We start from the raw sequence: 144,179 nt of genomic DNA on the forward strand, positions 1-144,179 counted from the left end.
TCACTGAATATCTAAGTCATGGTTACGCCCTCACTTATATCTTGTCTGGGCTTCATGCCCCCCCCCACATTTCTCTCTGAACATCTAAGTCATGGGAACCCCCTCATTTATATCTTGTGTGGGCTTCATGCTCTTCTTTTCTCTGAACATATAACTCACGGTGACCCCTTCACTTATATCTTGGCTTGGCTTCTTGCCCCCCCCCCATTTCTCTGAACATATAACTCACTAGAACCCCCTCATTTATATCTTAACTGGGCTTCGTGCCCCTCTGTTTCTCACTGAACATATAACTCCCAAGACCTCCCTTATTTATATCTTTCCTGGGATTCATGCTCTTCCGCATTTCTCTCTGAACATCTCAGTCACAGGAACCCCCTCACTTATATCTTGTGTGGGTTACATGCCCCCCCATTTCTCTCTCAACATCTAAGTCACTGGAAACCCCTCACATATCTTGCCTGGGGTTCATGCTCTTCTTTTCTCTGAACATATAACTCACTAGAACCCTCTCATTTATATCTTGGCTGGGCTTCATGCCCCCCATTTCTCTGAACATATAACTCATGGGAACCCCTTACTTATACCTTGCCTGGGCTTCATTCCCCCCCCCCATTTTTCTTTGACAATTTAAGTCAATCAATCAATTTTTATTTTACAGTCATTTGACCAAAAAAAGAACAGATCTAATCAGGACAATTTAAGTCACGGGAACCCCGTTATTTATATCTTGCCTGGGCTTCATGCCCCCCATTTCTCTTTCAACGTCTAAGTCTCTGGAACCCCATGGATTATGTCTTGCCTGGGCTTTTCCAGCTGCTGCCGCCGTTCTTGCCAGCCCGCAGGCTCCATGCTGTTCTGCCTCTCCCTCAGCACGGATGCCCGCAGCCCACCCGGCTGCCTCTCACGCCGCCTTCGCCCTCATCTGAGCTCTGGCCTCCATGGGACACCTTCTGACGAGTCTGCTGATGCATGCCACAGCCATGGGCCGGGACCACCCCCATAACATGGGACCGAGACCCCTGGGTGGCCCCCATGCAGCCCAAGGGTTGCCTGCCCCTCCACCCCCAGTCCCCCCTTTCTCATTGCAGGTTTCTGCGGTAGCCAACTGCCCACTGTCACCCTCACACACACACACTCAGAGAAGGAGGCCCCCGAGGAAGCAGTGGTGTCGCCTTCCACCACCTTGCCACCTCTGCGTCCCCCTGGCCCCCACCAACACCTAGGTGGAAATCTGGTCTGCCCTTGCCACTCGCAGCTGCTTCTGCCCCACACACACCCTTAACACTCCCTGGTTCAATTAAGGCATTTTTTACACATCGCCCATCCGGTGGCCATTTGGGGAAGGTCTCCTTAGGAGAAGCAAGGGTGGAAGGCAAGGGTCCAGGTGGGACTGATGCACGAGTGGTGGGAAGAGAGGAGCCACCAAATCAGCCCTAATTCTGAGGCTTGGAACCCAATGATTCCTAAACAAGAATTAAAAGAGCCAGACTACATTTCTGACTTGACATTATGTGAGAAAGTGCCCCATCAGTACAAAAGTAAAATCATGCAGTGAACACTCACTTTACTGGGGCACATTTCTCCCTTTATCCCTAATTGACATCTCACTGAAGGCTTTTATAGTAGGTGCTCACACAAGAGGATTCTTGCTGCTGGATTTATAAAGGTTGACCCGCTTGTTTTCACAAGGAAGCAGAAAAGTGTAACACCTTTTGCTATTAGCCTAACAAGAGCCTGGATGGAAACAGAACTTGGCGCAGCTCCATGTTGGAGAGCTGCTTTTAAGAATAACTGTTCCAACCTGGAAAATCCCAAAGTAAAAGCCACACGATCGCTTTTATGAGGACCAGCCAAAATGATGCTATCGATGTGCAAGCTTTGGAGTACTCAAAAACCTTTCACCAGACCTGATGAAAAGGTGAGGGGGAGGAAAAAATATCTCTGGTCAGGAAACCTCACCTTGTCAGTATCATGTATAGAATGAGCAGCAGATATGCAGATTCAAAAGGGTACTGGTGTCAGGTTGCATCCTTGGGCGTATGATATGCCTCCATCCTAAGGTTGCCAACCTCCAGGTAGTAGCTGGAGAGCTGCTATTACAACTGATCTCCAGCTAATAGAGATCAGCTCACCTGGAGAAAATGGCCGCTTTGGCAATTGGATTCTATGGCATTGAAGTCCCTCCCCTCCCCAAACCCCGCCTTCGTCAGGCTCCACCCCAAATACCTCCTGCTGGTGGCAAAGAGGGACATGACAACCCTACTCCATTCCCCACCCCCTCTGCTGCTTCTTCCAAGAAAGGCAAGGGTTCAACCTGATACCAGCACACTTTAGGCGTCTGTAGATATTATGTTGGTGTGCCATTTACATGAAGGGGGAGCCTGCAGGTCCCCACAATGTACCTAATATGTGCAAACGCATTATGTGTGAATTGGTTAATGTGTGGATTTTCCACACAAGAACAACTTCCATGCTCACAAACCAAAGCATGTTCTGTGATCATACAAATCATTCACCCTCAATGCACGGCTGGTGGACTCCCTCTTTTTGTGAATGAAATGCCAACATAACATGTGCAGATTCATGAAGACTCTGCAGATCTGCTCACCACTCTACATAAGATGCTGACAAGACAAAACCTTAACACCATGAGACACTTTTATCTCCCTCCACCACCCTGTTAAACATCAAACCTGATGAAGGGTTCCAGAACTCACAAACTTGCACCCTGTTTTGTTTCACTTTGGTTGGTCTTAATAAAAAGTACTGTTCAGCTTATGTTTTCAGATGTTTTGGTTACCTGCAACCTTTTCCAACCTTGAAGTGCAAAAGGAGACAGTCACACTTCTTACAGCCATGAAGGATGGCATATCTGTGAGAAACACCTGGAATTCTAGGTAATGCAAGAAGCAGCTGCTTACCCTCACACAGTGCCCTATCCCACATCTGAAACTGTTCATTCTCCTGGCAGCACCTGTCAGGCCTGGGTTTCATTCTCCCCCCTTGTCCTCTCTGGCATTTGCAGGGAGAAAAGTGAAGCCTAAATTGCTTAGCCGCAAGAAAAAACCAGGACTGGTAGGAGAGGCCGGGGGACAAGGGGTCTACTGCAGGCTGACAGTACAATTCCATGGCATCATTTGCCTCACAAAATTGCTGTGAGGATAAAATCAGGTATCTCCTTGTGTGAACTCATTGATGGGCGTATTCATATGGAATAAATATATTTATTTTGCAATCTCAGAATTCCGTACATTTCGAGAGAGCAGGACACAAGCAGCTCTTTATTTTGTTCCCTGAACCCAAAGATGTACATGGTGCTACCCACTGAATCAGGCTCCAGAACGTGATCTTCCAGGCTGGAAGTACTTTAAGGGGTCATCGGAATAATGCATTAGATTCTTTTTCAAAGAACAAGTATAAAGGGCTTAAAAAGGAGAGAGAAAATCCCTAGCTGCAAGAAATATTGAGCTTTCCCTTGAGGTTTCATACAGTTTCTTTGAGCAAATAGTGATCTGCTCCAGACAGCTACTGTAGAGAGAAGTTGTGGGATATTTAACAACAACAAAAAAACCCACAAAAAAACAGAGTTAATGGTTCATATATCTGTAGGAGAGGGGTGTGGCTTATGTGGCTTATACGCGAGCAGGCACACCACCGCCATGGCCACTAGGCCTTGCTACTGGCGAGTTGGCACACTGCCGCCATACCATGCAAGGCCTTGGGGCAGTCAGGTGATGGTTGGCAGACCACGTCACTGAACTGCCCCTCTGCAGAGGGGTTTAGAACAATAGACAAAGGCTTCTAGTTCCTGCACCATATATGGAAGGTGTTATTCGCTCGGCTGCCCGCTCGGCTGCCCTAGTTAGCTATCTCTGCCACTACCATGGTTACTCACAACAGTTGCAAGTTACAAGTTACTTATTTACTGCTTCCTATAAATAAAACGCAGCTCTGTGACCAGAGGTCTGTTTTCCTTGATACTGAGTCTTTGTCTTCACTCTCCCAATTCCCACATATATCCTCCCACACACTATGTTTATTCTCAAATAGATTTTCCTCAGACTCCATGGCCCCCATTTCAGTTCTAATTTGTCTAGCTGTAGGTTGAATAATTGCTTGTTTTCGGTGGGGAGGGGAAGAAATCTCAGTAACAATGTCACAAGCAAAAATTTTATTCCAGAAATCTGCATTTCATGTTAATAACTTCCACTTTTCCCTTTATGTGCCAGCCAGGGAAATAATACGTTAGCTTTATGTTTTGAGATGCTGAAGGTTTATGTAGCTGAGAAAGGAATTTTTTCTCACTCTCTCGCCTGTTGCTTGTGCTGAGATCAAAGGCAAATGAATGGCCCGCCATGGCCACATCTTGCCAAGAAAGGTACTGATAAAAATGTCTCCTCCCTAAGCATTAAAAATAAACATAATGGGGGGATCTGGTCAACTCCCAAAGCTAGGATTACAAGACCAGGCCTCTGGCAATTTACTTCTGAGGTAAACATTACATGTACTGGCTGTCATTGCATTCTGTCAATCCACATTTTCTTTGAACAAATAAATATTGCCCTTCAAAACAAAATTAGGGAATGATCCTTCCAGGGCCTTCACCACTTGCATCTCCTGCTATGCAGACCCCTGGTGGGATATAAATGATGGCATGGACAAGAACTGGCCACTGTATGTGCCAAGTTGAGGCATGGATGCCTCTGCCAGCAACATTTCCCCTCCCTATCCCCTGGTGCCCACTATTTTCCCCACACCCACTAGCGGGTAGGTATGGTAACACAGTTTTTTAAAAGCCCTCAGACAGCATGGGACTAGAGAAAGAGTGATGAGCACAAAGGGATAGGGAGAAAAGAATGGAGAATTGCTGCGTAGACATTTTGTTGCCACGGTGAATGCCTCTGAAGTCACAGTGGTACTAATTCCTCAAGCAGGGAATTGTCCCAATGTGGACACAGAGGGGAATTATATTCCAGGGGCCCTGGTCACCCTGGGGCCCCAAGAAGCCAGGCAAGACACGGGAGTTTTGAATATGCTGTCTGGGCTGGGTCTAAATGGTGTAAGGGGGGATATGCCAAAAGGAATCGTCGTTGGGGGGGGGGGTGCTATGGCAGTCTGCAGCAGCCCGACATGAAAGGGACTTGGTTTGTTCGAATGGCTGAGTAAATTGCAATGTGCACAACAAAAACTGTTTCCAGTACTGGCATGCTTGTGCAGGAACAGTGTGGAGCAGAGGGAAGCAACCCTCAGGAACACATGTCAAGCAGAACCATTTTGGTCAACACCCAAGGCTTGTTCTGTACCCCAGGGATTGGGGTGAATGCCGCAGTTTGTTCCCAGAGCATCTGGCCAAGTATAACTTCCCCGCACACACCCCCTTTGTTAGCTGACACTCCAACCAGTAGGAAAGGATTGAGAGGAACAACTTTTACCAGCTGTTTAACATTTTTTGTTGAAAATGTGTTTGCTCCCTTCCTGTTCCAGGTAATTCAGTTTCAGTCACCTTTAATGGCATGATTGTAAATTACCTGGAACCTACTATTTTACTAAGCTTGGGGGTGGCCAGAGGTGTGAGCCAAAGGTCTCTTGGCGTGTGTCTTCAGATGAGCTAGACAACAAGTCCAGGACCAGCTGCTTTGTGAAGTCCCCTTAGAGAACACAGTGGGGTATAAATACTTAAACATCTATCTTCACAGGCAGACTCTGCTGGGGGGGGGGCACTTAGACCATAAAGGTTGCCCACCTTGGTATGCAAGAATTTTTTTTTGTGGAGTTTCTTTTATTAAACTCTGGCTCCCAGGTGCTTAACATTTACAACTGACCCAAAGTAACTGACCTGCAATCTGCCCTACACCTCTAGAGTAGTTGTTTAGTAGTTTATTATTATCTTGTATTCTACTAGCAAAGTTGGCCGCATCTTAAATCCAGGGACTGGGGCTGTGAACAGGCAAGGCAGATCTTTCTACAAACCTGAAAAGGGCCCCAGGTTTGCAGAAAAATCTGATTGCGTCAGTGACTAGGTAATCACAGATTCCAGCCATGGCTCTGCCATTAAAAGGCAGAAGATGGAACAGGGCCCTTTCCAGGACTATTTTGGCCTTTGAGGGAGGACTTGCTGGGGCCAGGTCTGGCTTGGGTTGCCATCTCCAGGTTTGGAAATGCCTAGAGATTTTGGGGTGGAGTCTCAGGAGGGCAGGGTTTGGGGGAGGAAGAGGCATCAGGTGGGTATAATGCCCTAGTGTCCACCCTCCAAAGCAGTTGTTTGATCTAGCAGGGCCAATCTCTGTCATCTGGAGTTTAGTTGTAATTCTGGGAGATCTCCAGGTTCCACCTAGAGGTTGGCAAGCTTAGGCCTAGAAGCAACCTCTGGGTGACATGATACCACCTGACTTGCAGGACTCAACTAGGCCTGGCTGCTTGCTACTGTTCAACAACAGCCACCCTATAAAAGTTAGTGTGGTGTAGCAGTTAAAGCTTCAGAACAGGGTCTGGGAGATCCACAAGACTGCCAACCTCCAGGTGGCGGCTGGAGATCTGCTATTACAAGTGACAGAGATCAGTTCCCCTGGAGAAAATGGCCACTTTGGCAATTGGACTCTATGGCATTAAAGTCCCTCCCTTCTCCAAACCCCACCCTCCTCAGGCTCTACTCCCAAAATCTCTAGGTATTTCCCAACCTGGAGCTAGTAACCTTGGAGATCCAGGTTAGAATTCCCATCTTGGTGTGGAAGCTCCCTGGGTGATTATGGGCCAGTCACAGACTTTTGGCCTAACCTACCTCACAGGGTTGTTGTGTGGATAAAAAGGAGGGGAGGAGAATAAATTGTTTTGGTCCCCACTGTGGAGAAGGTGGGTTATAAATGAGGCAACTAAATAATAAGATGGGAGGCAGATAAAAGGTAGGTTGGTGAATAGCTAAGAAGGAAAAAATTAGGCAGAAAAATGGGAGTATAGGGGTTGCCAGGAGAAGGGAAAGACGAAATCATGTGGGGAGGGGGATACAGGGGAAAGTGAGGTGCCCCTTGATGGTTCCCTGCCATGCAAGTGGGCCTGACCCAGTGGCCAGCACCACAACAAGTGTCTGAGTCAGTATAAGACAGCTTCATGTGCAATTTAGTTGGTTCTTGCCACTAGATGGCTACCTCCTCTCTCTCTCTCCCTCCCTCCAGCTAATGTGATCCATTGATATGGAAAATACAAAGAGAACTGCACAACAGATCAAACTTCTCAGAGCAGGTTTTGGGTATGACATTACATTTTTGTCTGGATACAAGCCCTAGCAGGTGCTGTTCAGCCTTTAAAGAGTGATTTTTTTTTTTTAGTAGAGCAGAAGTTTTGTTTCTTTTAAAGAAAAATCAGCCATCCCAGTTCTGTAGTTAGACTTTATGCATTTCAAATCCCAAAGGCAACACCATAACACCCCTGGGCCAGTAACATTATCTTAGCCATACCTACCTCATCGGGTTGTTGTTTTAAGAAAATGGAGGCAGGAGAATGATTTTCTAAGCTACTTGGATTCCTTTTGGGGAGAAAAGCAGGGTGTGTGTGTTAAGTGCTGTCAAGTCGCTTCCGAGTCATGGCAATCCTATGAATCAATGTTCTCCAAAACGTCCTGTATTTGACAGCCTTGCTCAGATCTTGCAGATTGAGGGCTGTGGCTTGCTTTATGGAGTCAATCCATCTCTTGTTGGGTCTTCCTCTTTTCCTGCTGCCCTCAACTTTTCCTAGCATGACTGTCTTTTCTAGTGACTCTTGCCTTCTCATAATGTGACCAAAATACGATAGCCTCAGTTTAGTCATGTTAGCTTCTAGGGTAAGTTCAGGCTTGATTTGATCTATAATCCACTGACTTTTTTTTTTTTTTTTTGCAGTCCACAGTATTTGTAACTCTCCTCCAACACCACATTTCAAAGAATCTACTTTCTTCCTATCCGCTTTCTTCACTGTCCAGCTTTCATACCCATACACAGTAATAGGGAATACGATGGCATGAATTAACTTAATCTTGTTGGCCAGTGACATATCCTTACACTTCAGAATCTTTTCTAGCACCTTCAGGGTACAGCTACATAAATTCAAATAGTACTTAAAATATATTTCAAACAACCAAACAACACTGCCTCCTGCAAGAAGACAGCCAGTGGTGCCCGGTCCAATCACCGATTCCGGTACTATGAGCTTCTATTTTGGTTGCCACCCAAAAGCTTGTACTGCAAAGATTTGAATAAGGAACTGGCTCATGTTTGCCTGTTCACAAATCCTGGGGGCACTTGACTTTGGAGCAGCTGATGCAAGAGCTGAATTTTGGACCAGGAAACAGCGTATGTCCACTTAGAGGGCAGAGACCCCTGAATATGGGGGTGCATGTTGTGTGGTGGTCCAAACTTTATGCTGGGGTGCAGAGGGCATGCAGCTGTTCCAGTTTCTTATTCAAATCTTCTTTGCAATACAAGCTTCTTGGTGGCCATCCAAATAGCTCATGCTGCCAGAATCAGTATTTGGACTAGGCACCATTGCATATGTTCATCAGCACACCCTCCCTCCCAGCCTGAATGGATGTACTGCCAGAGTAACACTGTGAGCAAGTCCCATGAGGCACACACCAAACATGGGGAGCAACTGCCATGTCTGTGTCTTACAGGGAACAGTGCAGCAGTGAACACAGCAGAACATCCTAGGACAACAACCACAACTGCTTCCAAGGAAGCCTTGTTGGGAGAAATCAGGGCATGCCAATGGGACAACAGCAATTAAGCCACACCAGGCAAGAAAACAAAGATGCCTTTCCCTGTATTGTCTTTTTAAATGATATGCAATCACTGACCATTAACACAATTTAGATGTTAAGTGCCCTGTGACAGTCTGGAACCTTCGATTCAAAGCCCAATACATGACTCCCCTTCATATCTCCAGTTTTTGTAATCCTGAATTATAATTCAATCAAAAACTGTCCTTCCTGGTGCCATTTAGTCAGTTCTATAGTTTCCTCCTGATTACTCGCACATCTTCTTTTATCCTCTTTCGTAACCTTTTGTTGCCTGAAAAGAACCCATTTTATGCTATAGGCCAAAAACTGTATAACTAACCTGAGTTTAGAGTCAGGAAAGAGCCTCTGATCCTGGATACCAGTTGAACTGCAACAGACTCCCAACACACACTGGATCCCTTCTTCCATCTCATTTCTTCACAGAATAGGACAGGTAACTGTTGCTCTCCCCCTGATCTACCCCCCTTATTTTCCAAACCACTATTCCCCATTTTCCATACCTTTAGCTCAAAAATTAACTCCTGCTCCAGATTGGAGTAGCTCTGCTTATTATTTGTAAGTTGCTGCTGCATTAATTGGTATATGGAATGTTTCTGTGCTGCTAGTATTTGCTTAGGATATGTCTTCCCCCACTATTGTACCCAATCCCTAAATAAACTCAATATTCCTTTAAATCTGGGCTCTGTGATCCTTTTCCTACCAAATACTTGCTACTTACAGCCACTTCTTTAGGTAAAAGATCCCAGTTTGCTGTGCCCTGCACAAACACTGGATAATTGTCAAAGGTTGGATATTTTTTAAAAAGTTGTCTTTCTCTCATTAGACTATTTTACCTGATATGTTTAGTTTTTACTTATTGTCAGCTTTAGGGATAGAACAAAATCAATCAAGAAAGTAGAGTTTGTGACTGATCCTCATCTCTGGGACTCTATAAGGAAAAACAACTACATTATTTGTATAATACATTTATGTGAGTATAGTTATGTTTCCTTGTAAAAGCCAACAGGAATTGGATTTTTATCTTCAACTTTCTCAGCTGTAGTAGAATTAGCAAATCCAGCTCTAGACAAAATGATGCCATCTTCCTCCAGCAGCTGTCAGATCTCACCAAGGACAGTTTTTTTTTTCTTCCCCAAAGAGTTCATTGTATTGGCAATCTCTATCTTTCATCATTTTTCTTATGTTTTCAAAAGAATGGTCTTTAGGGAGCTCCTTCTTTTGTCCACTATCTTTCTTTTCTTCAAAAGATTCTAAGAACAGAATAATTTTTTAAACAAAACAAAGAAATGATATTGGACAAACCTCACCTTATAGTGCAAGGGAAAGAATCACAGTTGAATGGCTGAACACACACTTTGGAGTTATAACAGCCCGACCTGATAATTTTCCACTAGTCAGAAATTACAGTACTGAATAAAACAGTTGGTTTTGCAGCTCAGTGTAATGCAACTCACTGGATCTTTTGAGAAGTTCTGTAGTGATGAACAATAATTTCATTTGCTCAGATTCTAGATAACTTTTAAAAGCAGTCTTAAGATGTGGTGTTTCAAGCTTGCTTTTTAGGAACAGGCTTCCCTGGTTTCCCCCCAGTTTTCAGATTTTACAATTACAGGTATTATGTCCTTTGAAAGACACATCTTTCCTGGGAGTAAACCCCATTGAGAAAAATGGTACTTACTTCCAAGCAGACATCTTTAGGATTGCTCCATTAAAATCTGTCAGTTTTCATGGCCATTTTCAGTTGTTACTTTTGACTATGCATATGGGACAAAGGCACTACACATGATCCTACCAATATGTGTGACTGTCATTTTTTCTGAAAGGGGCAAACTGCATATATTCCAGCTCTGGAACACAAATACCAAGGCGGAAAATCCAAACATTTCCTCTTTCAGAAGAAATGGTGATCATGCCTACTGGGAGGATAGTGTGTAAAGTGGGTGGGGAAAGGGTGGGATAAAAATATAACAACAACAGCAATTAGTTACATATGTGCAGTTCCAGTGCCAGGAATATAACTGAAAGGACTTATGATAAACAAGTTTACAAGGTTTTGTGGTCTGATAAAGATGTACAGTGGGCCCCAGATACTGTGGGCACAAAGGGAACCTTTTGAACAGTTACAATAACTTGTGGATTCCGCCCCCCCCCCCCACCCACAAACTCCCTCCTTTTTAAACAATTACTTGTTCTTGAAGTGACGATGCAAATAGAAACCAGGGCTTTGAAATGCTACTCATAAAAGCACAAGCTTGCACCTTAAGATCCAATGTACTAATAACTCATACTATACAGACTGAACAGATTGTATCCAGTTTATTTAGAAAAGGTTTGTACAATTAAATTATATATAAAAAAATTTACACTCTCTTTATTTGATTCCTGAGCAAATGGTCCCTTGTGGTTACACTGCTGTTTCTTTTGATTCGGGCAACTGTGGAGCATTAAAGTCCATTACTTCCTTATATGTGATGCCTAGAAAAATTCAAAACATTAAAATAATTCTCTCATAATTCAGAAACAAAATGATTTGTATCAGACTACTGAAACTATGTCACCATGAAACATTATCAGTTAAAAGAAAAAGGGAAATTAATACCACTCCATAGTTTTACACAATTTGAGAACTGATCTAGCTATAGCTAATTATAGGAACTTAACCAATTAGTAATCATCATAATGATGATGATGATTAAGAGCTTTTTAACAGCAGCATAATTTGCACCTATCAGCAGGTAAAAAGTTGCACTTCATGGAGTTAAAAAAATTACCACCTGTTCAAGACACTGTTTCAGGAACTGGTGGAAAAGTGAGCAAGGCTAAGGACAGGGGAAATGGCTATGTAAACATGCTGGGATTTCCTGAGCATGTAACTTCTGTGTTTCAAAATACTGCTTGCTTCAAACACTAGAATCGCCACCCCCACCACCCCCGGAAAGATATCCACACATTTAAAAAGTGCAGTGTTTAAAGGCAGAAAGGAATTGGCAATATTTTCCTGCACCATTCAATGGCTCATGTGTGCATACAAGTGTTCCCCAGCATAGAGCACAGTGTGAACTGTGGACACTTTTTGTTCTTTTCCTGGAGTTCAGGAAAATTCCATATATCCATTGTGGCTCCCTCTCTGTGTACACAAGATATTGCCTGGAGGATCTAACACAGATGAGAAACCTACATGCTATTGCCATTGTGTGTCTGAATTCAATCTTCTCTACTTAAGGATAGATGGACTCACATTCTAGCTGCATTTGAAAAAGTAAGCTGGGTCTCACGAAAGCTCATACCCTACCAGAATTTTGTTAGTCTTTATGGTGCTACTGGACTCTTGCTCTTTTCTACTTTGCAATTTTTAGGCTTTTATTAATCTTGTGGGAAAGTTTTCCTTCCTTAAAAAACAAACAAACAAAAAACCCACTACCAAATCTTAGGACAGCCAAGAGAAAAAGAATAGCTAGGATGTCATTTTTATGAAGCAATCCTACTCAAGCTGTATCTGTTCCCGGTTCAGAAAATATTTTGATATATCTCATGCTAGCAAAGCACTCTTTATCCTCCACTGCAAAGGACATTTATTTCACAATTTCTGCTCTTTTCTGGCTTTGTATGTCTAAACTCCTGGATGACTGGACAGGTGGCCAGCTAAAGCAAGAAAGAGATAGGAACAAGGCAACAGATGGCTTTACAGGAACTGTAACAGCATCACCAGACCAAAAATTATGAGAAAGGAAAGTTGACATGACATTTGAAAATAGGCCATGACTCTCTGGTACAGATCATGATTTGTATACAGGAAGCATCCAGGTTCAATCCCTGGCAGCTCCTCTCTAACAGATCTAAGGAACTAAGGCCAGAAACTATTTCTCCCCAAGACTTAGACAGCCTCTTTCTGTTGGAAAAAAGAATGGCCTGATTTTACATAAGCCACTTTCAAATGCCCCTCACTGTTCAAGGAAAGAGAAAAACTTGAAAAAAATGGGAATGGAATATTGCAAAAGGACACCTACAGAGTCCACAGGTTTGTTGCATTAGGTTTCTAGATGTAACTGTTAGATATTCTTTAACTAAAAAATAACAGTGGCTACAGATAGCAATTTTATATTCTAAACTACCACCTTTCTTTCAGTGCTACAATACCAAACGTACGTTTCCATTCATCCAGGGGCAGATCCATGTTGTCATGAGTATCATCGTATTTCTCTGCTTCAGTTTCCTCTTCAGGGTCATGGATGGCTTCAAAATAAGGATGTGCCAAAGCTTCTGCGGCTGTTATTCTCTTCTCTGCATCTAACACCAGCATCTTCTCCAGAAGGTTTACTGCTAGCTCAATGAAGGGGGGAAAAGTATGTTCAAGCACCGGTACTAAATCCATCTTTTTATAATAGCAAGTTACGTTTAAAAGATAACATCAAGCTAAAGTTTTTAATAATTGCAGAGTTGAAATATTTATAAACAGACATTCTGTTCAAATTAAATTAACTTTTAGACTTTCAGAATCCAGTCCAGCGATGTCCACATGTGTGGAGGGGGCCATGGTTCAGTGGAAGAGCATCTGCTATGTGTGCAGAAGGTCCCAGGTTCAATCCACAACATCTCTAGTTAAAAGGATCAGGTCATGGTGGTGGAAAGTGCCGTCAGGTCACAGCTGACTCACTGCAACACCGCAGGGTTTTCAAGGCAAGAGATGTTCACAGGTGTTTTGACATTGCCTGCCTCTGTATAGCAACCCTCAACTTCCTAAGTGGTTTTCCATCCAAGTACTAACCAGGGCTGACCCTGCTTAGCGTCCAAGATCTGATGAGATTGGGCTAGTCTAGGCCATCCAGGTCAGGGCAAGAGATTATCAGTAGCAGTTTACCATTGTTTTCCTCTGCATAGCAACTTTGGTCTTCCTCAGTGGCCTCCAATACAAGTACTAACCATGGCTGACCTCTTAGCTTCCGAGCTCCGGCTAGATAAGGCTAGGCTGGGGTAATAGGGCTGACTCAGGCCATAACTGGTATGAAAGACTGCCACCTGTGACTGTGGACAGCTGCTGCCAATCAGAGTACACAGTGCTGACTTTGATAGAATAGCGGTCTGGTTCAGTGTACAGCAACTTCATGTGTATTTTCAAAGGCAGCTTGGCTGTCCAGACATGGCCCAAAGGCTGTAGGTTTATTCTGTTGCACAACTGGAGTCCGTAAGAGGTTGTAAGAATTTATAATAAAGTCCACCTAGCAGCAATGACTTCACACCTATGGAACATATGCACAGAGGCTGCAAATTAACGTGCTTCTCTGAACACATGACTCTATGAACTTGCATTATACTGAATCAGACCATTGGTCTTTCAGGGGTAGTATTGTCTATTTAGACAGGCAGTGGCTCTCCAGGCTCTCAGTTCAAGGTCTTTCACATCTTTTACTATTTTACCTGGAGATTTCAGGGACTAAACCTAGGACCATCTCATGCAAAGCAGATGCTCTACCACTGACCCACCAGACTTCTAAAACATCGCCTCAGGATGCCAAGAACTACTCTGCCTGCCTAGAATACTGTTGGGATAGCCAAACAATATCCTCTGTATGAAATACCCATGATGTCTTATTTTTGTTCCTCCAAGGACTTAATTACATAAAATATCCAAAGAGACATATAACATTAAAGAAATCTCTGTTTCAAACACACCACTTTTGAGAACATTTCCCCCATATTAGTGTAGCTACGGCATTTTGTTTTGCTGCACCTTGATTGAAGAGTTGCCCGTGCCTTTTTGCATGGTAAACTTTTCATTAAAAGTTATTTGTAGGAAAAGGTTCACAGTTCAGGAAGTTAGCACTTTCCATTTCTAAACATATAGTTTGGTTCTTAGATAGGAAAATACAAACTACTACAAACTACAAAGTATGGACAAAAAATTGTAAGGGAAGAACAGGAAGTAACAAAAAGTAGAGAACTACACTAATTGATCACTGCCTTGCTATAACAAGGCATCACCATTTGTTTGTATGTGTATTGGCTTACCTAAGGGATTTGCGTACTTCAAGATGGCAGCAAAATCTTTCTTCTGCACTTTTGGGAGGCTTTTGATATAGTTTTTTGCCTTGAAAGAGACCCAAATTATACATTCAAAACTGTATTTTCAGTAATGGAGTGCAAGAGGTTTTTGTTTGCGTCTCCTCAGATTCAGTCCCAGAGGAATTCAGACTATGAAGAGAGGTTTTGTTATATTAATCTAGAATTCAATTTTTATACAAACTGTTAAAGAAGGAATATTCAAAGAGAAACTACTAATTACGGGGAAATATACATGTAGAATTCCACTGTGTTTTGGACATTGTTTATTTTCCTCAGAAATAACAGTAGTATTTCCTTGAGCAGAAGATATTTTTCCTGAGTTTTAACCTAAACTACATGGGGCCTGTACCTTGGCCAAGGCTTTCTGGGTAGAGTTACCTGTGTATGCATTCACCATGTTAAAGAACAATTGCTTGGAAGGTCTCTTGACATTTGGCCAATTCACAAGTTCAGAAATGTCATGTGACATAATCCTCTTCAACTGCATCATTTCATATTTGCATAAGGAATCATCCATTTGAACACTTCATGTCAAGAAAAAAACCCTGCTTGTCTAAAGTTTGTGTGTCATGTAGAAGGACTGTAGCTCAACTTTCTTTTGGATTGACCATTTTCTACCTTCTCCCTCAATTTTTTTTTTGTTTACGTGGCGCTTGAAGTGTGCAATGCCCTATCCTAAATCTGAACTGCTACAGTTCAGGAAGTTAGCACTTTCCATTTCTAAACATATAGTATGGTAGATAGGACAATATAAACTACTTACATCTTGGCTTTGAAGTTTCTGAACAAAATCTTGAGTTGGTGTTCCTGTTACCTTCATAATTTCTGTGAGCTGGTCCAGATCTGAATGCCAAAGTCAGGAGTCAAATCTTTGGTCAGTATTTCAAAATGGAAACTGTGATATAACTGAACTGTTTTGCTTCTGGTCATGAAATTGGAGCATATCTACACACACAAGAGGAAAAAGGAGATTGTTCTACATGATCTGTCCCCTTCACATATACCAGAGACATCCTTAATATCTTCTCACAACTATGCCCATTGACCTAGAACAGTGGTCGGCAAACTCATTAGTCAACAGAGCCAAATATCAACAGTACAACGATTGAGATTGCTTTTGAGAGCCAAATTTCTTAAACTTAAACTATATAGGTAGGTACACTGTTTATTAACTTAATAAACTTTAATTAAAGTTTTAAGTCTTAATTAAACTATAGGTACACTGAATAAAACTTGATATCATACTTAATAATGATCTTATTTATTGATAACTGATATTCTACCCATGCAAGCTTCGAAAGTCACCAAACTGCAGGTAAAACCTTTCCCCTCTGCAAATAAAAAGGTATGCTGTGTGTAGTCCAGAGGCCTCTGAAGCCCTTTTTTCCATTTCTGTTCAGTCCAGCGAGGCCCTCTGCCCATGCTCAGAGACAACCCCACCCAAATGTCAAACATTGAGACAACCAATTGCACACCAAGGCCCAAGCTAGATGTCAATATATGAGTCAGCCTCCTACTGAGTGTAAACATTCCCCAGCGCCCCACTGCTAGTACACTTATTATCCCGTGTATACCGATCCACACGAGCTCTCCTCTGCAGGAAAAGTCTGGATAATAACAGAATACATATATATGGAAAACCCCTTCCTGGAAAGGGCCTGCCTTTGACCCAGCCCACCCCTCCCCAGCCATGTCTCCCCACCGCAAAAGAGGAGGCGAGGAAGAAAATGCATTTGCCAGTGCGCTGACATGCAAGGGGGCTTTTGCAAAACGCAATCATCAACGCACACCCTGCAGGGTCGACCCCTCCAGCAAGAAAAGATCCCTGGCCAATGACTCATGCAAAAAATAATACACCACCCCGGGCAAGGAAAAAAGCCTCCATTGCGCGCGCAGCTCCTCACCTGCCAACCGCGCGTGTGTGTAAAAAGGGTGTCCTGGAACGGCGGCCGCCCCCCACCCCGGTACGGCCGCACCTACCGGGTAGCAGACCCACGAGGGGACGGGGCGTGGTGGCGAGGAGCGGAGCCGATTGGGGAAGGACGCCGGAGCTCCAGGAGGCAAAGCGCCCCTCAACCCCTCAGGCATGGACGCCTCCAGAAGAGGGACACTCCCCGGGAAACCCGACGGAGACGCGGAGGCCCTGCACCCCGGGAGGGACAAGGCTGCTGGGAGCCACCCAGCGCTAAGGAAGTCGTCCCCGACCGGGGCACAGGGGGGCGGGACTGCAACGGCTCAGGATGGCTGGCAGGGGAGGGGGTGAGGCGGCGAGGCCGGGAGACCCCGCTCCACCGAGGCAGCGCCTCCGGGCCGGGACTGCGCCTCTGCTGAGGGCCCACGCGCCATACAGCTGATTGGCGGGTGAGCGCAACCGGGGCAAGGGCGTGGCCCACGGCCTCAGTGCACAGGGAAAGGGAGGGGTGGAGCAAACCCCGAGGGCCCTTTATGGGCTTGGGAAGTGGAGCCAGGAGGGGAACGGGGGAAATAAAAAGGCGGGGAGAAGCGGAGGCTGGGCAGGAGAGTTCTGGCAGCAGCGACCCAATCTCTGTGAGGGAACAGAGGGCAAGCTGGCTGCTACCTACGGGGAGGACAGTTCAGACTCCCCGTCGGACTGGTCTGAGGCTGAGGAAGCTCTCCTCGACCGTCCCCCAGTGGAGCGTGAGGGGCTGATACTGACATCCACCAAGGCCGCGCCACACAAAGGGACTCCAGGAGCAACCCTGGAGAAGACGAAAGGAGGCGGGCGGACGCCACTGAGCCTGCGTCGCCCAGGCTGCGGCTTATCCCCGCCCCTTTGTCAGCTGCCGGCCCTCCCGTTGGCTGTAGTTCGCAGGAGCGCCGGCCACTTTGGGAAAGGAGGCTGGGAGGACTACAAGGGCCAGCATGCCAAGCGCCGAGGGCGGCCCGGTGGGAGGGGCGGGCCCGGTATCGGCCAATCCGTGGCAGAGCCGCACTCAAAAAAGTGAAAGAACTGCATGCGGCTCGCGAGCCGCAGTTTGCCGACCACTGACCTAGAACGACCTCTGAACAGGTCTCAGGAAGCAGCGGGGATGGTACTTCATCACTCCTCTGCAGCTAAGGTGCTGCCCCTGCTCAATTGACAGTACCCTAGAAGTCACACACTAGCCACATACAGATATCAGATAATTTTCTACATCTCTTTCTTAAAACAATCTGAAGCCATCTCCACAAAACTTCCAAAAACCTTTACAAACACTGATTGGCCAAACTCACAGGAGGAATAAAGGAAGGAATGTACATGATACTGGAAACCTTAGTTGACATCCATGTATACAGGCACTCTGACCCTAAAAACATTAAGGTGATTTTCCTAATTTCATTGATTAAGCCAATACCTATGTGCCAAGAGAAACAGATAAAAGATGGATTTCTAGCTGTGATTAGTAACTTAAAACAGCTTTGGAAAACCATCAACTTTTCACCCCTCCTACATTTTAGACAACATATGTATATATGTAGTGAGCTCTACATATGCCAGCACAGATCCAAGAAAAACAAGACAGTGATTCTTACAAATAAATCATATTCCAGGATGTAGCTCAGCAGACAGCTATTTGTTTGATGTGTCTGCATTCACTTTCTTTGGCATCTGAATTCTGACACACCTCTACATCACAATGTCAGGCATTTATCATGAAAGGATACGATCATTGCCTTTGAAGAGTGGCCTTCCTGTTATCATCTCAGCCATTATGCAACCCACTGACCAGATGTCAACTGAAAAATGGAAAATGGTTACAATAAATTGCCACGCAATACCTCAACTTTCAGTGGATCTGTTCTTAATGAAGAAAAAGAAAATCTTAAAAGGGACGCAACAACAAAAATTACTACTGAAACTGTGTATTTGATTTCCATGAAAAGAGTGACTCCTCACCAGTAACCTGATAAAAACTTGAAGTTTTCTAGGCCTAGACTACAAAAGTCTTCTTTGGTCATTTATGCATGGTTGCTGTAACCTCCTTTACTCCCTGTTTCAGCCAGGATCTAACTTTTCAGTATGCACCATATCCCATTCCTTGGTAGCTCGACACTGTTCCAACACAAAACCAACCTGGGTCTTCCCATTCCTCTGTTAATCTGACTTTTCTCTCTCCCCTGAGCTCAGCCCGGCTCAAATTTCCGTGCAGATGGGAAGCAGGGGAAACACAGAAGATTGGCTTCTCTCACAGCCAATCACAAAGCAGTGTGTAAAGAAGCGGGGATTCAAGTGCTTCCTGCTACCTCGTAATTCTTTCTGAGCAAAAGAAAGGCTTTTCAAAAACAAGGCTTGGATTTCCCCCCCACAAACACACTTCTTTCAGATTTCTCTCTTTTTTTTTTTTGTTCTTAAAATGCTTTTTTATGCAGCAGTTGGGTTTTGGGGGGAGGAAATCTCTCTCACTGTGAACTCTACAAAGTAAGCCAATTACAAGGCAGCATTTAAAGAGGTGGGACTTGAGTTGAGCTTGGGAGACAGCCAGTGCATGGATTCCCAACAGAAAAGTGTGAGTCCAGCCAGCAACACACCTCAGGTAAAAACCCCATGCATAAATGACCTTTCTTTGCTACTCTAAGGAAGACAGAGGACAGCTAGTTGCATTCTAAGGACAGGATATGGCTTGTCATTAGTTTTTACATGACTACTGCAATAAGATAAAAAGTTGCACCTTAGAGACCAACTAGTTTACTGTGGTGCAAGTTTTTGGAAGCATCATTTAAATCAGATATGTGCCAGGAAATCAACCAGCACTCAATGTGCATGGAGACAGAGATTTTAGAGAAAGGCTAAGGGTGTGTGTGTGTATGTGTGTGGAAGAGGGGTGTTGGAGGCAAAAATAGCTAAAACTGGCCAGACTAAACAGAATCAGGAATTGCAAGACAAGTGACACAAGACTCTATCTACACCAAGACAGTTGCGGACTGCAAGATGAACAGAACTACAGGAGTTAACATAGTCCCTTCAGTCAATGAGATGGCAAGGCTGAAATCCAGTCAGAGCCTAATGGAGATTAGTTGCCATAGAATGATGTCCTGAATGGCAAGAATGACAGAAAACTTCCTTGACCTCCTGAGAGGGAGATGCTAAGACATAGGATTTTCTCTCCAGAGACTTGAAAGGTAAGAGATGAACCTTCAGGGAGGTCATTACTGAAGAGCCAACTTCCTTTTGCAAAACATTTTTAACATAGGTTGGCAAATGCAAATACCACGCTAGAAAACTACAAAACATGTACCAAGAAGCAGGTATATCCACAGGGAAGCATTCTATAATGATGATACTATTTTGCATTTTGAAGAAGAGATCTAGCTATGGATTCAAAGGTCAATGATAACAAAAAGCTGAATGTGAAAAGCCTGTGTTGATCTTAGCACCAACACCTGACCAAAATTACCTGTCTGAGTATAATGCATCCAATTTAGTATAACTTCTGGGGCTCTGTACCACCTGGTAACCACGTATCCAGTCATTTCACTGTCTGTATGTCTTGCTAGTCCAAAGTCCAAAATCTGTTATAAAGAGAGACAAATACACATCTAATTTACACATGCCACAAATACATTCAAAATGGCAATAAGAAAAACACATTTCCTGCTGTGTTGCCACTGCAATTAAAAAACGAGTACCAGGAAAAATATAAATATTATATTTCAATATATATCTGGTATCTCTCATTTGCAATGCCAGCGAACTTTCCCGATTATGGAAAGGTTCTGGGCTTGGATGGCACTACAGCTCAGCCCAGACCAGGACGGAACCCTTGGAATATATGAAGTAAGGCTAAAGAGTATTTCTTTCACTAATGACTAACATAATACGATCCTCAGACATCAAGAATTAAGAAGCAGGGTGTGATGAACAGCTAACTGCTGATGTGTTATACCAATATGGCAGTGATGGCGAACCTTTTAGAGACCGAGTGCCCAAACTGCAACCCAAAACCCACTTATTTATTGCCAAGTGCCAACACGGCAATTTAACCTGAATACTGAGGTTTTGGTTTAGAAAAAACAACTCATACATTAACATCTTTTGTCTTAAAAGAAAAACATAATAACAAATCTATACAAAAAATAGCTAACACTATTAGTTAACACTAAAGAAATGGATATTCCCTGAATCAACAATCTATGGCAGTGATTCTCAGCTGGGGTTCCTTTTGAATTTGCAGACCTTTTGGCCTGCTCTAAAAAAGGCATCTGAGTGCATTTCCTACCTTTGATTCACCTCCGCTGTACATGTGTTGAACCTATCTAGTCCAACTCCTGTATCTCACAGTGGCCCACATCTATAATAAGGAGGTAGCACATACCCATCAGGGCTAGTAACCCGCGATGGACTTTTCCTGGGGCGATGGCGCGCGTGCCCACAGAGAGGGCTCTGAGTGCCCCCTCTGGCACACGTGCCATAGGTTCGCCACCACTGCAATATGGGAATCTTGACTGACAGGAAGGTCAAAAGAATTCTACTACTGGCAATTAGAGTTTGGCAGTTAAGAGGCTGGCAGTTAGAGTGGAAGGAGGTAAGTTGTGTAGGATCAAGGAGGATCCTGAGATAGAGAAGTGGAACTGGCAGTCCTTCCCTGAGGAAAATAGCTCCAAAGAAACGGAGGTGATACCTACAAAATTTATAAAGATGGAAAACTGGAACTTGTGTGAGTTGTTCCTGTCTCCACAAATTTTAGAAATGTTGTACCAAATCATCTTACGACTGTTTATCTAAGGAGTGACTGCCAAGTGATCTCTCTCTCAACAGTTACAAACATCAACTGCATTTTAATAACAAACTATTTTAGTATATATTTATATGAAGTTTCCACCATTTCTGTTGCCTTTTCACCTGTCAAGATTAAACCAAAAACCTCCCTGACAACCTGACTTGACAATTTTCCCAAAAGAATAAATAAAATTATTTTGTGTTAAGAATTAATATCCTCTCATGCGCCATATTCAGACTTATACTAATGAAGGGTTTCTCAGTTTCCTCATCTTCCTAAGTTTGGGTCAGAATACAAGATACATTTCATTTGTCTGAGTGGAGGTGGTGGAATCACCATACAGGGCTCTCTCGTCACAGGAAGATGGTTTCAGAGAGTTTTAGCAATACAAAGTAAATGCAAATTAATAATTTCAATATCTTGAATGCAGATAACATCAACATGAATATTTACTATGTTCCAGATTCCCCAGTATATACTACTGTATGTTACTCATATACAGTAATAACCGGGTTTCAGACTTTCATTTAGGTATCAAAAATAGCTCAGTTTCCCCAAAACAAATGCTCAGTGGTATTACGCTCGATGATATTACATGAACTATGTGCAACTGCATTCTCTTACACAAGAAGTTCCACAGTTGGACTGTATATCAAGGCCATAGGTTATTTAAAGGAAAAAGAAGTCTGCGCATGATTTTACATAGTGCACTGTAAATTGTTGCTTGCACAGTACAGAAAACATTTATTTGAAGAGGGTTGTGATGGCAGTGAGGGATCTGTGTAAAATAATGAACATAAAAGGCTGGAAACATTCCCTAGCATTTGATCCCTTCTCTAAGAGATAGTAGTTTTTCCACAGAGCTTATAATCCACTCTGTCATGGGTTAATAAGGTCTGCTTGCTTTGATAGCAAAGTGTTGATAGCAAAGATAGAGGAGTGTTTCTTCCTTAATGACAGGCCTATGGAGCATTTCTGCTCTCTTAAAGATTGATGCAATGCACAACAAACACTCCTCTTAGGAACTGAATGGTGCTTTTTAAACAGTCACTGTCAGTGATTCACATTTTCTTACATTCATAAATCCATGTTCCCTACTTCTTTGTCAGCTGTTGTCTATTTTTAGGTCAACTTCGAAATATGATGTTTCGGCAATAACTGTCAAGAAGGGAAGGGTGCAGTTACCTAAGATTTATACTATAACTCCTCACTTTAACATTTAAAAGTCTATCTTAGCACAGCAACAAGTACTTCAAAAGGTAAACCATTTGAAAACTGGTTGTAAAATCCCTAAATATAATCTTCCAAATTAGCACAATCAAATTATGTTATAATGCCATATGGGAGAGAAGGCTAGCAATATCTCTACTTAGCTTTTGGTTTCATAGATGCTCACTGAAAATTTACAAGGAAATTTAGTGGCTTGTGTATGAATAATTCTGAATGAGTGCATCACCTTAGTAGAAGCTTCTATACTTTCTGAAATGTCATAAAACAGGCTGGATATATTAGGCAATCATTTGGGGTCAAGAGCCCTCCCCCACATACAAAATTTACTTGTGAAGATAATGCTGTGACAGGAAACAAAAGGGGTGGGGGAGAACAGATGAAGGTTGCACTTGCTCAGACACACTGGAAACAAACTGAGCCCCACTGACATTCCCAGCACCTTGGGACCTCTCCTCAGACTTGGTTGATGGTTGCATGGTACTGGGAATAATGAAGGGCATATGCCAAGCACTGCCACTATCAACCCTCTCTTGCTTGTGGAGGGACAACTGGGTGCACTCGGTTGGCCACAGTATGAACAGACTGCTGGACTTGATGGACCTTGGTCTGATCCAGCATGCCTTTTCTTATTTTCCTATGCTGAGGATGGCATTGTTCACCATACTTCTCAGGTGCCGTATCAGAACCTATTTTCCTGACTGTCTCTGATCAAGTGCCTAAGAACATATCAATGTGGCATCTTCACAAATAGAACCTGAAGAACTACCAGTTGGGCTATACATCACTGAGAAAAGTATGGTGCCTAAGAGAGGTTAAACCTAACTCCTCTGGCTTAAGATATGTGTCTTAGTTAGCTTCCAGAATGGCAGCAGCTATCCAGGTGATTCCTTTGGCACTCAGGAAAAACATCAAATCACAGAGAAATTACACAAAGGGATTTTAACAAGGGAGCACAGATAAAAATATCACAGGGTCTCCATGGGTTGGAAGCGACTTGACGGCTCATAACACATACAAAAGGTGTTATCGAAACATGAAGATTTTGCCATGGCCTGCTTGCCTCACCTAATTGGACTGTGGTTGTTGTAGAGCAAGCATCAGCTTACATTAAAAAAAAAAAAAACAGCCAAGATTGGGCCTACTAAACTGCAACCCAGCAGCTGATATGCTTAAACCCAATGACTAGTAGATAGCTTCAAGAGGGTCAAGCATATGTAAGGTGAGAAGATGCCAAGGAAATATCCATTGGATTTTTTTACACTCTATTCTAATTTCCAAGGTGAAACACCTAACCCCATTTTAAATCTATGGTCCTTATTAGCAAGGACAGATTGAAAACAATCTCTCTTTGTGTCTGACACAATGAGTAGCCCTCCAGGTTCCAGCACTGTCCAAAGAACTGCTTGCCATGAAACAGTAGTTTGTTTCAGAAAAATGCAGATGTCTACTCACTTGTGATATCGTTGTTTACACTGAATAGCACTTTTGCAAAGAATAGGCCATTACCCGTGAAAGGGCCCATTCATTATATGAAGTACTGTTTATTCAATATCAGTTGGGGAGGGTATCACCAATATGGCTTCTGCGTATTATCTGTTTTTTCTGGCAACAGTAAACGGGGATTCCACCAAGTTACACAAGTCATTTTTTTTAACTTAAATGAATTACAAAGGCAGCTAAACTCAAAGGCAGCTAAACTAAATTGTTACACATGAGTTGTAATAATCATTCAAACTTCTCCTCTCAACGTCATTTTTCATTTCTGAAAAAAAACAAAAGAAGTCACAATACTATGCTAATGATTCCCCCCCCCCAATACCAATGCTATTGGTTCTCGTAGGTTATCCGGGCTGTGTAACCGTGGTCTTGGTATTTTCTTTCCTGACGTTTCGCCAGCAACTGTCCTTCAGTGTTACTCCTCTGAAGATGCCGGCCACAGCTGCTGGCGAAACGTCAGGAAAGAAAATACCAAGACCACGGTTACACAGCCCGGATAACCTACGAGAACCAATGAACTCTGACCGTGAAAGCCTTCGACCAATGCTATTATTCAACAATGCCCATGTAAGAGATGGCACATGCTTCTGGTACAATTCTGGGAATTTTGCTGCAGTGACACCCAGCTCTGAAATGTAAATATTTTGTACATACCCTCTCCCCTTCCTTGAGTATAAAAAGTAGTATGGCAGTTCAGAGCTTTTATTTAAGCAAACAAATGAAGGAAACCAACCAAGGTACGTGTGCAGACCCAGAGTTTAAAGTTCACAGATTGCCAGTTTTTTTCAGCAATTGCCTTTGGCTGTAACATATACCAAAACTGAAGATCACATTACATCATTTGCTACACCTATATTATTAAATTAAAATCAGCACTACTGTCATGGCTTTCTGGGACTTCTGGCCACTAGGTTTGTGAAATTGTTAAAAAAAATTGAATTAGGGAATTACTAGGTGATATGCAATCTTTTCCCAGACTAATTGTTTGCCCGGTTATTATTAACAAAAGCAATTATGCAGAATATATATATATATAATATATAATTTACCTACCAAGAAGGTAGGTAAGAGACCGGGTGCAAATTTCATTAAATCAATGGCATCTGTACTACTAGTGGAATGCACTACCAGATGAATGATTTCAGGCTTACGGATGCAATATTCCATTATTTCAGTGGAGGTAAAACTGGACTAGCATAGAATAACTGCAGTATCCTTTACCCTTGTGTGTGTGTTAAGTGCCGTCAAGTCGCTTCTGAGTCAAGGCGACCCTATGAATGAAAGTCCTCCAAAATGTCCTATCTTTGACAGCCTTGCTCAGATCTTGCAAATTGAAGGCTGTGGCTTCCTTTATTGCAGGGGTCCTCAAACTTTTTAAACAGGGGGCCAGTTCACTGTCCCTCAAACACTGTTGGGGGCCGGGGGCCCCCCGCCCAAACGGGAAGGCAGCCAGGAGCCCAGGCAAAGATAAGTTAACTTGCGGCAGGAGGACGTGCTGCCCCTCCCCCAGGTGCCTCTCCATGGCCGACACTCCCCCCTTCGCTGGGCTGAGAGACACCCCCCCGCCGCCGCCACCGTGCGCCCTCCTTTCCCGCCTCCTGGAGCGGGAGGTGGGCTGGGCTGGCCCCCTGCTTGGCAAAGAGCACCTGAGGGGAAGGGGGAAGGGCACGGGAGGAGACCGGCAGGAGACAGGGGTCTCTCAGCCCTCCCCTCCCCAGAGGCGCCGCTACCCAAGCCCCTTGCGTGGGGCGCTCGCTCGCCCCGCTCCTGCTTGGCTTGCAGGCAGACGGGGATGTTCTTCTTCCAGCCCAGCATGCTCCTTCAGGGCTGCGGCTGCGGCAGGAGGAGCAGCGGTGGCGAGGGGCACACTGCAGTCCAAGGCGGTGCCTCCTGTTCCCCAAGCCGCGCGCACGCACCTGGGGAAAGGAAGGCAGTGGCTCTTCAGGGCAGCTGTGGCGGGGAAGGCGCAGAAGCGGTGACGGCTCCCGGGTCAGCGCGGGTGTCGCCGCTCCGCTGCTGCCACTGACGCTTTATACGGCGAACGGCCGCCTTAGTTTGGGGAAGGGATGGCCGTGGTGGCGGCTCTAGAGGGAGGACGGGTCCGGGTCCAGGACCCTGACGGGCCAGATCCGGCCCACGGGCCGTAGTTTGAGGACCCCTGCTTTATTGAGTCAATCCATCTCTTGTTGGGTCTTCCTCTTTTCCTGCTGCCCTCAACTTTTCCTAGCATGACTGTCTTTTCCAGTGACTCTTGTCGTCTCATGACGTGACCAAAATACGATAGCCTCAGTTTAGTCATTTTAGCTTCTAGGGTCAGTTCAGGCGTGATTTGATCTATAACCCACTGATTTGTTTTTTTTGGCAGTCCACGGAGTCCGTAGCACTCTCCTCCAACACCACATTTCAAAGGAATCTATTTTCTTCCTATCAGCTTTCTTTGCTGTCCAGCTTTCACACCCATACATAGCAATAAAGAATACGATGGCATGAATTAATCTAGTCTTGGTGGCCAGTGACACATCCTTACACTTCAAAATCTTTTCTAGCTCCTTCATGGCTGCCCTTCCCTGTCTCAATCTCTTCTGATTTCTTGGCTGCAGTCTCCCGTTTGGTTGATGGTGGAGCCAAGGAATAGAAAGCCTTGAACAATTTCAATTTCCTCATTGTCAACCTTAAAGTTGTGTAACTCTCCTGTAGTCATTACTTTTGTTTTCTTGAAGTTCAGCTGTAGTCCTGCTTTGGCACTTTCTCTTTTAACTTTCAGCAGTAGTCGTTTCAAATCTTCACTATTTTCTGCCAATAATGTAGTGTTATCAGCATATCTCAAATTATTAATGTTCCTCCCTCCAATTTTCACTCCACCTTCATCTAAATCTAATCCAGCTTTCCTAATTATATGTTCTGCATATAGATTGAAGAGATAGGGAGATAAAATACATCCTTGTCTGACACCTTTGCCAATTGGAAACCATTCTGTTTCTCCATATTCTGTTCTAACTGTGGCCTCTTGTCCAGAGTACAGGTTGCGCATCAAAACAATCAGATGTAGTGGCACACCCATTTCCTTTAAAACCAGCCATAGCTTTTCATGATCCACACAGTCAAAAGCTTTGCTGTAATCTATGAAACACAAGCTGATTTTCTTCTGAAATTCTCCCGTATGCTCCAGTAACCAGCGTATATTTGCAATATGATCTCTAGTGCCTCTTCCTTTTCTGAAACCAGTTTGAACATCAGGCCTTTCTCGTTCCATATATGGTAACAGCCTTTGCTGTAAGATTTTGAGCATCACTTTACTTGCATGAGAAATTAATGTGATGGTCCGATAGCTGCTGCAATCTTTGATGTCTCCTTTCTTGGGAATTGGAATGTAAATGGATCGTTTCCAGTCTGTGGGCCATTGTTTTGTTTTCCATATCTGTTGGCATAATCTTGCATATTCTTTACCCTTACCCTACTTTTAAGAGGCTAAATCACAATTCCTTTGCTTCACATCCTCCCCCAATCCCCCATATCTACTTCCATCTCTGAGACGCTAAGCAGAATGATCTGGGGGAGAAAAAACCCTGCCAATATTTTACACTCCATTTCTTACCTTCAGTTCACAGTCTTCATTTACTGCTAGGTTTCCAGGTTTTAGGTCCTATAAAATAAACCAATCTGAAATGGAGTTATCAACAGAGAGAACAATGCGTTTTTTCTTTTGTGAGAACTTATGGCCTGGCAAGCGTTGTGTTCAAGGTTTGGGGAGTTCAGCTGCAACCAAATTGCCAATCTTTGTATTTGCTGTTTTGAGTTACCTAAAACACTGGCCCTACCTGAAACCTTAAGCAGTTTTTTCCGGTGGGGCCAATGTTTTAGGTAACTCAAAGGCAGCAAATATTAAAAGTGGCAATTTGGCTGCAGCTGAACTCCCCAAACCTTGAATATGATGCTTGTCATGCCCGTAAATCTCTACAGAGGTGACTGAACAGCAGCAGTAAACAAATTTCAAGCTACAAGTTTTAGGTAACATTTCTCTAGTATCCAGAATCTAGAGAAACCCTTCTAGGGTTTATCAGTATGTAGGAGGGAGCTCTTGGTTACAGGTTTTATGGACATTCACTCCAGGTTCAGAAAGTACCTCATCCTGCATGGCCTCACTGGGCTTGCACTGAAGCCAAGCATGACAGGTCTAGACTGAGGCCTAAATGGGGCCCAGGGCTCTACGTTAACATTGGCCCTACAAAAGATGAGAATAAGGCCACCATATTCCCTCTAGGCAGTAGCCTTAGTAGGCTGCAGTGAAGGTTTAACTCAGGATTATTATACTTTATGACACAAGGCTACACATATTAAAAAAAGTAACATTTTCACTAAGTAAACTAAAGATAGGGATCAACATACATACCTATGTTCCTGACAATTCAGTACAGGTTGAGTACCCCTTTATTCAAAATGCTTGGGACCAGAAGTGTTTCAGATTTCGGATTATTTCAGATTTTAGAATATTTTCATATATATGAGATATCTGGGGGATGGGACCCAAGTCTAAACATGAAATTCATTTATGTTTTATATATAACTTGTATACATAGCCTGAAGGTTATTTTATACAATAAAAATAATTTTGTGCATGAAACAAAGTTTGCGCACACTGAACCATCAGAAAGCAAAGGTGTCACTTTCTCACCAGACATTTCGGATTTTGGATCATTTTGGATATTGGATTTTCGGATAAGGGATAATCAACCTACATTAAAGAGCAGTTTCACTCGCTATTGCATAATATTAGAATAAATTAGCAATAATTTCTGAAATAGCTACAAGAAGAGAAATTCTAAGTAACATTACAAGCTGAGATATATAAAAACAAGTAATAACATCAGGTATTAAGTAAACTAGCAATGCCATTGTTCTTGGGAGCGAACATGTTTAATAAATAGTGCAGAATTACTGGGGCTGTACAGTAACAGTTATTTCACATTCATTTTCTTTCTCACTATCGCTAGTATCAAACTCATATGAGACTGTACTTTTGAATTTTTTTTCTAATGAATAATCTCATAACTGCTCAGTGGTGTGAAACCAAAGTTTTCTTTGATCAGTCACCCCTTTGAAAAGCTTTGGTTCAGTGAGCAGATCATTTAAAACAGCAAATGCTGAAATGACATATTACACTTACCCTGTGAATTATGCCTGACGAATGGATATACTGTGGAGAAACAGATAACATCAAATATTTTATTGATTTTATACTGAATGGAGGAATGGTTTGTGATACTGAAATGTAACTTTTAACTAAAGGAAACAAGAGTAAGATTGGCTTTGCCCACCCAAAACCTATGGCTGATATCTATATTTTAAACTTAATGATGTTTTAGTATTGTTAATCTTTTTAAAAACCTGACCAATAATGAGAATTTGAATTGGCAAATATACGAAGAACAATGTCATACAGTGAATTTCATGAATTCAGCGTAGCTACACTCACTTCACACCCTTACTAAAGACCCTACAAAATCTGTTTGGATGACAGTATTTCTGGTGTCTATAGGGCAGCATGGCACACCTTGTGATGGGACCTGAGATCAAAACACAGTAGACCTGCTCAGCATTGCTTCCAGGTAAACAGGTGGTTGAGCACACCATGCTTGAATAAGTCAAGTCACCATGGCAATCAAGCTTACTCTGCTGTAGCTCCATGAAGACAAGGATGGGAATAATCGAGGAGAGATGCTCCAAATGTGAAAGCTCAGAAACCCTTGAAGGGAGTGTAAGATCATGGAAAGTTCAGTATGTTGATGCAGAAGTCTGAATCTATTTTCATCTGCTCTTTGCTTGCTCTAGAAAGAAAGGGAGCGAGTCATCTTTTGTTATCCCCTCCCCATTAAGTATGCCTCAGAGTGAACAAACTGAAACTTAATCCTTACAAGACAGAAGTTCTCTGGGTTAGTAGAAAGGCAGACCAGGGACTTCACATATCTCCTGTCGTGGATGAGGTTATACTCCCCTTGAAAAGCCAGGTCTGCAGCTTGGGAGTGCTACTTGACGCAGGAATCACTTTAGAAAACCAAGTGTCTGAGATGTTTGAAGTGCTTTTGCTCAGCTTTGGCTGGTGCATCAGCTACACATGTTTCTGGTTCACAGTGATCCATGCCTTAGTTTCATCTAGACTGGACAATTGCAATGCACTGTACTTGGGGCTAGCCTTGAAGATTGTTTGGAATGTGCAGCTAGTCCAGAATGCTGCAGCTAGACTGCTGATCAGGACCAGTTATCTGGAGCATGTAACCCCAATATTACAGCAATTATGCTGGCTACTAATCCAAGATGTGGGTTTTGTCCTTTAAAGCCCTAGTTGGCTTGGGACCAGGGTATCTGCAGGACTGTCTTCTATGTTCCTGCCCCGGAATTAACAAGGGGAGAGGCCCTCCTAATTGTCCCATCAACCAAAGAAGCTCATATGGTGGGCACACGAGAGAGGACCTTTTCAGCGGCTGCCCCATGATTATGGAAAAACCTCCCCACAGGGGTGTGCCTAGACCCCTCACTTTTCATCTACAGGAGGCAGTTGTAGACAGTTTTATTTAGGACTGCATTTAATTGATTTGGTGGCAGTCTTAAATTGTGGTTTTAAATTCTGGTTTCTATTAATGTTATTTATACTGTAAGCTGCCTTGAGTTCTGTAAGATAGAAAGGTGGCTAATAAACGTTTTAAGTCAACACAGATTTGTATATTACAAAGCTACAATGTCTTCATTTCCCGCTTTCCTCAAGTTACATCAATGCTTCTTAACAGGGGCTATGTGGCCTTCACAGGGGGAGAGGTAGATATTTTAGGATTTCAGAAATTCAGTGCTTTGGTCAGAAAATGGAGGGCACTTAGGAGAACAGGGGGAGGGTGCAGCCCCTTGTCCCTATTTGCAACAGCTTCTGACAGCAAGCAAAGGAGAGTTGTTTTGTAATACTCACCCCACCATGAGAATAAAGTCCCAGATCTCTTCCCTGGGCCTTTAAAAAAGTAGTACACAGCAAACAGGAACTAAACCTACTATTAAGGGGTTGCCTGATGGCCATCATATATAATGGTCCCATTGAACATATGCCTGAGATCTCAGCATCACATGCCTATATCTGAAGTGGTTTTTATATCCCCATGCTTTACTTATTTGTTATGAACCGCTTTGCTACTTCAGATCCTCCTAGAAAGTACATAGTGTTAAGTAGGGCTTTCATGAGAAAGGAAAAGAATCATGGTTCATGGTCATTTATATATCAAACTTCCTTTGTGTTTACTTTATTTAATATTCCAGTTGTATAAGGCTGTCTGTGAATGCTATAAAATTAGCAGTTTCATTGGAATTCTAAAGAGCACCTTTCATATTTCTTCTTCACTTTTGCCTGAGGTAGGAATGTCAGCTTCAATATGAAGAAGAGGAGTTAGTTTTTATATGCTGACTTTTTCTACCACTTAAGAGAGATCAAACCGGCTTACAATCACCTTCCCTTCCCCACTCCACAACAGACACCCTGTGAGGTAGGTGGGGCTGAGAGAGTGTGATTAGCCCAAGGTCACCCAGCTGGCTTCACATGTAGGAGTGGGGAAACAAATCCAGTTCACCAGATTTGTGTCCGCTGCTCATGTGGAGGAGTCGGGAATCAAACTCAGTTCTCCAGATCAGACTCCACTGCTCCAAACCACCGCTCTTAACCACTACATCATGCTGAATCAGGGCTGTGGCTTTAATTAATGGAATAAGGAGCTAGATTGCCCTATTTTACCAAAGCACTAGGATGAGGCCTTAAAGTTTCTATCTGCTCTCTCTATGGATCTGAAGTTGAGACCTATTCAGCCAAAAATTATGTTTAGGATATGCTAGACTCCACAGTGACTCTTTAGCAAAGGATTGAGTAAAGTGTCTAATTGTTGGCATTGTAACTCACAGGCCTCATCCCTTAAACATATGCTTTGGGCATATCCAGTCATTAGGTTTTTCTGAGAAGAAGTTATTACTTGTATCAATTTTGTATTAGAATGTTCATTGATTTTTGAGGATGCTTATGTACTTTAAAGCTATTTGCCCATCTCTTGGAGGCTAACTGATGGTCAACAAAAATGGACTGTCTGTGCCCTTTCTACAGCTAAATACTTGCATTACAACTTTGGAAAGATAAAAGGCTACTTCTAGTAAATCAATGGATTGAGGACCTTAGAACTCTATCAATGTTTGAATGCATGGCATATAGATGGCAACTATGAATTTTTAGATTTTTTTTAGATATTTGGAAACCGTTTATAGAAACCTATGTGTAGATCCGCCACCACTGCTACACTTTTGTCTTTATGTACATCTTTTTTCTTATTTGCTGGATTGTAAGTTTTCCCTCCTTGTTCTCCCCCCAGCCATTTTTTAAAAAGATGCATCTAAGATAGAACTGTAACAAAGACTATTAAAAGTATAAGGTTCATCCTCCATTAAATCTGTCAGTGCTAAAGGCAAGTATGAAATTTCAGTGATGCAGACAAACACCTTTCATCTTTATCTCCCCGACAGGAAGCCATTCCCCTCCCAACTAACGCTGTACAAAAAGTCACTGCCTAACTTCACTGTGGAGAACTGATAAAGCTGATATTCAAAACAAACTAGCAGCACAATTGTAGATGAATTCTGGTTTTGCTTTACTTATATAGATGGCTGTTAAGGATGGACCCTTACACTCATCTTTATTATCCCACCTTATAGCTGCATCCAGCCATATTTAGCATTAGTTTCCTTTTCTCCTGTCTCCAGCCTGAACAAGCAATTTTAAAACATTAATATAGGTACATGCATCTAGCACAGCAACGGGATTTCTTCTGTAGGAATGAATATATTGTCATACAGTTATACAGCAGCAGAACACTGCCAAGGAAATATTTCTAAATATTCTAAAGTCAAGCTTCCTCATAAAGCCTAGTAACAACAACATACAGGAAAAAACAAACATCTCCTGCCAGCAGTCAGCTGTGCTTCTGAGAAACCAATGAGTTATGAGGTCCAAATCAGATAAAACACACAAAACTACTGGTGTGTGTTTTGCTAATGGGACACAGGGAGGCTCCCGTGTGTGTGTGTGTGAGTGTGTCAAAACACCCCCTTTTTATTGCTGTGTGCCCAGTCTATTTGGCCTCCTATACAGCTGTTTCAAGCTATATAGAACTAACTGAGAGAGATCTGATAATTGATCTCCCAGTTAACTTGTATATTTTGGTCCTCCGAATATTAACTTTTCCTCACATGAACACATGAAGCTGCCTTATACTGAAACGGACCCTTGGTCCATCAAAGTCAGTATTGTCTACTCAGACTGGCAGCGGCTCTCCAGGGTCTCAGGCAGAGGTCTTTTACATCACCTAACTGCCTAGTCCCTTTAACTGGAGATGCCGGGGATTGAACCTGGGACCTTCTGCATGCCAAGCAGATGCTCTACCACTGAGCCACAGCCCCTCCCCTAATCAAGTTTCCATTCAGTTAGAAAACCACACACATACATAAACCTTTATTGGCATAACAGCAGCATTATAGCATGCATTCGTTAGAAAATCCAGAAAAGGGTAGATCTACAATCCTATGGGGTTCAGGGGTCCTCAAACCCCACTCATCAGGCAGGGCACCATTCGCTGGCTGTCCCTGGGGAAATACAGGGCCTCAGATGTAGAGGGGAGGGGTTTCCTCCTTGCCACAGTCACAGAAGAGCCTGGATTGTCCTCCTGCCCAGCCTTTATCTTGGGCACTGCAAGCCATGCACACAGGCTACTCAGTTTTCCTGGTCTCTCAAGAGAGAAAAAGGTACTTGCACAGCTTCCACTCCCCTTTGCCCCTGCCGCCAGCACTGGACCAGAATCAGCCATCTGTGGAAGCAGCAGGACCTTAAAGGGACTGAAGTGCAGTAGTGGCTGCCGGGCATGCCAGAAATGGTCAGCAGCGCACTATTTGCGGGGTGTTGTCGCTTTTCCTCTAGTTGATTGTCAGCAAATACCATTCAATACAGTAACGCTCTCAAGGAAGTATGTGTAGCTGGGCCTTAAACAGCAAGTTCTGTTGAAATCAACAGGATGAAGATTTAAAAGCCGCAAGACTAAATCAATTTACTTCAAAGTAATCCTACTAAAAACCACTGTGAACCCTTTGAAATAAGAGGGTTGTGGATTGTAGACTACTTCCCCATGGTTAGCATTCTCGGCATTCCTTCAGTTGTCACAGCAAACGCAGAAGCATGTACACCGGCGCTGGAACTTCCATACACAGAAGTTTCCTGCACACTTTCCTGTCTTTTTTCCAACTTCTCTAGTCCTCAAGTGCCCCACAGCAATTCTGCACTGGCCCTCAGGAGTGTGGTCATCCCAGCTGCCAAGACAACTCAGTACCCCTGCCCCCTTCCTTTTCTTCGCACATGCTATAGCTCTATAATAGCTCTAGGTATACATAGATAAGGGACAATAGATTGTTACAGCGCTATACTAATTACCCCAAAACAAGCCCTCAAAAATCCTCCATTGATGTGGCAGGAAAATAAATGAGGGGCTGACCACAGGAAAAGAGCACCCATATGGGCATGAGTTTGCAAGATAGGAAAATAGGCACTATTCCTTCCAGATAACATGTTAACAAACTTGGTCTGCATTCTTTCAAAAAAACTGAGTGAAGAATGGCTTTGGAAAGAGTAAACTGAACATGGGAGAAACCTGGAAATAGAACAACATAGCATTTTATGGAAGCTTCAACCCCGCCCCAAAAGAAAAAACATCAGTGGGGAGATAACCAAGAAAGCCTTACTGATTTTACCTGGACGTAGATCTTCTTTATCAACATACTATTCTACCATGTAACTATCAGCACAATTGCATAGTTAAACTATGGCACATTGCTTGTTACTGTTATGAAGAAAGTAGGCTATGGCCTAGTTTAAATATAAATGTGCAGAGCCTGGTCCATGCAGCTCCTTTCTGGTGTTCCCCCATCCCACCCCCACCCACGTGCAGTGGTTCTGGCTTTTTTAATCATAAGACCATAAATTGACTTAGAGATAGAGAGCAACTGTGTATAATCAAAGCAGCATGTGACAAACATGTCTGCAATAGCAGATATACTTCGCAAATAGTGTTAAAATAAAACATACCAAGTGTACCTAGAAACAACAGCCAAGAACAGTAAGAGTGGGCTTTGTGTGATCACTGCCCAGACACAGAAACTGACAATGTCTTACAAGTAGATAATTTCTTTTGTGATATTTCCACCTGGGCAGTATGTTTGCTTATCTTGAACACATGCTAGAAAACAGAGCCAACAAGCAATGGTGTGTGCTGCAAACAAGGAACTAACGATCACATTACAAGCTTTACTGTGCATCCATGCAGAGTTTGAGGTTCTCCCTTTCCCAAGTTATCCTCACAACCATCTTGTGAGGTAAGTTAGGCTGGAAAAGAATGACTGGCCCAAAGTCATTCAGAAACTTCAGGGCAGAGTTGGGATTTGAACTTGGGTCTCCCAGATCCTAGTCCGACACTCTAACCACTATGCTACACTGGCTTTCATGTTGCCTTTGTCACTAATGCCCTGTGAGAAAGACAAGCAGACAATTTCCATCTGGCTTTCCTCACCTGCTAACTGCAAACAGCGAAATCAAGAGTAAAAAAAGAGAAAAAATGTGTCTTGTAAGATGACACTTGCATTAACTTTGTAGAACAGAACTGGTTTTACTGGACACCAAGGAACCATAGCACACAGTGCTTGAGTAATTTGTGCCTCTGACCTTGAGCCTTTATTAGAACTTAGCTCTTTTGTGAAGATTTTATCATTCCTAAATCCAAATTTAGAATGTTAATATTTGTTTGTTTTTATAGTTCTGGTGGCTTCTGTTTTGCTCCTTTTTTTCAATGGATGGAGCAGAAGAAGAAGAGCTGGTTTTTATATGCCGGCTTTCTCTACCACTTAAGGAAGAATCAAACCGGCTTACAATCACCTTCTCTTCCCCTCCCCACAACAGACACCCTGTGAAATAGGTGGGGCTGAGAGAGCTCAAAGAGAGCTGTGACTAGCCCACGGTCACCCAGCTGGCTTCATGTGTAGGAGTGGGGAAACCAACCCGGTTCACCAGATTAGCGTCCATCGCTCATGTGGAGTGGGGAATCAAACCCGGTCCTCCAGAATACAATCTACTTCTCCAAACCACTACACCACACTGGCATCTCTGTTTCCCCATAGCCTCTATGTCCAAACTGACCTATCTTCTCTTGGGAAGATGAAAACAAAAGGAAAGCATTACATAACGAGGAAATAAAACTGTCCTTGGTTGACTATGTTCCTCTTTTTTAATACTCTGGGACAGCTTTTCCAGTTACAGTGAAGTCATCAAAGATGGAGGGATCATTTTAGGGGAGAAATGGTTTCTCTAGCAACGCAGTCCTAAGCAGAATTATACCACTATTAGGCCATTTGACTTGGAAGAGGGTACTGCTGCTTAGGACTGCACTGTAATTTTTCTGCATCATACAGTAGAAATTATTGCAGTAAGCAGGTAAAGCTATACAGGTGAAAGACTGAAATATTACGGATCTTAATATCTAAGCTTCCGATGCACATTAACCATCCCATTTTCATTCTTCTTGTATGCTCTTTTCTTCCAGTTATTCAATCTGTTTTCATGTGCTTTTATTATCTAGGTATGGCTACAATTACTGCAGGAAAAAAACTGGGTCTGGACCAGGAAATCTAGGTCAGGACACATTCTGCAATCAAATTTCACTTTTGCTGAGCATGTTTTTGAAAAAGTACATCATAATAAGGACAGACAAAAAGAAGCCAGCGTGCGTGCAGTGGTTAGGAGCGGAGGACTCTAATCTGGTGAACCGGGTTTGTTTCCCCACTCCTCCACATGAAGCCTGCTGGGTGACTTTGGGCTAGTCACAGTTCTCTCTTTCCTGTTTGGCAGGGAAGGGGAAAAGACTGAAACAGCCTTCACCCCAACTTCTGAATAGATAATTGGTGCAACTGGACACTGTTTCGTGGAGGCTACAGACATGGCTCTAAGCTGCTATAACAGGGAGGGGAAATCACATTATTATTTGTATATAGTCTTCAAACAGAAATTTCTTGGGGTAGTTTATACTTAAAATCAAATACACATCACAATGAAATAGCAAATATTATTGACCCAAATAAAAATTAGGAACATCAGAACTTTTTTTTTACATAAGGCAGCAAAACCTGTTAAAATATACACACATAGAACATACACAGAGCAGCATTAAAAAGATAAAACCAGTTGTTCAATATTAACCATGATAAACTCAAAAAGAGGAAAGGAAGAAAGAGAAGGGGGGAATCAACAAACGGCCTGATCAAACAAGTATATTTTATAGCAGGCCCCAGATGAATTGAGGAGAGAGCATTCTGCAAGTAGGGCATCACTGTTCAGAAAGCCCTCCTCATGTTGATCTATCTAGTCTCATAAAGAGAAAAAAGCACAAAGTCTGCAGCTGGCAGGACAGCCAAAGCTGGTAAAAAGTGCAACCTTCTACAGGGGACATCTTTGTCTCCAATTGTAGTTATAATTCTATTACCACTCCCAAATGCAATCTTGTTCACAAAAGGAGTGTGAACAAGTTTCCCCAATGAGCCATATTTTTGATCCAAGATCACCTCAACTCAGGGTATTAACCTTTACCCAATCTACTACTGTGTCCAAGCAATGGTTCAGATTATCTACTGGCTCACCCATATCAGATGAAAGGGGCAGGTGCTTCACTCCAAATCCCCAGGCAACCTTGCCCAGCAGTTTAATGTAGATGTTCAGAAGTGCAGAAAACCTTGGAATGAGAAACTATTCTCCTCTATTACTACAAACCCAATGGTTTCATTGTACTGTTGATCTTCTAACCCTGGGAATCTGAAGAGTATAAATAAAGACTCTATGCATATAGAGAACTCTAACCTTTAGGCCCTTTAACATCTGATAGACGAGGAACTGGATCCTATCTTCAGATAGCTTCTCATGCTTCATTATTTTACTCAAGTCTGTTCCCATAAAAGGCATGACAAGGTAGCTGTAAAAGAAATCAAACACAATTTTTGTGTGTGAAAGCAGATCTAAAGTCAGCAGACAATGGGCTCAGAAGGGTACAACTATTTAGGATTACAATGTCAGCATATTTTCTGTAATGCACGGTATTTTTATTATTGTTTAGTTAACAAAATATCCACTTAAAATAAACACATGGCATTTTTGCAGAACTGATACCTTGGAAACGTTTTTATATGGTGATAATGGGTTCACCCCCCACGGCCAATTCATTTATGCATCAGGAAATTGTCATAAATATGCTAAAGATAAGCAACTTAATACATATTGATTAATGAGAATAGGTTTTTTAAAAAAATAGGCATATATGTATAGATATATTTACTTTTTGTTAGATTCAAATGCTATTCATTTCTTAGATATAAGGGCTAAGCGGCTCAGAAAATTATATAACATAACTTTATTCGATTGTAGCAACTAAGTCAGTTTGTGTGAAGGTTGGAGCACATATAACAAGAAAAAGACACAGAAATCCATGTATAAGACTAAGGCAGGCCACATATAGCAAAGATCATTGCTAATTTACAATTAGAACACAAAGTTTAAAAAAGCGTAAACTAATGGAGTCATTAATTGTTGACTAGCAAGCAAACTGAAATCAAGAAATACGAGGTACGTGTAATCAAAGTACAAAGGTGAGATACACATTAATATGTGAACAGTCGTTTTATTTTCTGTTTCAAGGAATTTCTGTCTGACATGGTAATTCGCTCCAAATAAGGCTTTTACACAAGAGCCAGCTGCTTGTAGAAGCTGTGGTCTTCCAGTTTCTTAAGTAACCCTTTAACCACTAGAATAACTTATTCACAGCTTAATGTTTAGTCCTATAATATGTGTGTGTGTGTGTTAAGTGCCGTCAAGTCGCTTCCGACTCATGGCGACCCTATGAATGAAAGTCCTCCAAAATGTCCTATCTTTGACAGCCTTGCTCAGATCTCGCAAATTGAAGGCTGTGGTTTCCTTTATTGAGTCAATATACAAGGTATTAATTATAATAATATACAAGGTATTAATTATAATAATAATTATAAGATAATAATTATGCTGTAAAGATGATTATGCTGTAAAGTGTATGATGAAATACATTTTTATTAATCAAGCTCCGTGAGTGGAACAATAGCAACAGCTGAGGTTTTCACAGGATACTAAACACAGGATGCAGACCTAAGAACACTTTCCTGGGATTAGGCCCCACTGAACAACATGGGCCTCACTTCTGAGTAGACCTACTTAGGATTCCTCCCACAACAGCCTAGAATGTAACCACTTTTGTCAGTTGAAGCACAATTGCATATTGTGAGTGCTCCCTACCACAGTAGAAGTGGAAAGACATTCTGATTAAGGGAAAGTGCATATGGGGTGAAGGGATCATGGCTCAATGGCTCAATGCTTTGTATGCAAGGTAAAAAGATTCGTTCCCAGCACTGCAAGCTTAGACTCTCAAGGTAGCGCATGTTGGGAAAGACCTCTGCGTGATTTTTTGTTCAGCAGTTGCCAGTAAGAGTAGACAACTCTGAACCAGACAGGCCAATGGTCTGACTTGGTATAAGGTACTTACATATGTATAGGTAGGCAAAAATGAATATGTGCACACGAGGGCCAATTCAGATTTTGTATTGCAGAGATTTTTTGCAAACATACCATCAACCCCTGGTGACAATCATTAAGCATAAAACATCTCCCAGCTGCTCCAATAGTGTATGCAGCTGGTCTGTTTTTATTTAAGGAGGTAATTCAGTCTTGGAATTCAAGCCAAAGCAAATGAAATTCAAATACAGCCTGCATGTATGTTATGTTAAACTAAACACTAAGGGAAAAAAATCCAGGGATAAATACCAATGGAGGACAACGATTGCCACTCTGTAATGGAAGGAGGGAATGTTTACCGTATTTTTCGCTCCAAAGGATGCACCCGACCATAAGACGCACCTAGTTTTTAGAGGAGGAAAACAAGAAAAAATCTTGTTTTCCTCCTCTAAAAACTTGTCTTATGGAGTGAATGCCGGCTGGGAGCGTGCGCGTCGGGACGCGCGAGCTGGCATTCCCCGCCCCGACGGCCAGCTGGGAGGCGGGCGGGGCGCACAGAGCTGGCTGGGCGCGTGTGCGTCGGGATGGCGCGAACCGGCGTATGCGCCCAGCCGGCTCTGTGCGCCCCGCCCGCCTCCCAGCTGGCCGTCGGGGCGGGGAACGCTGGCTCGCGCTGACGCGCACGCGCCCAGCCGGCTCTATGAGGCCCTGCCCGCCTCCCAGCTGGCTGTCGGGGTGGGGAACACTGGCTCGCGCCGTCCCGACGCGCACACGCCCAGCCGGCATTCACTCCATAAGACGCACAGACATTTCCCCTCACTTTTGAAAAGAAAAAAAGTGGGTCTTATGGAGCAAAAAACACAGTAAATGAAGTATAAATTGAAATCATGTACGATAGCCAACATTTTACACACACATTACGAACTTACAAATCATTAAATTTCTCAAGTGAAACATCTGGAGTGAAAACATCTAGCAGTCCAATTACCTATGAAAGAGAAGAAGGAAAAGATGTAAATATCAGTATCAAACATCAAACAATCTGAATGATACAATAAAAAATAAAAGAGATACAATAAAAAATAAAATAACTGAAGCACCAAGTCACCTTGGAGGTAGTGAGCGGTGGCACATGAGCACTGCTTTACATTTAATGCACACGCTGAGCAGAGGATGTCCTCACCAATGTAACTTACAGATACAATGTTACGTCTCTGATCACACTTCATAGTCTAGTTTATTTGCCATTAATTTTTCACAGACTTGTAGGACGGGCCCTTTCTTGAAATTGCGGGGACTCCACACTGCCTCTCTAATGAATCTGGGGAACCTTCTTGGTTTTGGGATGCAAGCATAAGGGCTTTGGGTTGCTGCTGTGAGGTAAATTTTGTTCTATGCATGAAGAATACAGAGATCACTGAAACAGGAGGTTTAATAAAACAACAAAGTAGATTAATTATGTACAGTTAATATGGTGAATTCTCTTTAAAGCTTGTAGTTACCAGGTCTGCTCATCATCAGAGACAGACACCACAACTCTCCTCTCTCAGAGGTAGAGTTAAACCACTTTGCCACACTACCAGGCAGAGCTACAAAAAAAATTTGTCTGCTCCCTTGCTGAGATAATTCCCTTCTTCTGTCTGCCCTCTCCCTCAGGCAGCCCTCAAACCCCACTGAAAGGTGACTGGATGCTAGAGCAGCACTCCCATGGGCTCAGGTGTGAAAACAGCTGAGTGGCTCTTTTGCCTCTCAGGGGAAGACAGCCTCCTGTCTGTCACAGCTAGTCTAATGCATGACTGTGACTAGCCTTGTGCAAAGGACCCGACTGCGCATTGACTCATTGTGCAGGGACGAAGGGTAGACATGAGCATGTGGCCCAGCACACGTGCCTGCTCTCCCTCCCCAGGTGGTGAGTCAACATGTGGATGGGTTCTTTGTACAGGGCTACCAAGAACGTGGTAGAGGATAAACCAGGTAACAGGGTGGAAACTAAAAAGAACAGGAATTCAAAGCACATCCTGTGTTGATGTAATATCAACACAATGGTCACGTGTACATTTGGTGAAACACCAACTCTAAGAAATGGTCTGGCCATAACAATTATTCTTTTAAATGGAACAAAGTGTTCACAACTGGGAGATGAATGGCAGGCTTTATTTACCCTTAGTACACATGATTTGTACTATACTGATTATAGCAAGACTAAATTTACACACAGAGAAACTGGATTGACCTTCAGAGTCAAACTGCGTCTTCAAGAACTGATTAATAACAAATACCTAGCTTCTATAAAGCTTAAAAACATCTCATGGAGGAAGGGGAGAGGGACTGTTACCTAAACTTGCAAGGGGAGCTACCCAAACTGCACAACACATCTGAGACTGATTTTGTTTCACTGGTTGGTGAAAGAGTGTATGTGTATTTGCACACTGCCTTCAATATGACACACATTTATTGTTTTACGTTAGTGGTGACTTGATCACTGAACTGAGACACTGATAATTTTTTTTTGCCATTTTCTTTTAAGAGCATAAGAAGAGCCTGCTGGATCAGACCAGTGGGCCATTTAAGTCCAGCATCACACCAGCTGGTCTAGAGGGTCAAACAAACAGGGCAAAAAGGGGCAAGGCCTTCCCCTGCTGCTGCCTCCCAGCACTGGTCATCCAGAGGTTTGAGGCCTCTGGATATGGAGGCTCTGTTCAGACACCATGGCTAGTAGCCATTGATGGACCACTCCACCATGAATCTGCCTAACCCCTTTTTAAAACTTTTAAGCTTCTGACGATCTTTACCTTCCCAGCAGTGAAAGCAACAGTTTAATTATTCATTAATTAAAGAAATATTGCCCCAACCTGGATAGCCTCAGGCTAACTTGATCTTGTCAGATCTCAGCCCTGTTTAGTATTTGGATGGGCAACCTCCAAGGAACACCAGTGTCATGACGTGGAGGCAGGCAATAGCAAACCACCTCTGAACGTCTCTTGCCTCGAAAACCCCAAGGGGTTGCCACACGTCAGATGGGACTTGATGGCACACAAAAAAAGAAATAAAAGAAAAGAAAAAGAAATATTGCCTCTTGTCTGTTCTGAACCTATTTCTCAACAATTTCATCAGGTGTCCCCTACTACTGGCTCTCTCAGAGGACTCTCCCTATTTCCATAAAACATTTTTGGGGGGGGGGGGAGTTTAAAGAGAATGATGCTTGATCTTAGTTATAAAATTATTTTTTAAATTTTAGACTTTTGGCATACTTATGAGGAAAAAATAGATCTGAACAAAACAAATCTATGCTGAAGCTGTCTGCCAGGTGATCTGTATAATTCCACATGCACTGGTTCCTCCTGCGGTATGCAGCTGGAAGCCTAAGGCAAAACATACCTGCACTAAACTCCTGTACTATGTAGGAATTGTAATGGAAATACAGAAGTCTCCAGAGTGTAATGCACCTCACTATGGCTTAGTGGTAGATAATCTGCTTTGCATGCAGAATGTCCCAGGTTCAATCCTCTGCATCTCCAGCTTAAAAAAGGACCAGGTGATATGAAAGACCTCTGCCCTGAGATGCTTGATAGTCAGAGTAGACCACACTGACCTTGGTAGACCAATGGTTTCACTCAGCATGTGACAAGATTCACATTTTCTCAGTAACAAATCAGATTTTCGACAAAGCTTTTCTAACCTATTTCATCTTCGTCTTTTGTCCACTGGCCAAATTTCTTCCATTTCCTTCCACTCTCCATATGAGTTCTTTATTATGACCTTATCCCAGTTCAGCAATTATTATCTCATTTTACTCAGCTTCCATCACTTCACAGCAATTTTAAAAAATCACTTTATCTGTACACAAATGCATGTACTACTTTTAAAAACTTTCATTTTCATAAAAGAACTTCACAATCTACACAGTTTAGATGCAGTGCATCTTCAGCGTTTTTGGAGACTAAAGATCCTCACACCTGTGTCAGACAAGCGGCAATTCTGTTGTGACTTGTGGAGCAGCTACAAAAGCCCAAGTGAGGAATGACAAAAGTTCCTTCTGGGAACTGTTCCAATTAATACCAGCAAAACCCATGGATGTTACACAGAAGTGTGTGACCATACAGTCCTATGGTATTCATGAAGGATGAACTGCAGCAGGGGAAGGGATTGTCACATTAGAAAAGCAGTGAATTTTTGAAGATTACACCTTAACATACCTGGTTTCAAAGGTGGAGCTCCTGAACATACTTTTAGGAAGTAAATCCCTCTGGACTCAGCAGTACTAGTGTTTGAGTAAGGAGGTTTAGAGTAAGGGCTCTCATTAAAAATCCTCTGTCAAGAGAGCATCCATCTTGCTTCCCCAGACATATGGCCACTGCATTTTAAAACCATATAAGTGGGCACCCACAAGAAACCTGAGGAGCAGCCATCCCATTCCCTCTGTTTTTGCTTCCTCTCCTCTTCCCCCAGCCCTTTTCTCTCTCTCTCTCTCTCTCCTCTCTCCTCTCTCTCTGCCTGTCATTCTTTCTCTCGTTCTCTGCATCCACAACCTCTGCTGTCAGCTTCTCTCTCTTTCTTGCTCTGTCCTCTAATGTCTTCTGTCACACACACTCTCTTTCTCTTTCCTGTTCGGTTCCCAAATGCCTTCTCTCTCACACACACAGACACACACACATATACTTTCCATTCCCAAAAGCCTTGTAACAAACACACACATTTTTCCTCACACCATTCTGTGCAAGGACTCTGCCCCACTGCCCAACTTCCTCGTTGTCAGCTCGGAAAAGGATGATGAGGACTCCCATGCCCAACTCCCTGGTTGATGGCTCAGTGGGGTCAGGGGTGGCAAGGACTTCTGTGCCCCACGACTGCCTGGTTTCCAGCTTCAGGGGGCAGTGAATACTTTTGGGCCTCCTGCCTGACCCTCTTGATGCCAGCTTGGCTGAGGGGCCAGCAAAGACTTCCGTGCCCCCTGACTCCCTGGGTTCTGGCTTCACGGGGAGAGGGGGGGCAAGGCGGCAAGGCCTCCCCTACCTCACTCCCTCGTTACTGGCTCAGCCAAAGGGAGCAAGGACTCCCATACTCACCCACCCACCCAACTCCCTTATTGCCAGGTTGTGGGGGGGCTATGAGACAATGACATTTGCTTTTGGGGGATTTAAGCTCACCCTCCATTAAAAAAAAGTTTTCAGATGTTTTTGCAAAGCTGGTCCCCCAAGTTTGCAGAAAAATCTGTTTTCTGTCTCTGTGGTCCCAATCTGCAGATTTAGATCTCCGCAAATCAGGACACAGTTGACTAATAGAATATATGACACAATATTTTCAATTCTACTTGCCATGACAAGTAATTGCTATACATAAACATGCTATACCTAGCCTCAAAAATATCTGCTATGTCATCTTTGTCATAACAATAACAACAATAATGGTGTGCAGTTAAGTTGTTACTAACTCATGTCGGCCCCAGGACCACTGAACTTTAAAGATAAGCAGAGGTGGTTTAGCACTGCTTTCCTCTACACAGTAAGCCTAGTCTTCCTTGGCGGTATCTCATCCAAGAACTAACTGTGGCTGACCCTGCCTTGCTTCCAAGCTCTGATGACATCAAGCCAGTCAGAGTTATTCAGGCTGTTATGTCAACTTTAGTCTCATATTTTATTTACTCATTTCGTTCCTGCTTTTCTCCCCAGTGGGAACACAAAGGGGCTTACATTGTTCTCACCTGCATTTTATCTTCACAGCAACTCTGTGAGTTAGGTTACGCTGAGAGTGTGTAACTGGCACAAGGTCACCCAGTGTTCTTCCAAGGCAGAGTGGGGATTTTGGCTACCTTGTTCTAATTCTAATGACTAGGGTCCCTCTTCGCTACCGGCGGGAGGTTTTTACGGAGCAGAGCCTGAGGAGGGCAGGGCTTGGGGAGGAACTTCAATGCCATAGAGTCCAATTGCCAAAGCGGCCATTTTCTCCAGATGAACTGATCTCTATCAGCTGGAGATCAGTTGTAATAGCGGGAGATCTCTAGCTAGTACCTGGAGGTTGAGCTGAGAGAAAGTATAGTAAGGGCTCTATAAATGACATACAAACTCTTATTCTATAAGCCAGTGAATTTAGTGACAAAAGTGAAAAAATTACATACAATCTAATAAAGGAAACTTATGAAAATAACTATGAGTACATGTGAGGCAATACAATACAATACAAAAATATATTTTTTTGGCTTATCTCATTCAAATACTTATTAGTCTCTTAGAATTTTGTACTGTTCATATGCTTGTTGTTCCCTCAGGAACCGGGAGAAAGATGATGGACGATAGGTGGAGAGGAACGCCGTCCGGATGCTTTGCGTTTTCACTACCCCGTGGGCAGCTTCATCAGCTCTCCTTTCAATTGGAGTCAAAGCTCCTTCAATAAGTTACCATATTCATATAATCTCTCTGAGGTTAGAAGTTTCACGCGCCCACTGGGCTGCTCTGCTCTTAGCTCTTAGCTGCTTTCACGGGGTAGTGAAAACGCAAAGCATCCGGACGGCTAAGAGACTAATAAGTATTTGAATGAGATAAGCCAAAAAAATATATTTTTGTATTTTTGTATTGTATTGTATTGCCTCACATGTACTCATAGTTATTTTCATAAGTTTCCTTTATTAGATTGTATGTAATTTTTTCACTTTTGTCACTAAATTCACTGGCTTATAGAATAAGAGTTTGTATGTCATTTATAGAGCCCTTACTATACTTTCTCTCAGCTTGACTTTTATAGTAAACGTGCCTTTTTTGCTCCAGTACCTGGAGGTTGGCAACCCTACTGATGACCTCAGATGCTAGTCCCACACTGTAACCACTACACCACACTGAATGAATCAACACATAATGAGGGCATGTCTCTTCTGTTTTGTGCATCTGGTTATGATGTACTGCTTATAGATGAGTAGAGGAATGGTAAAGCCAAGTAGCTTTAGCAGTTAGAGAATAACATCAATAAATTTGCCTCAGAAAAGGCTTCCCAGCTGTTAAGCATTAAATTTCAAAATTATGCAATCTTACTTTTTGTTTGTGCATATTCAGGCCCCAATGTAAATGTCCCTACTGTTGTATTTCTTTTAGCTCTATAACACTTTAGGCATTGACGCAGCCACTCATTTCAAATTATCTTGATCTTAGCAATACAATTAAAATTATTCGTATTCCCAAATAAATCGCTCATTGGCTGCAGCTTGACATTCCATTAGTCAGCCAATGATCATAAATGTCTTTCTTACTTTCTCATGTACTTTGAGCTCTGCCTGCAAGGATCTCAGGAAAGTTCTCACATGTTAACAGTAAAAGGGTGGGAATTTGTACTTATATATGTCTACTGAGAGACTCTTTTCTAGCAGTCTTACAGTACCTTTGACATTTTTGAAAAATTCCAGTATAACCTTTCATGTTCTAAAGTCCACCACCAGATGCATGTACCATCAGAGGCAGTTTACACACATCAGATGCATGCACCATCAGAGGTAGTTTACACACATACACACAATTACTAAGACAAACAGCAAGGTCAAAAGACCAGGAAATTCAAGAAGAACTAGGTGAGATGTAATTTTGTAAAATTCAGATGTAATTTAGAAAAATGTAAAGAACGTTCACAATACCAATAAATATATTTTCTCATCTTTTGCTAAGCTGACACCCCTAATGGCTAAGGAATCCCCGGTCCTGGTTACATACTTAGGAGATTACAGCATACTTCTTGATGAATTCTAATTTAGTGGGCTCATCCATTTGAAATTCTTTGCTGGAGAATGCTAACCAACTAATATTTTCTAGCAAAGCCTCTAAGGTCCACTATTTTGATGAACCTCTTCATAACAACTCATAGCCAAATCTCTCTTATCCCAGTTCCAACTGGGCAGTTACTACTCCATTTCTTAGAAAACATAAAGTTACAAAGATAGTGTGACTAATAACAAGCATAAATATATCCCAAGTAAAGAACACAATCCTAGGAAGGAGTGTTGTAGGTCCAGTGAAATTTGATTTCTCATTATTTAAAGATTGATTGCCCAATTGGCTTGTATCCTAAAGTGCCATGCTGTCAGCACAAGAGCAATTCCCTATCAAATAAATGTTTTTTCCGTTTGCGAAGGAGAGCAGGAAGATGTTTCCAATTGCCCTCTCCTGCTGCAGATTCACACTTTGCTCCCCACACTGTTCCTGAGGGATCCACTGACCAACAGGAGCACAAGTTTGGTTGGACAGAAGGCTGTAGTGGGAAGGAGGAAGACATGAAAGTTTCTGCTTCTAGTGATTAGGATCAAAGCCTTTTCTCAAGTGGTTCACAAGTGAGCTTTAAACCATGTAAGGAAAACCTGTATGTTTGCTTATTTGTTTTAATTATCTTTATTGTTTTATTCTTATAACTGAAGCACTATCAGAGCAGAAATACCTTAAAAGCAAGAGCAACTGACAAACCACTCAACAGAGTTTAAAACTACACAGAAGCAGGACCAGCGTTAAAACCAACAGCTAAAAGGTTTAAAATCCAAATACCCAAACTCAGTTGGACAACAAAAGAGCTGGGGTACTAACCAAAGCTCCCTGAGAACTGTATGAAGCACAGTGAATTTTTTGGAGTCTTGCAGGTGTCAATTTGTTTTTAAGAGTTTTCTTGGATGTTCTGAGCTCACAGAAAAGGAAGATTTTCACCAATTCACTCCTCACACTGCTGACCCCCATCCAGACCTTCCCATGATGCCCCTGGGGATACACTGACCCTTGGGGCACAATTGAGGGGCAATGAAAACTGTGGTGGGTAGGGAGAGTCAGTTTATGCTGTGGTGCTCATTCAAACTGCATAATAGCCAAGTGATTGTCCTAACTTGTGTTCTGCAACAAGGGAACACCCCAAAAAATCAGGGATCCAATAACCCCTGAACCAGGTTAAAAATTAGCTAAGGGATTAAAGGCTAAAAGGTTACAGACAAGATGGAAAGTTTCCAGCTTATAAAAGGAGGCCTACGTGCTAAGAAGAGGGGAGCTATCTTGGAGCAAGAGATAAGGTAAGTCAAATTATCCAAAATTTCTATGAACATCTCTTTCCTCATAAATTGTTTGGGGAGTGGGGTAGAGACTTCAAAAGCACAAAAGAGGAACTGCTTGCTTGAAGCACCATATAACAATAGCCAGGAAGAAGTTGAAAAGGAAATAGTTAGGAATTGCTAAACCTTGCTTAAGCCCTTTCCTTACTTATTCATGTGAAAAAGATTCTGTCCTGAGCAAGTATTATCAGATCACATGCAGAAGAACCTACTCTCCTAGACAATGGTGTATCTGACGCTTTGACCTTATGAAAGCAAAATGTTCTCCTTTACATTTGAACTGTTCAGATCAAGGAAATCAGAGCACTTAAGAGATGTGAGAAGCTAAGGAAGAGAAAACTAAGCAAGAGAAACCCCCCCCAAAATCAGGTGACCCTTGTGAACACTTGAATCTCTAGACCAGGGGTGGGGAACCTTTTTCCTGCCAAGGGCCATTCGCACATTAATAACATCTTTCGGGGGCCACACAGGTGTAGATCTCCCGGTGGAGGAGAGACTAGGGTTGCCAGGTCTCCAGCCACCATCTGGAGGTTGGCAACCCCAGGGGAGGCCAGCCAGAGAAGGCCTGCAGGGCGCCCCCCTCCCCCCTCCCAGGTGGGAGGGCAGCCAGCAGTGGGCCCCAGAAAACGAGGCGCCAGGGGGGCGCAGCCCACAGTCGATTGGCAAGGGAGGAAGGAAAACAGAGAAAGAGGAAAAGGGAGGGAGAAAAAAATTGAGAGAGGGGGAGAAAGAAAGAAAAGGACGGAGGGAAAGAAAAAAAAGGACGGAGGTAGACAAAGAAAGAGACAGAAAAAGAGGGAGGAAGAGAGGGAGAGAAAGGAGAAAGAGTGACAGAAAAAGAGGAAGAAAAGAGAAAAGCCTCCCACACACACACACCCGCGTATGCCGGCCTGCGCGACCGGGCCCCAGCCACCCCACCTCCCCCGCCCACACACACACACACCCGGCGGCACACAGAGCACCAAGCAACCGGGCCCCAGTCTCCATGCACTCCCCCCCCCAGTCCATAAAAGCCCCCCCCCCGCCAAATCGGCTCCCACATGCATGCTCTGCTGCCGGGAGCCGCCGGCCTCTTTCCGCCCCCCACTGCTCAACAGTCAACAGGCAGCGAGAGGGGCTTACAATGTGCCGCAGCGTTCCTGCACGCCACAGCTGTAGGGGGCAGCCTTGGGGGAAGCGTCCCTCCCCCTCTCCTCTCGCCGACCAACAACCGACAGTCGGTGAGAGGAGGTCCAAAGGGCGCTCAAGGGCGCCGTGGCCCCAGGAACACCCTCGGGGAGGGCCACCCTGCTCCCCGCCTCCGTGGCAGGGTTCCCGGAGCTCCCGAGGGCCACAAAAAATGTCCTTGGGGGCCGCATACGGCCCCCGGGCCTGAGGTTCCTCACCCCTGCTCTAGACCCTCTAAGCAGGAGCAAAGTTAGACATGACAGTAGATATCCAGCTTCCTCTTTGACATACCTGAGAAGATCCAATCAGATTAAGCTCTCTGCCAGTGAAACTAAACATCTTGCCACAAAGCAGACTCTCAGAAATACCATTTGAACCACTGTGGGAGAAGTAATACTCTGTGTTTTACCTGATTATTTGCCATTACTAGAGCACTGTGCTTGTAAACAAACTTAAATTATAATCTAACCAGCAGTGTGAGTAGTTTGTCTTGATACTAGTGAAAAGAACATGGAACGCTATGAGCTACTGGGGAGCTTCAAGCCAGACCATGAAACAAACGAATATCCTCTCTTTTTCCTTTTGTTACTCTACTTAAAAAGCTATATGTACTACTCAGATCATCTTCAGAACTTCATATTCTTTTACTTTAAAACATGGACTCCTTTCCTATGCGGTATTTTCCCTTATACAACCATCTCTGAACAAGGAGAAAAAAATTGTATACAGACTAATCATCTTTTCCAAGTCCACAGCTATTGACCCCCTCTCTTGAGATTTCCACTTGAACCATCAATTTAATTTTTAACTCATGAGCATTCTGCTATAACACGCAAGTTCTTCCCATTCTATGGGATGACTTACACAATCCATTTTTATCCTATTCATGACTGCCGCTGGCAACCAATCACATGGACAAATATAAAGTATTAACTGGAAAAAGTACATCACAATCATGTAGAAGCCAACCAGCCATGATCCCATTGACACGATACAGTTGGCCACACAAAGCATTTGCCCAAAACCAGAGCTGCTTGCACAAAAACAAAACATAATGTGAAGTAGCCCATAATATTGCTTCATATTACTACCAATGCATTGATCAAGCATACTCATTACACTTTATTTTATCCTTCCCAATACACATATTATGAAACTATCTGAACACAAAATATTGTCGAAGGCTTTCACGGTCAGAGTTCATTGGTTCTTGTAGGTTATCCGGGCTGTGTAACCGTGGTCTTGGAATTTTCTTTCCTGACGTTTCGCCAGCAACTGTGGCAGGCATCTTCAGAGCAGGCATCTTCAGACACTGTCCTTCAGTGTTACTACTCTGAAGATGCCTGCCACAGTTGCTGGCGAAACGTCAGGAAAGAAAATTCCAAGACCACGGTTACACAGCCCGGATAACCTACAAGAACCTATCTGAACACACTTAAGCTTTCTCCTGCCATAAACAGCTGCAGCTGTTAACAGTTAAAACAAAACAAATTAGAACAAGAACAGAAGACACACTTAGGTCCAGTTTAGACATCATTCAAAATCATAGTTTAATTAAATTATGTTCAGTGTGATCATCTGAACACTGGCCACTCTATTAACTTTGAAGTTGGTGTATTAATTGCGGTTAGTTCATGTGATGTGTGAATGCAGATATCCTGGCTTGCTCCCTGCCACTACTTCCTCAGCTACAGAGCAAATGTGATGAAATCCACATTTATCAAGACAAACCAAGATGTCAGTAGTCATCTATAAGATGAGTTTAGGTTTCATAAACAAACCATGGTTAAACCATGATTTTGCTTTATGTCTGAAACAAGCCTCAATTATAGACCAATAAAAAGTTCTCCACTAATGTCTATTCAGATCTACCTAGAATCAGCCATCGTATCAGTTAACACATTCTTCTTTTTCACTCCATTGTATTTTGTTGTAACCACTTACAACCTTGGTTAATCTACAGGTGCACAAATATACAATAATAATAGAAATTGTTTTCATGTGCACACCTTACTTTTATTTCTGAAACACCCCATAAATTTATTATTTACTTGATTTATACCCTGTCTTTCTCCTCAATGGGGACCTAAAGCAGCTTACACTGTTCTTTCCTCTATTTTACCCTCATAACAACCCTGTGAGGTAGGTTAGCCTGAGAGTGTGTGATTGGCCCAAAGTCATCCAGCAAGCTTCCATGGCAGAGTGGGGATTTGAACCTGGGTCTCCCAGATCCTAGTCCGACACTCTAACCACTACACCCTGCTTGCTCTCCATAAGAATTTAATATGAAGAATGAATGACACTTTCATTTATTTACCCATTCAAAATAATGTCCTTATAGCTATGCCATAATGAATAAGAGCCATATTCTTATACCATTGGTATAATACTTGGTGTGTCTGTACTCACATTTTCATGCTTCATGTGTTTCAGTAGTCGTAATTCCCGGTAGGCTCGTTTGGCAAAAAGTTCGGATTGAAACGGGCGGTACAACTTTTTGATGGCCACTTTGGTTCCATTTTTCCAGTCAATAGCTGAGCTTGAAAGGAACAAAAGCACAAATAGGGTGAGTGAAAGCTAAACAGAAGGATACAGTTATGCTCTTGATGCATTCCAGATAATGACATCAAAATTCACTTCTGGCCTACCACAAAGAAAGATGGACAGCAAAGGAGTTTTCATTGAGAAATATGTGAAAGAATGGGATGGTCAGCTTGGCAAAGTTACTGCCAAACTGCTATAACCTGGCACATATCTCTGCTAACTTATTATTTCAGATCCCACGACTGATATATAGCCCATTCCTGAATTGGGTTCCCCAAACTTACAAGAAAAGCTAAACTTGTTGGACCTAAATCATTAAATGCTCTGAGATGGGTGGAAAAGGGAGAGTAATTTAACCAATAGTCTGAAAGGTGCCATCCCAGATGCATTATAGGTGGTAAAACCCATAAGCCTGGCTGTATCTTAATCCCCACTCTAAGGAAGGTGTTTCCTTTCCTCATTATTCCTATGCTTCATGTACCATAGTCACAAATTCTGCATGCCAGACAACTAGTATGTTGCAGGGTGCAAGAGAACACAGAAGTAGAAGACAACATTTTCAAAAAGTCTCATAAAATCCAGCACTATACTGTTATATTCTCCTCTTTCCTGCCCACTGTCTAGCTCAGAGTAACCACAACCGCACAGCAAGATTTATGCCTCTTGTCTCAATGCCGACTTCAGCCAACAGACCCCAGAGAACATAATATTGCGACATATAATCTTTTCCCCTGATTTTGATGATTGCACGGTACACTTCAGTAGGAGAGGATGCAACAAGCCCCATCAAAACTCTCCATATGACTACATCGAAGGCCCCAATGTCTTACATTCATTCAGATGATTCTACTAGTCTTTTAAGAAGCTCTTTTATGGTCTCTTCACAATCTATCTGCACTGTCACTTCTACTTCCTTTGAATAGCTCCTTTGAACAAAGATACTCAGGTGGTCATCTCTCCTGATAGTAATGGAAGGTGTGACAAAAAATATGCAAAAATAGCTAATGGAGCAGACACCTGGAATGCAAAGTACTGACCAAGAGCCACTCATCATACACAGTTCTTTCAGGTCTCATTCCAGTGTAATTTTGACACTGAATTCCCACTGAATGTTTCTGCTCATGCAAGAGGTGCAAGTGGAAACACAAGAAAGTAACTGTAAGCAGCCCTTTGTTAAGTCCCATCTGGTATTACCACTTGCGCAAGACATAGTACAAAGTATATTTCAGCAACTCCCCCCAAAACTACCTTCTTCAACCATATCATATCTCCCTCAGATCAAGGGTTCCCTGGAAAGTACCCTGGTAACCTGCCGCCACCACTCAGGACCTACTGAGAACCTCTGACCCACTGAGAAGGCCCTTTTCCAGCACAGTACTAGAACAATAAGAAAATAATTTATAACCTGTGCCGTCTAGCACATGGGGAAGAGATTAAGAGAAATATCCCAGAAAAAGAGAATGTTCTAGGCAAAGCAAAAAAAGAAGAAGCCTTTATAAAAACATTTTGTAAAAAAGAAAGAGAGAGAGAAAGGGAAAGGGTGGTTGGATTCAAAAGGGGATGGAAAAAAGGCAAACAAAATACAGGGGAAAGCACAAAGCAGCAACAACGCACATTCAAATGAAAAGCAATACAGTTGAATTAACTAAGCTAAACACGTTGCCTATGCTGTAGCTGGTTTCTCAGAGCCTGTGCAGAATTCCTGTGGTAACAAGAAGTTGTGTGTGTGTAAAGTGCCATCAAGTCGCAGCCGACTTATGGCGACCCCTTTTGGGGTTTTCATGGCAAGAGACTATCAGAGGTGGTTTGCCAGTGCCTTCCTCTGCACAGCAACCCTGGTATTCCTTGGTGGTCTCCTATCCAAATACTAACCAGGGCTGACCCTGCTTAGCTTCTGAGATCTGATGAGATCAGGCTAGCCTGGGCCATCCAGGAAGTTGAAGGAGTCCTTAACCCCTACTCAACTTCCTGTGGACCCAGTTTCCACTGAATACTGAAGACAAGGGAAAATCCCAAATGTACAGATATTTATGCTAAATGAAGTTGGACCTAAGCCAGCCTCCTTTCTAAAACTGACAAGCAGATTTCTCCAATCCCATGCAAATCCCCATCTCATATGTCAGAGGCTGCTTTTACCAATCAGAGCCATATCCCACCTCCATCAGGCAGCTAGTAATGGCTCTGAACTTCCATGACAAATACTTTGTCTGGTCTAAACCAGATCATCCTCTGCCCACAAGGGATTAAATCTGCCAGGATGGTCCAACGTGGGATGGACCTGAATACCTTTATTGTAATGTAGGATCCCAAATGCTCTAGGTGGCATGACTGAGCATTAGCAAGTTTTAGGATTTCTGTCCCAGTGGTGTAGTGGATACTGTTGGATCTGGTAGACCCAGGTTTGAATCCCCAAACTGTGTTTGGAACCTCACTGGATAACCTTAGGCCAGTCACACACTCTTAGCCTAACCTACATCACAGCGTGATTGTTGGGAGGATAACATGGAAGACAGGAAAATGATGTAAGCCTTTTTGAGTTCCCATTGGGGAGAAGGCAAGGCATAAATGAAGCAAATAAATAAACATTAAGGGATTCTGCAAGCATATAAATGCTGAAATGTGCTGCAATACCTTATGTTGCATGTGTGAAGAACAGCACTCAACAGAAGTCTAGGATTCTGCCCATGGATTAATCTCTGGAAATACTACAAGCTCCTGATATGAATCATCTCACAAGCATGTGTCACTTTCTAAGTGACAGCCATGTTAGCTTGTTACAGTAAACACAAGAATGCCTTATGTTGTCTCAAATATTATCTGATTTATGCCAGCATACATTTTCATGGACTACAGCCCACTTTCCATCTTCCACAAGTAGGCAGTGGTCCATAAAAACTAAACAAATCTGTTAGTCTCTGAGGTGCAATAAGTCACTTGATCCAGCGAGTGGTCAAATATACCAGAAGAGACCTTTAAAACTTTCTAGCTATTCTGTCTGTCCTGCTGATTCCCCTTTGGAGATAAGTGGCAAAATGAGTAGCAGGCACGGGGTAGTTAGGCGGCTTCTCTACTTCCAACACATGAACGTAGCTAGCAAGTACAGCTAGAATATTCATATTTAACACCCCATCAGTGTCTATTTCTTCTTTTCTTTCTCACTTTCCCTGTCACAAAAACAGGAGTGGTGAGAGCAGAAAGGGAGAGAGGAATGGACACTCAATGCAAAGATCCACACGGCCACATCTGTGTCCAAAATCCTATGGAAGTTTGGAAACACAGAAAGAGACAAGCCACACAAAATACCACCCAGGAATACATTCAGGGACACCAAGTTTGCGCGTGTAACTTGACAACGCTTGCACTATACTCAGAAGTAGCACGCATCTTATCTGCAATACATTTTACAAGATGTTAGCTAGGAAATGAGACAGCAATCCCGTATAGCTTAGGGGCATGTCCTCATGTGCTAACAGTTTAGTGCCTCATCAGTAAATGAGAAGCGGGTGAAGGAATATCCAAACAGGAGGTGTCACACTGTGCAGAGGTTTATGCAACATTTCCTTTCACTTGCATTTCACTCCGCAATTCTCTTGGCCTGCTGTGTGCACACGCAGCATCGCCATAGTTACTAGGAAGCTTCTGGGGATATCTAAAACTGCTCCAAACTACATTGACGTATTATATTGTAATACGTAAATTCCAGCTGTGTTGCCACTGGTTACTTTACAACAGTTTATGTAAGGGTGGCCAAGCATCAGTTTTGCTCTCAGTGGGATATGAAGAAAAGGCGGCCCCAGGAGCCCCCAAACTCTGATGAAAGTGAATTGTACTCCCATGAAAGTACCAAAGGGAAGCTTATCTACACTATACACTTCTTCCTGGACGTTATTCAGCATCTGACAGCTGTCAGTCTCTTCCATCGCACTGCCAAATGCTTGTGTGTTCCAGAAGCAAGTTATGATACTATAGGTGCAACTTTGACAGCCTAACAAATGAGTTCTCCGCACTGTGGAACAGTACTCAGGATTATTCTCCCCCTGCCCAAGGGATATTGAAAACTCAACATTTGCCTTGAGAGGCAGACATTCAACAGGCGAAGCATGGCAATGCAGCGATGGGAATCCACTTGTAGATTTTGCTGATCATGCAGTTACTGACAAAGAACTGGGGGGCCGGGGCGCAGCCCTATAAACCACAGAGAATGGAGTCACAAAGCTGCAGAACATGATAAACACTTTCCAGTATTCAAGGGGGCGGGGTGATTTGTTTCCTGTTACTCAATGAAGTAACAAGCCGGTCAAATGAGTGCCTTCTGTTGGTACACTCCAGAAGAGAATTCCTGAACTACTGGTTCCAAAAACGTGCGTTTTCCTTTTAATTACCCCACTAAGTTTCCCTTCCCAAAGAGTCCCCGTGGGCTGTGCGTTTTCTGAGTCCAGGAGACAAGGCCCCCAGCAAGCTGGAAGCCGCAAGCGAGCCGGCCCACGTGCAAACGGGGCTCCTTCTTTCAGCCCCGAGTCTTGGCTACTGTTCCAGCACCCTCTCACGCATACCCACACCAACCAGCCTAGGCGAGGCTAGTAAAACCATCCCGATGGGGTAGGCATGACCACCAGAGACCCGGGCGCGGGGTCCCGGCCGGGCAGGCGAAGTAGCGCCGACGCCTCTCCCTTCCGGGGAGTTGGCGCGCAGAGCTCGGCGTGGCTGACCTCCCCCTCCCCATCCCCCCAAAACAGCCCACACTGCGAGGCGAACAAAGCAAAAGCGGCCGGGGTGGGGGCAAAAGGAAAGGCGACCCTCCCCAAACGCGCTTCCCCAGCCCGTTTCCTCACCACACCGAGCCGTAGGCTCCCGATCCCACCGGCTGCAGGTCCCGGTAGCGCTCCTTCACCTCCCAGAGAGTTTTCGCCAGCTCCTGCCGGCAGAAGCCTTTCTTGGGGGAGGCCATGGCGGCTCCGCGGGCAGCGCTTCCCCCCACCCCCCGGCCTTCGCAACAAAGAGGCAGGCAAGCAAGCAAGCAAGCAAGCAAGGGAGGAAGGGAGGGAGGGAAGCTCCCCGAGAGAGAGTCGCCTCCTCTGGAGTCACTCCGCGCCTCTGCGGGTGCGCGTGATGTGCGCGGCCGTCTGTTGCTGCACGTGGGGGTGGGTGGGTGGGGGGTGGGTGGGGAGCAGGACTCTCGCTTCTCTCTCTCTCTCTCTCCCCCCCCCCATTCATTCCCTTCAGGCAGTGCCGGATTTACATATAAGCTAAACAAACTATAGCTTAGGGCCCCAAAAAAATTTAAAGGGAAAAAAAAACCACTGGATGCACAGTTCCAAAATAGAAGATACAAAATAAATAAAATAAAACCTACATACAGCAACAGTGTTTTGTGTTGTGTAGGCTCCTATGATGTAAGCAATGGGCCCCGCCTGCATATTTTGTGATGTGCAAATGGCTTTAGATACCTATTAGGTCCATAAATGACCATATAGCATATATTGAACACACACACACACAAAAAAAACAGCGACAATTTGTTGCTGACAAAGGACAGCTGGACATATAAAGGGCCCCATTATCTTCAACAGGAGCCCCGTGGCGCAGAGTGGTAAAACTGCAGTACTGCAGTGAAAAGCTCTGCTCACGACCTGAGTTCGATCCCGACGGAAGTCGCTTTCAGGTAGCCGGCTCAAGGTTGACTCAGCCTTCCATCCTTCCGAGGTCGGTCAAATGAGTACCCAGCTTGCTGGGGGTAAAGGGAAGATGACTGGGGAAGGCACTGGAAAACCACCCCGCAAACAAAAAGTCTGCCTAGGAAACGTCAGTATGTGACGTCACCCCATGGGTCAGGAATGACCTGGTGTTTGCACAGGGGATCTTTACCTATTACCTTCAACAGTTTAGGGCCTCATCAAACCTAAATCCGGCCCTGCCTTCAGGCTGAAGAAACTGGCCTGCAGTCAATGGCTATGAATGAATGGGTGGGGGGAGCTGCTTCTGGGGACGAATTCGTAAACGGTTCAGGTCGTCGCTGCTCCAGAGCCCTGGGAGTTTCCAACCCGCAGTGCTCTCAATCTCTGGGGTTGCCAGGCAGCCCTCTTCGCCACCAGCAGGAGGTTTTGGGGGCAGAGCCTGAGGAGGGCAGGGTTTGGGGAGGGGAGGGACTTCAGCGCCATAGAGTCCAATGGCTAAAGCGGCCATTTTCTCCAGGGGAACTGATCTCTATCGGCTGGAGATCAGTTGTCATAGCAGGAGATCTTCAGCTACTACCTGGAGGTTGGCTAATCTCCTTTTAAGGAAAAATATCCCAACACGCAGCCACTTCCAATTCTTTTGTTATTTTTATATTTTTCCCATGCTTAGTATCTCTTTAAATACCAGTTCACAAAGTTTTCATAACACAATTTACAATACTAAACCACCATAAACAAGATAGATAAATTGTCCACAATGTCCTGCAATCCAAGTCCTCAAAGAGAAATTACAGATGTCTTTCTGCACAGTGTCGTCTTGCAATATGTCTTCTAAAAGTCAGCTGACAAGCTGACCAATAGGATTCCTCTTTTGCACAGCCGTTTAACACCTCTGTACCGTTACCTAAGGTTAGAAAATAAGTACAGAAACAAGCTAATGACAATGCATTATAACAATAGTGTATTGAATGTAACAAAGTGCTACAAAGCCAGACAAATATGCACAGTAAAAATCTTTCTTAATCCTGGTACAGTAACAATCAATCCAAGGTCGATGTCTTCAAATGAAGAAAGGTGGAAAGGGATACGATCGTTTCAGTTCTTCCTCAGTCCCATTTAAATATTGGTGCCAAAACATGTACTTAGTTCAATATAAGCTTCTGTAGCTTCAATAACTTTCATAGAATTCTTAGCTCTGTTCTGTTCTGAGAAATCAGCCTACATCGCCGAGTTGGCCGAGGTGTTTATTCCTTCGAAAGCTGCTTTCTGGTTGGAATGCAACAGCGAGCAATTTTTAGGAAGGGGCTTTGTGAGCTTGTTTGCAAGACATCTGGAGCATGAGCTTGTTTACTCAGAAACAGGCCTGCTCTACCGTTTCAGACTACAGGCGTGAGGCTCATGCGGCTAGTATTTCCCCATGTAAAAACTCCAGGAGGAAAAGCTTGTTTCCTGCATTTCTCCCCTGTGGAGATCCAAATCAGCTGACAGCATCCAGTGGTCCCCAACCTTTTTGAGCCTGAGGGCACATTTGGAATCCTGACACAGCAGAATGGGTGCAGCTACGAAATGGCTGCCACAGGAAGCGGAGCCAGCCACAAAATGATTGTCACAACTTAATTTCAGCAACACAGTGCAGAGCGGATCCTTGTGCTGTGGTGGCAGCTGCTGCCAAAGCAACATTAAAAATATATGCAAAGCCAGTCAAATTTCCAATAGTCAATCACAAGCCGTGCTGGTCAAAAACCCTACCTAGCCTAGGGTTACCGGGCCTCTCTTCGCCATCGGTGGGACGTTTTTGGGGCAGAGCTTGAGGAGGGCGGGGTTTGGGGAGGGGAGGGACTTCAATGCCATAGAGTCCAATTCCAAAGCGGCCATTTTCTCCAGGGGAACTGATCTCTATCGGCTGGAAATCTCCAGCCAGCATCAGTTCACAAAAACACTTGGTGGGTGCCAGAAAAGGTATCAGTGGGTGCCATGATGCCCACAGGCACCACATTTTCCCCCATTCATCTATTGTATCTTTGTAACAACAAGCACTTAAAGCAGGCTGGGCTGAGAGTGACTGCCCCAAGGTCAATGGCAGGGCTGGGATTTGAACCTGGGACTCTCTATCCAGCCACTCTAACCACCACACCTGCTTAGCTTTTCACATACTGTTACTTAACAGGACATTATTAAAGTAGTGGAATACAAGAAAAACTCTTCTATCAGACCAGTGGTTCATCTGGGGGAGTTTTGGAAAATACAATTCCTCTGGTGCAGGCTGAAATACTACAGTGAACACATGAAGCTGGCCTATATTGAATCAGAGCATCCATCTACCAAAGTCAATATTGTCTACTCAGACCACTACTGCCTCCGCACTTTCCCACCTCATTAACTCCTGATCTGCAGACACAGGTCTCAAACTCACTGGCTGCAAGGAAACACCTGCAGCCTCAGAAGGGCTCATGAGGCCACAACTCCACACCCCTATCCCATGTGGTAACTTTCTTTTTCACTTTGTGGGCAGTTTTTACCTGAGGAAGCATTTTAAATCTGATTCTCTTCTCCCCCCCCCCCGCAGTCTGAAATATTATGTCCTATTTTGTCACCGCACAATTCTACCCCCTCTACAGTAGTTAGGTTTGCCAGCCTCAGGACAGGGTCTGGAGGTCCCCCAGAATTACAACTGCTTTCCAGACTACACAGATCAGTTCCCCTGGAGGAAATGACAGCTTTGGAAGGTGGACTGTGTGTTATAGCATTGGAAGGTGGACTGTGTGTTATATAGTACACTCACCAAAGCCATAGTATTCCAGGTGTCTAGGAGAAATGGAAGTCCTACAGTGACAATGCATCCCTGCTGAGCTTCCTCCGTTCCTCAATCTATGCCCTCCTCAGAAAACACCCACAAATCCCCGGGAAGTTCCCAAGCCAGAGCTGACAACCCTAGCAGCCCCTGTATACCTATCCTGGTCTACAGTGGCAGTACAATGAGACAGTAGAGTGGGCTGTACCACTTAAGACTGGGCAGAGGTCACATTTTTAATATTTGTTCATACAAAGAGCAATTATGTTAGCTCTGCTTATGGCTACCTATCCAGCCTTTTCTGTTGATTAACATCTGTTAAACCCCAAGGGTCAGGCGAGGACTATAGAAACAATGGCAAAATTAATCTCATGGGCACTAAAACAGCGTGACCAAGTCTTGAAACTATCCACCATAAGTGGGTTCAGAGGACTGGTCTAATTCTGATAGTGGGGTTAATATTTTCCTTAACTTTAAAAATGTATTTGTTCCATCCTTTTATGATGTAAACTTTTGAATCTGAAATGTGTGTATCTACTTATTGTATTTTACTGAGAATGTTTGCTCATATAAAATCTCTGCATTTTTTTTTTAAGTACACAAGAACAAAGATTCTAGTCTAGTCCTTTGCATGCTGTGCTCAATTTCCACTGAAGGATATTATCACTATTGGGGAACTTTGAAAACTATCATAACTCACATGGCGTCTGAAATGGCACAACCTGTTCTCCCACCTCAGCACTCTGCCGCCACATTCTGCTGGGTACGTGGATCGAGCCTCACTCTGTAGTATAGATATATAGACTTTCAGCAGGGCAAATGTTTGAGGAAGGATTGGTGTTTGTAGCCATGGTTTATGGCAGGGTGTGTACTTCCCTGAATTTGCAAGTTTTATTAAAAACACACGCACAGGTAGATCTCAGTAGATATACTGGGAAACGGGTGAGGAGAATTCTACCCTGTTGCTGTTGTGCTCCCCTTAGTAAGAAATTAACCTGTCCTTTACTTCCGGTATTCTGAGCCATGAACTCAAAGGCCAGTAGGTCACTGACAAGCATATGGTATATTTTTATTGAAATGGTCTTGTGTAAAGATGATTAAATAACTTTAAACAAAACAACTGCTGTCAGACCTGACCGAGGGCCCATCTAATCTAGCATCCTGTTTCAAATGGCAGGATGGCTCTGGAAAACACAAGATGCTCAGGATGGCAACAGGTCGCCCTGGGCTTGTTCCTGACATCTGGTGTTTTGAGGTATACTGCCTCTAGACTTGGAGGATAGGAAAGCGAAATGATAACTTATTAGTTCCTGTGTTTTTTATATCACGCCACAGAAATCCTGTCAATGGCCCTGCTTATAGGTGTTAACTGATACACATAAACAATTTAGTACCCTGGAAGTGCATGTTCCTGGCTTGCTCGCTTAATATTTATTATTTATTTAGTCTGTTTCATTCTTCATACATTCCATACTCCAGTTTATCCTCACCCAAACAACATCCTTGTGAGGTAGGTTAGGCAGAAAGTCTCCTGGCCAAGATCACCCAGCAAGCTTTTTGGTACAATGAGGATTTGAACCTGGGTCTCCAGAGCCTAGCCCAGCACTACACCAAACTTTCTCCATAAGGACTTGTTGTTCCTTCACAGTCTGTATTTTCTCTCTTAAGAAGTATGACTTAAAAGTGTGTTCCCTCACATTTTCAATGCATACTTGAATTTGGGAGCTGATTCACTTGTGACTGCTGGTTTTTTGTTGTTTTTTTGGCAGATGGTATTTTCTTCTCCTGTGGCAAGTAACTGTATGGCTCACTCAGCATTTGCCAGAAGCTGCCCATTTTCTCTGATGTACTCAGCCCACACTGACATGCCAAAAATCCAATTTGTGCTTGTGGCAACCAAATCGCTCTGTCTAGAGCCCTGTGTTCATTTGAACTGACCCAGATTGTAAATGGTCCCAGAAGAATACCAATATTAGGACTGACTCAAATCTTCTCAAAATGCTCCCCCCACTTCTACTCTGAGTTTGCAGGGTGGAAATATTATGCTTCTTCTGATTAACATGCCGCGACTAGGTTGTAAAATGAAAGCACCCTGTAAAATAAACTTTAGCAGAATTATTGCCTCTTTACATGGTGGAGAGCAGCAGATGGGGCAGGGGGGTGGGGGGAGAAGGCATTTTAATAGCATTGAAATTGGCTCTTTATCTCTACCAGCAAGAGCACAAAACCTGCAATGGCCCACTGGAGAATAAATGTTGGATTTGGTGTTTGCTTTCTTAGCTAGCAGCCTGCTTCATCAAACGCATAAAGTGAATTGAATGCCATTACACAGTAAATCAGATTAACAAGGTGAGGACTAAAGATAACAGGAATGCAAAATAAATCCCATCTGTTGGAGTAGATTCCATCTCATAATCTGACAGCTCTTTAGGGAGACATGTATACATGTTGGAGACTATATTGCATACCTTGCATATTTGCTAGAGCGTTCTTCACATGTAGTTGTTGCAGCACAAAACACGAAACCAAAGAATCATTAAGGGGAAGAATTTGCTGGAAGATTTATAATCCTTGTTTCAACTCTGAGAAACGCAAAAAAAATTGTTAATGAATTACAGTTCCAGAGCTGCATCTGGCTTCTCCATTTTTCTCTGAAAAGAAAGGTATTAACTCTTTTAATTTTTATTTATTGGGATATTTATACACCACTTGCAGCATCAATAAACAAATAAACTGAGATCTTGTGATGCCATCTAGACCAGTGGTTCCCAAAGTGGACAGTACCACCCCCTGGGGGGCGGTGGGATTACCTAGGGGGGCACTAAGAGGCAAGGGGGCAGCAGGGGGGTGCTAGAGGTGGGCCCCTTCAACTGTGTTGTTCACTAATTTACAATAGATCAAGCTATGGCACCATGCTGGCAAATTTGGTGGAAACTACCAGAATTTTTTTCCAGACTTTGAAGAGCTGGTATTACTGGATCAAGTTCATCAGTTTTGTTGAATAAATTTCAACTAAAAAGTTTTAATTTGATTTTGAATAGATGTGCAATTAATTGTTACTGTTTCAAACTTTGATTGTTATTATCTTCTTTAGTGTGTCATGCAAACCCCTATTTTGAATAATACTTTTTATAGGATAGGATAGGGGCGCTGGGGTTGAGTTTGTGGAACCAAGGGAGCAATGACCTGAAAAGCTTGAGAACCACTGATCTAGACTAACAACACTGAAACCAACCAACCTGCGTGGGAAGCTTCTTCTCACAAATAGCTTTCTACTTGTCATAGGGGCTAGGCTGTTTCTTCTTCAAATGGCTACTGCACTCTGAGTAGGGTTGCCTGTGGGGGGGAATCCTGCCCCTTTAACAGAGGCTTAGTGGAATATTATTTAGCAGGAAATGTTATTTAACTCCATGCCATGAAAAGCTTCGAGTGCCCATTTCCACACATCAAGCCTTTGTTAAAGAGGCAAGACATTTTTTTCTCCAGGTTGCTGGCAACCCTGACTCTGACTAGTGTATGAACCATGCCCATCATTTATCCTAGGAAGTCTCTAGCCAGTTTCTCCCCCATGTAGGAACCTTTGCCAGAATTCTCCCACATTGCAAAAGCATGGGCTGATGTTCATTAAGTAATGTAGTATTTGGAAGGTGAGTGTTTCACAGTGTTGGTGGGTTTTCTATTTGTACATTTTCCAGATATTATTATCTCACAGTCTATTTCAGTTTGATATAAAATAATGCAGGCACTATAGAAGCAAACATGTATAGAAGCAGTCCTCGGAGTTACTTGCAGAGTTCCTTTAGCCTGAAATATGGCCAGGGCTGAGGGGACATAACATCCTCCCTCCTTATAGCAATGTCTTGAAATAGCATTAGCTATTATTCTGTCCTTCTCTAGTACTAATGTCCGATGGTTTTTCCAGCATACGTTATACCAAACAAGGATCACTAAATATTTAAATTGTTGTACCTGCTCCAAAGTCTGACCATCCACCGACCAATTAACTTTATTAAGGCCCATATGACAAGTAAAAAAATATTACCTTTGATTTATTGTAGTTAATTAATAATTCCTCACCTTTACAGAATTTTGAGGAAGACCTTAGAGCTCAGCATAAACCAATTTCTGTTCAAGAAAGCAAAACGACATCATCTGCACACAGCAGAAATGCAACCTCCTTATTAGCTGCTATAGGAGAATGGTAACTCTTATCTCTGAAATAGCTCAAAAGATTATTGGTGTAAAGGTTGAATAATGTTGGTGCTAGCATTGAGCCTTGCTTATTTCTCTATCCTGCTTAATCCTATTTGATAGATTACCATGAAGCCCACACCTCACTCTCATGTAAATACCATTATGAAGTTTTTTCATTAGCCATAAGAACCTGAGATCAATAGAGGATTTTTCCAACTAATCCTACAATCTCTCATGAGAATGAAATCAAAAGCACTACATAAATCTATGAACACTGCATATAAGCATCCTCATCTCTCAGAAATATATTTATCTGCCAGAAAGCATAGCAATAGCCCATGCAACACCTGAACCTCTTTGAAATCCTGCCTGTTCCTGAATAATAATTTGTTCATTCACCACCCATTCTTGTAGCCTAGCATTTAGATAGGCAGACTAAAGTTTGGACACTACTGATAATAAGCAAACTGTTCTATAATTTGCTGATTTGTTTCTTGAACCCTTTTTATAAACTGAAACAAGGATATATTCCATTTCACTGGAATTTACCAGTTTCGTTATTTTTTGTAAATAATAAGGCTAAAATTATAGCCCACCACTCTGGATTTGTTTTCAACAATTCTATTGGTATCATATCAAAGCTGGGAGCTTTTCCTGGTTTACTCATGTTAATTAAGGTCAGACCTCCTTTTTAGTTACAGATTGCCCAATTTCCAATTCTCCTTCTTCTGACCCTGATTCTATATTACCTCTCCTTACATACAAATTCCCATAGAATTTGTCCCAAATGAGAGGAGGAATTGCCAGCAGGATTGAAAAGCCGGCATAGGCACTTGAATTTACTAAGCTCCAAAAGACACTATTATTATTATTGTTACAGGCAGAGATAAGTTGTTTCCATTTTCTCTTCAGCATGTCCCATTTCTTAATACTTTATACTTACAAGTTCTTGAGCTTGTCCAATATCCTTATTGAGTTTGTTGGCCTCAAAAGACAATGTAACCTTCTTGTCTTTCTAACGCACCCTCTAATTCAGAGTCAAACCACCAATTCTTTCTTTGCTTGAAACCCGTGGTCTAAATAATTTGGCTAAAGAGCTCAATTATTAGCTCGTATTTATTCAGGCTTCTTTCTGTCTCTTTTTCCATAAAGAATCCCCTAACCAATGCCTTGGCTTTCTTACTTCACATAATCTGCTGACCTTTATCTCCCAGTTCTTCTGACCAATGAATTGGTTTCAGTCTAGATTTTAAAAAATGTCAGAATATTATTGTTTGATTGAATATTCATTAACAGCTTGAAACCAATTGGTAAATGGTCACCTCCAATATACTGCCCAACCTCAAAGAATATAATTTATTGAACAAGATTTGGAGAAGAAAGGACAAAATATATAACACCTGCTCCCTTGACTGTCACACAAGTAAAATCTTGGTTATTGTCTAGATCAGGAGTGTCCAACTCATTTGTTACAATTGCTGAATCTGACATAAATGTCACTTGGTTGGGCAAGGCCATGCCTCGCCAGATCAGGAGAGTGGGGGGGGGGGTTTGCCGTGGCTGGCCAGCCAGCAGCGGGCTTGCCAACAGTAGGCTCGCCAGCCCAGATTGGAAGCAGGGGGCTGGCTGGCGAGGCTGGTGAGGCTGCAGTGGGCTCCCCTGCCCCAGATCAGGATTGAAGGAGGTGACTCCCTTGCCTCACGAGACCTTAACGGGCTCACCAGTCCAGATTGGGACTGGGGAGGTGGCTGCCATGACTGGCAAGACTGCAGCATATTACCCAGCCCAGATCGGGACTGGGGATTGGCTGCCTCAGCTGGCAACCCCGCAGCGGGCTCGCCAGCCCAGATCAAGCGTGGGGGAGTGGCTGCCATGGCTGGCTTTTGGGCTGGATAAGAGCTCAAGGGGATGAATTGGCCCCCTGGGCCTTATGTTTGACACTCCTGGTCTAGATATTTAAGACCATTCAAAATTATCATTCCAGACACAGAAACAAAGTGCATTAAGAATTATCCTGCCTTGTTTATCTTACTATCTTTTGAGCTCCTGCTAACCATTGCATTATCTGCAAAATCACCCTCACCCTCCAAAATAACTCTTATTGTCTGCTTATGACTTGAACCAATTAATGCACTGAAATTTCCCATTATTAGAAGTTGTATTTCTTTCACCTGGAATGGTTTAGATCTCATTTGATTCCAGAAATGTCTCCTTATTCTTATCCCAAAGTGCTGTAAATTATCATGTGAAACAAGCAGTTTCTCTACTATCCAGCTAGACTGGAATGGGAGGAGAATCCTCTGGAAAGACAGTTTAACACCTCAACCTGTTTTAAACCCAGTCTATATGACAGAATATTTAGCAACAAAGCCAAATGATGGCTAGCCCACCATCTAGTATTCCATCTTATCAGCCTACTCTGATAAGGATATATTTGCAGAACTATCATTTGTGCTTCATATTTTAGGGCTTGATCATCTTGTACCCCATTCGTCCCCATTCCCAGTTTCCCTCTCTTAATATCATTACCCCTTCCAGCCATTTGTCCTTGATTATTTTGCCATTTAATCTCTGGTATGCTCTCTCCTGCCCTTACCAACTGATTGTAAACATATTGAGTAATCAGTTCTAATTTAGCATAAATTTTCTGCAATGTATTGGCAATTACATGAGTTTGTTTTGCCAGAAGGCTATAATTCTGTGAATTGTTAAGTCTTGTGTGAGGAGCAGAAGGTGACGATTCATACTGAAGGCTTCATGTAATTCTTCAAATACACTATCAACTATGTTTCCCTCAAGTTCTGAGGTCTTATCCGTTAAAGGGGTTAATAACAGAGCCTTCTAAAGGCTGGAATTCATTATGCAATTCTATAGGGCAAAAAAAGTCATGTAATTTGGATTTTTTAAATCCCTAGATTCCTATACCCATTTTCTGCCCATTATCCAAGCCCAAACTGATTTACATATCTAAACAATTAATAAAAAAATTAGCAAAAATAATCAAAAAGAAGTACAGAACATAACCTGCCTGCTTAAGCAAAAGAACAACAAGTAGGGAGGGAACCCAAATCAAGATTTAATTGCTACCCTGATAAAGTTTTACTGCTGTCAGAGATACTGATAGGTTGTAAGTCATAAAGTGCAGCAGAATAAGCTACTTCAAACTGCCTGCCTAGTTCCTTACTATATTTACTAAAAACCCAGGTTCCCTTTGTGGTGGTGGAAAGTGCCTTCAGGTCATAGCTGATTTATGATGACCCCGTAGTTTCAAGGCAAGACCAAGGAGGAAAGAAAAGAGAGGGGGGGGGGAAGCATACTATAATTAGAACTATAACAGTTTATAAAGGTTTATAAAGAAAATAACATAACTCTCCCAAAATAAATAAACCAGATATCTTGAAATTTTAAAATAAACCCCAAAGCCTCAAGAGTTCTAATAAGCCTCAAGAGTTTTCTTACCAGTCCCTCATTCACACTCCCTCGAGTAGATAACCACGAGGAGGGGGAGAGAGAAACGTTAAGATTAAATCTACACAGAGGCAATAGAAGATAGTAATAGACATACAGTGTGCATTCCTAAGGAGAGTTACTCCAGTCTTAGCCCATTCATTTCAATGGGCTTAGATTGGAGTAACTCTCCTTAGGAATGCACTGATAAAAAGAAACTCAACAAGGAAATAGAAAAGTAGGAATGAAAAAAGGGAGGATAAATGCGAAAGAGAAACAGGAACAAAAGAATAAAGTTAAAATTGGCAGCCTCTGAACAGAGCACAACCGACAGACTTCCTGTACTACCAAACCGGAACCAACTCCTTCTGTTGAGGACTATATATTCCAGAAAGGAGGGAATATAGGGAACAGCTCGATTAAAAAAGGGAAGGAAGAAATTCAGCCGGCTCAAGCGCCTGAAAGCTTATAATGATCTAAAAAGGGACATGAACCCTACTTCAATTTATCTAATGCTAAACCTAGTCAGAAATATGGCTGATTTGTCATAAATATATAAAGGTGTTTTTAAAACACACACACAACCCCCCGCAACCAACTAGATCTCTGTCCTAAACAGATGTACACCTCATGTTTGTTCACATTGATTTCAAAGGGATTTACTCCACAGCAACTGTATCATTAATTAGAACTGTATTTGGCACCATTGATCAGTGTCATGTATGAAAGCATGTCAAAAATTGTAGCTACAATGCTAAACATGTTCACTTGGCACCATATATTGAAACTGTATGGCCACAGTCCAAGTAATTTTAGTTGTACAACACTCAGTCACAATGGCCTCAAATCCTATTACTTTCAATGAGATTTAAGAGGCACTAACTTTCTTTGGATCAGCAATAACGTATTTAGAGCTAAGGTATCCAGATGTTGAACCCCCTGAACTTTTCCTTCTCTCCTTCTAACTCCAATTAACCTTGTGATATTTTACTTTAAAATTGCTGTATTTTATCATTGCCTACAATGTATGATCCAGTCAACATTCAGAGGATAAGAAAATTATTCTCATCAATCATTCCCTTTGCTCTAAAATTACATTAACTAAATTCTAATCTCCTAGAAATTATTCTGATGGCTAACATACCCCATGGACCTCCACAAACAGCCCAGACTGTATGAGAATAACATGTCCATCCCGCCCTGACCCCGGTGCCCTGTGGTACTGCCCTCATTTTGACTTTCCTTTCCTCGCTAACCAGTAAGGATTGAAAATTGTTAAATAAGAATTTAAACAAAGAAGAAAGTCTCTTTAAAGCATGTAGAAAGAAATGTAAGGTGCGTCATTAGCAGAACTCTGTCCTCCATAAGGTAAACCCTCATAGATACACACCCAGACATGCAGTGTAGTGTTTTCCTAAGGCATCTTTTGTCAGACAAGTCCCAGGAACAAGGCTGTGTAGATAAATAAGATAGATATAAAATTCATTTAAATCCCAGTTTTCTCCACAAAGCAGTTTACATCATTTTCCTGTCTTCCATGTTATTCTCACAACAACCCTGTGAGGTAGATTAGGCTAATAGTGTGTGACTGCCCCAACATCACCCAGCCATCTACCATGGCAGAGTGGAGATTCATACCTGGGTCTCCCAGACCTAGTTTGACACTTAACCACCACACCAGACTGAATTTCTCTGTATATTAGCATATGTCAACCTAGAGTAATCTGTAACCATTGGGGGCAAACAAAATGAGGCTGGACGCTCTTTCCGAGTAGATACTTTACTTGTAATCATCATCTTTAATCTAATAGTGAAGTTGACCAAATCTTTGGATACTTAATTCCAATGACTGGAGCGGTGAACAGGCAAGAGAGATCTTTGTACAAACCTAATTGGTTGTTTATTCATACTTCTGCTGTGGAAAGGGTTTAAGGTTTTTTTAATCTATAGTGTAACTTAGTTTATGGATATATTTTTGTCATCTAGATTTTTGTGTGAGCAAGTTTCCATGTTGCAAGATCCACGGTTTGTGTTAATAGTTAACATCAGGCCACCCAAGATATAAGGTATACATGGTCTTATATTCAATGATTTTCCAAACAATTTCCAAAAAATTCTTGTTATAGTAATAATATTGTTCATATTAATTAAGCTCCCTTTTTTCCTCCCTTCTTTTAAGGTTTTCTATTTTCAGATTAAAAATACCTTGTAAGGTATATTTCTGGATACATCTTTAGTAATAAGGACCAATAGGCCAAACTGTGTATGGTCCTGTATTGGTCATTTATAATGAGTGTATTATCAACTCTGACATCTTTGTAATAGTTTATACTGATGGTTTTAAATGTAGCCTGCCCTGTGTTTTTAACAAACCTATTGAATAAACAAACTCGAAACTTAGTGTCAGAAGACCCTTTTCTTTGAGACTGCTATGTATGTCACTGACACAAAAATCTCAAAACAATATAATGCCCATAATATAACTGTGATTTATATAATCAGGACCAACCAAAATATCAAAATACCATAAAACAGCTTGAGCAAATTTTGGGAGTCTCCAAAACTAGGATTGCCAACCTCCAAGTGGGGCCTGGAGATCTCCCAGAATTACAACTCTAGAATACAGGGATCAGTTCCCCTGGAGAAAATCAGCTGCTCTGGAGAGTGAACTCTATGGCATAATACCCTGCTTTCCCCAGGCCCAACCCCCAAATCTCCATGAATTTCCCAACCCAGAGCTGGCAACCCTATCAAAATCTCTTCCCCAGGCTGAATGTAACCCCCAATTTAAATGTGTTTTTTTTTTATGGAAACAAGTTTCAGGTCATAATGAAAATATCTATGGCCTGTAGCTTATGCTGGATATGTTGAAATCATAATTAAATTAGGTCATGGGTGCAAAACAAATTTAATGGGACACAATGGTTAATGATTGTGCATAAGTGGGCTGCCCGGGGGCCTACCTATGACATAAACAAGTCCCACCACAGCAACCACATGGCACTCGGGATGGCTTCTCCCACAAGACATCTAGCCTTCCCACTGCTGCCAGCCAGGACCCTGCATTCCCAGTGGTGATTACACTGTTTTGGCTCAGCTGCACTAGTTCCTTTTGGGATTCTGATTTTGGGATTCGGCAGATGTGGATTGCTTTAAGGGAAGATCACTAATGTGTAGTTTGCTTTAGCTAGGAAAAAAGATTAACAATGTCAGAAAGCAATGATTTATTGACCATCTTCCAACTGATGTTCAATCACTCAATAAACTCCTAACATGTTCATGAAACCGTTACAGGCATGACTACAGTGAAATGTAATGTCTAATTTGCTACAATGGCCCCTTTTCTTTAAAGGCACTAGCTATAAATTTAAAAAAAATAGAAAGAAAGAAAAACACAACAGAGGATCAGGGTAACTCTTAAAAAACAATACGTTGCATATATGGAATTCTTTTTTTAACATACATTCATGCTTTAACTGTACAAAACCAAAACAATAATTAAAAAACCACCTTCATTTTTGGCATCACAACTGATAAAATGAGACATGCAGAGAAGATACAGTTAAAAAACAACCTCAGTGCATCATATGTCAGAATGTCTTAATGTTACATTCGCAGTACAAGGCAAAATGCACTCCCAGATAATTTCTTCAGCATTATTTATTACCATTTCTATAGTTCCTCCAGGATCTTTGGATAGTAAAGTCAATGCTTGGAGTATACGAAATTAAACTGAAATGTTATGTGCTTAGTAGTCTTCGATGTACAGCAGGGCCCAAGAATCAGCTGTATGGATTCACTGTTCAATTTCAAGGCTATCCATCTTTAAATCAGGAGGTTTGAAGCTGATCACTTCTTCATATGTAAGTTCTTTTTTAAACAGGAAGAGAAAGTAACACAGGTATAAGATATGCAGATGTGTCATATCCTTAACTTATATATGTATCAAGCCTTGGAAATGACAATAAACTCAAAAAGAGCAAAATATTCAATACGAGGTAGGAAAACATGCTTGAATTTTAAAAAGAGCCTGAACATTTGATTGTTTTGCTATGCCATTAAAGCTGTATTTAAGGTTGTGTGTGTGTGTGTGATTTTTGCCATCAAGTCACAGCTGACTTATGGCGACCCCCTGGGGTTTTCAAGGCAAGAGACATTCAGAGGTGGTTTGCCATTGCCTGCCTCTGTGTGGGCTGAGAGAACTGTGACTGGCCCAAGGGGTGTACAAAGTATGGAAACATCACAAAGCATGACTGCACCAATATGTAAAAGATATTTAATTAACAATGCTTTGATTCAGCAAGAATGATGCACATAAACAACTTTCCATATATGTTGGGAAGACCTCTATGATACCCCTGCAACAAAAAGTGCATAATACTCTTTTATTTTAATGAACGATGGGAATTCATATAAGCTAGTAGACCATGGCAAGAGATCACTGTAAAGTTGTGACATTATAGTGATCGAGCAACTACTGATTTTTTTTAAAAGCCCTGTGGGCGGCATGGGGAGAAATGACAGCCATGGAAGACTAAGGAAAGAGAAAATGGTATTACAGCGGGGAGGGCTTTCAAAATGCACACCTTTCCATTCACAGAGTGTGCAAAGTTACTTGGAGTCACCTTCATTTTGGCATCACAACTGATAAAATGAGACATGCAAAGAAGACACAGTTAAAAAACAACCTCAGTGCATCATATGTCAGAATGTCTTAATGTTACATTCACAATATAAGGCCAAATGGTTTGGAAAAATGGTTTGGAAAAAACTGCAACAAATAAGGGGAAAATGCAGTCAGTGGATGATTACAGAATGACATTGTGAGGATGCTCCAAAAACTCAATGCCAGACCTCTTACCATTTATATTAGGATTAATCCGGATATTATACGTATTACAGTTAAATCATTTCAGTATAAAATAGGGCTTTATGCTGACGATACAGTTCTTTTTGTATCAGAAAGAGTTATCTCGTAATGCATTTGAACAGTTATTAAACTGTACTCTAGTATTTCAGGATATAAATTAAATCTTCAGAAATCTGACATGCTATTAGTAAATATTGAATCTTTAGAGCTACCCATTAGCTTGTATATAATGGTAACTATTTCGAGGACTATGAAATCACACTTGTGAATTTATACAGTGGAAATTTTGACCCTTATGTAATATCTAACTATATTTAGTTAGAAAAGTTATCAAAAGAAAGCTAATGACAGTTCTGTTTTCAGTTTATGTTCTGTTTTCAGGCGTTTTAAGGAAGCTAGGCCATGCACGTATTGCTGTAGAAAGAAAGACTGCTTTCACAAGGTTTTTTTTCTGTGTTGACATCCAAATGTGTGGATGCTCCAATGTCATTCTTTAATTGTTTTCCAATAGTCTTTTCTCTATCCTTGGTACAGTCTTTCTCAAACCTGCTTTACTACAATCTTTTTGGGACCAACAAAATTCAAGCATATTATCACATCATCTGGACAGAAAGGTGTGTGTTTCCCAAGGTCCTATCTACATCAGTGACCTTTTCCTTCCATTAAACTCTCATGGCCACCATTCCCCCCTCCCAACCTTCACCCCCACAGGACTTTTTGTGGACTTTTAAAACAATCAGTAGCTGCTGTAGCATTATAACAATTGCCAAGAGTTTTTCTTTTTTTAAAAAAAAAACACTAAAAAAAGCCCTCCGGTGGCACAGAGGGGAAACAATTCAGGGGAAATGGAGGTTGACAGAGGGAAATGTGCAGGAAACTCCCATCTGGAAGTTCACATTGGCAACAGAACACCTCTACATTGGCAATGGCAAAGAAAGAACAATGAATCTTTAACCATGCAGATTCAGCTAGAGAGAAAGAGACTGTGCAAATCTTCCTGCATGAAGGCACAGCAATCGACAGGAATGACAGACAAGTCCTAATTAGACAGCAGCAAGTTTAGTTGCAATTTGGGTATGTGTAACAGGCAAGAAGAATGAACAGTGGGAAGATGGTAATAAATGTAATTATTCCTCATATTTCCTTACTGTCCTTCAACCACGCAGGTTTTCAGTAAGGACAAAGGTCAAATACTGTAATATCATAAACACTAACCAATATCACATCAATTGAAAAACTAACACTCTCAAATTCAAAATTTTAACTTAAGGTTTTCCATACTACCTAAAAGCCAATGTGTTATATATAGACTTGTGAATAAATAGAAAATTCATAAAAATACAGCATCTTGGGAAGAAGATCTTTCAAACTTTCCTACCTATATTCAAAGACTTGGTAGTAGTATAAAAATATTTAGACAGATCTTCTCAAACTTTCATATAATCTATCAGAAACCACTAACTCTCAAGAGATCAGAGACTAATAGCCCACAAGCTTATAAATGACAGCTAGTTCTGTTCCACCAAAACCTTATGAATGTTCTGCATTAACTCTCTACATTATCGTAGTTTCTTCTATACTTGTATGCTTACAGTATCAGTTTTGGAGCTGCCTATGTTGGTACATTTGGCATATATTGGACTTTCAGACATTAAGGTATTAACAAAAAGTTCTTTTAAATATTTTCATTTTTTCCTTTGCTTTCCCATTGCAGAACAAAACACTTCCTTACCTTTCCATTCATCTATAACCCGTTCCTTATTCTCTATGGACTCATCATACAGCTCTGCTTCTGGTTCATCGTCAGGATCATGATATTGTACGAAGTATGGATGTGCAAGTGCTTCCGAGGCTGTTATTCTTTTATCACTGTCCAGTATAAGCATTTTTTCAAGGAGATCCACAGCTAGGATTTTAAAATTAGAACCGAATATAAAATAACCCATTTTGCTTTCTTATCCAATGAGAAGCCGTGTGTGTAGCAAGATCACTTGGAGCAAGCAGATCTGGAAATATCTAGCATATTAAGTACTTAAAATGACAATAAATATTTATAGTTATTAAAGAAATTTACACATCACACCTAATCTCAATATAACAATTATCTTCCTATTCAAGGTGCAAAGACAGAAATATGAGTTAGAAGAAAAGCACAGCATCAGAGTTATAATTCCACTTTAAATGGTACATTTTGTTATTGAGAACCACTTCCTCAACTACAAAGCATGGGGGGAAAAGGTAAAGGTCCCCTGTGCAAGCACTGGGTCATTCCTGACGCATAGGGTGACGTCACATCCCGTCGTTTACTAGGCAGACTTTGTTTACGGGGTGGTTTGCCAGTGCTTTCCCCAGTCATCTCTCCTTTACCCCCAGCAAGCTGGGTACTCATTTTACCGACCTCGAAAGGATGGAAGGCTGAGTCAAGCTTGAGCCGGCTACCTGAAACCAACTTCCGTCGGGATCGAACTCAGGTCGTGAGCAGAGCTTGGACTGCAGTAATGCACCTTACCACTCTGCACCACAGGGCTCATACAAAGCATGGTAATTCGGTTTTAAAAGACACTGGTTGTATAAGCTATGATGCTTCCCTTCAAAATGCATGAGCCACAATGAACTGGAAAGGAAAGATCCTTGCTTATGCATGCAGATGAAAGCTAATTATCTATGCATCTCATGATTTATGCACATAGGCAGCATAAATAACTGATGTGATACATGTATTTTGTAGTTGGAAAGTGTATTGTACAAAGAATCTCTCAGCCCGAGGACAGTTTATTAATTACTCATTAATTACTAGCATGACGATTGCAGACAAAAAGGCTGTGCGCATTAATGTAGTGGTAAATTCAGGAGCTCTTCACAACACCCCATAGCCATGCTCCCTGTAAGAATATACTCCATCATGAACTCTAACATATTCCACACCTTCTTGCAGTTACATTAACTTAAAAAGGGGGGGGTCAATCACAGATCTCACGCAGTAGTACGCAGAAACACAAACGGATCTGTGCTTTTTCCTCCTTCCCCTGGCTGGGGAAAATTCCCAGGCTACTCAAATTAGGAGAGGTGGTCAGTCCCCTTGCAGCTGCTTCCCCATCATCTTGTCTTGCTTGCTGGAGATGGTGGCAGCAGCAGCTGCTCCAGCCGCAGCAATGCCACCGCAACAGACCCAGCGTGCTATCAGGACCAGTACATGTACCATAAGGCACTGGCCCACTTGGTTCCAACTGTCTGTGGAGGGATAGCACTGGCTTAGAGGTCAGAGCCCCAAGGCCAGGATGAGACATTTGATTTCCAGGTAAGGCCAAGTCCCCATGTTCTTCCCCCCATGTACCCCTAGAGGCAACTTATTTAGGTACAATGGAGGGGACGGTTCCTAAAGCTCCTCCCTTTCCTTCCAGCTCAAATGCCAGCTGAAAAAGAGCACCAAGAAAAAGACTAGGGAGGTCGCTATGTGCATCCCAGTGCATTCCCTTCTTGGGGGCAAGGTTGACTTGGGGCTGCTAACTTTTCTACAGCCAAGTCACACCAACTCTTACCTAATGGATTAGCACCACGAAATACTGCTTTCAGATCCTGTGGAGGCATATATGGCAGAGATTCTATGTACTTTCTAGCCTGCAACAAAAGAAATTATATTTTCAATATAGAAGAAGAAGAGTTGGTTTTTATATGCTGACTTTCTCTGCCACTTAAGGGAGAATCAAACCGGCTTACAATCACCTTCCCTTCCCCTCCCACAACACACACCCTGTGAGGGAGGTGGGGCTGAGAGAGTTGTGACTAGCCCAAAATCACCCAGCTGGCTTCATGTGTAGGAGTGGGGAAACAAATCCAGTTTACCAGATTAGCCTCCACTGCTCATGTGGAGGAGTGGGGAATCAAACCCGGTTCTCCAGATCAGACTCCACCGCTCCAAACCACAGTTCTCAACCACTACACCACACTGGCTCTATACACAGCTGTTATGATAGTTATGGAAATAGATCTTGGGAGTGTAGCAGAAAATGAAATGAGGTTCTGCTTCATTTTCCATTTGTTTGGTTTGCTTATCTGTATGCTTTTTAACACTGTTTTTATGTGCTGCTGGATAGGAATGGTTTTGTTTCTTGCTGTGAGTAGTTAGTTCTACCGGATTGTTGCTTAATTTTTAATATTTGCTCTTCTGTGGCAAAACACTTTGAGCAGTTTTATTTTCTGGAAAAGTGGCAGACAAAATCCTCTGAAGAAATAATGTGCTGCAGAACATCACTGGAACACCACATGTCCATAAGGTTGGGCCCTCCCCATTTTTTAAAAAAACCCTGTAGGATTTCATTGTTCTACAGCTGTATCACCATAAAAGATTACCGTTCTTTATCTGTGGAGGGTAAAGTATGTTTTAATATGTATGTAAATGATAGCAAGCAGTAATTCAATCCCCAATATTTAATAGCTTGGCTAGTTCCCCGAGCAGTAACATATTCAGACTTTTTCTCCTATCAGTTTTTTTAAAATTCGCAATCAAGTACCAGCACTGCAACCAATTTATAGTCAGTCATACTTTTTATTGCATATAATCATTTATTGCATATAATCAAGTGCAAAATGGGAAGATAATTAATCCTCAATTACCATTTAATCTCACTACTGAAATATGTCTAATAGTATCGAGTGTGTATTTTGCAAACCGGGCTCTTATTATAGAAGTCCTAATACCAAGTATTTAACAAAATACAAAGGGAAATTTTGCCCACATATTCTGGCAGCTGATGGAGCGAAGTATGCTCAAAACTTTAGTGTGGATGCTCCATTGCCAGTGTGAGTGTCTCTGTATTCGAGGCACTAATAGCAGGGATACGGACAATCCTTGCCATGTGGATGCAGCCAAAGACAGATAACATTTTGTTCTTCTGCAGCTCAGTGTCTTGTGCAAATATCTGTCAGTTAAAGATTTTATGTCAATACTTGTGGAGGATTTAATGATTGCACTGCTGATACACCAGACCTACATGTTCTGATGAGATCTTCTTGAGAAGTTCCGAGCTGGGTGTCCCAACAACTTCCATAATTCGTTTTAGCTGGTCGATATCTGCAAGGAGTTAAGAAAACTCCAGGGTAAGGGGTGAAATGGCCAATAAATCACTTGCTTATATAACCTGCCAGACCTAGGCAGAATTTCTGCTTCATCGCTACTAACATCTTTGATGCAAAAAAAAAAAAAATGAACAAAAGAATGTGTGGCTCTGATGGAAAGAAGAGGATGTGAACTTAAGTGAAGGAGTTGTTTCCATAGGCAGAGGCTGCAGATCTTTCCTTGGGTTGCAAAGACTCTCTTTTGGACACGACGAGACCTTATTCTTTGACCACACCTGGGAAAACAGACTTGAAGGTGTCTGTATGGTGACAATTGCATTGATAACATAGACAACTCTGAATAGATATCTTACAGTCTTGGTCATTATGAGAATACAACATATACCGTGTTAATGTACTGAATAAAACATGTACTTGTATGGTTAAGCTATTATTCATCCAATACAGATAATTTTATATATAAGTGGGCTCATTAACAGCATTTGCCATCATTCCATTCTGTGAAAAAGTTGAAAAAACCCATATTCTTAAACCTACAGAATTCTATTCATTAGAATCCACAGTAACCCAAAGATACCAAAAGCTGGCTATGAAAAAAACAAAACATTTCCACCACAGATAGGAGGATTTCCCCCCCTGGAGCATGGCTCTGCCCCTTCTGCTGCAGCCCAAAATGCCTCTTGAAATGCTGTTCATGGTCAGCATTCTGGGCTGCATTCTGGGCTGCCGCAGAAGAGGGAAAGGCAAGAAATTTGGATTTCACAGGATTTGGATTTCACAGATTTTTTTTCCCTGCCATTCATTTTTATCTTACATGTCATCCAAGGAACTTAGGAAAGTGTACATGGTTTTCTGAGTCATGACTGAGCGGGGATCCAAATCCAGGTTTCCAGGTTCTAGTCTGACCACTGCACCACAATGGTTTTGCTCTCCCCATCTAAACAAGGCAACCTTCCCCCCTCTACCTGTGGTCTTCTGAATCCTGACTTTCATGTTCCGTATCTCCTGTGCTCCAAAACCCTTTTGGTGACGGGTGTGTGTGTGTGTGCACATGGTAGTGGGATCCTTCATCGGGTCCTGGTATTTGCAAACCCATCTCTCGTTCTTGGCTGCTACGGGTACTTTATACCAGGAGTGCCACTTTCAACATGAGAGATGCCTAGGCACACAACATGATCTTATTGCCTGTGACAAGTAGGGCTCCTGGGATGGATTACTCCAATGTTTCCACTAGTACCTGTGCTGCAGTCTCAAAGATACATTATTTTTCATTAGGTTCCAAACTGGGGAAAAAAACCAACAGGTTTATTTGCACATAGTTCTGAGTGCTCCAGAAGATGAAGACCTTGTTGTGTTTGCTGTAGGGCTTACAAATATTCTCAATACTCTTGGCAGCTCCATTACCTGAAACCCAGCAGCTACTGTCTATTTCAAGCTGCTTTTTGTATCTGAGTCAGTATTTAAATCAAGCATGGAAAACAAAGATTTTCAGGCAGCCTACTGCGGCTTAAGGACATGGTGTTGTTACTCTTTGCGATGGCTAAGGCATCCAGCTGTGAAAGACAGTTGCTTTAATTATTAGCAATGGGTTGTTTACTGTACCGATGCTTGCTAAATGACTAACACAGTCTTAAAAGCACCGCAGTTTCAAGAGCGGAGGAAGGCCTGGAGTGCATTTTTGCACTTGTATAATTCAATGGTAGGTTAAGGATACAGTCATTTCCCGGGAAAAGGGCCTTGCCTTTCAGCAACTCTGCCATGATGCATCCAACTGACCAAATGTCGACTGTCAAAACACAAAACAAACAAGGCAGGCAAACTGGAGACATTGCAAGACAAAGGTATTCCCATCCAAACCCTTCAGGTGCTTTTATTTACACCACAACACAAAGACTAAAGAATTCTTGTTCAAACTTACCTGTTTGATTGTAATGCATCCAATTCAACATGATTTCTGGGGCTCTGTACCATCGTGTTGCCACATAGCCTGTCATTTCGTCATCAGTTTGCCGGGCTAAACCAAAGTCTAAAATCTACAGAATAATCAATACAAAAATCTCCCATTATTTTATTATACATTTTCATGCAATTCTTTTTCCTGGCAATCTTGATTCATCTAAAGCCAGGGACTGGTGACTAAGCACCTCTGGTCCAAACTGAATTCAAGAGGACTTCCGGGTCGGACGGCCCCCCCCCCCCCGCAAGCGCAGAGCCGCGTTCTTGCTGCCTTGCTGCCGCGGGGCGATCAATCGGCCCCTTAAAGATCCGGCAAGCGGCACCCCTCGGTGTAAGAGGGGATGCAGACTCGGGTGCCGGTGGTGGACCCGTCATCCAAGCGATAGCCGCCTCGAAATCGGCGGCGGTCGCTCTGACGGGACTCTGCTGAATGGCCGGCGCCATCTTAAAGGAGCAGCAAGAAGCAAGCGAGGTGGGATCCGATTTTCTTCTAATTTTTTTTTAAGAATTTTTTTTTACATTTAAAATATCAACTTGGGGTGTGTGGCAGTATTGTTTTCTAAAGACTTCACTTAGAACTATCTATAGTTCTGTTACGCTCTGTTTTGAGACGCTTGGCTTTTTGCCAGCTGTGTGACGCACTTTAAAAAGTTTCTCACTAAAGCAAGAACTTGGAAATAAAAGCAAAGAGTTGGAGAACAATCAAGTGACATGGAATAATACCATTTAGGATGTCATAGTGATTGCTTTCTCTGATTGGGATTCTTTCATCTGAAATAATTTTTGTGCAATGAGCTAAAAGAAAATTTTTGCCCCCCCCCCACTCTCCTCTCTCTCTTTGGATTACAACTGCCAGTTGTTTTGTCTTCAGTCTTCACAGCTTACCAATGGGAGAAAAAGAGAAACATACCAAAGACATTCTTAAAGATACAAAGTTGGTGGTACAGCTGCCTCAGAGAAGGCCTTCAATAACTCAAATTCCAGCTAAACAGACAACGTCTCCAGTCACGTCAACATCTGTAATTGCCAAGATGCCTCCAAAAGTGAAACCTGAAGTAACACTGACTTCTGTCTTTGAACTTTTAACTAAGACTCATCAAGATGTTACAGAAATGAAGCAGGAGTTATCCCAGAATACAGCAACTACATCTCAAAATTCTGCTGCAATAGCTACTTTGCAAGACACAATTTCATCCCTGACCATCAGGCAAGATAGAGTTGAAACCAAGCTTAAGAAAAATACACAGGAAATTAAAGAAACCAAGAAGAAGGTGGATACCCTTGAGATGGCAATAGCATCCTCATCTGAAAGAGATGAAAGACAACAAGACCAGATGGCGATGATTGAGCTTAAGATAAAAGAATCTTCGTTGCGTATACGTGGTTTGAAAGAAAAAGTGGAAAATCGGGATTTACGTGGATACCTGACAGTTCTGGCAGATTTTCTACAGGAAACTGAAGAAGTAATTGCTGGGATGATTGTGACAGCTTACAGAATGAATTCTGCATATGCAACTAGAAATAAGGTACCTAAGGATTGCCTGCTTCAATTATTTTCGAGGAGTCATCGGGATTTGATACTAAACACACATTACAAGACACCACTAAAAGTTGAAGATGAGCCTTTGAGATTGATGAAAGAAATACCGGCAAGATTACTGAGGAAAAGGAAAGATTTTATGGAGATTGTTCAATGCTTAAGACTTAGTGGAATCCAATTCAGATGGGAATATCCACAGGGTATCTCCTTCACCTTCAAGGCAAAAAGGTTTAAGTATACAGAAGTGGACAAGGCGGAGCAGTTTTTAAGAAGGTATGAGGCAGATTTGGTTAAACCTACTAAACCAATCAAGCAAGTTCCAACTAGAGAATCTACAGAAGAGGAAAAGGCATCTGAAGCAGCTGGAGGTGGAGATTTGCCAATAGACTCCTCTGAGGACTCTCCAATTGATGAAGCTGAAGACTAAAGAATGGGGGGAAGGGGGGCAATAAGTGATATGGTTGTTAATGTTGAATGTGAAAAATTATGGGATCTAACTGACTTTTGATATGTTACAGGTTTTATCTTGGAACATCAATGGATTGAACTCTCCTAATAAAAGGAGGAAAATATTTCACCATCTACACAAAAGTAATGCTAACATTATTTGTTTACAGGAAACTCATATACTCCCAATGGATATATTTAGATTGGAACATGTAAGGTTGGGTACACTCTTCACGACGTGTAATAATGCTAAAAAGACTAATGGAATAGCTATGTATATACCTATCTCATTGGAACCAAGAGTTGTTTATCAAGATACGGAGGGAAGAGTTTTGTTTGTTGAAATAACATCTGGATTTCAGAAGATAATGCTTGTGGGAATATATGCTCCTAATATAAATCAAAAAATATTTTATGATAAATTAGCAATATTACTAGCTGAATATGCCATAGAAAAAATGATTTGGATGGGGGATTTCAATGGTGTTAAACTACCTAAGATAGATAGATCTGGGAAGAAGAAAAAAGTGGCTAATGAAGGAAAATTGCCAGGGGTCTTTGATGCTCTTACTGATCAATGGAATATGTTTGATGTTTGGAGATTGGCACATGGAAATAAGAAAGGTTATACTTTCTTCTCACAAAGACACCTTACATATTCCAGAATAGACATGCTGTGGCTTTCGAAAGGCCTAATAGAGAAATCAGAGGATCCAGAGATTTTACCCAGAGTTTTGTCAGATCACAATGCTGTTTCAGTTAAAATCCAATTGGGAGATAGAGGATATAAACCCTGGAGAATTAATGATTTTCTCTTAAAAAATACTAAAATAGTTGCTAAATTGAAGATGGAAATACAGAACTATTTTAAAGAAAATACAGATAAGGGTACTCGTGAAGATATAGTTTGGGATGCTGGTAAGGCAGTAATTAGAGGATTACTAATTCAACAAAATACAAGATGGTATAGGGAAAGGGAGAACAAGAGAAAACATGTATTAGATGAAATAAAACAAGGGGAAAGATATTTAAGTAGGTTTCAAGATAAAGCAACTAAATATGAACAGAAGGTGAAGATTAGAAATTGGCAACAGCAATATGAATTTTTAATTGCAGAAGAAATTGAAAGAAAACTTATGTATAATAAACAAAGATTCTTTGAACATGCAAATAAGCCGGGAAAAATGTTAGCATGGCAACTTAAGCAGAAGGAGAAAAAAATACCAATAACTCAAATTAAAAGGAAGGGTAAGATTACAAGAATAAAAGAGGAGATACTTGAAACATTTGTAGAATTTTATACAAACTTATACAGTAAAAAGGTATCTTCAGAGGTAGAAATGGATACGTATCTTACTAAAGGAGATTGGGGGAAAATAACACAAGAAAATAAAGATTTCCTGGATCTTCCAATAACTAAAGAAGAGTTGGAAGAGGCAATAAAGAAAAGTAAATTAAATAAATCTCCCGGTCCAGATGGATTTAATGCATCTTATTATAAAATATTTAAGGACCAGTTAACCCCTTATCTATTGGAAGTAATGAACATAGGATTGATAGAAGGGATTATTCCTCAAACTTGGAAACAGGCAAATATAGCATTAATACCAAAGGCAAATTCTGATACATTGGAAGTTAAAAATTTCAGACCAATATCATTGTTAAATACTGATTATAAATTATTTGTAACAGTTTTAGCTACAAGATTAAAAAGAGTACTAAATCAAGTAATACATGAGGATCAAGCTGGTTTTTTACCAGGAAGGTTGATGAGTCAGAATGTGAGGGTAGTAATTGATCTCTTAGAATATGCAGAGCAAGATACAACACCAATAGCTTTGATATTTTTGGACGCTGAAAAAGCTTTTGATAATGTTAATTGGCAGTTTATGTTTAAGGTATTAGATTTTATGGATTTTGGTGAGAATTTTAAAACAGCTATAAAAGGAATATATACACAACAATCTGCTAACTTGATTATAAATGGGTCATTATCACCCAAAATTGAAATTCAAAGGGGAACGAGACAGGGGTGTCCTCTTTCCCCTTTATTGTTTATTTTAGTATTAGAATTATTATTGCATAATTTTAGAAAGAGTGATGTAGTTGGTGTACGAATAGGTAGAAATCATTATAAGCTTAAAGCATATGCGGACGATGTAGTATGTTTTTTGACTGATCCGATCGAACAAATTGACAGATGGAATAAAATTTTGGAGGTTTATGGAAAGCTTTCAGGGTTTAAAGTTAATAAAACTAAAACTAAGATTTTAACTAAGAATATGACTCTCTCACAACAACAAACATTAATAAAAAAGACGGGGTTTAATATTGAAAATAAAGTTAAATATTTAGGTATATGGTTAAACAATAATCTTAACTTATTTCAAGATAATTATGTGAACCAATGGCAACAGATAAAAAAGGATCTGATAAGTTGGGAAAAATTGCCATTATCACTGTGGGGAAGAATGTCAGTAGTTAAAATGATGCTATTACCTAAAATGCTTTTTCTGTTTCAAAATCTCCCAATAGTTAAGGGTGTACAGATATTTGATGTTTGGAAAAAAGATATTATGAGATTTCTCTGGGGTAAAGAAAGACACAGGATTGCATATAATAATTTAATTGAGCAAAAAGATACGGGAGGATTTGGATTACCAGATTTGGAAATGTATTATCAAGCAGCATGCTTCACCTGGATTAAAAATTGGATTCTCTTAGAGAATCCGAAACTATTAGAATTAGAAGGTTTTAAATTGAGATTCGGGTGGCATGCTTACTTGTGGTATGATAAGGAGAAAGTAAATAAAGAATTTAATTCTCATATTATTAGGAAAAATTTATTGCAAATATGGAATAAATATAAAGAAGTTTTTGAAAGTAAAACACCCGGTTGGATTAACCCTATAGAAGCATTTATGAGAAGAGGTGTACATTTAAATTTGGATTGTGATAACTACAGAGAAATAACAGAATACAAAGATGGTATATGGGTACTGAAATCAAGAGAAGAAATTCTGATTAAAGATTGGTTTATGTACTATAAACTAAGAGATGTTTTTAACAAAGATAATAAGTTGGGTTTTAATCAAACCAAATCAAAATTTGAGATTATACTATCTAAGGGAAATAAAGGATTGATAGGTAGGGTTTATAAATTACTTATAGAACTAAATTTAGAACAAGAAAGGATTAAGTTAGTGATGCTGAAATGGATGAGAGATTTAGGTTATAATATAGATTTGGAAATTTGGGAAAAGTTATGGAAAAAAGAATTTAAGTTTACAATTTCAAATGAAATAAGAGAGAATTTGTATAAAATGTTTTATAGATGGCATATAACCCCAGTATTATTAAGTAAAATGAAGAAAGATGAGGAAGCTATATGTTGGAAATGCGGTACAGAAATAGGCACATTTATGCATGTTTGGTGGTTTTGTAAAAAAATAAGGAGGTTTTGGAGATTAGTTTTGAATGAAACTAATGATCTGATTAAATCAAAAATTAAGAAAGACCCCGCTTTTTGCTTATTGGGTATACCAAAAAGAGATATGGATAAAGGTGATAGAGTCATATGTCAATATAGTTTTGCGGCAGCAAGAATTATAATTGCTAAAAAATGGAAGCAAACAAATAAACCTTCAATTAAAGAGTGGCGAGAAAAATTATGGATATATATGAGGATGGCCAAAATTACAGCTTTTTTACATGATAAAGATATGGAGGAGTTTAAATGTACATGGGTAAAGGCCACCGCATATTGGGATAAAGTGGCAAAAACGGATTTTAAAAGTATAGTTAACGAATTATAGTATAATATGATTTTAAATATGATATAATAATAGATTTTTTTCCTGATATGTCATAACACTCCATCGGAAGTCCAATGGTGGAGGGCACTGTGGTGGGGGGATGGGATTTGGATTCAGGGCACGATATGGCTTATAGACTGATTTGAATATTGTATTAACGGATAAATAGTGCGCTGAACATGTAATTTTTGTTTTTTTATGTATATGTATTTTGTTTTTTTTTTCTCTTTTCTTTTTTTTCTTTTTTTTGTGTTTATTATGAAAATAAAAAAAATTATTAAAAAAAAAACTGAATTCAAAAGAGGTTATCAGTTGGTCAACTAGAGAATTCCTACCTACTTTCTATTTCCCGAGCAGCTACAGCTGCAATATCCTACTCAATACAATGACTTGAAGAAAATCACAGAAAAGAATGAGCTAGTTTGAGTGAAAAATCATGTGTAATGTTGCTAGACAAATGCATGTGACCACACCTAAAACCCTGGCTTACACAGTTCCTGTGGCGTCCAGTATATTCCACGAATAAGCCCCTCTTAATTTCCTGGAAGAGGCCTCAAACCAGCAACAGAGAGTGTTGAACTAGGCCTGGGGAGACGCAAGTTCCCGTCCTTGCTTTGTCATATAGCCTACTGGGTGACTTTGGGCCAATCATTCTCTCCCAGTGTAACCTATCTTCCAGAATGCTTGTGTATAGCGGGTTTAGGGGAAAAGGGAAAACCATACATACTGGCATGAGCTCCTCAGCAAAAGGCAGTATAAAATGTAAAACCCAAGCCAATCTGGAAAAATCAAATTTCTATGTGAGGACTGGAAAAGCTGGTGGTGTTCTGTGGAATGGGACACAGGAGATAACTGCTGGTGGTGAGTGATGCTTGGTGTTAGGGAGCATAAGTTTTTGGAGAGTGCTTGGGAAGAAGTTACTCTGTGTTTCATCTCCCATCTCAGCAGATGTTTGATGATGGACCCATCATCTAATCAAGTGGAAGAGCATGGACTTGAGATAAAGGTTCTCAGAGTGTAAAGAAGTGGCCCCTTTAACCCTTTCCTCCTTGAATGGGTCTTTCTTGAACAAAGATGGTAGTACAGATATAAAAAATATTCAGAAGGAAAAAAGGAGACTATGTTGATTATCGTTTAACAGTAACAGAGCAGCCCACTAATTTTTGCAAGCTTTTTCTCCCATATGGTTAGCCTATTATGATCCTTGCTGGCCTTAATCTTTTTTCACCTCAGTACAAAAGTGCCATCAGGTAAAGCATCTGTATCATATCACTGAGGGTGGGATTGAATTATTTTAGCTAAGGAAAAACTGTTGTGACAAAGTTACAGGACATTGGTCTAAAATGCTTTGTTCATAATCAGTTTAATTTGCAACACCGGCCATCAAGTAGCAGCCAACGTCTGGCAACCCCATATGGTTTTCAAGGCAAGAGACAAACAGAGGTGGTTTGCTATTGACTGCCTCTGTGTAGCAACCCTGGATTTCCTTGGAGGTTTTCCATCTAAGCTTCTGAGATCTGATGAGATCAGGCTTGCCTGGGCCATCCAGGTCAGGGCAATTTCTTATATGTCCATGTACATTATCTAGTAATAATGCAGGGGGAAAGACCACACACAGACGTATGGGCCATATCAGTGAAAGCAGACAGTGAGTTATATTTTTAGTGACTTTTTTAGGCCTAGTGTCTTGATATTTATTGGCTCTGAAATATCTCACAGCAACATCCGTTCAAATCTTTTCAAGGATGGCCTAATGTATTTTTTCTTTCGACAGGTCCCATCTCAAGCATTTATACACCAGAACAGCAAAGTCACCCCATCATCCCATCCCCTGCCCCCATAATACAGTCTGTTTGTCAAGCCTTATGTCTACTTAAATTCATTGTGCTCTGAAATGGTGCCATATACAACTGGGATGGAAAATAAAGCTACATCTTTTCCTATTACATTCAGGTTTATATTTATCACCTTATCTAAAAATAAACCAGTTACATGCAGATATTTGGGTCAAGCTTTCAAGAGCATTTGAACAACCTGCGAGTTTAATTATTGTTTTGATAAGAGGCTTTAACCACCCAGGAAGTGAGCTTCACTGAAGGGTTTCAGGAACATTTAAGTGGTTTATACAGCAAAATTTCCAAACTAATCAATGTGCAGTGTACATGCACAGAAGCCACAGAATTCAGTGGAAATACTCAGGTTAATGGACTGCCTGTCACAAGGCTCTTCTTCAAATGGTGGAGGGGAGGCACAAACCTCCCCTCTGCCATAGAGACAATATCGGTGCTATACCCAATAATCATTTTTAAGATGAAAAATTAATACTTATTAGAATAGGATGCCCACTTCACAATCGAGACCATCGGCTTGACAGATGGGATGAAGTACCTCTTAAAGTGAACCAAGACAAAGATGCATTTATTATGATGAAGCAAATGTTTCAGAGGCCACAGTAGGCATGAAAAGATGCACTTTACAAAATGAACTAAAGGATACAGCAAATGTAAAAGCTAGCAAGAAATGTCATGTCAGATCAGCTTGTTTCAGTTTTTCTTCTTTGATAGTTTCACTGGTCAGAGATGTGGGAAACGAGGACTTGCAGATTGGAGGAACAGACATCCCCACCGTGATGATGTCACTTCTGGCATGACCTGGAAGTGACATTACACTGGGGGGGGGGTGATATTGCAGCTCTCACCCCAAACTCTATGGTTTGATCATGGAGTTTTGGGTGAATGCAAGAGCATCGACCTGTGTGATGACAACACTTCTAGGCTGCACTAGAAACTACTAGAAAGACAAGACCTGTGTGATGATGATACTTCTAGGCTGCACTAGAAACTACAACGTTGCACCAAGAACACCGATCACCCCCCCATTTTGCCAGACAGCGTTTCACACAATTACACACCCATTTTGCCATGGCATTTCCTCCTGCTGCCCAGCTGTGTGGCAGTGGGCAATGGGAGCTGGTGGCAGAAGACACCCCCCCCCACCGCCACCACTAGCAGGAAAGCTGGCAGCCCTAGGCAAAGGTAATGCCAAGAAGAGAGAATATGGAGGATGCCAAGAAGAGAGAACGAGGAAATAGTGTGTGGGGGGGAAAGAATACAGGATAAAATGAGGTGTGTGAGAGAGAGAGCGTGCATGTGTGCTATTATTACACTGTAATTGTAGTCGTTTTGTAATATCCATCATGCCTACTACTTGTAGGGCCTGAAAACAGAAGAACATTTTTCAGGTTTTTACAGGATTACCTTAAACATAGGACCAATTTTTTTTTTTTCACAGAATGAGCATTTTGAGCATGTTATCTGGTGAGGATTCTGACAATACAAGAATGGTTAACAGCCAAAACCAGACTCCACAAAAATCTCCACCTGTATCACATTTTTTTTTCATTTTTTTAAATTTAAAGTTTATTAATTTTTGTATATAACAATAACAAAACATAGGTTTACATAACAACATCAACTTCTTCATTCCATTTCTGGTGCATTTATAATTGCTAGCCTGTATCACATTTGCTTTAAAACTTGCACGGTTCAGAACTTCACTGAAATAATTAAAATAGCATGAATCCTACCCTTAATTCACAGTCTTCATTTACAGCTAGGTTACTAGGCTTCAAGTCCTGCAGCAGAGCAGACAGAGTATTAGTATAGTAACTATACCACTGCCCCAAGCCTGACTGATAAATACGCCTGCTGCATTATAGCACTACCACAGTGTCTTACCCGGTGAATGATCCCAGCAGAATGGATATACTATAGGAAGAAGAAGAAACAGGGAAGGTCAGTATTGAAGTCAAACATGAGCAGTGAAAGATAGCTATTAGCCATCATTCACATTGGCAAAGGTTTCTCTAAAAAGCAAAGATTTAGGGTAGCTTGCATCTGTGCAGCAAGCAGATAGGCTTTTGGGTGAGAAGTAAAAATGAGTAGCCACACCTTGGAAACACTTTCAGATATGGAAATTCAAAGTAAAATTCCAACTAGCTATGTCCTTGGTAGAGAATAAAGGGAAAGGAATGGGTGACCCATGTTGCCATCCCAGGGAAATCTATAGGTTCAGATAGTCTTCTTCATTTCCATCCCTAGGACGCTGCATTCTGAGAGGCAAACAAGCCGGGGCATTTGTGTCAAAACAGAACTAGCCCTCGGAACTGAAGCAGCAGACCTTTTCCCGGACAGTCTCCTCCCTCTTGAACGTTTTGTTCAACAGTGGCATCTTCAGGACAAGTCAGTCTTTCGCCACACTGTGAACAGAGCATCACTGCGTTCTCATTTCTCCTGAATTCTAAGGGGTAGAGGGATGGCAGGAAGTGAGGTGACATTTGGTTCACTGTAGAGCCAAAGCTTACAGACAAGACAGCGTTTCACACAATTATAGGCACTACACCCGGGTGGGAGGTACGTAATGGCAATTTATTTCATCTTTCAGAATTCTGTCCTCTCCTTTGTCATACCTTGGAAGAAAGGAGAAAAGGTAATAGTGCAGTAGTTGGGACTTTGGACTCTACTAAGAGGTATGAAGCCATGCATCCTCTTTAACCCTGTGAGGTATGAACCAGCAAGTCCCTCTCTTCCATATCTTCTTCAAGGGTAATTCATTTGTCTTCTATCAGAAATTGGGATGTTTATTGTCTTGGTACTCCAGAATGGATTGTCCCAAGTCCCCTTTCTGTTAAGTTAAGTCTGCAAGCCCTTTTTGTTTCAGATATCATTTAACAGATTTACATGGACACTTAAATTAACCGATTAAGTGCTTGTTTTGACATTATCACTTAGGTCTGCAATGTATTACTGCTCATTGAATGTTTTGTTTTTTTCAATTGACTGCTGGAATTTTCCTTCAGTGTTTTGGGAAAGGTGAGGCATAAATGTCTAACAATAAATAATGTAGGGTAAATAATGTATCCTCTATCAGTGTATTCTGCCAGTGGGTGAAGACTTTTTTGTTTCATTTGGCATACCATTATTGGCCCTCCTCTCTGATTCTGGTATGGTTTGTGTTTTTATGGAATTGTTTCATAATTTTAAATGTTGTTTTTAATTATTCAAATGTTTTAATATGTGCCTCCTTGGGGACCCTCATCAAGTGGAAAGGCAACATAAAAATGCTTTAAATAAATAAACAAAAAATAATATATTGGGGTCAAAATGCAACCCAGGAGTTCATTAAGAAAACTGTGATCCAGGGAACCATTTTTAAGTACCATAGAGAGATACAGCCCTTCCTGACAATCAGAAGACCCTCCTTGACAACCTAGAGAATATTTACATCTCTATGGAAAGATATATGCGTTGGGTAGGAAAAACATCCTGAGTATTAAAAATGTTATGAATTATTAGTTTTAGATGTTTTTAAATGTTTTCCTTTAAAGTTCCTGAAAGCCTATGATCGTTGCCTAATACCTTAGGTTCAAATCATAATTGTTGATGTTTCAACCCTCCACCTCCCCAAGTTATAGTTTTGTAAAGGAACTAACATGGTGTGATTTATTCAATATGCACAAGGGGAGGGGTGAATCTATGTAAATAAAACATTCTGCCTCATGTCAAAGTATGTTTTCAAGCTTGGGAAGTTTCAGTACTGTGAAACACGACAATTACTGCCACAGCAAGCAGTACCAGCTTTGTGGGACTTTTTCTACCCCAAGATATGTTGGAATTTGGCTTGTAGTAGAACTTATATCTCAATATGCAACATGCATAAATTTTTTACAATGTTGTTAGAAGGTTAAACAAATTATTACAAAAATATTAACGTATGTGCAATAAAAATCAACCAGAGAGATTTTCCAGCTTTGTTGAGACCTTTTAAATATAAATCAGCTTTTACCTTAAGCCCTCGAAGTAATTGGTATATAAGAAACTGTATATGGTCATCTGTCAATTTCTGGCACTTCACAATATTATTCAGGTCAGCACCCATTAAATTTGTGACAAGATACCTGTCCAAAAGAAAAAAAGATTGCATGATGTTTAAATCTACTTCTTTACAGAAAAAGTCAATTAAAAATGTGATTAATAGCAGTTAGTGCTATTTTAGAAAGTCATTCACCCCACAGCAGATCAATGACATGAAATAGTGGACAAAGCCCCATTCCATCTGCATCAATATGGGAAAGTCATACTGCCTGCTCTAAGAGATAGCACAGAGTTTGATCCAGACAAAATACAATATTAGTAAGTGTTATCCATTTCAGCAAAAGAAAGTTAAGGTAACAGTTAACTTTCGCACTGAAATCTACAGGGCTTAAACATGGTTTACTTTGGCCGGATCACGTCCATGGTGCTCCATGGCATTCCCACTGTTCACTTGTATGCTGAACTTTACTTACACTTCATTAAAATTTTCTATTGATGCTGCAGGTGTAAAAACATCTAGTAATCCTATAACCTGAAACAGAAGAGATGACATTTTATCTGGAGAAATGCAAGCGGCAACTCAGTGTGTTCGCTATCTGTATCTACATATTTCTATTGGCAGGATGCTGGCAACAGTAGAACAAAAGGGCTAAATGCATTTAAACTCAGTGAAATTAAGTGCATCTGCGTTGTATTCTTTCCACCAAGTGTATGGAGAATATACGAGCAAATCAGGATTTCTATGGCGTCCCCTCCGCAATAGCTTGAGCTTGTCTTCTCCCCACCTTCATGCATTTGCCAGATGTATTTTCCAACTATCCAAGTCTTTGGCCTCTCCCCATGCTTCCAAAAGGCTCCAGGCTTCCTCATTTCTAATATGTTGCATGTATATTTATATGATTAAGCCACATTTATGCCTCTCTCACTCAACTTTTAAACTGTTGGACACCTGCTTCATGAAGAAAAAGTGAGATGGATAAGCAGTCGCAAGTTGGCAGCCAAATCTGGATCGTTCACAGCTGGCCTCTGTTGTGAACACATTGAAGAGGTCAGCCTAGGATCCTGCATACCCAGAGAAAATGTAAAGTTCCAAGAACTTCAATGGTTTAAGCCAATATTTATACTTTGCTTCTCCGATTCATGACTGTCTTTAGGTGAACAATATAGCAGCCCTAATTTTGCCCCAGGTGGTTGTAGGAGTGACTTGTATAGAAAGGAGAACTTGCAGTTTGTCCAAATCTGTCATATGTACTGAAGACATGCAAGTATACAAGGCAGTACACATAGCAAGAGAGGAGGCTCAGGTAGACAAGCCCAGTGCTTTAGCCCTGCCTCCTTTGCCTGTACATGCACATCCCAGTGTGGTCAACTGTGCTCACGCACAGAGGTTCCACCCCCATGATCAGAAACACTAACAGCTCTGGTCACAGGCTTACAAGCATATAGGTTGTACATTTATAGGTGCTCTACCAAAGCTGGACCAAAGATGCCCATGGTGGGGGCTGTTAGGTGGGATAGAGACAAATGATTCAATCGTGTTCCCCCTACCAGCACTGACCCCATTGTATTGCAGTTTAATGTCTTATTTTTAAGTGTAAGACTAAATTAAGGAATTTAGCTATGGGAAACACAGTCAGTGGTTCAAACACTCTTGAGTTATTTAAGTGTATTGTAATGTACATGTGATATTATGATGATGATGATGATGAAGAAGAGTTGGTTTTTATACCCCACTTTTCTCTACTGTAAGGAGTATCAAAGCAGCTTACAATCGCCTCCCCCCCTCCCGCCCCAGACACATCAGGCACTTTGTGAGGTAGGTGGGACTGAGAAAGTTCTGAGAGAACTGTGACTAGCCCAAGGTCACCCAGCAGGCTTCATGTGGAGGAGCGAGATTCAAACCTGGTTCTCCAAAATAGAGTCCACTGCTCTTAACCACTACATATGCTGGATCTTCGGCATGCTGGCACTACACCATAATGATGATGATGATGTTGATGATGATAATAATATGAAAGATGAGCTATATGTTTTCTATTAACGATACCCGTTGCTCAATATCTTCACTCACATTCTCATGTTTCATATGCTTGAGTAATCTAAGCTCCCGGTAAGTCCTTCTGGCATGAATAAGGGATTGGAAAGGTCTGGAAAGCTTTTTGACTGCCACCTTCTGTCTTGTTTTGGTATCATATGCTGAACTGAAACAGAAACAATAACAGAGTTTTTTAAAGGCGCATTATTATTATAGACTTTTCTAATTTGAAAGCTATCTTTGAAACAATGGTAATTTATGCATGGGAGGTTTTGCCTTGGATTTGCCGCTCTCTAGATGCACATTTTTCCCATCCAAATTTTCCCATCCAAATTCTGAACACTCAACAGTAAGCCCCCATGCAGAGTTTGAGAATTCGGATGGGGAAAATGTACATCTAGACTGAGAGCGGCAAATCCAAGGCAAAACCTCCCATGCATAAATGGCCAATGACCATCTTTTAAGATGTATATGGAATTGTGCTCTTTTCATTCATTTCTTACAGGATGAATACATATTTAAGCAACGGTCAACCATAAACAAATAAATAACATTTTGGTGAGAGGAGAAAATAAACCAGTTAACACTTCAAACAGTAAAATACCTCCTTTGAATGAACTGTGACTCTGAGAGGTAAATAAATAAATAAATAAATATGAATGATAGACAGATCCTGGCACAAGGTCTCTTGTACCAGACCAGTGCAAATTATGAATTATGATGTTGGAATGGTAAATCTTTCTGAGGAAACAGAACCACAATCAAGGTCCTGCACGGGTCTGATGAAAAGAGAACCATGGGGTGGGAGGGTAAATAAACACCAAATGTAACCCTATCAACAACAGCATGACCAAGCATGCTTATCATGTTAGTCAAGTCCTGCATCTACTCAACTAGGATTACCAGCCACCAGATGGGGCCTGGAGATCTCCTGGAATTACAACTGGATACAGTGATTATTTTCTCCTGGAGGAAATGGCAACTTTGGAGGGTGGGCTCTATGTAATCATAACCCACTTTAGTCCCTCTACTCCCCAAATCCCACCCTCTCCAATTTCCACCCCCACATCTCCAGGTATTTACCAAACTCAGCTAGCGACTCTCACCAACAGCAACATGAGTGAAATACAATCCAATACAACCCACAAACCACAGGATGCATCCCAATAAGAAGATTAGCTTGCACTTGTATAATATGCAAAGCAGGATCAGCCTTTTTTAGCCATCAAGTTGCAGCCTACTTATAGAGAGGGGTTTTCAAAGCAAGAGGAAAGAACGGCAACCCTGTTGCCTGCATAGCAACCCTGGACTTCCCTGGTGGTCTCCCATCTCAGTATTAATTAGGGCTGACACTGCTTAGTTTCTGAGATCAAACAAGATTGGGGCTAGCCTGGCCTATCAGGCCAAGGCTACCAGACACAAAACTGATCAGGCAATACCATGCTGTTTACCAGCTAGAGCACATCAGTTGAATGCTCAACATTATCGAATAAACAGTGAACAAAAAGTTGAATCCCAAAAAACAAACACCACGTAAATATCTTTTATTAAGACCAACCCCAAACAGCACATGAGCTTTCAAGTTCTGTCTGGTTATTAAAATGGTGGTGGTGTGTGGGGGGGGGGGGACACACACACATCTTTTAGGTCATGTTTTTAAGGCTTCTTTGTGTGCATCCCAGGAGATGTCTGAAGGATGTTTAACTAACCTAACAAGCCACCCTGTGGGGCTGGTTAGTAATATCAGACTGCACGCTGGCCTGCTGGGGAGAAGAAAAAAAACAAACGGAAGCATCTCATTGCAAAGACAAATACCAGCAGCTTAGTCAACTGTCTCCAATGTGGAGTTCTGGAGAACTCAACAGTTTGCACAATGTTCTGTGTCATCTTGGTTGGTGTTAGTAAAAGGTACTACATGGCTTTTGGCTTTGGACCAGTGTGGCTGACTGCAGCCTCTTCCTATGTTGAACAAAAGTTGAGTCCCCTTTAGAAAAGATTATATCACTACCTGTGTGTATCTTTCATTCATTGTCATGACAATCACCCTCTGCAGGAAGGTGCATTCTCAGCAAAGCAGTCGTTCTTGTAATAACAACACAAGGATTATCCCCAGGTAATAGCCTTCTCCCATCTGCCGTGACAGAGAACCAGAGAATTAGCTTCATTAATTTGGCTTTTTATCTCCCATGACTCTAACTCAAGACTCCTTGGGGAACACTAAGCTGTGAATTTCGGGCCCCTGGTGAACAGACAGGAGCCTCTATTAATTACAGAGTCTGCCACACTGTCTATAGAAGTGTCAAGTGTTAATTACGCCAGCCAAACACTTGTATGCTGTATGTAATCTTTATATGTGGAAAGGTAATTAAAATTCAGCAATTTACAATGCAATAAAGTTTGCCTTAGGCGCCACTGATAATAAACAAGCCCACTATAAATACATGTGCTTTAGGCTTTGATCAATGAAGGCTTTGATTATTCACCATCTTACAACTCTTTTGTGGATTTCCTTTCATAGCTGCCAATATTTTCAAGTACAGAGTTTCACCCCTCTGTGCTCAGTTGCCTTTTCTATCATAATTACCACCATTAAGTTTCACACACTGCTCACCTGTGACTCATGCTGAAAATAAAAGCAATAAAACTAAGATTATGCTTCTATGTACACTTGCCACAATAGAACTGACCCATACTGCACATGGGTGTTCTAATGTGTACCCAAAAGTTAGCCACTGAGGGGGACAAATTATTGTTTCTGAACCAAGGAATATTCCATGTGACAGGAGGGGATCCCAAAGCAGGCACATTTCCCCCCCATCATTAGACAAAACAGGAAGCTGTTATGCATTCAGAGTTCTATATGTACAATAGAACCCCCATGGAGCTTAGGTCTGTACTTATGATATGCCCTAAGACTGAGTTACCTGAAAGATCACCATCTCTTATGTGTCCCTGCATATCTGCAGAGGTATTCATCTGAGGCCACGTACTGTAACTAGGAGGGCATGCACAACGCATGGGACCTTCTGTACCTGTCACCTGTGCTATAGAAATATATGTGCCAGGCTTTTCCCCAGGCCTTTTTGTATTCGTTTTACTGCATTTATACACTGCCTTTCTACCCAACAGAACCCAAAGCGGCTTACATTATTCTCCTCCATTTTATTATCACAGTAGCTCTATGAGGTAGGTTAGGCTAAGAGAGAATGAATGGCTCAAGGTCACCCAGTGAGTCTCCATAGCAAAGTGGGGATTTGAACCTAGTCCAACACCATTTTGCCACACTGTCTTATAAACCCATGCAGTTGGTTTCAGCCATTGCAGCCATCTGAATTAAACCCTATGTTGTAATTTTAGGCTTTCAATGTAGGTTTTTAGAAAATTCTGTTTTTCAGACTTGCCTTCCCCTGTCCCGAATTTTTATCTTATATATCCCAAAATATCTAATAAAAATTATTTTTTAAAAAAAATAAAATTCTGTTTTTAATTGGACACTTTTAAAGCTGGTGGTTCTCTTTAGTCTAGAAGTCATAATTCCAGGTTACAGGCCATGGTATTTTATGCATTTTAATTGCTTTGTTGTTGTTTTTGCATGTTATATACTGCCTAACCTACCTCATAGGATGATGGTTGTGAAGATAAATGGAGGAGGTGAGAAGGATATTGTGAGCTGCTTTGGGTCCCAATGGTGAGAAAAACAGGGTAACATAACTCAATAAATATTAGGAAACAACATATCAAGTGGCCCTGATGAGACCTGAAAATAAATTATAGGTATTTGGATGGCAATGATAGATACAGCAGCAGCAACATCTATACCACAGTTCACTTATACCATTATATTCATTCTTTTAACAGCTTGCAAAGTGGCCAGACTTAACCCTCCTGTATTGTAGATGTGGGGGGGGGGGAGAGAACTGAGAAAGGACTTGATTAAGGCCACCTAGTGAGTTTGCAACACAGGGGATATTGACACTGGTTTGCTACATCCACTCCAGAAAAAAATTGAGGCATATTTAACTCCTATCTAAATTAATGGGACTTTATTACAAAACTCAACACCTGAATGCTATTCATTTCAGTGAGAGTTGAGCAAGCTTCAACACTGTCTGAGTTGTATTTATAGTTGTAATTACACAGTCATTTACAATTCCACTGATTCATACCTGGAAGCTGGATTGTGGCCTTTTATTTTGGTTTCAATGGACAGAAAAACAGGTTTATAGCTGAAACCTGAGCATATTTTAACATTTGTTTTAGAGTGGGCAGCTTTAATATTACTATTTTAAGAGTTGGAGGGTTGGTTCTATTCACTCTGTTCCTGCTACCTTCCCATCCAAAGCCATTATCACACTCTGCCCCCGGCCCCTATTTTCACATACAAATACAAAACCTTGGGATTCTATGATAGCGGGTTAGATCCCACCAGCTTTTTCAGACAATTTCACCTGGTCTCATCTCCCCCTTTTTCTTTGTGACAATAATGAAGAGAAAACAGCTGTCAGGCAATTAGTAACTTAAATGTAGTGGCTGAAAGAAGGAGGGAAGGCTGGAGAGTAGGTGGGAGGTGGTCTGCATGCCATGGAAAAACCAGAGCAGGATAGAAAGAGGTGTGTGCATGCATGAGCTCTGTCTTGGTACTGCTCCTTTACACAAACACACACCCCGCATTGTTTCACTGCCTTCTACTTTCTATAGAAGATGTACTGCACCAAGCCCATTGCCACCAACCGCTTCACTGCCATCTACCATCTTCGTGTAGCTCCTCAACTCAGTGCCCCCCGAGCGTGTCTCCTTAAACTCCAGCTCTGGCCCAGCTGGCAAAGGAGAGGTTGGGGTTTACTGTGGAGGCAGCTATACCCTTTGTGTGATGTTTGCTGGTTTCTTAAAAACATCTGGTTGGGCACTGCAGAAAACGGAATGCTGGAATAGATGGGTATCAAAGCCTAGGGCACCAAAAAACCTTGGGACAGCCCTGTATGGGTCGCCGCATGAAGTAAATTTGGATGTGTGGGTCACCATCCGAAAAAGCTGAGAAACCACTGTTTTAAACAAGCAAAGCAGCCATCAAACATAGCAATTATACTACAAACATAGGCAAAAAACAGTGATTAATCACAAGCCAGGTTTTCTAATTATTAATCTTTCTGCCAAAGAGAGGTCCCTTATTTTACCCTATGCAGTGGTGTGATGGTAGAATGAAGTGAACAATAATGTGAATATTGTTGGTAATTGCTTTTAGCTGCTGAATCAAGCCAGGGTTAGACAGCTGAAATGAAATGAATATATCAATGCCAAATCAGTGAATGACTTTACTAGCTCATCCTCTATTGAAGATTAAAATGATAAACATTCCTTTTTATCAGTAATAAGTAACCAGAAAAAGAAAAATGGCCTAGTTGTGTACAAAATGTAAATCCAAGGCAATATAAGCGTATCACCCAGCTATATCTTACATATACAAAGTAATATTCCAATGTTGCACGCTATTTTGCAACCACAGATGCATTTTCATTAGAGTCCTTTCAGAGATAAATGATTCCAGTGAAATGAAGGAACGTGCTATGGTCACCTCAAACATTATTACTAGTCAATGGCTATTGGTTAGTGTTAAACCTCGATCATGGAAACTCAGATTGACTTTAGACCAGTTGTATCTCTCACCCTAACCTACTTCACAGTGTTATGAAGATAAAATGGGGGATGGGAGAATGCTGTAAGCCCCTTTGCAAAAATAATATTCTTGTCACCACTTGCAGTTGACTGTTTTCAACACATCAATTACATTAAGAATATTAGCAGCAGCTGTTCCGAATCAGACTAATGTTCCACATAATCCAGCATCCTGAGAGATACACAGTGTAGGATACTGGCTAGAGTGTTGGACTGGGATCTGGGAGACCCAGATTCAAAACTGAATCAATCTGGACCTATCACAGTCTTTCATGTTAATCTATCTCACAAGGTTGTTGTGAGGATACCCAATAAAGCAAGGAGTACTATGCATATCACCCTAAGCTTCTTGAAGTGTGAGGCTAGAATGAGCTAGACAGATAGCATCCTGCTTAACATAGTGGCCAACAAGATGACCCCAAGCAGCGAACAGAGCCCAAAACCTCCTTATACTTCTGCCCCCTCCTTGCACTGTTATTCAGAGGCCTCTAAACATAGACATTTCATTTAGTTATTGTGGCTAATAGCCGTTGATGGCCCTGTCCTCCATGAATTTGTCAAATCCCTTTTAAAAGACAATTACACTAGTGTCCACCACTACACTTGTTACGGCTGTGAATTTCACAAGTTATTTACTCTCTGAGAGAAGTGCTATATCCTGCCATTTCTCCTGAAGCTGCATTTTTATCCTGTCCTTTCTTCAAGAAGTTTGGGGTAGCATACATGGGTTTCCCCTTTTTATCCTCACAACAACCCAGTGAGCTAAATTATTCAGACGAGAGTGACTGATCCAACATCAATCAGAGAGCTTCACAGCCAAGTGGGATTCGAACCAGAATCTGCCCACTCCTAGTCTTACACTCAAAATGCTAAACTGCACTGACTCAGAATTTACAACTGTGTGTTATCATTTGATTTTATTGCAAATATGGTTTGTTGTAACTTGAGATTTTATTCTAACTGCAAATCAGTGAACTATGGCTATAAAATAAACTCAATTTATGCACATTGATTTTCTTGGTAAAGGCTGTAATTCTTTCACGCTGCCAGTCCTGGACTGCCTATGTAAGTGCCATCAAGTCACAACTGACTCATGGTGATCCCAGCAAGGGGCTTTCAAGGCAAGTGAGAAGCGAAGGTGGTTTGTCATTGCCCTCCTCTGCAGAGCCTCCCTTGGTGGTCTCCCATCCAAGTACCGACCCTGCTTAGTTTCTGTGATCTGACAAGATTGGGCTATACCATACTACCTTCCCTCCCCTGGACACATAACCAGCGCTTAAGTTAAAAACAACAACCCATAACTGGCTTGCAAACTTGAAACCATAGAAGTTCAGCAGCCCAGATGTTAGAAATCTGTGGCATTCGTAACAGTCTGGGAAAAACAACACAAAATTGTCTGCTTTATGAAAGCTTCTTTGTTTGGTTCCCTGTACATCATTTCTACTTGCCATGAGTGACCAACTAATTGCAAACTAGAACTCTACTATGTTCCAGGCCCAAACATCTAAGTTTGATACACAGACGTCAAGTCAAAATTAAATTTTGATTTAGTTTTTGCCCTTCCCCAACAAGAGAAACACTTGACAGACCCTGAGCATTTCTTGCTTAGAAGCAAGCCTCATGGAGTTTGTGGGAATTACTTTAATTTAAACATGCATGGGATTGCAGCCGTGGGCTTCTGAATAGTTGAAAAAAATACTGCTTGGCATTTAAGGACTGGAAAGGGGGGGATTTACTTGTTCCGATGGCTTTGGAAAGACCTAATTGCTATCCATATGATTTCTTACCAATAGCCACTTAGAAAGAAAACATAGGCATCCCATGAACATCACAAGGAAGAGCAGCCCAATCTGATGCAAGTTTACCTGGAGGTAAATCATATGAAATGCTACTGGGCCATTTTTCTCTGTTTTGCCAGTTCTGGCAGGGAACAGCTCTCCAGAGGGCTGATTCACAAAGACCATATGAAGGTTGTGGCCACCACAAGGATGCCTGATCAGGAGTTCTGTGTTAATTCCAAGGCACGCATAGGCCCAGTTCAGATCAGGATCATGTCCATGGCATGTGGGGAGAAGGAGCTGAAGCCTTCCCCCAGCACCGTTTTCCTGACCTGAAAAGGCCACAGGGAGCCATTCTTTGTCCTGTTGAGGAAACTTATGAGTAGTCATAAGTACAATTAAATTTCTCCAACAGACAAACAGCATATCCCTGGGCCTATGATCCCTTCCCCAATTCACTGAATTCAACAGGAACTACTCCAAGTTAAGTAGGTTACCAAGGTAAGTAAGCAGCCTGCAGTGCTTGTGTCTGGATTGTTTATTCACTTCTACCCTGCCATTCTCCCCAATGGGGCCCCTTTCTGCACGTGAATACAGTCTCGAAATTCCACTGTTTCTGATGCTTTATCCCCTCCTGCTTTTTCCTAGTTCAGGTGGGGAATGGAGTAGTGTACATTTCAAAGGAACATTTTGGATGTAACAAGATAAAAAGGAAGAAAATTGATTTTAACATCTCATTTAACTACCCAAAAGAGCACTTAACACTGAATGACAGGTCTAAAAATTTGATTGCTCCTCCGTAGCACATAAAATATAAGTGTTTGCTTACTGTCACTTTAAACCAAGATAATCAGGTTTTTTTAAAAAAATCCTTGTTGAATGTCCCAGGATAAAATAATTCCTATGTAAATGTTTATACCGTCAGTATTTATAGACATATCACCCCACTGTGATCCCTTGCAGATACATTTTCTGTTTTGATTACCTAGAGAGGAAGGGAAACACCAGTTGCATTTCTAATGGCTACATTGCAGTTGGAGGGTCCAGTCAGCAAATAAGTCTGCCAACATGAAAACAAATCCATTCATGACAGAATTTATACATTACTTGAGTTTCCCCATTAGCTTTTTTTGGGGGTAGGGACCTCTAGTGCATTTTTTCAGCCTATCTCTGTGCCTTCAAACAGGCTCTAGGGTTCAAAACTAGCATTACCATTCATTTTCAAGTTAACTTTCCCTTTCACAACTCTACACAGTTATATGTTGCATCAATGGAAGGAAGTGCTATTTGTTTATGTGATCAAGCTACTCGCAAGGAAGCTGCAGAGAGAAATATGAACCGGATACTGAGCGATAATGTATTGCATTCCATGGAAGTTTTTTTTTTTTTTTTTGGTGAGGGGAAGGACTTCAAATAGGCTCAAAATTTATCAACTGCTTAAGGAATTTAGTGGTGAATGCAAAAATAACAGACTGTCGCCCTTTACAATCTGATCCTTACAGCAGTTAATTCTTTACATGTCAGTAAGAAGTTGCAGCTACTGGCTTGCTCAAACAGGCAAATAATAAAGAAGCTTAATGACTGCCTACTTCAGTAGCTGAATAACGCTGAAGCCCCAGGAGCAGGTAGTTCTCATGAGAATCATTATTTTGTCTACTTCATTTTTATTTTATTTTTACATTATTTATAGTCCGCCTTTCTCACTGGAACTTAAGGAGGATTGACCCAACTATGATTCCCCCCCCCCCCGGCAGTTTTGTACTACACAACTGGTCTGAAGCATAAACATGACAGTTAAACATCGATTAGGGTTTTCTGAAATTCGATATCTGGTGGGGTTTTTATTGAAGGGATAATGGAGGGCACAGGTCAAGAACCCATCTGAAGCACTCTCTGGTCAAAAGGAAGGCGAGGAACGCAGAGGAAAGGGTAGAGGACATACAAAAGTCATACAACCATATCCTGCTCACACCAAAACTATAAAGACATCCTGGAAAGCAACATGTAGTGCAGAAACCGAGAAGGATAATGGCTACCCTTAACCAACCCACATGATGCTGTCAGACCATCTATAGATCAATCTTGTCTACACTGACGAATAGCAACTCTCCAGGCAATTCTTTCCAAGAGCTGCAACCCAAGATACTTTTTAACATGGGGGTGCCAGAGACTGAACTGTGAGCTTCAGCATGCAAAACACAGGCTCTATCCCTGTCATGAGAAATTCCCCCCCCCCGCCAAATTTTATTATTATCTAAAATAATACAGACAGATAATACAACACTAAAAGTAGCTACAATAAAGTTAAGGAAATACAATACAATATCACATGGAGATCTTACGACGAATGGGCTAGATCAGATTTTTATATAGCTATGAGAAATTCTGAGCCTGACCAGCTTTCAAGGACTGCAGTCTGTGAGGTAGAAAGGAGATGTGGTTCCATCAAGCTACCATGAGAATATCAGATACAGTTCTGATAGTTAAACAGGAATCCCTAAAGTGTTTATCAAGTAGCCCTATTAGGCTCACTGACATCACTCCAAGGTGCAAAGGCTGCAGTTGAATTGCCCTTCAGGACACATTGGAAGCTCACGGTTCCATTATTATTAACGGCTTCTACATACCTTATAATTCCTTCAAAGAGCATATACCGGTGTATAGCTATTTGATTTTTTAAAATATGTCTATTTGAAATATGTATACTCTGGTTCACAAAAATGCAACATGCAAGATTTAAAAACACAAAGTCCCCTACCCACACGAAGTTTTAAAAAATAAATCAAATGAACTTAACATGGCAGCAATTAAATAAAAGCTTTTAATCCAATATCAACTAGGAGTAAACAAAAAATGAGATCAAACAGCAGCAGTTACGATTTCAACAAGGAGCCTTTTAAGATAAATTGTATGATGAGAGAAAGGTGCAAGAGCAGTTTCCTTAGAGAGGGAGCTGCAGTTATCCTGGTGCCATTGTAGAGAAGGCCCTGAGCCACATGGCCTCCCAATGGACTTCAACTGGAAGCAGCAAACGGCACTTAGGTCGATTTGTATGGCGGTAGATGGCCCTTTAAGTAACTTGTCCCTAGAACATTTAGAACTTTAAAGGATGAATCCAGCACTTTAAATTGGCCCAGAAACAAACTGGTAGGCAGAGAAAAGGTATCATATGCTCCTTCATGCTTGTCCTTTCAAGCAGATTGTCACATTACACAGGAGGTATAGCTTCCACACGCTTGTAAAAAGCTGCTCCAATGAAAAGCAGTAGTCAAGTCTGGATCGAATTCAAGCATGAACCACCACATATTGGAGATTTATGTCCTATGCACTACTGCTGCTATGCAAATATTTGGGAGGAAGGATGCAGTAGATTGGGGTTGGTTCATTGGTTTTAATGGAAGTATTCTGATTTATACTAGCTCCGTGGTTGGTGCAATGTTATTCCATTGCCAGGACTGGGACCAACCCATGAGTGGGTGTGGAATTATGACATGCGCCTTCATCACATCTCTAACTACACCAGCACAAGTAAAGAATCTGGGTGGCACCCTCCCAACTACAGGAGACTCCAATGGTAGCCTCCGGTGGTGCAAATATATTGCTAAATACCTCCACTCCCACCCACCACATCACAGAATGCATTTCATCAAAGCAAGGGATTCTGGTTTCACCTTCTGCCCAACTGGATGCTACAACTCTAACCCAGAATCAAATATCCTAGGAGCTTCAATGTACTTTACCATACTCCACTGATAGTTTGTAGTGAATTCTGAACTTCATACACTAGGGCAGTGATGGCGAACCTTTTAGAGACCGAGTGCCCAAACTGCAACCCAAAACCCACTTATTTATCGCCGAGTGCCAATGCGGCAATTTAACCTGAATACTGAGGTTTTAGTTTAGAAAAAAACAACTCATACATTCACATCTTTTGCCTTAAAAGAAAAACACAATAACAGAGCTTTCTAACCAGTGTAGGCAGGAAAGATCAAGTTCTTCAAATTTGGCTTTATCTGGAGAAGTAAGAAAACACAGGGTTGTCTCCATCTTATGGAACTGTAAAAATCTGTTGCTAAAATTCACCTGTGCAGCTGCTACAATGTTAGAAAATTCCTTGTAGATTTCCTGATGGCTTGTAGGATAGTCTACAAATGTTGCAGAATTTTCTAAATGCATTTTTAGTTTTGGAAAATATTTCAGCTGCCCACTTTCAAGGTCTCTTTCAAAAACCTGCAGTTTTCTCTCAAATGTTTTGATATTACAAAACATCCTTTCTGCTGTTTTCCCTACGCCTTGTAGTTGTTTGTTCAGTACATTGAAGTGTTGCATAAAAACTGTAAAAAACATGAGGTTGGTAAGCCAGGCCATATCAGTGAGCTGTGGATATTCCTGCCCTTTTTCATTCATAAACAGCCTAATTTCATCCAAGCAGACTACAAATCTGAGTTGGACTTCAGCAGCTGCAGCGCCAACTTAAAGACCCCCTCTTTAGGGCGACTGTACAGCAGCAGCAGCAAGAGAGGGGGTGGGGGAAACGTCCCCTTAGCCCCCCTGACCCGCCCCCCCCCACCGACTGTACCATGGAGAATACCTTGCGGCGAGCAAGGTGCGCTTGGCGGCTTTGGAGCTGGGTGAGCGGCACCGAGAAGAGAAAGGGGATGGGTGCCCACCGCCCCTGCCAAGCGCGGGCAGCCAGCGCAGGGGCTGCAGCATCGGGCGTGCAGCCTGGAGGCACTGACAGGACGGAGGAGAGGAGAAAAGGAGGGGGGTGAAGAGGAACAGGAGGCGAGGAAACGGTAGAGTTGAAGACAGAGGGGGCGATCCTGAAGGCGGGCGATGGAGAGAGGAGCGGCGCGCCAGTGAACTGGGGCATTGGAAGGCGGGAGGGATGGCCAGTCTGTTCATGGAGGGCCTGCCCCCTCCGCCCCCACCGGCGCGGACTTCAAGGAGCGAGCGGGCAGCAGGCGCACAGCAGGAATGGCTCGGGAAAGAGACGGAGGTGGAGCGCACAGGGGTGTGCGGCTGGAGCCTCGGAGAGGGGGGGGAATTCGCACCCAGAGAAGGAGCAGAAGCGCCGGTGGAGGCAGGGGCATTGGCCCCCATAGGAGCAGTGGGTGGGAGGTCTTCTCCCCCCCTCTCCCTAGCGATTGTCCCGCAGGAGCCAGCAGGGACAGGGAAAAAAGGGGGAAAGGGGTGATTTGGGGCTTGCGGTTGCAGGCAGGAGAAGCAGAGCGGGCGGCGCGGCCGGAACAGGCACGTGCAAAACAGCCGGCGCCGGCTCTGCCTGCCCCACAAGCCTCGCCCAGAGTGGGGAGTTTGAAAGGGAGGCTGGACAAAGGAGAGGGGGCAGTGCGCCGAGAGCAGAGCTGGGCGAAAGGTGACAATGCGCATCTGCCGGCTCTGCCTGCCCCACAAGCAGCGTCTATGGCTCCGCCTACAGCAGGAGCGCAGACAGAGGGGGGAGGCCGCGCTGAGCCGCGCGTGCCGGCAGAGAGGGCTACGCGTGCCGGAGTTGGCACGCGTGCCATAGGTTCGCCAACACAGCACTAGGGGGTCCCCAAACGTTTAAACCAGAGGGCACCTTTGGAATTCTGACACAGTGTGGTGGGCACAGCCACAAAATGGCTGCCACAGGGGGCAGAGTCAGCCACAAAATGGCTGCCACAGCTTTCCTGCAGTCACATTGTGAAGATCCTTGTGTTATGGTGGCAGCTCCTGCCAAAGCAATGATTTTAAAAATCTGCACTGCCAATCAGATCTCCAATGGTCAATCAAAAGCCCTGCAGGGCAAAAGCTAGGGTTGCCAGGTCACTCTTTGCCACCAGTGGGAGGTTTTGGGGGTGGAGCCTGAGGAGGGTGGGGTTTGGGGAGGGGAGCGATTTCACTGCCATAGAGTCCAATTGCCAAAGCGGCCAATTTCTCCAGGTGAACTGATCTCTATCAGTTGTAATAGCAGGAGATCTCTAGCTAGTACCTGGAGGTTGGCAACCCTAGCAAAAGCCCCACTTGGCCCTGTCCATTGTCTCAAAGCACTTGGTGGGCATCAGGAAAGGTGTCAGAAGGCACCATGAAGTCCACGGACACCCCATTGGGGACCGCTGCCATACACCTTGGCACACCCACGGTAACAAATAGACTATTTAAGGGAAAGAGTATCAGTTATTCCAGGACTCTTGGCCTTGCTTCAGAGTCACTTCTACCTTGGATTAACCTTTTGTTCCAAAATAAAACAGATGGAAACTAGGTAAGATCTGGATATTTCAACATTAAACATCACTGTTATGTATTGGTTGAACATGTTGTTGTATTATGTGGGACAGAATGGAACACTAAGTAAGAGCCTGTCAGCCCGCTGTTGAGCCGCCCAATCACAAGAGTGGGGGGGAGAATGAAGGCGGGCATTCTGACAGTATATAAGCCAGGCGGGGAGCCGGAATTCTCAGTTCAATGCATAATAATGATACATAACGATACATAATAATCACAAAGAGAAGTCCCAAGAATTGTATCCTTTGCAGTAGCTTCCTATTGAAACACACCCTGTTCTTCCTTGAATTGGTTTCCTTCCTCAGTCATCAGCAACCAGAATTCCTTTAGAAACAAAGCAACAGGACATTTATGTTGAATAATGCACATATCAGTAGGAGGCAGACTTACTGGGCAAGCCATAGAAGCCCATCACAGGCTTTCACTTTCACGATTATGACTGCAGGGGGGGGGGGGTGGAACTGGCATTACGCTGGATACTCATCGCAAAGACTGCTTTTCACAGCTATATCAGCACTTTAAAAAACCAGGAGCAATTAGGGAATCAAAGTGCTTTCTGGATACAATGGCCAAATCATAGCTTGAGAGCTATTTAAAAGAAAGCCACCTTCCAGAAAAAGTAGCTGTGGCTCAGATAACAAGAGCCTTACTACTTGCAGGTAGTATTTCCCCTTAGGTGAAATGAAAAGAATGGAGACATAATTCAACAGAAAAGCTCAAATTCAGATCTAGATAGCCAGATCTAGGTATCTTCTCCTAATTTTATGACCCTTTGTTTATAACTGCATTATCCTAACCCAGAGAGGAACTTAATTCAACAGACATTTAAAAAAATCTGTAAAAGCAAAACACTGCTACACAAATTCATCAAAGGAAAGAGTGAGCAAAAAAGACCCAGTTTATGCTGACATAGAACTGGCCTCAAGGAATCTCTCCTCTTCCAAGTTTGCTTCTCTCTCTCTCTCTCTCTCTCTCTCTCTCTCTCTCTCTCTCTCTCTCTCTCTCTTTTTGCAGAAGGGCTGGCCAGATTTAAATTTATCGTTTTTATTTTTTTATTATTTTGTCAAGTTTCTACCCCGCCCTTCCCTGCTTATGTCATTATAGTTGCCAAGCTCCTGATGAAGGTGGGGGATACTCTACCCCCAGCTCCCACCACCACTCTAAGAGGCAGAAGGAGAAAAATACCCCTCCCCCAAAAGAATGGCCATCAGCCCAACAGCATGACATCACTTTCAGGTTTTCCCTGTAAGTAATGTCAGTCCTCTCCAGGAAGTGCTGGGAACTCTATGGTTTTACCACAGAGTTTCTGGCAAATCCTAGAGAGGACTGATGTCAACTCTGGGTTTTCCCCAGAAGCGACATCACAACATTGCTGACAGAGCCTCCCATGTTCCCACCCCCATCTCCTGCTGGTAGCGCAACGATTCATGGCAACCAGCGTGGTATAGTGGTTAAGAGCGGTGGTTTGGAGCGGTGGGCTCTGATCTGGAGAACTGGGTTTGATTCCCCACTCCCCCACATGAGCAGCGGAGGCTAATCTGGTGAACTGGATTTGTTTCCCCACTCCTACACATGAAGCCAGCTGGGTGGCCTTGAGCAAGTCACACTCTCTCAGCCTCACCTACCTCACAGGGTGTCTGTTGTGAGGAGGGGAAGGGAAGGTGATTGTAAGCCGGTTTGATTCTCCCTTAAGTGGCAGAGAAAGTCGGCATATAAAAACTAAATAAAACAAAACAAAATCCTATAGCACACCTTTTCCCCACTGAAGACTCAAAGCATGATTCCCTTCTCCATTTTATCCTCACAGCACCTTAATGAGGTAGGTTAGGCTGACAGTGTATGACTGGACCCAGAAGGCTTCCATGACAGAGTGGGGATTCGAAGCTGGGTCTCCCAGATCCTAGTGTGCCACTCTGACCCAGAATCCCCAACGTGGTGCCTGTGTGTGCCATGGCGCCTGCTGACACCTTTCCTGGTGCCCGCCAAGTGTTTTTAGAAAGTGGGTGGGGCTCCTACCCAGCAGGGCTTCTGATTAGCTGTGTAGATTAAAATAACATTGTTTGCTGGCAGCTGCCACTACAGTGTTGGTTTTATTCTTTCTTTCACTCCTCTTTCCTAGAGTATTTTTTAAAAAATTACTCCTCTTGTTTCCTGCACTTGGGTTTCTTCTGCTGTGTGTGTATGGCCTCCGCCACCTACTGGGCCATTTTTACAGTTGTGCCCAATACCCTGCGTCAGTATTTCAAAGGTGCCCACAGGCTCAAAAAGGTTGGGGAACCCTGCTCTAACCACTGTATCCCACTTATCACCATATAGATCTGTAAATTTAAGACTTCATATTTTTCTTGATGGCACTCCTGGGGGGAAAAACCCAATCTTCCTTTCAGGTAACTAGGGTAAATTTGTTCAAATCATTCTCAGTCTAACACTTTATTTCTTACAAAACAGCCCTTGAGTCAACAGATCTATGCTTCCAGTGTCATTATATGTAATGTTATTATTAAATGTAATGAGTTGCTTTTTCTATTCAAACAGCACTCAAAAATCAATACCAATAAAGAACATAATACTGTAGAACAGCTACCAACATTTGCACAGTGGTAGTTTGCCTCAGAGAACAGAAATCTTTCCAGCTAAACTTCACAAGGCATAGTATTATTTGTATTAAATGACATCAGAAAGAGTCCAGTGAAGTGGTTGGAGTATCAGACTAGAACTGGGGAGACCCAGGTTCAATTACCTACTATCCTTAAATCGTAGGGCCAAACGACACGAGACAGCATGCCCGAGTCTGCCCCAAGGATTTGACTTCATTTTGTAGAGCAAGTTCCCACCAGGAAATTCCTTTTAACCGTCCCATGGGCCCCTCGTTCTCATTGGGTCTAGTGTGATGCAGTGGGAGGAGGGGAGCCTGCATTCTCTGGTCCGTTTTGGGTTCGGAAAAATGGCACGGGGTGGGAAGGTAGGAGCCCCTCCTCTCCTTGCGCCACAGTGGTCCCTACCAGAATTGGGCCTCCGTGGTGCAGTTAAAAGGAGTCCCCAGTGGAAATCACTCTACAAAACAGAGGTACGTGCTTGGGTCAAAATCAGGGATGCCATCTCACCTTCACTGGGTGAACTTCAGCTAACCATTTTCTCCCAGCTTAACTTACCATAAAAGGGAAGAATAAAATGGAGGAGGGCAGAACCACATATGCCTCCCTGAGACCCTTGAAGGTAGAATAAACAAAAAAAATTTGTAATAGATAAAAGACCATAAGAATTTGCATCAGTAAGTAACCTTACATTATGCCTAAAAGCAATAATTAGCTACTTTTTCCTATTACATCAGACACTACATAAATCAAAAGCCCATTTACCAGCATCAATAAGTCCAATATGAGATACTGTTGCACCAGTGTTTATTTAATACATTTTTATCCCACCCTTCCTCCAAGGAACTCAGGGTTATGTGTATATCGTTCCCCCCTCCTCCATTTTATCCTCACAATAGTATGGTAAAGTTAGGATGAGAAGAGTGACTGGCCCAAAGTCACCCAGTAAGCTTCCAAGGCACAGTTGGGGATTTGAATCTGGGTCTCTCAGGTCCTGATCTGACACCCTAACCACTACACCATGCTGACTCTATCCTCTCAATGTATTTGGACAATAATTCTCTATCATGCAACAACAATTCTCTTTCATACAACAATAATGACTGAAGTATAAAATAATTTATGATGACAGAAAGAATATTTATCAGTTTCTTGTTTAATTCCCAACCACAGGATATAACTCAGAGTTTGGAAGGTAACAGACAGAAATGAGAGAGCTGGTGAACCCCATATTGTCCTCTCTTTCTCTACAACCTGCTCTTCATTCCAAACCAGTACTGCTTCAATTGACATCTTTGTTCCCTTTTTTGTCTTAAGCCAACACTCCCATTAACCTGATTGTATAAATTCTGTGGCTGTTGGCATACAAAAACCACTGTATTATTAAGGAAGCAATCACTGGTGCGACTGAGAGGTAGACGAGCCAGGGAACAAAATACCCCTAAAGCAGTCAGAGCAGGACAGAAAGCAGTTCCTTTTCTCAGAATGTTATCAAGAAGATCTAAGACAGTCTAGCATATTCTCAGTGGTGATACACCCCTCCATTTGCTTCCAAGAAGCTAAATTTTATTTCCAATTCACACAGTGACTCTGCAGAAAAATCACTGATGTTGCTACAATATCACTGAGCACAAAGTGGTCAGAAACAATAATGCTTTGACAGATGGAACAGCTATAAACACACACTCATTTTTTTTCCCATTGCGAAGATCTTAGAGCTCTTCTCCCACGACACTGGTCTACAGATATATTTATGGGACTTACGAAATACCAAATCTTGAAAACCACATAGGCCGCCACAGTAATCTACAGAGTAAGCCTAAACAATAGGGGAGATTTGTAATCACAATGAGATCACTTACTCTTCCAAGCAATTATCACGTGAGCAATTTGCCTCACATGAACAATGTTTAGCCTCATAACGTATGGTCCTTTGACCACAGGAAGCTGCTTAGATTGAGTCAGACCACTGGTCTATCTCTCCATTGCTGTTTCTGGCACTCCACTCTCACATATCGGGAGAGCATGCAGGGCCCATTTTTCCATTTATTTACTAGCTCCTTTGACCAAAGGTCTTGAGCTTAACCATAACAATAATACATAATACAACACCAAATAATCAATGTACAACACCCAACGTATACGTAAGGTTAAAACACAGTAGAAAACAATTACTAAACATAGCATCACCAATACCATAACAATATATTCCCCCTGAACCAGCCTCATTGAAATCACAAAATTTATTTCAACATTCAACTCGCAGCTTACATGCTTGTTTTGTTTTGACGTTTGAGCGACATCACCTCCGCCAAAAATCTTGCAACAGAACTAGTGATATCAGGGTGAATATCTCCCATTATGTGGGATATCACCCAGGACTCCAAGGGAAGTTTGTATTTAGACAATATTGGGGTGATCCAATGCAACCGAGGAGCTGACCAGTGCTGACAAAACAATAAGAGATGGTGTAGAGTCCCAATATCTCCAGATTTACATTAACAAACTCGATCTGAGTAGGGAATTTTCACAAAACGACCTAACATCTCTGCAGTTGGATAAGCATTTAGTCTAGCGAGCATAAAGGCATGTCTATGGCCTGGGATTGTCAGCAAGCTCACATAAGAGGGCACGGTCTCAGGCGGGGAGCATGCAGGGCCAGTTACATCACACCCTGAGATGGGGCAGCTCTTGGGCCCAGCGTTTCTGGCAGGGACCACTGCTGGCAATTTGTGCAGCCCACATACCCTTCCCTAATTTGCCAGTGCTCTGCCACCTGTGCTACAGGACATATGTGCTGCCCAGTGCCACCGGGGAAAAATGGGTGGGTGGTGCATGGCAACCACCTGTGCCATTGGGGAAAGGGCGTGCATATGGCAGTGAGTGTGGACAGGGAAGGATGTACAGGCAGGTGGTAGACAAATGGGTGGGTGGGCAAGAAAGGATGTGCAAGCAGGGGGCCTGGTGGTAGCAGAGGTGGGAAAGGGTTCTGAGTACTCTTTGCCTGGGGCACCCAAAACCTAGCACAGGCCATGAGAGGATTTGATGTATATCATTTTGTATGAAACAAGCTATACCTGTATTTTCAAGGCATGATATATGCTAACTATAACCTGGATTTTTAAGGGCACCGAAACTGCAGAATACACACACTGCCTTTTTCTCACAAAACAGCCAGTGAACTTGCCAGGAGGGTCACACATTGCATGCTTTCCTGGTACATGAGCCAGGACAGCCAGAAGCAAAATGCTTGAAAATGGCTTATACCGCAGGCAATATAGAAATCACTCACAGCCTTGCTACTTAAGATTCCCTTTGTAGCTGGGGATACCAGAGACCAAAACTGGAACCTTCTGATCCACGGCAAGTGCTCTCCAATAGAACTGTCCCTTCATTTATATCAAAATAGAAACTATCCCAGGTTGAAGTCACAGTTACGGTATTCATCAGCTAGGAATATGCACAATACCATCTTCCTGAGGAAATGTTTCTTGCTTCTCAGCAGCCACAGTTTAATCACCCCAGAAGCAATATATTCACCAGTACCCACCTTCTGCATAAAACAGTTTCGGCCTAAGAAACATAGACCTACAAATCATCATACCAAAAACATGAACTCTAGGGCTCTTTATCATATCGAACCACATTCTCTTTTCATACCCACAAGTCCAAATTATAAAATTACTCAAAATATGCTGCTCTTTTCTTCCAGTTGCAAAATGACAACCACATGCAAACGGTAGTTAACAGCGTGTTCTGATGGCACTTTGGTTTAAGGAAGTGACTTGCTTGAAGGCATGATGGCATCAAAATCCTTTACACAAGAGGATAATTGAGGTAACTCCAGTTCAACAAAGATTGCACCATACAGTTCTCAAAGTGGAAGAGCAACAAGTGTATTTACTTAAGTAATATAATCAACAACTGTCAACATTTCTGTAATATTTCCAGTGTTCTCAGTAATCCTTATAAAAGTCAGAGCACAAGAAGTTCAGACAATCTGGCCAATCTAATCCAAATCCTATTTCTAATTCTGGCTGGCTAGATGTTTCCAGTGAACCCTCAGGCAGGGATAGTACTTGTACTATCTGGTATTCAATGGTAGTGCATCTGAATAAGGTGGTTCCATTTTGCCCTCTTGACTAATAGCCACTGATAGACCCATCCTTCGTGCATTTGTAAATTCAAACCCATTACTACTTCCAGTGATGGTGAATTCTGTCAGTTGACTATGCATTATGTCAAATGGCATTTCTTTTTATCAATTCTGAACCCACTGCTGATCAATTTCAAATATAATAAAAGAAGAAAAACCTTTATATCCACTCTCCCCATACTATTCACAATTGTATAAACTAATAATTTCCCCCCCCAAAACTAACCCACTCCCCTACATTAGCCTTTCTTCTGAACAGGGGCATTCAAACATTGTCATCATATTAGTTGCTATTTTCTGTTCCTTTCCCAGTGCTCCGGTATCCTTTTTAATATGGAGTTCCCAGAATGTACACTATATTCCAAATATGGCAGCACCATAGATTTACATAGGGCAGTTTTGTTTTCAGTTCCTTTCCTAATAATTTTCATTTGTATTTTTTCCCCCTTACCTGCCACTGCATACAGAGTTGGCATTTTTGGTGAGCTGTCCACCATGACCCCAAGATTGCTAATTCAGACACCATCAGTTTATATGCAAAGTTAGAATTTTCTTTAGTTTAGATGTGCTTACAAACTGAAACTAAACCCTGACAAGGCAGAGGTAATGCTGGTTGGGAAGGCTGAGATCTTAAAGGTGTGCACCAAACCTTTGATGGGGTTCAGCTGACCCTTGCAGACTCAGCTGAGCCCGGGGTGGGGGGTCATACTGCATGCAACACTGCTACTGGAAAAGCAAGTTTATGCAGCTGCAAAAAAACCCTAAACTTTCTTCCAACTGTGTTTAGCTTATAAGGTATCCCCCTACCTTGACTTAGTAGATCCGACCACCTGGATCCATGTCAGGGTGACACTGAGACTAGCCTACTATAATGCACTATCCTTGTACTCAATTGGGAGACTGTGGTTGGGGCACAATGCCACAACTCAGCTATTATTAGGAGCTAGGCAGAGCACGCATATTACTCCCACTGACTGACCCTCAGTTACTGGGTTAGGTTCAAGGCACTGGCTTGAACATACAAAGCCCCTCATTGCTTTGGACCCTCGTATCTGCAGGATTGCCTTTCCCCCCTATGCCCCACCATGACAGCTTTGCTCATCTGAGCAGGGCCTTCTGCAGGTGCCGCCCTGCACATGGGCAAGATCAACTACTGCCCATGCATGTGCATTCCCTGTGGTGACCCCCCCCCCCCGCAGCCGCCTTGTGGAATGACCTGGTGAGGCGGTCAGGGAGGCTCCCACTCTGCTGGCTTTCTGCAAACTCTGCCAGGCTGAATTATTCAGGAGGGCTTTTTAACACAGGTAATAGGACTATACTATAATGGAATGGCTCATAAAGATGGTTTAATGAAAGGAAAGAGACTGCGGACAATACCACTGCGTACAGTATGTACTATCTACTGCTGTATTATTCTACTGTGTAATGTCTGCATCATTTAACATGTCATGTTAATACTTACGCTTCGTTTCAGATTTGCCTCAGATTTCAGCAATCCTAATCCTATCACATTGCTTACTGGATGTCCCATCCTGTTGACTGTATTGATTTACATTGTGTAATCCACCTTGAATCTCAATGAGAAAGGCAGATTATAAACAACATAATTCTTTTTCTTACACTGAAACCTTTTTGCACATCAGGGTTACCGCACTTGTATTCCCAGCGATGTATTAAGAGTTTGAAAACGTTATAAAAAATACTGTTCGCACTTTGTTTGGCCCCTTTAGCTGTGAAGACGTTTTCCAACCATTTATAAGCTGTGGTATCCAAAAACCCTTTTAAAGTGATGTTTTTTACAACATTTTCAAACTCTTAATACATCGCTGGGAATACAAAGTGCGGTAACCCCCACTGGCCATTCCTAGCAGCTGCCCCTATTTGGAGACATCCTTCTGGAGCTCTTCACAGTCTGTTTTGAATTTCACCATGCTGACTAGTTTAGTGCCATCTATAAACGTGGCTACCCTGCCACTGACTCCAGATAGTTTATTAACTCAAACAGAACTGATCCGAATCCTTGAAGGAAGCCAAGATTCTCATTTTCCTCTTTTATATAAAGCCCTATTATTATAAAGCCCTATTAAACCCTTCATGGCTTAGGCCCCATATATATCTGCAAAGCTGTCTCTCCCATCATGCTCCTCTTCATCAGCTTTATTTGAATGAGGGACCTTTGGATGAGGGACTTGCTGCAAAGTAGCAAGAACACTGCTTATTCCAGAGTTTCTTCCGTGATTCCCCCCCTCCGGTGATAAGCCCCCCCCCCCATTGGTAAACCCTTCCTGAGGATGGCAGGAAGGTTTCCATGCTGTTGGGCTTTCCGAGGTTTCATAAAACATAATTATTTCAACATGCGTTTCTCTTAAGTCTGATTGCTGAAACAGTTTGGCTTACAAAGGGTTTTTTTAATGGGTCCTTGACTATTATTTGTAATTAAATCTTAGTAATGTGGTTTTAATTGTGTTACCGGCTGTTGTTTTTAATTGCAACATAACTTGCCTTGTGCCCTTTGAAGATAAGCAGGCTAGGAGGATTGTAAAATAAAAAGTGCTCATTTATTCTTTGCCCCCACACAAACATGAGATGGTTGTCAGTTAGTGACAGACTCATTAGGATCTGAAAGACTCCAGGTTCAAACCCAGCTCTGCTATGGAAGCTTACTGGGTGTGGGTGACCTTGGGCCAGTCGCACACGGCATAACCTACCTCACAGGGTTGTTGTGAGGATAAAGCTGAGAAAGTTGTGAACCCCTATAGGTACCCAGTGTGGAGAAAAGTGGGATGTAAATAAAGCAAATGCGCTCATTTACTTTATTTATTTATAGGCCACCTTTCTCACTGAGACTCAAGGTGGATTACACAGTGCTTCTACAAAGCCCAAAGAATGGAACTCGAAGGTGTCTCTGGTAGTCATTCATCTGGGTGCTCTGCAATCCTAAGAATGCTTTCCTGGGAGCAAAAGCCCCACCAAATAGACAGGTGCTGCCTTCTAAATAGACCTCTTTAGGATCGCTCCTGAAACTGCCATACTGCGTGGCTTTAGACCACATTCTCGGGATAAAAACAAAAGACCTTAAACCCTAACATTACTAATCCTGCTTTTTTTGCGTTTGAACAATCACAACACACATAAAGTGAACACAAAGGCACACCCCATGGCCTTGTTGAACTACCCACAGAGGAAGGGGGGAAAGGGGTCTAATGTTTTATTCATTGGGAGTTTCATATCAGGGACTGTTTTAAGAGGCCCACCCCAGCCTGAACCTCGCTTCCCCCCCCCCCCACCAAAAAAAACCTGTTTCAGATTTGACCACAAAGGCTGTGTGGAACAAAACCGACAGCCTGCTGAACTCTCATTCGTGTATGCAGTTCAGTGATGAAAGAGGAGGTCCTAAAAACTAGCCTTGGGAAAGCCTCTTTCTGGGGTTGGCGTGGTCTGGGGTTACCCTTAGCAACCCACGAGGAATTCCAGGCTGAAAGGCATTCAGAGAGCAGCAGATCTCTGGCTATCTCTGCGGCTGCTGACCCCAGTGGGGGCGGGGAAGCAGCTGGAAGCCGGGGTACACAAAACCCTGCGTCACCATGCACAGGTCAAGCTGCACACGCATAGTCCATGACAGAAGATGCTATCCCCAAAACACACACTCAGATGCTTAACATGCACAGGACAAAAAGGCCCTACATCAACAGCAAGAAATCTCTTTCACAAAGAGATTTTTTTTTTAAAGGAAAGGGATACCTTTTGGCAGACTGGCTGTGCTGTTTTGTTTCCCCATCTTGAATTTCTCGTTCGCCCTGTAGATAATATCTACAGCACCGGCGGGGCCAGTGCGCGCACACACACGCACAGACTTCATTGTGCACACAATGCTGCCCCTCCCCTGGCCTATGTGCAGGCAGATAAACCACACAGGCCAACCGCGCACTGTCAATGCCCCCATTCCCACCCCTAAGCTGCTCACCAAGTCACATCTACATCACCCCCCAGCCGCCCCCAGCATCATAGCTGTTCCTGGGTAGTCCCCCCTCCCCCGGGGTCTGGGCACTGCCCAGGAGCCGCTCACCCCAGGAGGGTCTCCCGGCACGCTCGCTTAGCCACACCAGGGCTCCCCCGCCTGGGCGCATCTCGCGCGCATCCCCCTGGGTGCATTGCCCAGAGGCGCCCTGCACAGCCCCGGCGCTCCTCTTGTGCAGCTCCCCTGCCAGCCCAGCCGGTCTGCCGCTGGAAACCGCCCCTCGCCCGCTGCCACCTACCACACCGAGCCGTAGGCGCCCGAGCCCACCGGGGTCAGGCGCTGGTAGCGCTGGGGCACCTCCCACACCGTCTTGTTCAGGTCCTGCTTATAGAAGCCGCCTCGCTCGGACATGGTGGCCGGCGGCGGCTGCGAGGAAGGAGCCGAGGCCGGCCGAGCACCAGCAGCAAGGAGGAGGAGGAGGAGGAGGAGGGGCTAGAGGGGGGGAGGGACTGGGAGGGACGGAGGGAAGCCGCGCGGATGAATGAAGGCGCTTCTCTCCCCCCCCCCCCCGAGGAACTCCGCAGGGGTTTCGCTCGTCGGCGCGGGCTGCGAGCCCCCTGCTGGCCAATTGCACGGAGGTAGCCGGGCTGACTCCGGTAAGCGCTTTCGCGCAGCCCAGAGGAGACCCTTGCGATGCGCTTTCCATGCGCTTTGGAGGCGGGTTCACTCGCAGACGATCGTTGCGTGTTCAGTGCTGTCAGGTCGCTTCCGAGTCACGGCGACCCTATGAATCAATTCCCAGTGGGTCGCCGTGTTGGTCTGTCTGCAGTAGTAGAAAAGGGCAAGAGCCCAGGAGCACCTTAAAGACTCACAAGAATATTTTCTGGTAGGGTATGAGCTTTCGTGAGCCACAGCTGTGGCTCACGAAAGCTCATACCCTACCAGAAAATATTTTTGTGAGTCTTGAAGGTGCTCCTGGGCTCTTGCCCTTTTCTACTATGAATCAATGTTCTCCAAAACGTCCTGCCTTTGACAGCCTTGCTCAGATCTTGCAGATTGAGGGCTGTGGCTTGCTTTATGGCAGGGGTGGGGAACCTTTTTTCTGCCAAGTGCCATTTGGATATTTATAACATCATTCGCGGGCCATACAAAATTATCAGCTTAATTAAAATTAACCTGCTATATTTGGTCAAACATTTAGCTAAGAGGCACAACCGGAGACGGCTCCAAGTGTCTGCCACGTAGTTTCTCCACGGCCTGGGTGGGAAAGGGTTAACAGTTTCTTGGGTGGTCCTAGCAGCTCCACAGCTAACGACTCTTCTGCAAGGGGGAAAAAGTTTTCTTTTCTCAGCTAAACAAACTCACCTCCACCTTGAATAGAGGCTATTCCTGTTTGCGGGAGGGGGCGGATCACCAGTCTTAGATCCTTCTGCGCTAGAGATCTGCCAGGACCCATGAAGGGCCAGAGCAAATGATTTCGCGGGCCTTATACGGCCCCCGGGCCTGACGTTCCCCACCCCTGCTTTATGGAGTCAATCCATCTCTTGTTGGGTCTTCCTCTTTTCCTGCTGCCCTCAACTTTTCCTAGCATGACTGTCTTTTCTAGTGACTCCTGTCTTCTCATAATGTGACCAAAATACAATAGCTTCAGTTTAGTCATTTTAGCTTCTAGGGTCTGTTCAGGCTTGATTTGATCTATAACCCACTGATTTATCTTTTTGGCAGTCCACAGGATCCGTGACACTCTCCTCCAACACCACATTTCAAAGGAGTCTACTCCTTTGAACAAAAGTACAAAAATGAATGTAAATATGATTGAAAGCTTTACAAGGTTAACCAGCATATTTCTTCCTGAATTGAAGGCATTATGAGTTCCAAGAGAAATTGTTTCTGTCGCATGTTTTGAGTATGTGGAAAGTTCATACCAGAGGTTTTATAAGTATAAAGACTGGTCAAAGATATTGAGGTTTAAAGAATTCTAATTTGGTTGTGGAGCAGCCAGAAAGAAGTTGGGATACTTGAGTGATTAGCTTCATATATCCAAGTTGTTGGAGAAATGACTTTAAGTGAAGAAGTGAACCTGATTTTGTTTGTTTTTTGCATTGCTAACCTATGATATGTTGAATGAAACTTTGGGGTTTCCTTAGAGTTTAAGGAAACATATTGACAGTGATGAGAAAAAATGCCTTGGTAATATGTGAACAATTATTAATTTAATGTCCTGTTAACCTGTTCATATGTTCCCTGGTGTGACTAATCAGAAGACTAGATCTCTCTATGGTATGCGTGTGATGTGAATATACAGTAACTGTTTCTGTCCTGTGGACTTTGCATGCCTGAGGAGAGCCACAGCCCATGACAAAAGAACAGGCATGTTTCTTAACAACTGTAGATTATTTGCTTCTTATTACTATTGTGAAAAATGCATGCACCTGCATATTCCGGGACTGATTTGTATTGACTCTTTTTTTCTTACTGTTTGTTGTACTTGAAACATTAAATAAAAGTCAGTTTCCTCAATTGACCTTAAGTGCTGGGGAAATGGCTCTGTCTAAGCACCCACCAAGGGCTTGCAGGAAGTGAAAGGAGGGGAGGAATGTGGCTGTGTGTGGCAAAATAGTTTATATGAGATGGTGAAAGAGAGGCAGACATACACCATCATGAATTGGATGAAGCAACAAAAATCAGGATGGCAGAATCTATGAAATAGATGTTATCACGGGATGGGAAAAAATACTAGAAAGAGCCTGACAGTTCTTTAGAACAAGAGAGACTTTAAGATTGTCACAATCAAAAAAACAAGTCGAGGTCATACTCTCCTGGTGATCTTTCAGGGTAAACCATTTGGTTTTCTAATCAATTACCAGCTCTCTGCAGAAGCTATTATACCGGTATCTGAACATTTTCGTTTAGAAGTTAATCTGCATTTTGTAATTCAAATAATGAGTGTGTGCCATCCAGTGGCTTCCAACGTATGGCAATGTTAATGACTTCCAAAATGTCTTATCATTAACAGCTCAGGTCTTGCAAACCAAAGGCTTCATTTATTGAGTCAATCCATTTCACATTGAGTCTTCCTCTTTTCCTAGCATTATTATCTTTTCCAATGAGTCTTGTCTGCTCAGGATGAGAGAATATTCCCACCTAACAATATTCCCAAGTTTTCACTTTTGCATATTTGCATTTAACATAGCGCTTCACCAATATTTTGGATAGGAAAAAAATACAATTTTCATTTGTGTTACCTAAACATCCTCTAGAGGAGCCAGACTTATCTGAGTCTGAATTCAAATGGGAGGCCGGAGACATGAATGAATTATAAATACAAGTAAGTAAAGGTCATTGGCATTCAGTGTTTGGCAGTGATGGAGTGGAGGAGGATACATGTGGCTATGACCCCTCTCCCTTGCATCTTCTCCCCCTACAGTCTGAATGCTGGGGAGTAGATAACCCAGCTGTGCTTTGTTGTCAAAGCAACAGCTGGGTGGTTTTCATCAGGATAGGCTGTGCATCAAATATTCTGGAACTGATAATGCCTGTGCAAACAAAGACCTTGCTTAGATAGAAGAAACCCAGGGTTTGCCAACTGTTCTGAGAAACTCAGATTTTTCAGAAGTATATCAGGGGGTTCCTTAGCAAGAACACCAGTAATAGGACAGAAGCTTGTGCAGGATTAATCATCTTCCCCTGCAATGTGTAGCTGGAGGAGATGGCCAGATGTGTGTTACAAGAGTCACATACTGTGATGGCTAGGGCACTGAGGAAGCTCAGTGGGCCTGGCAAGTTTCCCATATGGAATGCATCCCAAAGAGAAGAAGAGCTGGTTTTTATATGCTTTGAGCCATGGCTGCTTTGAGCCATGAGGAAAGGCAGGATGTAAATATTATAATAAATAAAACAATCCGCAGGGGGTGACGTTGTGGGACGCAATTATCACAAGGTCCACCTGTTGTTGCCTCCCAAAGCCACGCCACTGCTGCCAGGGCCAAGGAGGGCCTGTAGACATGTTGCCTCAGGCACCTATTTTGAGGGGGGGTGGCAGAGGAGAAGGAGGGCTCTTGGGGTATCAAAATGCCTTGAGGCAGCCAAATTGGGGAGGTAAGGTGGCACCTTACTGTTTTACCTGAGACATCAATAGCATCAAAAGCCTTACCAACACACAGCCTAGTGTTCAGAGAGCACAACAGTTATGGGAATGCTCTGTGTTTAATCAGCAATCCTGAGTCTAATTAACTGATGATTGATGCGCAGGCTGAAGGCAGCAGGGGCTTGTTTAACAGCCAAAGGTTAGTTGCTTCTAATTTGCATCCTACATAGAGAGAGGCATATAAATCTGAGGAGATAATATGTTTTCCCCTCAATCCTTCTTTGTAGCATTTAATGACATGGTGCCAGATGGAGTCAAAGGCTTCTGGAAGTAAATGATGCAGGCAGATATTACCCAGGATTCTTTTTATTATTGTTATTTTTTAAAAACTTTGCTCACAAGTATGTGTGTTGCAAAGGTGAGGTTTTCTTCTCAGGGAGGTGATTCATTTTACTTTCATGAAGAACGCTGCAGATTGTTATGTGCTGCATAATTCTTTTGCTGGAAAATAACGTAGCAATTCTACCACTCCGGCATATATTTTTATCAGCATATTCTATCTGTTCCAACTGCGGATTTCCCCCTCCTGTTCATGTTACGTGATGCTTGCAGATGGAGGATTTTCCAGGAGTCAAGCATACCAACTCCGTCCTCTGAGACCTGTAAACCTTAGAACTACACTGAGCTTTAGCTGGCTCAGGCCCAAACACAACAGTTATCCATCTTACAGCAGTGCTTAATTTTGAATGTTGTTCGTGTTGGGAAAAAGTATAACACACAAAGATTTTTAAAATTAATCATTCTTATAATGCAGACTCATGTGGTAAGTCATTAGAGCTGCAGTGCTAGGAACACTTTCCTGAGATTAAACCCCACTGAATAAAATGGGACTTACTTCTGAGTAGACCTACCTAGGATTGCTCCCTATGATTCTTCTTTACAGAAGCAACAAAGACAGGCCTCTCCCCCAAAGGAGATTACAATCTAAAAATGACAAAGATACAAGGCAAAGCATTTCCCCATCACCATCCACTGTGCAAACTGCTAAGCCGATATTTTAATTTAGGGTCACATACCCAGATGCACATTTTGGTAAAGCACTCCAATCAAAGAGCTGAGAGCTGTCTGCGTGGTAGCAACTAAACAGCTAGCAATAGGAATCTATTTGCACATGGAACATTCATTTATCTAGATGTGACCATCATACATGTCCCCTATCCCACAACTAGGTGGTCATCAGCTCTGGCAATATTATAGATAGCCTGCATGTGGTACAGAAGCAGCAGTGCTCATTCACCCCAGGCAGATTCCATAAAGTGAGTCAATGCAATCAACAGGAGAAAACGGCCGCTTTGGCAATTGGACTCTATGGCATTGAAGTCCCTCCCCTCCCCAAACCCTGCCCTCCCCAGGCTCTGCCCCAAAAACCTCCCGCCGATGGCAAAGAGGGACCTGGCAACCCTATAAACACAGTAGCACAGTCCACAGGCCCTAAAACGTATCTAAGTAACTTTGTGAATCATCTAGTACAGTACAGCTCTATTGCCTGCATAGAAAAGCTCTCTTGAATAATTCAGTTTTGCATAGTTTGTGGAAAGCCAGGAGAGTGGGAGCCTTCCTGACCTCCTCATTCCTAGAGGTGGGGACCACGACAGAGAAGGCACGTGTACTGGCAGTTGTTGATTTTGCCCATTTGCAGGTTGGCACCTGCAGAAGGCCCTGCTCAGATGGTGGAACATAGTGTGGAGAGGCGGTCTCACAAATATGAGGGTCCAAGATCATGAAGGTCTTTGAATGTAACAGCCAATACTTTAAATTGACCCTAATAACTGATGGGAAGCCAGTGGAGTGACTATAGAATGGGGGTAGTATGTTTGCTCCATCTAGCTCCCAATAACAGCAGAGCCGTGGCATTTTGTACCAGCTGGAGTTTCTGAATTGACCAATGTACGGTGCATTACAGCAGTCTAGTCTGGATGTCACCGTGGCATGGATTATGGTTGCCAACCTCCAGGTACTAGCTGGAGATCTCCTGCTATTACAATAGATCTCCAGCCAATAGAGATCAGTTCACCTGGAGAAAATGGCCGCTTTGGCAATAGGACTCTATGGCATTGAAGTCCCTCCCCTCCCCAAGCCCCGCCCTCCTCAGGCTCCACCCCAAAAAACCTCCTGCCGGTAGCAAAGAGGGACCTGGCAACCCTAGCATGGATCCAGGTGGCCAGATCAGCCGTAGCAAGGTAAGGGGCCATCTTACAGGCTAGGCTGAGTTGGGAGAAAGCCTTTTTTTACAGCTGCATTAACTTGCACTCCAGCAATAACACTGGGTCCAGTATAATGCCAGGGCTCTTAACAAAGTCAGCAAGGGTCAGCTGAGCTCCATCAAAACTGAGGGGCACAATGTCCTTCAAGATCACCTTCCCAAATTAACATTACCTCTGTCTTTTCAGGATTTAGTTTCAGTTTGCTTGCTCTTAGCCAATTTACCACAGCACCCAGGCAGCAATTTAGGACCTCTACCGCATGACCAGGAGACCTGGATAAGGATATATGCAGCTGTGTGTCATCTGCTTATTGATGACAACTAACCCCAAAGTTATGAATGATTTGACCTAAAGGCTTTACATAGAGGTTAAAAAGCATGGGGGATAGAACTGTACCCTTTGGAACGCCACAGGTTAGATCCCACCCTGTTGATAACTGGCTTCCAATAGCAACACTTTCAGTCCAATCTTGAGGAAGAGTTTAAATTACTTCAGCCCGCATCCCCTGGCACCTACTTCTGCCTCCAAGCATCTCAGCAAGATGGTATGATCTACTGTACTGAAGGCTACAGATAAGTCCAGTGAGTAGAAGAAAGAGGCATAGCCTTTGTCTATATCCAGATGGAGATAATCAACTAAAGCTAGCAGAGCCATTTCTGTCCCACAGCCTGGTCTGAAGCCAGACTGAAAAGGGTCTGGAGCAGATGAGTTATCCAAGAAGCCCTGGAGTTGGTCTGCTACAACTTTGCCCAGAAAGGGCAGGTTAGAGACCAGTCAATAATTGGCCACATCATTTTTCTGTAGGGATGGTTTTTAAAGTATGGATGACTGCCTCTTTGAGTGGCCGAGGAAAGGTGCCCTTAGTTAGTGACTGATTTATAATAGATTCTAAGGGTTTGTTGATGTGGTTAATGTAGGAGATTTATCTGCTTTGCAACACAGTGTCTTGTTCTTCAGTTTCAGAATAACTTGTTGCCTGTTGCCCTCAGATTTGTTCCAGCAACTAGCCTGTATTTTGATTATTACAGCAACAAACTGACCTTGCCTCTCCTGCCAAGTGCCTGTTTGACAATCTTCTACACAGCCCCAAGGTTCACTTACTCGAACTGTTCCCATCTGAAAATGAGCTATATTATTGCATGGTAATACTTCCTTAAATACATAATACTAGCAGTGTAATAAAGATTGCAGGAATGCCAACTGTATCTGACCTGAACATTTCATGACCCAAAGATTCTGGTTTCAACTTGGGGCCGACTGTGATACAATAGCTGTCTATTACTTTTTACATTTCACCTTTCTTCCAAGGAGTTCAGGGCAGCTTAGATGGTTCTCCCCTGCTATCCGCTTAACAAACCTGGGGGTTAAGTGAGGTGGAGAATGACTGACCCAGGGTTAACATTATGGCTGTGTGGGAATGTGAACCCAGGTCTTCCCTCCAGTTGCTACACCATACTATCTCTTACGTGCTTACAGTTCCCTAATAATTAGGCATGGTAGTCATCTTCTGCTACTTAGTGCAGTGGTTCTGGCTCTGCAGTTCACAGAGAGCCACATTCACAATTACCAGCAACCAAAAGAGCCACATGATTTCCATGTGTTCTGTGTGCACCTCCATCAAACAAATCCATGCAATAATATAATTCATTTTAAATGTGCAATTATATTAATTGCTATTCATATTAAATGTGCAATTATAACCTTTTTCAATTTACAGAGTACCTCTGTGCATGTAGAGTTGTCATCTCCCACCACAGCTGAACCTTAGCCAGCCCTTGTGTATCGGGGCTGAGGGGAAGGGCTTCCTTCTCTGCCTTCTTGTTCCCTCCACAGCAGGCGGCTCAGTAGATTGGGTGAGAGAGGGAGATTGCCAAGGTGCTCAGAGGAAGACCAGCTACCTATGGAGAAAGCAGAGTGAAACTGCTCTGACCACACTATAGCCAGCTTGCTGTTTCCTTGGATGGTGTTGTGGTGGTTTTACTCTGTTTTCTGTGCAGTCAGCTCACTCTCCTCCTGGCAGTTACTAAGTTGAGAGCACAGAGGCTGCAGAGAAGGGGGGGTTGTGTTAGGATCTGAAACTCACTTAATTAATCTGCTACCATTTAGAGTGATGGATCTTGGATTATGGCTTATTGAAAATAAAGGTACTAACTAATCTCAAGGATAGGGTACATGGATTAAACAATAAACATCCTACATATCTAAGTTTCCTAGACTTGCTAGACTCCTCTAGCAGTTACTACGCTTACTCATGAGTAGCCATTCTCACAGGGAGAATGTGCTCCTCCATGCTTGCAGGTTGGTAACTTACAAATAACTGGGATACAGTTTCTCTTTCAAACAAAGGATATACCAAAGCAGTAAAATGCAGATTACTTTGCCTACATGACCATATGACATGAAAGCAATGGCGATCTGCTCTTCCTGACCATTTGGCTAATTAACCCTTTGACTGTCTGACATGTAACGAATCTCGCTATCCAAGACCTAACAGGTTGATGTTGGAGAGTACAGCCCTTTTACTTCCATCCCCAGAATGACGCCTACAGCTCAGGGAGGTTCACAGCTTACCTCCAGTCCCTCCAGCAATATCTGTTTCAAGGTAAGTACCACCTGTCGACCACAAGCCCTACTGAGCAGTGGCCATACTCACATTCCTAGAATTTGGGGCAGGTGCAACACTGGGGAAGAGCCACAGGTAGCATGTCAAAGAGCTATGCATGACTCCCGAGGGTCACTGCCCTAGTAACATCACGTCCCCCTTAAGAATTGTATCACATGGTACCTGTGAACATAGGTTAGGCTTGCCAGGTTCCCCCTCTCCTTCGGCGGGAGGTTTTTGGAGTGGAGGTGGGGGGTGTCACGTGTGCATGGCCGCACCAACGCAATCACATCACTTCCAGTTTACGCCCAGAAGTGCTGCATTGCAAGGGGCCTTTACCCCTTGTGATGCGGCACTTCCAGGTGTAAAACGCATCACAAGAGGCTGTTTACCACTCAAACTCCCAGGCTGTTTACCACTCAAAGGCCCCTTGTGATACATTTACACCCGGAAATGCCGCATCACAAGGGGCCTTTACCACTCAAATTGGGTGTTTGAGTGGTAACCGGACCCTTGCGATGCGGTGCTTCTGGGTGTAAACTGGAAGTGACGTGTCGCTGCGAGCAGGTGCATGTGCACACGTTGCCCGGTGACCCTCAACTGGTTGGTGGGCAGCCAGGTAGATTGATGGGGGTTTGCCTGCCACCACCTGGCACCCCTAACATAGGTAGTCAGATCATGTGGCTTTGATAGGCCCACAAACACCCACAAACAAAAAATGTAGAAATTACCCATGAGCAAGATATAAAATAGTGTCATATTATTCTTTGGTATCTCTAAATTACATGTTACTAGAAGCAGGCATATACTGAAGCCAATGTATGTGGAGTCCCATAGTGGGACAAATAGGGGCCCCTGCAGTCATTTCAGCTCAGGAGAAAGTGTGAGGGAAAGCTGAAGCCACTTCTCCCTCCGTGCCATGCTTCCAAGCTGACTTGGAACTGGAGCGCTTGTGAATGTTTGTTCCCTGGAATCATGTGTATCACATGTGTAAGCGGGTTGGGAAACCCCAGCCTGATGTGTGTCATGTGTATTGTCGAGCTCGGTGCTTAGAGGAAGACTTCTATCATGTGCGCTAGCTGATGGCTCAGAAATTTCAACGTGTAACTCGGCAGATTTGAGATCAAGCCCCAGATCCTGAGTCCTGGCAACTCTAAGCTCTAACATTTCAGAGCACTCAAAATGATATTTTAGAGCACTTGAATTGCAGGGATATATCAACTTGTGATGAGTTCATCATGTATGAGAAAGTCCATTCTCTCTGGTTGTTATACACTCTCTGGGTGTATTCTATCTGAGAGGGCCAAAACTATGCTAAATTATTCAATAGCGGCAAAATTGTGCCATTTTGAATGTCTGAAAGTACACTGAACTGAAAATATCATCAGCAGGCAGAGTAAGCAAATGCAACTGGCATCCTTGTGAATGCTCTGGAATCGCCGAGGAAATGTTTGAACCAGTCTAGCAAATGGTGTTTTGATAGTTTTAATATGTAAATCTGGGCAACCGAACAGCTGAGTTCAATATAATTAAATAACTGACAAATTGTGACAATAACCAACAGAGCCTTTCACCTTTGCCAATTCTTTAAACAAGACAAAGAAAGTAATGAACTAACTACGGTATTTAAAAATGAATCAAGATGGAAGCTAAGCAGCGTTAGCCCTGGTTAAGTAAGTCGAGGGTTGCTTTGCAGACACAGGCAATGGCAAACCACCTCTGTTCATCTCTTGCCTTCAAAAATCTTATGGGGTTGCCATAAGTTGGCTGCAACTTGACAGCACATTCCACCACAGTACCACTTCCACAACTCATTTGCTAATCAGCCTATGGAGGAATTTCTTGAATGCAACATACTATCCTTAACAGATTTGCTCTGAAGAAGCACAAAGTATTTGCTTTCCTTTGTGGTGGTTCCAGCTTACAAAAGGTGGAACAATCCACTTCTCGGCCCTGCTAAAGCCCCACGTGCGTCAGCCACCCCAGGAGACTAGAATGGTGTCCTGCAACATCATGATGTTATTTCTGGCTGCGTAACTAGAAGTGATATCATTGCAGTGTGGGACGCTCTAGGATTCACTTGAAAGTCTATCATCAAATTCAGTCTAAACACATTGATTTCAGTAGGATCAGACTAAATTAACTCTGCATAGGATTGTCCTGTCAGAAACGTAGAGCATCTGTGAGGAGGTATAATTTGCAGTGCTGGTGTGTTTACAAATCAAGCCATAGCTCTACCCAGACAGTGACGGGGAAATATTATTCTTCTCTTTTATGCTGAGACATTGTGGGTGTGCTAACAGTAATCCTTGAATTAATCTGCCTCATGCTTATTTTATTAAAAATGACTTGGTTTATTTTTTAATGAGTTCTCATGCTGTCTTGAGTTTCCCAGTGGGTTGCATTTGTCAAGAGGGGACAGAAAGAGGAGGCCGTTTTTCTGCACTGCATTAAATTATCTCCCAAGATTCAAAGTGTTAAAGAAAAACCCTCTCCCTTCTGTCTCCGTTTCCTCTTTGTTCTTATAAACACATACATACACCATAGGCATTTCCCCCCTCCTTTGCAACCTCTTGCCAAAGCAGCAGCAAACATTCTGGGAACCATCAGCGATGCCAGGATGTGAGTGGCAGCTTGCCAGATCAGACTTCCTGCGGAAGTCAGCAAATGGGCTCCCTTCTTTCACTCCTCCTCTTTAAATGAGGCACCCCGCAGGAGGGAGAATGCCTCCCCAAATTTCACATGAGATTTTTCCCACTCAAGCTCCCTGAACCTACCAAATCCCCTAGCTGTTCTGGATCTATTATCTAATCTCCAAGGAAAAGTTCTCACAACGTAAACATCTATTCAGGGAAATGTTTTCTCAGATAAAGACCTTGTGGGCTGATGGCGAGGGAGGAGACCGCAAATACTACAGAACACCAGGCTATTCTACCACCCCTTTCTGCAGAAAATCTCCGTGGCTTCTGGGATTACGTATATTGTGGGTGTGGAATAACCAGATTTCAGCATCAACCTATTCAACAACTGCATTACCCTGTCATCCAGCATCAGCAGCTGACTGTCTCCACAGTAAAACTGCAACAACAGACTCAAAGAAGTGGTAACATGATCTTCGCCCAATCCAAACACAGAGAAATACACAGACACTGATGTTCAGTCCTTTCTTCAGAATATTTAGCTGATGGTTAACACTGAAGTTTAACATTATTAATATTTCAGGGGAAACATTTCAGATTTCTCTCTGTGTATATGACGTGCTGCTGATTACTGCATTGTTGAAGTAGGTTTTTAACATTGTTGATTTAAAGACAAGGGGCCTCTAAGCACGCGCAGAGTCCTCTCCACTGGGCACAATCCCTGTTCTAAATTAATCCAATAGAAAGTAAAGAATAGTGGCAAACACGACCTTTTCAGTCTTACATTTTCCTGTTCAGGCCAGGAACATGTAAAAAAGCTGCATGAAGGGACCACTATGTGAAATATTTTAAATATTTGCATTCAGAACACACCTTATTCTTGGAAAGTTAATTTCCAGCTTGCCTTATTTAGAGTTTACATACCTTGAAATGTTGTATATGCATTCTGACCCAATAAAAGTTTTCTCATGTACGCTTTGCGTTGCTTCTTCCCTTGGGGACGACCCCAGCAAAAAAAGCCAGTTTGTAACAAATGCATGACCAACAGGAAGGCTGGCTTAAGTAACCTCCCCCACTTCTTATCCAGCTGGCAGCCCTATGCAATCTGGACAACAGCTGAAATCCTTAAAGACACTTTCTTGGGAGTACGGTAAGCCTCCCTGAATAATATGGGACTTACTTCTGAGAAGACCATCTTAGCCTTGCTCCCTTTGTTTGGCGTTTCTAAAACAATTTGATTTGGAACATCCTTAAAATACAACCTTAGCCCGCAATTCTAAAAATAAATGAGATTTCTTTTTGAATAAAATAAGTATAAGCGAGTGTTATAGTCTCACAGATATTTTAGCATTTGAGGCTGCAGTCCTGGGCACAGGTTGGCTGTTTAAATCCAATTGGAGTCAATGAGGTTTAAGTGGCTGTCTGCAAGATTGCAGCCTCATGTCCCAATTGGGGGATGTTTGTATGCACACCGTATCTCTATTTGAGAGAATGATTGCTATCTTGGGTTACATTTTCTTGGTATTCAGTATAAATAAGGTATGAATTACATGTTATGTGAGAACTCCAAACCCAATGCATTTTTAATAGGACACAACAGCTTGGTGGGGGACACAATTTGGATTAAAGATGGAGAAGAGGAATCAACCCACTAACACCCCATTGTCATAAGGGACAAAGCAAAATATACAAAAGAAGATGAGTGACAACTCTTAAACACCAGTTTCTTTGGGATGCTATCCACAGACCCCACACGGGAATACCAGTGAAAACTCAATAAAATCGTGAAGAAATTACCGAAACATATACAGGAATAAATGCATACGAATACACCCCAAGAAGCTTGATCAGGTACTTTATAGCTCCTGCCAAAGATACATAAACCTGTCAACCCTGGGCAATCCCATTGTCTCAAACATAGGCACCATTACCATAGGAATATCCAGATATACGGACTCCATCCTGAGACCATACATCATTAATACATCACACATCATTAAACCAACGGCACTACCATGGGCACCTGCATGGCTCCACAGCATGCCAACATGTTTAGAAAATAGCATTTTCTGAACTCCTACCCATTGGCACCTCTCCTTTACTTAAGATTCATTGATGACATTGTCTTTGTCTGGACTCATGGCAAAGAAGCCCTTGAAAGATTTCACCAGGCTTTTGGCAACTTCCACCCCACCTTCAATCTAACTATGCATTACTCTGAACAAGAAATAAACTTCCTGGACACCACAGTATGGATACACAAGCACTACATTATGCTGGAAACCGACAGATCGGCAAGCATATCTACATGTCTCCAGCTACCACCCCAACCATGTCAAACAGTCCACTGTCTATATAGCCAAACCCTACGCTATAGTCAACATCTGCTTCAACCCCTCAGACAGAGATACTCACTTGAAGGCCCTACAGCAAGCATTTTTGCAACTATAATATCCCGCTGATATGGTAAGAAAGATGATTGGAAAGGCCAGAATGATATCCAGGCATAGCTTGCTACAAGACAAACCCAAATAAAATGACAATAAAACACCTCTGGTAGTCACATACAGCTCACAACTCAAGCCAGTCCAATATATTATTAATGACCTACACAACCAATGCTGTATTGTGACACTTCCCTCACTAAGGCACTGGGGGGAGGGGAGAGACCCTTTCTTGCTTACAGACAGCCTGCTAACCTAAAATAACTTCTCACCTGCAGCAACAAACTACTTAACAGTAGCATGGACTCTGATACCAAGGCCTGCAACAAACCAAGGTGCCAACTTTGCTCTCATATAGATCCTAGCAACACCATCACTGGGCCCAGTAACGTCGGTCATACTATCTCAGGTTCATACTCCTGCTCATCTTCAAATGTGATTTATGCCATCACATGCCAACAATGCCCTTTCTCCCTGTACATTGAACAAACAGGCCAATCCCTGCAACAAAGATTAAATCAACATAAGTCTGGCATCAGAAACCACAACATTTTAACCTTCCAGGACATTCAGTTGCTGATTTAAGAGTAACAGTTCTCTTACAAAGGGATTTCAAAGGGCGATTAGAAAGAGAGACTGCTGAATTACAACTAATTAATCTCAAGACGATGCATTCTCTTGGATTGAATGGAGACCTAAGATTCCTGTCTCATTACCAATGCTGATTTCTCCATGCCTACCACCCCTCTGCATATCACATCTAATCCAATCACGCCTGCTATTGTCATTTACCTGCTATTGACATTTACATGCTATTGCCATTGGGTATCTGTACTCACTCTTCTTTACTTAAGGACTAGCTGTATCTGAAGAAGGGAGCTGCGACTCACGAAAGCTCATACCCTGCCTGAAATTTTGTTAGTCAGTGTTACTGGACTCTTGCTCTTTTCTACTAACACCCCATGTTGTTTTCTCAATACAGTGGTACAGTGTAGCCAAGACTGATGACAGGTGCCAACCTCGAGGTGGGAGGCTGGAGTTCTTCCATAATTACTGCTCCAGACTACAGAGATCAGTTCATCTGGAGAAAAGGGTAGCTTCAGAGAGTGGACCCTATGACATCACATCCTTGTAGAGTTCCCTCCCCCAACTCTGCCCTCTCCAGGCTCTGCCTGCAGATCACAAGGAATTTCCAAAACTGGAGTTGGCAACTTTATGGGGTTAAATCCTTGTACTGGATGTTCAGCATAAATGCCCCAACATTTCCTTATATTGATCCCTCATATCTACCTTGGTTTTGAAATGAATGGGATTTCAGCGTTTCCAGACTCTCCAGTTATAAATTCTAGCTATGTCAAAACAAAGTCCCATATGGTGATTGCAAAGTCCCAAAAACGTTCAGTGATAAATATGAAAAATGAATGTGCACAGACAGCAAATAAAAAACAGGGCATCTGCATGATTCCAATTTTAATATGAAGACAAAACAAATCACATCACCTTAGTTTTCAATAGGAGAACATTGTTCAACTATGTCAGATACCATATCTGAAAAGCCATGCTTGATTCATCACTTGTCTAACATTAGCACCAAACATCCTTAACCCTCACATAAATGTCATGGTTATGTGTGCAAATTGATGTTGTATGATTTGATGAGACATGAACATGATGATCATTATCTGCCTACATGATGGATAAATAACAATTAAACATCCAGCTGTTTGTTTCATTTATGGTGTAACCTTCAGTTTGTGAATTATGCAATGTTACTACCATTAGTCAAGTGATTCCTGATAGTTTCCTTTGCAATGGCAAAGAGCAATGCAGGTGAGGCTGACCTTGTATGGGCTTCTGTGTGCCGCCTTATAGTTACAGTACAGTGAAGATTCTCCATTCTGCATTCATTGCTGCTATTATGTATGCGTGGGTGATACAGGAGGCCGGAGTTCCAACAACTGCTTTATTAACAACCTAGAACTGAACTGTACTGAACTGAACCCTAACTCTACTGGAACTTTCCTGAACTGAGGTGAATTGCCCGCTCCCCAACTTATATGCCATTCCCAACCATCCGGAGCCACACACCCCAAGTCCCTGATTGGGCGGTTGTAGTCCATGGTCCAATGAGAACGCAGGTACAAACCAAGACTGTGATTGGGCAGCTATAGTCCATAGTCCAATAAAATAAGCAGGCAAAGGAGCCTGGGACAACTTCAAACTCAACATGAGCCTTGCTTTCTGCTGCATACATAACAGCTGCTATCAATTCAGAAAATGCTGCTGGCAAGGCTGCACCAGCACCCGCAGCAGCTCCCCCCAATTAGGATCGCTCTGTTCTAGTCCGCCTTTCTCACAGAGATTAAAGGTGGATTACATAGCATAAGTCAAATGCAACCAACAGGATGGCACATCCAATGACAAGCGCAACAGGGTTTGGACTACAGAAATCTGAAAACAGGCAGAAATCTAAAACAGAGCTGAAACAAATTTGAAACAAAGCATAAGTATTTAAACATGACATGTTAAATGATATAGTAGATGCACAGTTGGAGAATACGTTCAATGATAGGCAGCAATATAGTAGTACATATAGACCATAGTTCCTACCCCTTTTACCAAAGCAACTATCAGAAACATGACATCACAGTACAGTCCTATTACCTGTGCAAACAAGCCCTCTTGATTAATTCTGTTTGGCATAGTTTGTGGAAAGCCAGAAGAGTGGGAGCCTTCCTGACCTTCTCAGGCAGGCCGTTCCACAAGGTGGGGGCCACAACAGAGAATTCATGAGTACAGTACAGTAATGATTTTGCCTATCTGCAGGGTGGCACCTGCAGAAGGCCCTGCTGAGATGACAGAAGCTGTTGTGACAGAACATTGGGAGAGAGGCAATCTTGAAGATATGAGGGACCAAGGCCAGAAGGGCTTTGTATATGCTAGTCAATACTTTGAATGGGCAACTACTGGGCATCCAATGGAGTGACTGCAGAATGGGAGTGATATGCATGATTCACCTAGCTCCTGATAATAACTTAGCTGTGGCATTCTGTACTAACTGAAGTCTCTGAATTGACTTTAAGCAGAGACCTATGTAGAGTGAATAACAGTACTCTAGTCTTTATGTTACCGTGGTATGCATCCAGGTTGCCAGATTGGCTGAGTCAAGGTAGGGGGCCATATTGTGGGCTAAATGGAGTAAGAAGAAAGCATTTTTTGCAGTTGTGTTAACTTGCTTCACCAGCACAAATGCTGGATCCAGTATAACGCCAAGGCTCTTAACTGAGTCAGCAAGGGTCAGAAAAATCAAGTGCAGACTGTACATAGTTGTATATGTGTTTATTGTAATTTGTGAGGGTCCTACTGTTGATCCCTTTCAAAGCCAGGAAACTGTTCTAGATGGTTCATTGTTCCAGATGGTTTGCCCAAGTTTGGCTTTTATTTTGTAACAATTCCAACCAGTCACGCTCTTCTTGTTTCAACAATATTACCTTTCCTAACCCTGAAATGCATCATGCAATTATGATTGTAAAATAAAAGCCCCATTCTTCCCAGGGCATCTGTTACTCGACTTGACAACCCACAGTCCGTTTTTGTGCTGAGTTGCAACATGCGGCAAACTTGTAAATGCAAAAATGCTACACTTTGTGTCTCCATTTCAGACTTGAAGTGTCCTTTCAGTTGCTAAGTCAAACCAAGAACATTCTTAAGTTAGCTAGGACAAGACACCAAGATATGAGATGCACACCCCACATTTCTAAACAATGCATAACAAATGACTCATGACAGCATAATCTTCTTGGAAATGTGTATTGCCAAGACAGGCAAGTAAGGAACAGTGTGTTATTTGAACATAATGTCTCCTGTGTCTTATACTGGACAATTAGTATTCTAACAACAATGTGCACTGCATAAAACTATGAGATTTGTGAACAAAATAAAATTGTAATTTATATATGATCAAGAGGAAATAAATTGACCCCAAAGTGTGCACTCATTCTTTTCTTGCTTCTTCCAGAAGTGTTTTGTTTCCGGAAGCGTTTAGTTCTTTTTCAAAGGCAACCAAGTATTATCCAGACACAGTGAAATGGACCCTATCTAGCCCAAGTGGAATACTGTTTGCATTCGCAGTCTTTCTTGCTGACCCCTCCTGCTGCAGCTTGCTGGACCTTGGGTGCCCTTGAGCCCCTGCAAATAGCATGGGGGTGAACTGTAAGGTCTGCAGTGGGAGGTGGTCTTCTTCCACCAGCAGAAACATCGTTAGGTTCCATTCCATTATCATTAGACAGTTAAAAGGCTATTCAGCAATTGCTCTGTAAAAACAAATATTCCCAGAGCTTGTCATTATCCATTTCCAATAAGTAGGTTGCCCCTCTTATGAGCAAGCTGACCCTGACATACTATGGTGTGATTATCACTGCAAATAATATTTGCCAATTTAGCTTTAACGTCTTTGCTTTTGTCCATTTTAATTTTCAAACAAAAGGATGCACAGTGAGCAGTGGTCTTCATCCTTAAACAAATGGAGCCATTTGCCACTTACACGTCTCAATCCCACAAGACAACATGTTTCTACATGTGTGTATCACGTGTTTGGGATAATTTTCTTCTAAAGTTATATTCTGTTCCATTTTCTTTTTAATAGAGATTATACTACGGTTGCCAAAGCCAACAAAAAGGAACAACCGTTTGGTCTCTGTAAAAAAAAAAAAAAAAAGCCAGATGCAAGCCACTGAAAAAGGACTTAAGCTCCATGTTCTAAGTTTACACGCCTCTCTGTGTATACATGGAATGTATACTACATTCCATTCATCTCATCTTACATTGTCAAGAGAGCATTGCTTTGTATACATGCAACCATGCTGCAATGCACCTATGTGCTCAAATACAGTATCTTTTCTCCATTCATAGTTTGTACATATGAACCTGTACCACTAGTTGAGATTGTCTTCAGAGGCCCCACTTGGTATGCATCCACAGGCAAAACAAAAGTGGCATCTGTTGTGGTGCCAAGCCTTTGGAACTCTCTCCCCACAGAAGTTCGCCTGGTGCCGAATCTGCAATCCTTTAGGTTCTAGCTGGAAAATGCTTTCATTTTTCCAAGATTTAGGTAGCCACCACGTCAAGTTGGTTTCTTGTGCTCCTTTCATTTTACAAGCAACTTTTTACTGGGATCTCTTCCTCTTTTAATAGTTGTAGATGGATCTTGGTTGCCTGCTTCTGTTTTTAAGTCAACAATTTTTGGCTCAACTTTAAGATCCATACTGTTTTTATCCTTTGATGTTACTTTTAAATAAGTGCATCTTAATCTTTTCTTTTTGCTGCTGGTTCCTTTTGTATGTTTTCATTTGCTTTTAGATGTTTTTAATTGTTTTAAGATTAATATATTTGTCACCTTAGGCATGGATTCATAGAAAGTGCAGGATATAACAACAACACTGGGCATAAGCTATCCATTCTGCAAGCTCAGTTCCTTATAAGATCTCACCTCATGGTCTGCCCATAATCCAACTGATCGCAGGTAATGACAATATTTTGTTCAGCCTAGCAGAGTAGATTTGCAGATCCATATCTTTGTAGCCAATTTATTCTCCCAAATGGTCTTATGTACCTTAAATGTATATGTTAAGTTTAGGCATATCTGAATGCACTGTTTCCTCAAAATACCCAATGTGATAGAAGGCATTTGCAGTGCCATTCAGTACACAGGCACCTCTGATCTCGTCCACAGGGTACTTATACAAAGGCTTCCACATTCTGCGCACAGAGGCAAGGGAAGTAAAGAAGGGTCTTCATGTGCACTCCTGTTTTGAGCATGGGACAGCATTCAGTTGTGAATAGAGAACTGTGAATAGAGAACTGGCACTTGCCAGGAGCATTGTGCGCATGTTATTCCTCCCCAGTTTTGCTTACATTTGAGACACTGGAGCATTACTAAAGAGATGGTGTGATTCGACAACCTTGTTGAAGTTAAGCAGATATAGGTCTGGTCAATAGCTGGAAAGAGACCTGCGCTGAACAGAGAATTGGGCTCAATGCCTTCCAAGGTCTCTTCCAGTTCTAGCAAACATCATATTTGGTGTTTGATACTCAGGGAAGATGGTAGAATAAGCAGAGCATTAAATCAATATCTCTCAAGGAATTTGTGTGTTGGCACCACTGATTAAGTGGAATTCGGTTACTTCAGAGTGTCTCTGATGAGCAGATTTTGACTTGAAAATGTTACTTGCATGTGTCCAATTCTGACATTAAAATCGTCATATCTACACACACACACACACACACACACACACACACACTGGTGACTTTGGGCCAGCCAGTCTCTTTCTGAACCTAATCTTCCTGACAGGTATATTGTGGGGATCAAATATGGAAGGAAGATAGCAATGAATATCACTCTGAGCTCTTTTGAGAAAGCATGGAATTAAAAAAAAAAAAAAAAAACACCACTTAGTGAAATCCAGTGCTTTATAGGCCAAAGTGTTCACTGTAATTAGGCACCAAACACAATAATATAAAACACAATAATAGCAAGCAAAGTTATATGCACATTTTTATTCTGCATACTGGAACTACTAATAATATGTTTCTGCCAGCATATTTTGAGTCATTATTAAAGTGAGTCCTAGAATTGTTGTCACAGGTTTTCAGAGATTGTCATTTCTTGTTCCCCAACTAGGCTTTGCTATTACGTCTTTATCTGCAGGGCTCATCTCAAAACTGTTCCTCCCTGTTTATCTAGTTGTGTCTTATTGCACCATCTGCCTTTTCTCAAGGCTGCCAGTTTTTGATCTACTCCCTCCTCCTGAAAAAATATTTCTACACTGCATCCAGCTCCACCCTGGAAATCCTTGTCCAAACATGCCTGCAATACAAATACTACAGCTGGTTGAAGCAAAGTGACATTTTAATTTAAAAATGTGGTATGAAAGCTGACATTTCAATGCAAAAATATGTGGAAATGATTCCCTTTCTGTCCCTTCTTCCTCCATCTCCTCTCTCTGTATATGCAGAATCAGAGAGAGGTACCCTAACTTTGCATGTTTTCTCTGACTTTTTAAAAAGCTGCAAGTCCTCATGTTTTATATAACATTCAGCAGTCATGTTGAACATATTTTTTCAAACGTTATAGTTGTCTCATTTTTTTCTGTACTTTCTTAGGTGTCTCCAAAAGACAATAAAACACCATGAAATCAGCAAAAGAAAAGCATAAAATAATCAGCAGTTAAAACCAATACGGCAAAAATACAGTTGCCCAGAAAAAATGATCCAGATTCAGGAGCTTGACACAACATAAATCCAGATCAAAGCACAAAACAAAACAACTGGGAAATAAAACACACACTCAGAAACTACCAAAACATCAGGTGAACATGACAGATTTAACCTGGCAAGATGGTGCCACTAACTATGGCTTGGGAGGAAGGTCTGTGAAAAGGACTCAACCACAAAGTATGTCCTCTCTTCCTGGCCACCTAAATTCTAAAGTTGGGCAAGCCTCGTGAAGATATTTCTATGCAAATTTCAGAAAATGGACAGATTCCTAAAATAGAAGGCAGTCCTTCAGATGGTAGACCAGGATTCCCCAAAGTGGAGCCCATGGGCATCCTGGTGTCCACATTTCCTTCTCTGGTTCCCGCCAAGTTTTTTGGAAAGTGGGCACAGCCATTCTAAGGGAAGGCTTGTTATTGGCTGTCATCATTTCAATGAAAGGGCTTTCCATGGTTACAATAGCAGCTGCAGCCACTGAAAAATCAGGAGGACTAGTAATCACTCAGACTTGTGGTTCCATTCCCTCTTCAGTCTCAGTCTCTCTCTCTCTCTCTCTCTCTCTCTCTCTCTCTCTCTCTCTCTCTCTCTCTCTCTCTCTCTCTCTCTCTCTCTCTCTCTCTCTCTCTCTCTCTCTCTCTCTCTCTCTCTCTCTCTCTCTCTCTCTTTCTTTCTTTCTTTCTTTCTTTCTTTCTTTCTTTCTTTCTTTCTTTCTTTCTTTCTTTCTTTCCCCTCCTCCTCAGGCTTTCCTTCATTTTAATCCCCAAATCTCTTTCTTTGACCCTCACCCCTTGGCCTTTCCTTCATTTATTTTTATTCCCCTTATTTGTTTCGTTTGCAAATGAGGAGGTAGGTATTGTTCTTGGCCCCACCTCCTGTGGAAGCCATTTTTGGTTTGGCTCTACCTCCTGTGGAATCCTTTTTGGGGTGGCACTCACCACCCCTGTCAAAATTCCAAAGGTACCCACAGACTCCAAATGGCTGGGGGCCACTGCGGTAGACAAACCACTTCCAGCAGTTTATAGGTCAAAGGTGGCTTTTGAATTGTATTTGGAAACAAAGGGGACCAGCTAAAATCTTTTAGCATATATCCAAACAGATTCTCCGTAAACACTATTTTCACAGGACGGTACAATTGCATGTAAAGTTGCATTAATGGCAATTTCATACCTATTGTTTGAATTACATTACTATGTACATATTACAAATTATAAACATGAAACATAATTGTTAATTTATTGTTTTAATATGAGGAATCCTTGCGAAATGCTCATAAATAAAGCTTCATCTCAGGCTGCTCTTCAAGTTCCTTTGAATATTGGAAATGGTTTGTTGAACAACATGGACATAACTATAAGCAGGGATAGTCTTGCCAGCTTCCAGCTGGGGCTTGGAGTTCACCCAGAATTACTACTGATCTCCAGAATACAGAGATCAGCTCCCCTGGAGGAAATGGCAACATCCTATGGTGCCACATTTCTGCTGGGCTGCTCCCCGCAACACCTCATCTCCAGGAATTTCCCAATCCAGAGCAGACAACCTTAGGCAAGGTCTGGTCATGGATACTGTTCACATGCCAGAAATACTTTGAAAAGGTTACAGGGAAATGAAATGTATTAACATACAGAAAACATGCAAAGGGAGATCTCACATCTCATCTCTCAGTAAATGGCAGGTATTCCTCTATTTAATGCACAGCTGAACTCCAGTCCTTTTTCAAGATGGTCAAGGTAACATTAATAGAAGAAAACTGTGGGTTGGATCCAGTGACACACAAGCAGAAATAACCTGACCTAGAGTTTTTCCACTTGCATAAAACTTACTGTTACACTTAGCTGACTCCATCAACAGATATTCATTAACAACCATTTCAATGGTTCTTGTGGGTTATCCGGGCTGTGTAACCGTGGTCTTGGTATTTTCTTTCCTGACGTTTCGCCAGCAGCTGTGGCAGGCATCTTCAGAGGAGTAACACTGAAGGACAGTGTCTCTCAGTGTCAAGTGTGTAGCAAGAGTAATATATAGTCAGAAAGGTTGAGCTGAATCATTGTCCTGCAAAAAGTATCAAAGATAATGTGCTAATCCTTCAACAATAACCATTTCAATAGTTCAAAATAAGAGTCAGGTTCAAAATATGTCATGCAAGCACGTTTTCAGAAGAATAATCAGTACTAACGCAGGAAGCATTTTCTGGCACTGGCATGAGAAAAACAATGGCTCCGGATATGTCTGGTATGACTGAGCACAAGAGACCAGTGTGAGCTCTTCTCTCACACTTCTGCTCATGCTAGGATCCAGCCCAATGTATAAGGTATAGGTTTTAAACCAACAAATCTCTCAAAATAATGCCCCAAAATGGGTAGAACAGAACAGAATGAGCATAATTATTGTGACAGCCAATGAAAATGTGTCTAAATAAAAATATTTGTCCCATCAATACCCTGCTTCTTTGGGTCCTCAGCATTGGTGCAGAATGTCTCTTGCCCTACTGTGGTCTGTATGTTTGGGCAGCATCATTTCTTTGTAGCTCCTTCTGCTTTTAAATATCAATATCTTTGAATTTTAACAACTGAGCAAGTAGTACATTCAATGTGATTAATGGATTTTAGAAGTCTCCCCACAAAAAGGGATTCTTACTTTGTGCTCAGTAGTAGTTTTTTGATTAATTACAGTATATTGCTCATTCTTTTCCAGTGCTTGGTAAGGAAAGTTTGAAAGAATTTGCGGAGAGTATCTGGAAAACTTATATCACACTTTCACATAAAAAGGTGCACCGTTGTTTTCTTAACTGCATCAACACAGAGCTTGGACAGACCAATTTGAAATGTGCTTCCTGATCAAGCAATTATAATTCTGCTGAAGGAACAGATATATTTGCAGCATTTCCTCCCTCGCCCAGGAGAAATGAAGAACGCACAGCAGCACTCAAGTAGCTTACTTTATAAACCAGTTAGGGAAAGAGGGAAAGCTGAAAACATTGACCAATGAAACATTCACAATAATACACTTTTCTTGTTTTGCTCTCTGACCAAGGGATAGAAATTGAGCTGTGCCATAGAGACCAACGGACTGCCAATTGGCCATGGAACAAGCTATAGGAACAGTTCTGCTTCTGATCACTTCTTCAGAAGCTTGTAATATAAAAAGATTAATTTGCTATTCAGTCCTGGGAGTTCCAGAATATCATCACAGCTGCCTGCTTCACAGAAGGACTGCAAGTGCCACACTACAGCACATCATTGCTTGATTTAAGCAAGGATCCTGTCGCAGTCAAATAATAAACAAGGCTAAAAGCTCAGTTCCACTTTCTCTGTCAACTTTCCATACAGCCAAAACACAGAGATATAATCAGTGGCACTAAAGGCCATAAGATGTGTACCTTTTGCCATCTCAGAGGCTCTGGAAAGGTGATATACCAATGATTACTGGAACCACTGGAGGAGAATCAATAGGGGGGCAAAATGCAGTTCATTTGGGATTTGATGCAGCTTCTCCTCTCCATGGTATGGTTTCTGACAACAGATCGAGAGCTGATTTATATCACCAACTCACGTTGAGGTTAAAATCACAGATTTCTTTTCTAGCCCTTTAAAAAGCTGTTCTGGGTATTTAAGCTTGAGTATGGCCAGAGGTGCCCTGACCTGGATGGCCCTGGCTATTTTGATCTTGTCCGATCTCAGAAGCTAAGCAAGGTTGGCTCTGGTTAGTACTGTGATAGGAGATCACCCAGGAACACCAGGATTGCTACATAGAGCCAGGCAATGGCAAACCACCTCTGAATGTCTCTTGCCTTGAAAACCCTGTGGGGTTGCCATAAGTTGGCTGCAACTTTGCGCCACTTTCCACCACATCCAGCATGGCCAGAGGTGCAAGCCAAAGGCCAGAGGTGCATGGGCTTTTGGCTTTTAGCTTGCATCTCAAAATAAGCTGACCAATAAGATCCAGGTCCTACTCACAACCTGAGTTTGATCTTGCTGGAAGTTGGTTTCAGATAGCTGGCTCAAGGCTGACTCAGCCTTCCATCCTTCTGAGGTCAGTGAACTGAGTATC

At 42.4% G+C, this 144,179-nt stretch overlaps 2 protein-coding genes across 6 annotated transcripts; both read right to left on the reverse strand.

Annotated features, from left to right (window-relative positions):
- Nucleotides 1-11,135: 11,135 nt before the first annotated feature.
- Nucleotides 11,136-57,629, reverse strand: LOC130474217 (mitogen-activated protein kinase 12-like). Of its 5 annotated transcripts, none has more exons than XM_056845750.1 (12): nt 57,512-57,627; nt 52,545-52,674; nt 40,837-40,895; nt 38,234-38,345; nt 29,441-29,470; nt 27,872-27,919; nt 20,227-20,341; nt 18,497-18,568; nt 15,594-15,673; nt 14,777-14,855; nt 12,917-13,090; nt 11,136-11,245 (listed from the first exon to the last, which is right to left on the reverse strand). In XM_056845750.1, the coding sequence occupies exons 1-12, from the start codon at nt 57,625-57,627 to the stop codon at nt 11,175-11,177; spliced, it is 1,086 nt and encodes a 361-aa protein (XP_056701728.1). In that variant the 3' UTR covers nt 11,136-11,174. The 5 variants fall into 5 exon arrangements, 4 of the variants coding, with proteins under 4 accessions (XP_056701728.1, XP_056701730.1, XP_056701729.1 ...); XM_056845752.1 differs by having other exon boundaries at nt 11,142-11,245; nt 57,517-57,629; XM_056845751.1 differs by having other exon boundaries at nt 11,142-11,245; nt 52,545-52,669; nt 57,512-57,629.
- Nucleotides 57,630-72,284: 14,655 nt separating this feature from the next.
- Nucleotides 72,285-119,243, reverse strand: LOC130474219 (mitogen-activated protein kinase 11-like). Its single transcript, XM_056845754.1, has 12 exons — nt 119,123-119,243; nt 94,435-94,564; nt 92,837-92,895; nt 92,335-92,446; nt 90,228-90,257; nt 90,077-90,124; nt 80,651-80,765; nt 80,447-80,518; nt 78,648-78,727; nt 77,196-77,274; nt 75,389-75,562; nt 72,285-72,656 (listed from the first exon to the last, which is right to left on the reverse strand). Exons 1-12 carry the CDS (start codon nt 119,233-119,235, stop codon nt 72,583-72,585), a joined length of 1,086 nt encoding a protein of 361 aa, XP_056701732.1. The 5' UTR covers nt 119,236-119,243; the 3' UTR covers nt 72,285-72,582.
- Between the last annotated feature and the right edge of the window lie 24,936 nt (nt 119,244-144,179).

Source organism: Euleptes europaea, chromosome 3, assembly GCF_029931775.1.
Source record: "Euleptes europaea isolate rEulEur1 chromosome 3, rEulEur1.hap1, whole genome shotgun sequence".
In the NCBI taxonomy this organism is placed as follows: domain Eukaryota; kingdom Metazoa; phylum Chordata; class Lepidosauria; order Squamata; family Sphaerodactylidae; genus Euleptes; species Euleptes europaea.

Coding starts and splice junctions, on each gene's coding strand:
- LOC130474219 (XM_056845754.1), bottom strand. CDS start 119,235: ATGTCCGAGCGAGGCGGCTTCTATAAGCAGGACCTGAACAAGACGGTG. Junction 94,565..119,122: donor GGCGCCTACGGCTCGGTGTG/GTAGGTGGCAGC, acceptor TTTCTGTTTCAG/TTCAGCATATGATACCAAAA. Junction 80,766..90,076: donor ATGAAGACTGTGAATTAAGG/GTAGGATTCATG, acceptor ATTATTCTGTAG/ATTTTAGACTTTGGTTTAGC.
- LOC130474217 (XM_056845750.1), bottom strand. CDS start 57,627: ATGGCCTCCCCCAAGAAAGGCTTCTGCCGGCAGGAGCTGGCGAAAACT. Junction 20,342..27,871: donor ATGAAGACTGTGAACTGAAG/GTAAGAAATGGA, acceptor TCTTTATAACAG/ATTTTGGACTTTGGACTAGC. Junction 18,569..20,226: donor GATGCATTATACTCAGACAG/GTAATTTTGGTC, acceptor TCCATTTTTCAG/TTGACATCTGGTCAGTGGGT.